Source organism: Urocampus carinirostris, chromosome 1, assembly GCF_059441175.1.
Source record: "Urocampus carinirostris isolate Australia breed hairy pipefish chromosome 1, RoL_Ucar_1.0, whole genome shotgun sequence".
Classification (NCBI taxonomy): domain Eukaryota; kingdom Metazoa; phylum Chordata; class Actinopteri; order Syngnathiformes; family Syngnathidae; genus Urocampus; species Urocampus carinirostris.
Genome location: NC_142349.1, coordinates 35,228,363 through 35,372,541, shown reverse-complemented (window position 1 = coordinate 35,372,541; position 144,179 = coordinate 35,228,363). Strand labels below are relative to the sequence as shown.

Here is a 144,179-nt window from a genome sequence, read left to right as displayed (position 1 = left end):
TTTTTTGCCTGTAGTAGGTTGCATGCGCAAATAGGAACCAGCTGAGGCTGGCGGTGAACAGTCTCTAGTGGTCTCTTCTAGTAGCCTCTAGGACTGCTCGAGACCAGGATTTTCCTTCGTATAGCAGGAAAAATATTTGTTCCAACTAAAATTTGTCTTTCAAAATTTTCTGGTTTCAAGGTGCTCGTAATAGAGAGATTACAATGTACTACTAATTCAAATGTGTCACTGTTGTCTCCAATGTAGGCTACAATTTTCTTTACTTTCTATTTTTATCATTTATTTCTTTTCTTTTTCAAAATTCTTATCAAATTTAATGGATAAAAGGCTTCTGCGTTGCATTTTGAGTTTTTTAATGGTTAGCGCGTGTGCGGCACAGTTCTGAGGTCATGAGATCGAACCTCCTGTGTGGAGTCTGCATCCGTGGGTTTCCTCCGGGCAATCCGGTTTCCCCCCACATTCCCAAAAACATGCACGTCAGGTTAATTGGCCGGTCCAAATTGTCCCTAGGTGTGAATGAGCGAGCGAATTGTCTGTCGCTGTGTGCCCTGCGACTGGCTGGCAACCAGTTCTGGGTGTCCCCTGCCCACTGCCCGAAGATGGCTGAGATGGGCTCGAGCACCCCCGCGACCCTACAAAGATAAGCGGTACAAATCATGAATGGATGATAACATATTACTTTTCTTTAACTCAGAGCCATTATGATTAAATTGTTTAATAGCCAAATTCTAAATACTGTATTACATGTACTTGGAAATGTCTTTTGTTTATTCATAAATGCATATCCATGTTGCTACTCCGAAAATATTTATCTCTTTTTTGACACAACAATTCCCATGGTGGGCGAGTCCGTGGGCCGAATGGGCACGAAACGCGACAGCACAGCAGGAGGAGAGCCCCCGGGAGGCGGGGCTGTTGCCGACAGCCGACACGACAGGAGCTCAGTAAGCTTAGCCAATTTCTCCTGCCGACGCCGCACGATCTGTTCAATTTGCTGGAACAGCAGCTGCAGGACGGTGACGTCACCTGACAGCTCTCCCCATTTTGTGGTCAGCCCATACTGTCAGAACCAGAACAGAAACAGGACCCAATCGCATGACGTTCTCACACAAGCCTTTTATTTTACGGGAAATGGGGAGTCATGCATGTTAGAAAGCTGGTCTGGCGTGGCAGGACAGGAAGCCGGAGACGATTCCAATTGCCCGAGTTGATATCGGAAAGATGGGGTCGATACTGGACAGAAAGGGACAGGCAGGAATAACAACAAATCAGGATATCAATAACTAACAGGAGAAACTAGACGGGAACGAAAACTGGAGAAAATAATAAACAGGACCAATATAGAAGGAAATAAAACTGGAACCCGAAATGAAACAGAACAAAAAAAAACGGGAACAACACCGGTCTGAAAATATCAACAGGAAAACAGGACCGAGTCAGAACCCATGTCTTGTGGGCAGAAGTTTGTTTGATGGGCTCACAAAAAAGCAAGAGAGCGCTGAGCTTAATATAGAAAGAAAGCCCATCTCTCAACGAACCGCAGCTGGCACCACACGGGCGGGGCCAATTGGGCACCATGGCAACAATGACATATTTAACATTACCTGTTTAATTGAACACAAAAGCTGAGGTCTGAATTGTCCCTTCTACCATCTACAATAGTGATGCTTTAGCATTTTATTCATTTTATTTTTCTGTGAACATATGTAACTATCATAGAGTGGTGAAAAGGGATTAAATCATTTGGATTGACTAAATAATATTTGGAGCCATGTGCAGTTGAAGTGAAATTTCATTATTTTCATCCCTAGAGCTAAAGCCATTGCTAGCTTATTGGGAAACCACAATTTGAAACACAAGGCAATGTTTTGAATGATTTTGAAATAATCCCATTCCTCTAGATTCACAATGCAGAGGGAGGATTTCATAAACTGTATGAGTGTATAGCTAGATTGTGAGAAGGAATAAACAATAAATGAACCTTATATCGGTTTGATTAAACTACACTGAATAGTTTTGATTTATTTTGAGCTCACACATTATGCCTTAAGATAGCCAAGCTATTTTAATTAGCCTTAAATAGCATTTCCATGGATTTTTCAACTTTTCTACAAATTTGAACATGGTCCCAGGAGAAGCAGGAGCTGTAACTTATGGTATGCTATGGTATGCTATGCTATGCTATGCTATGCTATGCTATGCTATGCTATGCTCCGCTATGCTATGCTGCAAGAGCATTGACGTATGTTCATCTGAAAAAAATGAAATGATTTTCAGACATCCAGAAATACAATGATGTTCGAAACCTTTGTTATTATATATCCAACTGCTTAGTTCTATTGAAACTGCTGATAGATGTATTGTTTACTATTTTCAGTGAATACGTTTTTTATGAAGCAGATTCCACAGGAGAAAAACATTTGCCTAATCTTGTTTGTTGTTCTGTTTTCAGCATTAGGTAAAACTCTCATTGGAGGTATTACTACCCACTTATTAGCTTGAATACGTTATCTGGTTCTTGATAAGAGTGGCCTGGCAAGTGTCTTGACTTTCAGCTAAGAAAATCAAAACAAGATTTGATTGAACTGTGCTAAAATGTTATTTAATCGTGTCAACGTGTTCCTGATTGAATAAGCATAAATGAAAAGTGTGCATTGGTCATTGCACAACCCCTTATTTTTCCTCTGCGGTTATGATTTATCTTCTGCATTTCTTTGTCTGTTCTTCTTTTAAAAATAGATGAAGACAATGTCTTCTTTTAGTCCACACAATTGTGACTTTGTACAGTTGAGTGCTGGCGCTAACATATCTTCTGACTGAATCATCAGTGCTTCCAGACATTCATGCAGGGGGTCGTCTGGAAGATAAGGCGTTTACCGCTTGACATTTTTGGGCAACGTGACGAGTGAGTTAAAGCATAAAAAGCTGAATTTTTGACTTTGAATTTTTTTTTCATTATTTTTTGCTGGGAGTGAAGGTTTTGAGCAACATAGTTTAGTGATCTCACTTGTATATTGAAGGCACCCTGGTAAATAAACGAACAAACTAATTTGACTGCTTCAGGAAATGGGTGAGCCGATTGGCCAATACTAAATCCTCTGGACAACTTCGACATTAGTTTCAGTGGCAAAATGGATTTTGCCAGCGGGGACCCATACGAAACAATGTCGTAATGAAATCTTCTGTCATCAAGGCTTCTTGGGATTCAATCAAGCTCACAAAAAAGTTGACATCAGTTTGCACGAGGAAAAGAAAATTACCGTATTTTCCGCACTATAGGGCGCACCGGGTTATAGGGCGCACCCCCAAAAAATAGTTTTTGGTCCTATATCTTCCATAGATAAGGCGCACCGGATTATAAGGCGCTACAATGGGAACGTCGACAAAACAGTCAGATGATTCAGTCCAACTGATTAGCCCCTTAACATTCCCAAAGCTTGCAAAGAAGCAAATACGTGTCGTAGACACGTGCGGATGCGGTGTCCGTACGATGTCACTCAAATGCATCGTTTCAAATATCATTCGGGAGGTTAAAGTCTTGGGATTCAAGAAATGCCAAACATTTCTATGTTTCTATTTTCTTTTTCACTCGCAACTTTACTGTGCATATGACAATAAACACTTGGAATTGAGTTTAATTCACTCAACTCATCACAGCAACATCAAGATCGTTCTAAAACAAGATACCGGGAAAACATAAAGCCGCATAACTCACCTAAGTTCACACGTTCAATAATGATACGCAATCATGGTCTTCTTACAACCGTTAGTGAAGTAAATCCAGGAGAGTAAATTATTTGCAAATACAGACTGATAAAACATGTTTCTCTATGGTGTACTTTAGCAAGCTTGCTAAGCTTGCTACGCCATTGCTAAACTCGGCCAATTGCAAGATTTGTTTTGGTCATCTAGCCTATTGGAGGCTCTGAATAATTTCAGCCAATAGCGATCGATTTAACTGATGATTGACACATCTTTTTCGGCCAATTGCAGGGTTTGGTTTGGCCATCTATCCAATCCGAGGCTCCGAATAACTTCAGCCAATAGTGATCGATTCAAATGATGATTGACACATTGGTTAGCCAATGAAACGCCGGTATATAAATCCCAGCATACACCGCGGACTTGCTACGCCATTGTTAAACTCGGCCGATTGGAGGGTTTGTTTTGGGCATCTAGCCAATCCGAGGCTCCGAATAACTTCAGCCAATAGTGATCGATTCAAATGATAATTGACACATTGGTTAGCCAATGAAACGCCGGTATATAAATCCCAGCATACACCGCGGACGACTTCGCGCTCGGGGGAGAATCTAGTCGGCGGCTGTTGAGTAAGTTGCGAGACCTTGCAAATTTAATATTGAGCCATATATAAGGCGCACTGTGTTATAAGGCGCATGGTCAGCTTTTGAAAAAAAATAAGACTTTTAGGTGCGCCTTATAGTGCGGAAAATACGGTAAATGATATTACCACAATCTTAGCTGACTTGCACTGGCTTCCTCTCAGTTAAATATCTCATTTTAAGGTTCTATTGCTAGGATAATAACATTGCAAGGTCTCTTATCATTCTGATTTAGTGGTGCCGTGTGTTCCTGCTGAGAGCCTGCAGGCTTGAAATCATTCTCCATTCATGATTGGGTGGTGAGGAAGGTTCTGCCCTCAGAGCTAAGATCTGCAATCTCAATGGTAGTGTTAAACCTGGACTTAAATGTTTTTATATTCTATAACATCCGGTTAATGTCAACCTCATGCTACTTTTTTCTTGTCTTTTCCTGCCACCTGGCTGGTGGCTGAGCGATGAAGAACGACAATTCGGATGCTGCACATTGCATACATTTTGAAACAGTGGACCAGCACCGGACCTGATGCAATGATCTGGAACCTTCTACATCGACTGGCTGGTTGAAGTGAAAAGTTTGTTTCTTCCGTCTGACTTTCGCAAAATTTCAATTGTTGCAATGTTAATTGTTGATGGTGACTATGTTTTGTCTATTGGTACACACTCAGCATCCATGGCAGCCTGGTTGTCATAGAAAAGGAATTACCTCCATTTTCAAGGTTTCTCATTTTTCCTCATGAATATTTTTTTTTGATTTTTTTTCCTTGCTCTCGTGTAGGTTTGAGATGTTGTAACAGTGGGCCAATGCAGCTGCGAGGCTCTGTTTGTCACGAGGCGAGGTGGCGTGGAAGGTGACCGGACCAGAACGGAGGCAGGAGGCATGAAGGGAGAACTCAAATTAAGTTTAAAATAAGTTTTATTTAATAAAATAAAAGTCGCCCAATACTCCGGGGCAAAACAGAACAATACAGAGTTCCTCCGGCACGAACTCAACAGGACATGGCATAACAGACTAAAACATAACAAGGCATAACAGACTAAAACAGGACAAGCATAACAGACCGGGATTGTGTATTAGAGTAATGAACCAGCAACCGCAGAGCCCACAATGCAGCCTTAAATAGCAGACACACAATTAGTGGAACTGCTTCAGCTGTTGCCCAGAGGGCGGGGCAGACTGGTCACCAAGGCGACCGTGACAGAGCCCCCCTCTTAAGGGACAGCTCCTGAGGTACCAAAAAGAAAAAATTACAACCTCACGCCCCGGAATGTTGACGCTCGCGATTGGGGCACCCCCGCTCCCTCCTCCGAACACGCAGGAACGGGGAGAGGCAGGCGCCATCTGCGTCGGGCGGATCGGCGCTCGGCAGGGAGGGGGTCTGGTGGGCAAACTGGACAGGGGATAACAGACAGGCAGAACCGACGAGAACAGGACAGGCAAAATCAGAACAGGTAAACAGGACAGGCAAAATCAGAACAGGTAAACAGGACAGGCCTCTACAGAAGAGTCGCACTCAGGACAGGCCTCTACAGAAGAGTCGCACTCAGGACAGGCCTCTACAGAAGAGTCGCACTCAGGACAGGCCTCTACAGAAGAGTCGCACTCAGGACAGGCCTCTACAGAAGAGTCGCACTCAGGACAGGCCGATGCAGAAGAGTCGCACTCAGGACAGGCCGATGCAGAAGAGTCGCACTCAGGACAGGCCGATGCAGAAGAGTCGCACCCAGGTCAGGCCGATGCAGAAGAGTCGCACCCAGGTCAGGCCGATGCAGAAGAGTCGCACCCAGGTCAGGCCGATGCAGAAGAATCGCACTCAGGGGGTTCAGGTTCAGAAGAGTCGCACTCAGGGGGTTCAGGTTCAGAAGAGTCGCACTCAGGGGGTTCAGGTTCAGAAGAGTCGCACTCAGGGGGTTCAGGTTCAGAAGAGTCGCACTCAGGGGGTTCAGGTTCAGAAGAGTCGCACTCAGGGGGTTCAGGTTCAGAAGAGTCGCACTCAAGGGGTTCAGGTTCAGAAGAGTCAGACTCAGGGGGTTCAGGTTCAGAAGAGTCAGACTCAGGGGGTTCGGGTTCAGAAGAGTCAGACTCAGGGGGTTCGGGTTCAGAAGAGTCAGACTCAGGGGGTTCGGGTTCAGAAGAGTCAGACTCAGGGGGTTCGGGTTCAGAGTGGCGATTCAGACAGGACAGGCGGAATCAGAACAGGCAAGACATGAGAGGGTCAAAATCAAAACAGACAAGACATGAGAGAGTCAAAATCAGAACAGACAAGACATAAGAGAGTCAAAATCAGAACAGACAAGACATGAGAGAGTCAAAATCAGAACAGACAAGACATGAGAGAATCAAAATCAGAACAGACAAGACATGAGAGAGTCAAAATCAGAACCGGCAAAACAGGAGGAGCGGAGTCGGACTGGCAGGCAGCGAAGTCGGAGTCGGCCCGACGGTCAGCGGAGTCGGAGTCGGCCCGACGGGCAGCAGAGTCGGAGTCGGGCTGGCACGCAGGGGAGACGGAATAGCAGGCAATCGGCACGGGAGTCGGGCAGGCAGGCATGAGAGTCGAACAGGCAGGCGTCAATTCTTCCCGGGACCCCATTCGAGGAACAGCAAGGGCCACGACGGGCGGGGCCGTGGTTCGAACGGGCAGGGAAGGCCAACTCAGAAGGCGCCTGCCGAACTGCGCTCTCCAGCTCTCCCCAAGTCGCGCTGGGATCGTTCGCTGAGTTCTATTTGTTGGCTGGTTCATTCTGTCACGAGGCGTGGTGGCGTGGAAGGTGACCGGACCAGAACGGAGGCAGGAGGCATGAAGGGAGAACTCAAATGCGTTGACGATCCATAAGTTTTATTTAATAAAATAAAAGTCGCCCAATACTCCGGGGCAAAACAAAACAAAGAGTTGATTCTTCCAACTCAACTAAACAGGACAAGGCATAACAGAACGGACAATGTTTTAAACTAAAACAGGACAAGGCATAACAGACCGAGGAATGTGTAATGAGCCAGCGCCCGCCAAACCCACAACCCAGCCTTAAGTAGCAAACCAGCAATCAGCTGATCTGCTTCAGCTTGAGTTCGGGGGCGCGGCAGACTGGTCTCCGGCACGAACTCAACAGGACATGGCATAACAGACTAAAACATGACAAGGCATAAAAGACTAAAACAGGACAAGCATAACAGACCGGGATTGTGTATTAGAGTAATGAACCAGCAACCGCAGAGCCCACATTGCAGCCTTAAATAGCAGACACACAATTAGTGGAACTGCTTCAGCTGTTGCCCAGAGGGCGGGGCAGACTGGTCACCAAGGCGACCGTGACACTGTTATTAATGGCTTTACAAAAAATGACATAAAAATAGGTTTTTCTCTAGTTACTTGATTTAATTTGAAATATTAACGATTTTCCAAAAAAACAAACAAACAAACAAACAAACAAACAGGGCATTTCTGGGTATTTTTTGCACTTTTCCCTGGAAAAAAAATATTATTATACTTAAACAGTATATTTAAAAATGGATATATACATACTGTATACATATACTATAATATACTGTATATATATTTTTTTAGCCATGCCTGGTATTGTATTTGGTTGGCAATTTGTCACACATATTGTCTTGTTTTATTTGGTGCATTTTTAGAACCAAATCTAACATTGAATTGATTCTTGTTTTAAAGAATTTTTAAAATTAAGTAAAGTTAATTCATTATAATAGAAATTAACCTCCACACCACTCAGGGCAAAAATGTGATTAAAAAAAACTACCAAATATATTATCTGTGTTTTCAGACTTTTAAAATGTCTACACTTTGATATGTTAAGTTTCTTCGCTATCCTGCCTCACATGCCCGTCTGTCCGTCTGTCTGTCTGTCTGACATTTGTACCCAATCCTTGCACATTACTCACCTGCCAGTTTTTTTCTTTAGCCCAAACAACATTTAAAATTAAATGCATTACTGGCGGCGTTACTCAATCCTGCATTCTTTGTATTGTAGGAATAGTAATGGCTTTAGCCCAGTGAAAATGCTTCAAAACCATTATCAGACTACATTTACAATCTGCAAACACACTCACTTTCTCTCTCTAACATCTCACAGAGTGTCAGAGGCCACCATGGTATCACATGCTATGTGCAAGCTCAGCAGCAGAGGAGCACAGATAGCTATTTGAGGGGTGGGGGTCATCCACATGCCTGGGCCCCCGAATGAATGGATAGCATTCTGGTGACCTCCTGGACAGCCCTGCTGAGTGCTGGTATGCATGCTGTTTTTGGGACATGGTTGTCATGTCTTGTTGCTGTGTCATGGTGTACAGTATGCATGTTGACTCCAGGGCAGATGATAGAAGCAGAAGCAGAGGGTACAAAAATAAGATGGCACCAGAGAAAAATATCACTTGGGCTTGGTTGTATGTTTAGGTAGGCAGATAGCGATGAGGGGTTGAACCCTGATGTAAAGTCAGATATTCATGGTCAAGCGTGTGATTTAACACAGTGGTTCTGAACAGGACACAGCATTCCACCGTAATTACAAGCTGCGACCAGAATGAAGAAGAAAAAATCCACTTCTTAAATATATCGAATGAAAGAATTGTGCAGTTTAAAGCATGGATGGTAAAATGTATTCTAAAATGTATTCATGAACAGCAAACATCTTGTATATGTTCACATATAAGGCTTCATCGCATATAAGCAACCCCCTAAAACTGCTTTAAAATGGCCGAATACTAAAATGAATTCAAACTCAAAATATTAAAAAAAACATGTACCTAAACGTTGATAATTATTTGATATACGTAGTTAATAAAGATTATTATACTGGTAAAAAGCTAATAATATAACATATCAGTAGCCTAGATGGTAGGGCGCCCGCTTTGAGACTGGGAGGTCGCTGGTTCGCGCCTCGGCCGAGTCATACCTAAGACTTATAACATTGGTAAAATGGCGGCGCCCTCTGTTGGCTGCGGCTGCATCGGCTCGCTACAACGGGTCAGGTGTATCGACATTTCGTTCTGTGTACATTGTTACAAAGAATGACAATACAAAGGAAATTATTATTATTATTTATTATCTAAACCATTACTGTACCCTCCAGCAGCCCTTCAATGGCAGACACTTAGTGTATCAAATCTCTGGTTTGCAAATTCCGTGCTTGCACCTCTGGCGGGCGTACAGGACTCAGAGAACCGTAGTTACATTCTTAACTTTCGAATGTTGCTTTAGATTAACAAATTATTACTGTAGAAGTGCCTTAAATGTCTATAGATGTTCGGTTTTCAGCAGATGACAAAACAGCTGACAAAAAGACAGTTTTGAATTTCTTTTCACTGCATAACACAAGCTGATGGCCACGATCTCTCTAGGTAGTCCTGCGTCAACACAGCGACATGAACTTGACATGTAGCTCAAATACCTGTCAGCACCCTTGAACCTGTATAAGTTGTGTTATTTTCCTCTACTCCTTTTCCATAGTTACTCAAACACCGGGAATGCAGTGAGAAATTGTTTTTAGTTTGGCAGGAATAAAGGTCAAAGACAACATCAGAAATTTCATTAGCATGACACTCGGCTATTCGCCCCCAGGGCCTCATGACGAATAAGTCTCAGAGGAGGCCGAATAATCCGTGTTTGTTGGACGGGGGGCCAAAACAATAGAGTTGCTATGACAGTCAGCAACTAGGTTGGCTCAGTGAAAAATTTTTTATCAGTTAACAGACGTCACAAGCTCAAATTTCCATATATGTCTGGGCTGTTTTGTTAACATTATTGCTGGTGATACTCCAAAAGTGTTCAGATTGACAATACAGAAGAAGCTCAGAAGATAAACATAATATTTTTAGACTTTGTTTGATTTCCAGGAAGATTTCGAATTAATCTACAAGAAACCTATTTCGGTTAAATGCCAACCACTCTGGAGATCATTTTCTAAAAAATAAATAAATACTTAGCTACAAATTTAGTGCCTCGTTGTGTGTTGAAATAATTTGAAACCTTTTTAGACTCGAAAACCAGAGCAGGTGTTGTTTCTCAATCCCTGTCCACACTTCAACTAAATAGTACATGTCAAAGCTACAGTATATTTCACTTTCTATAATTACATAATAAATTCACTTTCCAATAATATAACACAATTAGACTCCGGATTGACTTCAATACTATAGTTGCTGACATGTGTCGGGGGCCTTGGTACATTGCTTGGACAACGACAAATCTTTTGTAAACAAAGAACTTCTTGAGTGTCATGGCAAAAGAGAAAAAATGTGGATATTCCAGTTGTGCGGACAAGGCCTCTTGATGTCTCATGTGGTCCTTTCTGTACAAACATAGACAACCTACTGTATATATTTTGTTGTGCATATTGAATAACACATTCAGTTTGGGTCAAAGTTAGTGTAATGTATTCACCAGCCAGCACATGGGAGCACAGGTAGACACATGGTGGTGCTGAAACTCCTGCAAATCTGCTCACACAAAAAATAGGTCCTTTTGAAATAAAAATAACAGACAGGATCTTTTACATTTACTCATAGCCCGCTCTCGGTCCACGGCCCTCGGATTGCCCATTAATGATATACAGTAAAATACAACATGGAGCGGTTCGCAGACGAGTGTGAAGCATCGTGATTAAAATCAGCACCTCCAAGACCGGGACATTGGTTCTCAGTTGGAAAAGGCGGGCATTCTCTTTCCGAGTTGGGGTTTTGATCCTGCCGGAATTGGAGAAGTTCAAGTATCTTGGGGTCTTAACGGATCAGTGTACCGTCTGCCTCATGCGGACCCTCTACCAGTCTGGCGTGGTGAAGAACGAGCTGGGCCCAAAAGGCAAAGCTCTCAATTTTCCGGTCGAGCTGCGTTCCTACCCTCACCTATGGTCACAAACTATGGCTCATGACCGAAAGAACAAGATCCTGGATACAAGTGGCTGAAATGAGTTTCCTCCGAGGGTGGCTGGACTCTCCCTTAGAGATAAGGTGACAAGCTTAGGTATCTAAGCGGGACTCGGTGTGGAGCCGTTTCTCCTCTTTGTTGAGAAGTGTTAGCTGAGATGGCTCTAGAATCTGATAAGGATTCCACCTGGACACCTCCCTAGGGAGGTTTTCAGGCCATCTCCCACTGCCAGGAGGCCGTATGGACAACCCACGACACACTGGAGAGACTGCGTCTCTAGGCTGGCCTGGACGTTTGGGGTTCCCTGCTAAGGCTGCTGCTCCCGCAACCCGACCCTGGTTAAGCGGAAGATAATGGATGGATGCAACGTGCAACATAAACTGAATGTATTAACATTTATGGGATTTCATCTTACTTTACACAAGATGACAACAACTCAATAAAGCAGTCCAAGAACTTAAAAAAGACCCAATATCCCAAATAATGGAGATCGTTTGATAGCATTGTAAGCTCAGCGCATCCTGCATGTATTCTATTCACCACCTGTGCAAGTCTAAGGTATATGCCCATGTGACTCACAAAGGTGTCTGCCTCTTAGGAAACACACCAGTTTCCCACGCAGGGAAGGACAGGCCTATTCGTCAAGAACCAAGCTCGTTACAGCAACACATCTGTTTTATTTGTGCGCGTACACTCCACATTTGTGACTCACGATCAGAATGTCTGGAAATTCCCTCGGAATACTTGGAAGTCGACTTGCCGCTACATGCTGACGTTCCTTGTCTCTCCATACTCCCGACAACAATTTCTGCCCAAAAAGCTGAAAGCAGGCCAGGATGAGAATCGGAGCAGGCGTGAAATGTGAACACGTGGGAAGCAAACAGGGCGACCATTTCCTGAGAACAGGATATGGGCCTTGCTTTTAAACACCTTGCCCCCCACCCTTCATTGTCTATTGTGTGAATGACTACATGGATGTGAAAGCCAAAGCCTTCCAACACTATCACTTCCCTGATCCGGCCCTATCAAGTCACTTCGTTGTCTATTTAGTAGAAATCTTTCCCACAAGAGTCTATCAGTTTTATATCTTTGTGAAGCACCCGTCGAAGATAACCCAAAAGAAGCAAAACTATGTGACCTGAAAAAAAATCTAAGAGAGATTAGGAGGAGGGACAGACGTCTTGTGGCTTGAGCTCGTTTATCAAAGTTTCCCACATTATGTGGCTTATCTAAAAGACGCTCAACATAGGGCCAAAGTGACATGCCGGAAAAAAAAGAAAATCCAAAACCCAAAGTGACTTGGCCGTGTTATCCATTTACTTCTTTGCAATGAATGAGTGGGGTTTTTTTTGTCTTGCTTTCCCTTTTTTCTCAAATAAAAAGTACGTTTGTGTAAAAAAAAATCAATCACCATGTAGTTCAGCTTTTCACATTCTTGTACAGACACCTGACTATTTTGTTGTATGAATTAATATTCTTTGTTTTTTTTCTCTTGTACATTTTGAGGATTTAATTTGAGAAAAGTCACTATAATTATTATAGAGAGAAAGAGAAAGAGAAAGAGAAAAAGAAGAGAGAGAGAGAGAGAGAGAGAGAGAGAGAGAGAGAGAGAGAGAGAGAGAGAGAGAGAGAATTAAATAAAATTGAAAAAAATATTTATCTTCCCAAGTTAAAATGTATTGTTTGGTGAGCACATAGTTTTGTTTCCCTTATTTTGCTGTATCGATAAAATTGAATTGTTTTATATGTTTTCTCAATAAATGCTGCTCCATGATATAACATGTATTGTTATGAAATATGGAGAGCAAAAATATATTAAAAAAAATATTTTTTTTAATTGAAAAATATTTCAAATGATAAAAATGATCTGTCAACTGAAGAACTTTGGATGCATGTTCTTGCTCTTGCAAAACGTGGTGAATCTAAAGCTATTGTGAGGGATCCAAAGAAAAATTGACAATGTGAGAAAAATGTATTTTCTGAAGTGTAAAAAAAGTGTAAACTTAGTCATGGCATCCTCCCTCTATTTGAGAAAGAGAAACCTGACCACTGGTTTGGAAGTAGCATGTTTCCAATTGTGTAACATGTACTTTGGCTACACTCACTGTTATCACAGTTGTGTTCATGTTTCTCGCCGAAGCCACAAAAATTGCACACTCTTTTATAGGTCCCCGTACAAGACTGATCAGACTGTTAAATGGAGCTCCTCCATGTCCATAACGAAAATTCATTTTAAAGAATGTTTTTGTCTGGGTTGTTCTAAAAATGATTTCTTTTGATCCAAAAAAAAAGTAAAATTGTCTTGCCTTTTTTGTTTTTTAAGTGACATCAGGTACCCTGTGCCCGTTGTGGCAAACCTTCCCCAAAATGTAACCCAAAAACTCCATGTACATAACAGGTTTGTGTGTGGTGTGTTTTTACAGAAAAGAAAACTACCAACTAAAACTAATTAGGGACGTTTCTGGGTTACTTTTGGGCTGATTAACTCCATTGATTTGTTGGTGTCCTATACCATACCATATCCATACCATAGCTTGGTTAAAAACAAACCAATATAAGTCAGCAAAGGACTAAAAAACACATAGAGGTAGATTTTAATTGCATACAACTCATATCTGACTTGTTTTTACTGTCAGAATTTGCCAATTGCCCTCACCTGAGCTCACTCAATCAGCCCCAATGCCACTCGTTCCCTAATTAGTCCTCCTCCTATTTAAACACGTCATTCTCATTCACTCCTAGTGAGTCCGTCAGCGAGCCTCCGCACATGCAAGGCAAGCACTTTTGACTCGGGCCCCCGTTCTGTTCCCGACCTCTCCTGTCTCCTGCTCAACCCGTCCCAGTCCCCTGTTTCCTGTATCGATCCCCAGTCCCTGTCTTCACAATCGTCTCCAGTTACCTGACTTTTTCCGATCTCTGACCACGTTCCGTACTCCCAACTTGTTCCGATCTCCGATCCACGCTCGGTCTCCCGTCCCAGCTGCCCGACTTGTTCCGATCTAAGATCCACGCTCCGTCTCCCCTCCCGTCTATCCGGTTTGTTCCGATCTTCGGTCCACGTTCTATCTCCCGTCCCGGCTGCCCGACTTGTTCTGATCTATGACCACACTCCTCCTGCCCAGCGAGCACTGGATCGCGGTCTTTTTCCTCTCGCACTGACCTCACCGATCCCTCAGTAAAGCATTGTGTTAAACGTAATCGTTAGCCCAAGCGTCGACAATTTATTCTTTTCATTATAATCTGCTGGAATTTTCTGCTCCACCATAGTCCTGGTCCGGGTGGAAAATGACATCCTTCCATTATAAAAAAGCACAAACACAATAAAAATAACTTTCAAACTGCTAGATACAATACGCCATTAGTGGACGCATTGCGTTGGACATCACGTGTCCTCTTCTGCTTGTGGGAAACTTGTGGCGAACACGGGAGAATGCTTAAATGTCACAGGATATCGGATACAGGTCGCATTTAGTTGGAAATGTGAAGGATCTCACAAAAGATGGGATTTCACCCAAAAATGCTGTAAGTCTTTACTCGGCCAAGGCTTAAACCTAACCCTAAGGTCACTGAACTACTCTACGTCCACCGCTCTGCATGGGAGACAGGGCGCACCACACGATAGGAAACGTGGCACAATTTGAAGGAAATCTGAGACTTATTTGCACCTTATAGTTGTGAAAAAAAGTACTGTTTTTGGATTGTACAATCACAATTTTATGACAACCAGCTGCAAAATGTACACGCTCTGAGAAGGAATAAATAAATTTAAAGGTGGGGTGCGTCGTTTGAGGTGTCCTTTAAAAGTTGAAAGCAGAATGTTTTCTCTATTACGTATGTGTTAACAAGGAGTTTGACTTTGTGTTCGTCATTGCAGTTTTTTTTAGTGTTGCGTGAAAATTGAAAAGTAAGAATATCTTTTTCAAATACAGTCCAAACATCAACCCAAACCCCCAAAATATTAAAAAAGAAGAGTTTATTCGAGCGTATCGAAGAAATGTATGTACCATATTTTTACGACTATAAGGCGCACCGGGTTATATGGCGCAGCCCCCCCCAATTTTTTTTTGGCCTGTATTTTCCATACATAAGGCGCACCGGACTATCAGGCTTTACGATGGGAACGTCAACAAAAGAGTCATATTTTTTTTTTGTTTGAACAAATTTATTGACACTAATAACAGAAAACAATCTTGACAATCTCAACAGCAATCGAGCACATTCACAATATTATATTTCAATATGACGTTTAACAGCAAACACAATGTGAGGTTTGAACAACCCTTCTCGAAAATCTTAATAGCAATCAAGCATATTCACAATTTCGTTATATAACATCTTTGCTAGTGTCAATAGATCCGTCCAGGCCAAAGTCGATTAGTTCAGTCACACTTATTAACCCCTTAACATTCCGACGGCTCACAAAGAAGCAAATACGTGTCTCAGACACGTACAGACACGATGTCTGTACGATGTCACCAATAACTCAAATGCATCATTCCACATTTCATTAGGAAGGTTAGACACTTGGGATTCAAGAAATTCCAACTTCTTCTTAGTTTCCAATTTCTTTTTGCTGGCAACTGTGTGGGCAGAAAAGTAAGAGCTTCATTGTGCAGGGAAATGTGGTTCTTTACTGTGCATATGACAATAAACACATTGAATTGAATTGAATTTAAAAATAGACTCATCAAAGAATACAAACGATATTGGGAAAATATAAAGGTGGAGTAGCTCACCAAAGTCGTCTTGCAGCCATCACATTCAGTAATAATACGCAACCATGGTCCTCTTACATCCGTGAGTGTAGTAAGTCCAACCCTTCAAAATATTTACACACTCCCAAACACGCAATAATGCCGACAAATAAAAGAAAAAATCTGCCGAGAAGTATCTCTGCATCGATGGACATTGCTTGTTGCTAGCTGTCTGTTTAGCCCCATAATTCCCGTTTACAAATACAGACTAGTAAAAAATGTTTTCTCCAGGCCGTAGAGCAACCAAACTTGTGATTCACATATTTTTTGGCCAATTGCACGCTTTGTTTTACGCCGTTATTGCCTATGCGAGCCTGTAAATGCTAAAAAGGACCCGCCTCCTAACTTAACCCAATTGACCGATTCAAATGGTGATTGACACATTGGTGAGGAAATGAAACGCCGGTATAGACATCCCAGCATAGACCGCGGACTACTTCGCCTACGGGGGGGAAATCGGTGGCTGCTTGCCTTAGTTGCGAGACCCTGCGACTCAATATTGATCCACATATAAGGCGCACTGTATGATACCGCGCATGGTCAGCTTTTGAAAAAAATAAAGGCTTTTAGGTGCGCCTTATGGTCGTGAAAAAACAGTACTTGCACAAGGAACATAAGGAGTTTGCCGGAGGCTACAATAATGACACAAGCCATGAGATGTAGAACATTTCCAAATTCCATACGCCACCTTTATGTTTTCTGCATCCATCCATCCCTCCATTATCTGCGCCGCTTATCCTCAGTAGGGTCGGGGGTGCTGGAGCCCATTCCAGTTGTCTTTGGGCAGTGGGCGGAGACACCCTGAACTGGTTGCCAGCCAAAAGCAGGGCACACATAGACGGACAACTCACTCATTCACACCTAGGGACAATTTGAACCAGCCAATTAACCTAGCATGCATATTTTTTGGAATGTTGGAGGAAACCGAAGTTCCCGGAAGAAACCCACGCAAGCACGGGGAGAACATGCAAACTCCACACAGGAGGTTCGATGTTTCCTGCAAATAGATAAAAATCCACAAACTATTTTATTGTGCGGGTATTTGTTACTGCAAATAACAAGTATGATATGAGGTAAATCTAATGTTGATAATTGAGTATCATATTATTTTAAGTGTTGCATATCCCCTTTTTCCTAAGCTAAGATGACTTTGGCTTTGTCGAGGATATGATGAGGACAATAAGACAAATTTTTGAGTGACACAAAATTTATTGGTGCCCGGTAATGATTTTTCTAAAAGGCTCCAAAATGAGAGGGTCAGCCTTTGCATTCCTTTGGAAGTTCACAGGAAGTGTGTCACAATAGAGGACAAACTGGCCTAGAGGCGTTGTCCACCAGCAGGGACGAAGCCAACAGCACACACAAAAAACACAAACGTGCACACACGCACCGCCTACTTCAATACTTTTCTCGTTAGGTGCATAGATTTTTGCTTCTAATCAGATTGTCCGCCATGGGCCACTAATCACAAACTGTAAAACGATCAATTCTACTGGCCTACTTGGCACCACTATTAGGTTGACTTGGCTGATTTGTAGATTTTATGAATTCATGTTTTCTTCTTCTTTTTTTAAAGGGTTTCTATTCTAGGCAGAAGTAAATGGAAGGAGACCAAGAGGAAGGCCGCGGTAGACGTGGATGGATGGTGTAATGATTGCACTGCAGGAAAGAGGTCTAAATATAGTGGAAGTTAGAGCTCTTGTTGGTGATAGAAATGAATGGAGAGGTTGTAAAAGGTTAGTGGGGGGTTTAGACGCGTTCTACGGGATGGGCAGGGCACCTGTATGATGCGGCAGGGGTAAACCAGTGAAAGCTGTCGTGCCCTGCTGTTGAACAGAAGAGTGTGTTGTGTCACCCTGACCCGAGTGACCTGGCCGCTTTCTTGTGTCCCGTTTCGTCTGGAGGGACGAAAGCATGACCAACTTGGGTGCCGAGGTGCTTAACTTGTTGGGGTGTTTGGGCATTTGGGTTGGCCATGGTCCCAAAACTTTTTGTGTGTTTCTGCTACTTTTTCCCTTTTTTATTTTCTTTGTTTTTGTGTATGTTTGTCTTGCTGTCGGTCACCCCTCTCGAGGGATATGACCAGGGTAGATAGATAGATAGATTCCAGGCAGCACGGCGGCTAAGTAGTCAGCGCGTTCGGGGCACAGTTCTAAGGTCATGGGATCAAACTTTCCTGTGCGGAGTTTGCATGTTTTCTCCGTGCTTGCCTGGGTTTCCTCAGGGCACTCCGGTTTCCTCCCACATTCCAAAAACATCCATGTCAGGTTGATTGGCCGGTCCAAAATGTCCCTAGGTACGAACGAGCGAGTGAATTGTCTGTCTCTGTGTGCCCTGCGACTGACTGGCAACCAGTTCAGGGTGTCTTCCGCCCACTGCCCAAAGATGGCTGGGATGGGCTCCAGCACCCCCTGCGGCCCTATTGAGGATAAGCAGTGCAGATAATGGATGGGTGGATAAAAATGGATGGTTTCTATTCCAGTTTAAAACTTGATGTGCACTGCTTCACAAACAACACTGATGTGGACCAAACTTAGCAATTAGGTTGAACTAGAAATATAACACCATTATGCCAATTTAAAGGATGATCCAAAATAATATGGATTTTACAATATAACTGATTCTCAGTCATTATCATTATTCCTGATTACACCACAGTAAAAGGTGGTTCACGGATCCTTTGAAGGCCTGGGTCGATGGAGCACCACCGAGGACGCAACGCTGGACTGTTTTCTCCACTGCTCATGGTTCCTAGGCCGGTTTTTGGGTCGTTGCAAAGATGCCCGCAGTCCATTACTTGATGTTGCTGGTCCAGTTCTTTTTCTGTCTTCTTTTATTCCTGCCTCTTTGGACTGTGCCCTGGAGAAGGATCTTGGCCAGTCCTCATCATCTTGTGATGTGACCATACCATTATTGTACGCCAAGTGTTTTTATGCAGCACTTTGAGTGGAAATTTATTTGCCACAAAATGCTTAACAAATAAATTTCATTTGACCCGATTAGAGAGCAAAGAAGGAACACATGGTGTAATGGCGGCAGATAAACTTGATACCTTGGGATTATCTTACTTTATTGCCTATTTAACTATTTTTGAGGGGGGCATGGCAGCTAGGCAGTTAGAATAGAATAGAATATTAGAATCGAACAGAATATACCTTTATTGTCATTGTTACAAAAATGGGATAACATATTGTGACAACGAAATTGGGCATGACACTCCAGTTTCACACATTCACAGTGAGGTAAAAAGCCAAGAAGATATAGAAACAGAGAAGATAAGGTTATAAAACAAGGAAGATAAGGGTACAGTTTGGTATCGTAGGCACAGCCTCACAATCCAGAGGTCTAGGGCTTTATTTCAGCTACTGCAGCCTCCCCGTGCGGAGTTTGCATGTTTTACCCCAAAACATGCATGTCTGGTTAATTGACCAATCCGGATTGTAACTAGGTGTGGATGAGCGAGTGAGTTGTCTTTCTCTATGTGCCCTGCGACTGGCTGGCAACCAGTTCAGGGTGTCCCCTGCTTAATGCCTGAAGACAGCTGGGATGGGCTCCAGCACCACTGAGGATAAGCGGTGCAGATAATGGATAGATAATTACTTTTGTGTTTGCATAAGACGGCGTTGAAGTTCACTTATTCAATAGTTAAGGTTTTTTCTTTCAATCATTAAAAAATGTATCTGTCCAGGAAAAATGACTAAATTGTCTTGCAGTATATTTTTCCAGCTTTTTCACTCAGGGTGAGATTGAAATTATTACAATCTTAAAATCAGAATTGAGTGCATTTAATATTATTTGAAGACGCTCTTTCTTCCTTCTCTTGACATACTATGTCAGCTCATGTGATCAGTGTTATGACAAACATCTCAGCTATTTCCTCGTCTCACACTTAAAAGCCCGCCATAAAAGACTTTGTAGCAATTAAGCTGTAAAGTAGTAAATAGCTGCGTGTTGGTTTCTCATCGCTTCGAGTGAGATACAGACACGATCATAAACATGCACTCTCTTTCTTTCAGAAGCAAAGAAAAAAAAGTTGCTAAAGGCCTGTAATAGACGCTGTGGAGATGATACGTGGAATGCTTGTGGCTAAGAAAAGTTACATGTGTAATACATGTGCGGAATATACAAGTGTAATATACACGTGCGGCAATGTATACGCATGTCATCTCCATTTGAAGGTCAGGCCATTCTTTGAGATAATCACATGACTGCAAACAATAAAAAATCCTAAATTATACTTTGGTTCCAAAAGTTCCACACTTTGCAGTTCAAATGCTAGTGTGGTCGTATTTAAAGGTGGATCGCTTTTGCCCACCAATAATCAAACCTATAAACTAATCCGTGGCTGCTGGAGTGTGTTATATCCAAGCGAGAACTGAAGGGTATTTATTTATGCGTTACTGAGTTAAACAAGATGACCAAACATTTTACCTATGTTTGGATTATTTGGCTTTCAGGGTTGGGATTTGCATAAACATTCCACACATTCCAGTACCTCCACAGAAACACATAAACGGTTTTAACGTTTTAAAAAGGAAGCAGAAGATGAAAGGTGTGTCCCTTTTTTGCTCTTTTCCTGGGAATCCGGACTAGGATGAAAGTAATCAAGTTATTTTTCGGCTATCTATATCATACTAGAGGGCATTTGGTATTTAGTTGTAGGATTTCCTGTGCATTATATATTCAGTATGTGTAACTGTGTCCATTTCTTGGATTCATGTTGTTTTTGATAACAAAGCACTTACAATAAACTGTAAGGGACTTCTAATTTCACTGTGGTTCAAAATGTATTCAACCAGTGATTTTTAAATTACTGCAAATGGGAGGCAACTATTTTCAGAAAGTAGGTGTGAAAAATTGCCCATTGTTCACTCTAGACCCTTGTTAGCCACATTTTTTTTATATAATGTAAGCGTGATGTGCTCTAAATGCAATGCAATATTTTGATTACTGATGTAAATGCTTCATTCAAAGACATGAAAATAAAGAATATTAAATGTTGAGGCCTCCAAACCATCAGTTGGTACACCAACATCAATGTTTTCATACGTTTTCTATTAGGTATGAATGTCTATCCATCTACCCTGGTCATATCCTTTGAGACGGGTGACCGACAGCAAGACAAACACATACAAGAACAAATACAATTTTAAAAAGGGAAAAAGTTGCAAAAACACACACACAAAAATGGTTGGACCGTGGCCAACCCAAATGCCCAAACACCCAAAACAAGTTAGGCACCTCGGCACCCAAGTTGGTCATGCTTTCGTCCCTCCAGATGAAACGGGACACAAGAAAGCGGCCAGGTCACTCGGGTCAGGGTGACACAACACACTCTTCTGTTCAACAGCAGGGCCCGACAGCTTTCACTGGTTTACCCCTGCCGCATCATACAGGTGCCCTGCCCATCCCTTAGAACGCGTCTAAACATCCCACTATCCTTTTACAACCTCTCCACTCATTTCTATCACCAACAAGAGCTCTAGCTTCCACTATATTTAGACCTCTTTCCTACAGTGCACTTATAACACCATCCATCCTTGTCAATCGCGGCCTTCCTCTTGGTCTCCTTCCATTCAGATAAATAGATAGATAGACAGATAGATACTTTATTCATCCCCGCAGGGAAATTCACATTTCCAGCAGCATCCCTGAGCTGAGAACAATACAATGATAAAGCAAAGAGAATACTATATACAAATACCCAATGTGACGTGCAAATGCCCACTGTAGCGTGTTATATAGAATATCTAAGTAGTGCTACACAGAATACATATTGCAATAAAATTCGGTGATATGCAATGTAGGGGGTGTGGTTTAATGTGGGCTTTTACTCTGCCGGGTAGAGTTAAAGAGCCTCATGGCATGAGGAAGAAAAGATCTCTTCAGTCTGTTCGTAGTACAAGACAGTGACAGCAGTCTGTCGCTGAAACTGCTCTTCTGTCTGGAGATAATGCTGTGTAGTGGATGCAATTTTTCACACCTACTTTCTGAAAATAGTTGCCTCCCATTTGCAGTAATTTAAAAATCACTGGTTGAATACATTTTGTACCACAGTGAAATTAGAAGCCCCTTACAGTTTATTGTAAGTGCTTTGTTATCAAAAACAACATGAATCCATTCACTTCTGCTCTGTAGATTCTCTTCAACATTTGCTCATCCATCCTCTCCATGTGTCCAAACCAACCGAGTACTCTCTGAAGGTATGAAAGTAATATTTGAATTTTAATATTTTAAAATTGCCCTGTGTTTCAGGAAAACATTATGTAGTATTCATGTCACAAATGCAATAAAAAGCACAGAAGTTAAAATTCTGCTCCAAATGCATCCTTTCACACAAAGCCATTTTTACAGAACTTCTCTTTGAAACGGCTATTTAAAAACTTAATAATGTTCAACTTGTGTTTACTAAACAATGATAAAAGCTACAAACATACAAAATTTTCCATAGGCCTTCAAAAATAAGTCAAAATTGGCTGGCACGCCTATCTCCCATTTGAGTGAAACATTGGGCATTGAATGAGTTAAAGTCGATTATTTTTTTGTTAGACCTTGTACATTTCCACTTTATTCTGGATTGTCTCGGTTACTGGTAGCAGACGGCAACGACTTTGTAGATTGTTAATATTGTCAAAGTACACAAGCAAATGTTATCCTCGATCCAGCATTTATTTGGTAAGTACATTAACTCTATACACAAATGATCTTTGTTTTTATTCTGCATAGTGTTGGGAATTAAATATTAAAATGTACCGTTTACCAAATTGTTCGAATCAGTTATCTGACTCCATTAACCAAACACAACCTACATTCACCCAACAATTTGCGCACTCTTTTCTTGATGGAGAAAAGATGAACATGAGAAGCCGACAATTTCACACAGGGGCAGATTTAATTTCTTTAACAATTGAACTAAGTGAACTCCATCGAAAGCGGCCGAATTGGTGTCGCTGGAGTCTCTGGGGAGCCCTCTCTGAAGTCATCTCGCTTCTTCTTCTTGGCCCACGTCTCCCCGCAAGATGGTGTGCCGGCTCCTCCCATGGGCGTGCCAATGAAGCCCAACGTGAGCTCCACCACCTCGCCGCGATGTCTGGAAAACTCAAAACAACACAGAGCGTTTCTACGTCATTAGGGCCCCTCTGCGTCTGGGTGTGCTGATTATCTTATCAGCCCTTTGTCCCAATCCCGCCGTTCCTGTAAACATAATTCTCCACTAGGTTGCACTGACCTCCCACCACAGCCCCGCCAGTGAATATCTTTTGCATTAAATGTAATTTGTATTCGATTGTACAAAATCCCTTATAGTCAAATGTATAAAATCCTTCAATAGTCTGTCTTGCTGTGTGTATATTGGTGCTGCGTTGTGTTTGTAAGGTTGATGATGGCTTAATAAGGGTGATTACAATTGCCAAAAAGGAGAGCAATAGGCTGAGATTGACAAGTATGGGTAGAAGTAAAAAAAAAATGTGTATTGAAACAATATGGAAATACATCATCGCCATTTGTACTTAACTTGAGTATACAGTGAGAACTTTTACCGCCTCTTGTGTAAACGCACAGCTATGTGACTAAATGCCCGATTCCCTTTTTTCTCCCTTTGTGGAGCATGTACAACTAAAAAGGCCCAGTAAGTCCCTCCTTCTCCTCCTCGGCCTCCTCCTTTTTCTTCCCCCGCTGCTGCTTTTTACACGTCCGATTACCCCGAGGGAGCTCCAGTTGAACATTCCTGGCATTCCCGACGCGGTTCCTCCTCCCTGCTGGCTTATTATCGGGACGCTCGCCTCCCCCAGCATAAGCAACATTTCACACAGCAGCAGCGAAAGGGGAGGACGCTCGCTTCGGCTCAGAGCAAGCCGAGCAAAAGAAAAAAGACGCACACAAGGCAGGAATTAACACCAAAAAGTTCGATTTCCGAGCCTCACAGAAGCATTTTTGGCTGTTAAGATGAGAACGTAAACTGGTAAGAATGACTTTGTTTTAAAGAATAATAATAATTTTTTTTACATCTCACAAACACGATCAACAGACATGTTCTTGTTATCCAAGAGGATCTTGTGTGTGGATTTTACTTTCCCTGTGAGATTGAAATGTAGGCAAATGATTTTTTTCTCATTTGCTTGGAAAAAGTCCACTCATTCTTACGTTGTCCCTGTTGAGTGAGCGGAGAGTTCATGGACGTGCTTGTTTATTCAATGGCAGCTTTGAGAAGCTGTTTTGGGGCACTTTAAGTCCACAAATGTATCTTCTAAAACAAGTAGAGGTCAATTGATATGTAGATACGTTATCTGTGCATGATCTTAACCAAGTTTGTGGATTGGGTTCACATCGCAAGTTCGTTTAAAAGAAGCCCTGGGGCCATGGGAACACAGGTTACTTTCTGTCCAGTTATCTAATAGAAACAAAAATTAAATCTGAGTCAAGTTAACTTGTGTGGAGTTCACTCGTTTTGTAGTCTTTGATATTTTTTTGATTTACTTGGACATGGCCATTTGTACAGGGAAAGGTAAGATAACAAAATGACTGTCCACGGAGGGTTTGAGACAGATAGTCAAGTCCAGCTCTTACAGAGGGGTCACATATTAACTGAATTTGCAGGGATTTCGGTTCAACATTTTGTTAAACTGGTTTTTAGTTATTCCAAAAGAAATCAACTCCGTTTTGAGGGTTTACATGGCAAGCATATTTAAAAGAATCTCCTGAATGAGCTAAGTTGAAAATTGACTGTGCCAAGTCTTGCAACTGAATTGAGACCATTCTGAAAATAATTGTTGAATGATGGCCTTATACTCAACCTGTTAAGTAGTCATTCAAATCAAAGTGGAACTGGAACACTGTGTGAGTTAGTACTCACTGAGTTCCATGGACCATTTTATGAAATGATGAAATGATGTTGTTTTGCTTTAGGAGGTTACGATCCATTCTCAGAGTTTTCACACAACAAAGCTGCTTAAAAAGGACAAATGGAACATGGACCTTGTTTCGTAAACATTGCACATGGTAAAGTTTAAAGTCAAACTAAAACCAGTTTTGAAAGGTATCTTTGGTCTTGTTTGCTCCAGTGTGTCAGGGAATCTTTCTAGGGTCCAAATCCAATCCATTACAATGCTAGTTGAAACTCTGGAAATATTTTTTTGTTTTTCATCATTTCAGTAGAAATTGAAAGTGAAATGACGTGTATTCACATTTTGCCCCATAAAATTGTAGTGGGACTGCTCTTGGATGCAATATTCGAGATTTTTTTTTCTATGTGTGAAAACACCCTAATACTATTTGCATTAGTCACAATATATCATCTTACAAACATAATTGCATTCTCTGTGTCTGTGGGTTTCAGACTTAGTGAAATCAGGATAAATACAACAGCACCCTCAGCGAGAATCAGCATGACGTCCACCGAGGAGCCGTCCGGTACGGTCTTGCACCGGCTAATCCAGGAGCAGCTTCGCTATGGGAACCCCACCGATACCCGCACTTTACTCGCCATCCAGCAGCAGGCCCTGCGCGGCGGAAGCGGAAGCAACAGCGGGGGAGATATGGGCCGGAGCCCCCGGTCATCCCTGGAAAGTCTCACCCAGGAGGAACCTTCTTTCCCCCAGCTCTCTGCCAGACAAGAACCCCAAGGCCAGGAGCATCAGGGAGACTTCCACCACTTTGAAAGCGGCCTCCCCCTCTACCAGCTCCACGGTGAGGAGCTGCCCACCTACGAACAAGCCAAGGCCCATTCCCAATACCTAGCTACCCATTGGGCACCGCCCAGCCCCGGCAAGCAGTCCCGCGAGGGTGCCTTCCACGAGGGGATCGAAGAAATGGAGCGAAAGTGTGCCCACGCTCGTTCTCTCAGTGAGCACCGCATGCAAATCTCTCTGGAGAGGAATGACCCTGTTGCCATGGCGGAAGTGCTAAAGAGCGCCTCTCACAGTTACCCCGAGCTGGCTTACTACAACCAGTGGGGCCCCCAGGGGCCGGACAAACGCAACCCTCCGCCTGAATACCCGGCTCCCGTCCAGGGACAAGGATTTATCCCGCACCAGGCCCAGGATCCTGCGCAGGCTTCGCAGCACAGGTACAAATTGAGCTTAATTGCATTCATTCACAGAAAGGTGGCATTACATCACGCTATGTGGTGTGGCTTGCACTTGACGTGCGTAAACACATACTTGAGTCATACTTTCCTCATTTTTAAAGCAGCAACGGTCCAACATTTTTGTAACAGTTGGTATGCTTATATTTGCCTGGATTTCTTTAAAAATAGTATAGTACCTCATTGTAACTGACCATCAGGACCAGCAATGCAAAAGCAATTACCGACTGTCATCTTTATTTCAGGAAAATGTTTGAATATTTTTTGTCACTACTGCACTTCTTCCAGTATGTCATTTTCAGATGGTCAACTTTTTGTCCGATCAGACTTCAGCCTCTGTGTTGTCATGCCTCGTCTGCGTAGGGTCTTTGGCTTAATACTTTTTGTAAATTCCCATTGCTGCAATTACTAAATGCCTCATAGGTCTTGCCTCATAATTTCCGTAATTTTAAAGCAGGGCTGGTCCAAAGGTATTTTAAATTCTTGGCATACTACTGCTGAAAACCACACTTATCTTTGTATCCAGAAATTCGTATTTATAAAACTGCTGATAAAAAATCACCGTACAGCTGTTTTTATGGTGTCTTTTTCATGGCATGGGACAGCTTGGCCTTAAGTATCTTCAAAATAAGTAGCATTTGTCAACTACAAAAAAAATTGAAACGTGCAAACTGCTTTACGTCTTATGCCACATTGCCAGTTACTTTCACATTCAGAAGACAATTTTGTCGTTATTGCGCTGCCATAGCAAGTGAAAACTGAAAGTTGTCACGTGGATATTTGAGTGCTTTCTTTGGGATTTAACAACGGCATGCTTCATCGTTTTACATTCTTTCCTGGAGCCACGGTGTCTGATGGCCTAGGAGCTGTAATAAAAACTATATTGCCCCAAAATTTTAGTCTCTAAATGGGGTCCAAAACTCGAACAGTGGTTTGGTTAGCCTCGATTAAGGATGGTGTCATTCAACAATGTCTTGTCCCCAGGTACGTCCAGCCCGGGCAACCGTCCGACGTCTCTTGCTACAATGCTTACACCGGCTTGCCCCCTGCTGGCTTGGAGGAGCCTAACCAAGTGGAGCTGCTACTAATGGAGAACGAGAGGCTCAGGCAAGAGCTTGAGTCTCACCGGGAGAAAACGAGTCGTATCCAAAAGGTGAGGAGAAACTCATATCTTCCAATGACAATCTGCAACACAGGAAAGCTTGATGCTAACCTCATACAATGTAAGCCAATGAACAGGCTTTCTAATCTTCAGCTTCAGTACCTTTACCTGATATCCCCAAGGGAAAAATGATATAATGGAGATCAAAGTTGAAAGTTTAACATTTCTGGACCTGGAATAAAATTTCCTTTCCCAAGAGATTCTTGAAAAGCAAATCAAGTTTAAAAAATTTTTGTATTTTGACATTAGGTTGCATAGGCATAAAACCCCCGTCAAACGTCATGATGGGAGACTAATACCATTTGAGTGTGAACAAAAAGATCTTTCACTTTTTACACAGCAGGGTTGTAACCTGCCACTGAACTCTCTCAACCACCTCCTCCCCATCAGCTGTCTACAGGCCCCTAGCCGATCCAGTTGCTGGTTCTGAAAAATCCATGCGGCCTGTTCAGAAACAAGGCAAGCACACACATGGCGCTGCTGATGACAATGGGAGGAGTGTGTCTAAACACAGCAATGTGACCTCCAATTGGGCCTCTGTGGTATGCAAGGTGGCAGCTGCATCGCTGCAGTGCAGATGAGGCAGAGAAGAGGCAAGCAACTGGTCACCAGTGATGCCTTCCACTGATAGAATTCCAATATTTTTGTACTTTCTCAGACATTCTATAAAGTAGCATATTTGCATCCCATTCATTTGGGTGAATTGTGCAATTCCCCTTCCTTGAGGTCAGAAAACGGCTTGATTTTCAAAAGTATTGTCCAGATTACCAGGGGGGAGTTTTTCTTGTGGTGTGATCTACTCTACAGAAATACTCACAAGCTCCAGATATTAAATAGAAGGATAGTAAGCTAAGAAAATTAAATAATGGAGCTCAATTTGCTTAATTTCCCAAACTTCCTAAAGCCGATTAAGGGCTGATCTGTAAGAGATCAGGAATTGACCATTGGGATTGTTAAATGTTAACATTTCTTCTGTTAAACATAGACAATAGCAAAGCCTTAGATTACTTATATATTGTTACCTCTGTTTATATAATCAAAATCACTATGGTAAAGGGGAATACTCCAAAATGTGTCTTTAATCACGCAAGTTTTGTCCTCCATATCAGGCTACCTTATAGCCGTGACCAATACAGCAGTGATCGGCAACCTTTTCTGTACAACGGACCGGTTTTTGTCTGACAACATTCTCACGGCCTGGCCCACTAACGACATTAGAAATTATAACAATCGTTATGGGGTTTGAACAATTTTATAGAAACTTTTAACAGCAATTAAACACATTCACAATTTCATTATATCATATTCTAACAATATGAGGTTTGAACATTTTTTATCGACACTTTTATCAGCAATTAAACACATTTCACCATATCATATTCTAACAAGGTTTATGGAGGTCCAGATGGCGTCCTTGATGGTGGTGAGAGTGAGCCAGTGGCTGAAACTGTGTTTTTACTGAACCACTAGGGTTCTGGATGACAAGGGAAAAGGAATTCGATTTCATCTTATCGTCACACTGTTTTTACTCACGGTGCTACATTGTACAACGTTGTAATGGAGCATTATGTCAATGAGTTTAGCCAAAACAAACTTTGCACAATGATTGACCAATTACGCGCACCTTCAAAACAAGAAAGGTGAGACAACGTGGGACTGTGAGTAAAAATAGTGTGATGATGGGATACAATTTTATGCCTTTTTCTATGTCATCAACAGCACTCTCACTGCCGCAATCTGGGTTCGATTCCCCTTGTGCAGCCCGTACTAATTGACCAAAGGCCCTGTGCCAGTCCTCGACCCTGTGGTTGCCTACAACTGCATCACTGAGCCTCAGGCTGCTATGAACTAATGTAAAGAGAACCGCCTCCGCTTGGTTGGAAAACGTGGCTAACATTTTTTTTTTTGCGGTGGAAACAACCTTTTTAAAATACCTATGGGCTTATGTCACATGGCGCTGACCCTGTCTCAGTTGAAAAGAATGACAACCAACAGGGTTGGAAGGATTTCTCACCACTTGAACGGCAGCTTTGAGTAAACATGCCTGCAATGGTGGGTGTCTTTTTTTTATCTGTATCTTTTGGGACTGTTTCCACAGGCCGGGAACAAGCATGCACACCTTCCTTGAGCTGGCAGTATTCCACAGACCACAGTGCTCTGCTCTTTGTGTGTAACGCGATGTGTGTGCATGTGTGTGGGTGTGTGTGTTGTGTTTGAGTGCACCTGGACCGCTGGCTATCAGCTCTCAGGAATGTCAATATAAATCGGTCTCACGGGGAGTGGTGCGAGCTTAAATTCCTTCTGGGAAATGAAGTATGCGTGGGCACACAACTTTATGTACTGTGTACACATACAGTAATTCTATGCTTTTAATGGATCTCGAACTTTTTGTGGGAAAGGAAATTATTATGAGGTTGAAATGTTTGCTTTCTGAGTCGACTTTTATAATCCTCACCGAAAAGTGCTGAACAATATGCAGATTTTTCTTGAAAATTATTTTTAGAAGGGAATCTTAAGAAGGTTGTTGTACACTGTCTGTTTTTTAATCGGGACTAACCACAATGTTAGGTATAAAAAGTAGTAATTTTATGGGAATATATTCTATTTTTTTATGATAAGTGATGTGGAAGTATTACAAAAGCAGGGGCCGGCAACCCACCGTGTTGAATGAGTCATTATGTACCAAAGAAAACAATGGCGGAAATATGTTAGAGCCACAAAAATTGTAGAGCCTTATCCATCCATTCGTTGTCTGCACCGCTTATCCTCAGTAGGGTCCCAGGGGTGCTGGAGCCCATCTCAGCAATTTTGGGCAGTGGGCAGGGGACACCCTGAACTGATTGCCAGCCAGTCGCAGGGCACACAGAGACATACAAACTCACTTGCTCAATCACACCTAGGGACAATTTGGACCAGCCAATAAACATGGCATGCATGTTTTGGGGAATGTAGGAGGAAACCAGTGTGACCGGAGGAAACCCACAGAGGGGGAGAACATGCAAACTCCACACAGGGAGGCTGCGGTAGCTGGACTTAAACCCTGAACCTCCGCACCATGGGGCTGCGCGCTAACCACTGTGCTGCCCGTAGAGCTTTATATAAACCTATTTTTTAATTAAGCCCAAAAGGGGTTTCATACATAGAAGTAAGCAATATCATATTTATTATTTATTAAAGATATTTCAAAGGGATTAGAAAAAGAATGTTTTCACTTTCAAACATTTTGAAAAAGTTCCAGAGAGAAACCAGGGCAGCGCTGAGAGAGCCGTGCGTAGGTCATCAAAAATTTCACTATATCAAAAAAAATGTTCTGTAATGTATGTTTAAAAACCATAAATACAATCCCAACATACAAGTCTGGAAAATTACTAGTTTTGTTCAAAGTAGGAATGTAGAAAATAAGTAGTAACTTTTGATACCCCCCTAAAAGGAATCCAGAAAAATGCACCTTTAGTTCATAAAAAAATGCATAACTTGATTCTGGTCATGACAGTCTTTCTATTCTTAAAAATGAATACATATTTGTTCTCCTAGGGATTTCATATTTATGTGGCAGTCCTCAAAATAAGGGTCAGAGTTAGGGTTGAATTTTTAATTAGCACATAATGCACATAAGAATGATTGTTGTTTTCATGTTTGTTTTATTAGCTTCTAGTCTCCCTCGGGTATAAAGATTTTTTCCTGGCAAATCCGCATTCCAGTTCTGTTTTGTCAGGTCAAAAAATTGAACGCCTCATTTGTATGTTTCTGTGCATCTCTTAGTTGGAGCAAGAAATCCAGCGTATTTCCGAGGCCTACGAGAAACTGATGCAGGGCAGCAGCAAACGCGAGACCCTGGAGCAGACGCTGAGGAGGAGGTTGGTGGACGAAATCCGCCGGCTGCAGGATTTCAACCGAGACCTGAAGGAGAATTTGGAAAGTGCCCGGACCCACGTGGCCAAAGAAGTGCAGGTCGCCGATCACAACCAGCACATTATGACCAAACTCCTCGAACAAAGTGAGTGCCAAATACAACTTTTGACTATTTGTCTTTTGAAACAAAGTAAGCCAAGAATCGTGTAGGGCAGGGGTCGGGAACCCTTTTGACTCAAAGAGCCATAAAAGCAAAATATATCAATTTTATTTTGGGAAAGAGCCACACCATGTATTATGAGACAAATTTACTAAATTGCTAAACCCGCGCCCCAGACAAAAGCTTAGTCTTCAGCACATTTATTTTTGATGATTTGATAATCAACAATCATACCACTTTAAACTTGTCTCTTTCTTGCAATTACTCAAGATCGGTTAAACTCATTTTGACCCTTTTTTTCATACATATTGGTTTCAAAACTAGATGTAAGCAGTTATTTTGTAAAAACGTCACAACATTCTGCAAACAGGGAGCCTGATGTGCTTATCTATGGCACAGACGGCGTAGGGCGAGAGATGGGAGGGATTGCTTGCACTTTTTGCATAGCTCCACCCATCCCTCCCACTCACCCAATCAAAAAACTTGAAGTTCTCTTCCGGTGTTTTGGCGTATTTACAGTTTGTTCTGTGGATTCATCATAAGGTATCTGAACACTGAAGACAGATAATATAGTGATGTTTTATATAACGGATTATTTAGCGTTTTACAGCCAGAACGAGTTTTTTTTTTTTTTTGTGACACCTTGACTGTAAATTGTAGTGAAGAAAAACGTGCCCTATATATACTGCGAAGTACTGCTCCATTGTTAGCTCTGGTTTGGCTCTGCGTGTATCTGAACAGGATTGTTGTTTTTGGACTGTGTACTTAGTTCTTGCTAGCAAGGCTTTGATGCTAGGTCCTTAGCTTGGCCTTTTTTTGCATTTCGGAGATGGAATAAGAGCTTGCTCTGTCCACTCCACGCATCGACCCGGTATTGCAGTACCTCCGGGAACGGTGCATTCGCAATGATCGCAGCAAGGCTTTAGGGCTAGGACCTTAGCTTGGCCTTTTGGCTGAGAGTAAGTGTCCCGGGTCCTAGGCTTTGTAGCGTATTATGAACTGACCGATAACGGATAATGGATAATGAATAACAAAGATAGAACAATAACCCTTAAAAACCCCAAAACCCCCCTAGTAGCTTATGTTTTGGACGAGATGGAGAAAATTTGCATGCAATCAAATTTGTCTCTGAGCCACAGGTACTCATAGAAAGAGCCATATATGGCTCGCGAGCCATAGGTTCCCGACCCCTGGTGTAGGGAGTGCGATGCACATGTTTGTCATGACTACAATTTCAAATCCGGTGAAGCAAGGTACAAACATACCAACAATTTGGCTGAACGTGGGCACATTTTGTATTTCCCAAAAACTATAAGGCACTGATTTTAACATCCTTTTACACTATTAAACCGATCAATAATCTTTTGGTTTGAAGTGTGATAAAATTACTGTGACTAAATGTTTATTTAGCTAAATACTTTTACATGTGTTTAAAATTTGATCAGAGTAGGAATCTATACAAGTTGCCAGTTATTCAAGCGGTTTCAATGTTATTAGCTATATAAGCTAAAAGTTAGCTAAAAATCCACGATTACTATATGACCTAAGCATCAGCCTACCTTCTCAGTTGATTTCCTGGGGTTAGGGTTAGTTGGTCTAGCTTCTTCTATTACTACTGAAGAAGGATCGTGGATTCTGATCTTGTCCATCGCGTGTACTTTGGATTTCGGGTGAGGCGAATGTTGGTAAATTAAGAGGCTAGAGGTGAACTGCTTCTCGAGAAGTTTTAATTGACCGAATATATTCTGGAGACCACCGCAATTCAAGTCTTCAATCAGACAATTATATCAATAGCCTCTCTATGACATTTTAAAGCAAACTTTTTATACCTTTTTTGAGGAAACCGCAACTTCAGTTTTCTGCTTACCACCGTTCGCACATTTTTGTGTTATCATTCAATTCACAGTTTCAATTCGCACCGTATCCTGTTTTTAACAGCCCTTTTCGAAAAGTCCCCCAAAACTCTTTTCGCACCTTGGTCTCGTGGTTTTTTGATATTGGACTGGACTTTGTTCTTTTGCTTAAAGTTCGTGATATTAGTTTGAACTTGTATTTTGCATTGAAAACATCCAGTTATAATAAAATATGATATATTTCATGCAAAATAGGTCTACACTAACCAAGACGATCATTACTTATAAAAACATATTCAATTATTACCTAAAAAAGTTTGCCTTGCTTCTACTATTGCTTCCTATGCTGTTTACTCAGACTTTTTCACTAACAGTTAGCAATTTTCTTTAAATGCTCAAGCCAACCAAAAAGCAAGTTTCAACCATTATTGCTTATGCTACCAGCTTGCTTTTTTCATTACTACCTAGGGTAAAATTAGTATTTTCCATCATAAAATGAGCTAAGAGTTCTTGAGTTCTTCCTTTACTCCTGAGGCTAACAGTTAGCCAAGTTTCTTTAATTATTTCACAAGATACCACTTAGCCAAGCTGCCTTATAATACTACTGCTTTAAATACTATTAGCTGTCCTCTTGGGCTACTACTTTATAGTACCTTTTTTGGCTGTCCAAAATCCTGGTGTTTTTAGTTTTGGTTCAACAGCAGACATTCATGTGCACAGCAGGTATTTTCTTCATCATAAGTCAGAAATTTAGAAATATGTATGTGTGTGCGATCCTCTATTTAATCAGCATTCTTTTAATTTTTTTTAAAATCAGTAATCAGCATTCGTAAACGGATTGAGATGGCGTGGGATCCGTTGATAGCTTAGAGGCTCACACATACAGGAATTTCCCTTGCATAACCTCTACGTCCTCTTTAGGGAGCTTTAGAAAATTCTGCCCATGTTGTAAGAAGAGAAGTGAAATTAAGCACAGTAGCTCAAACTTTTTTGGACCGATTGGTTTTGTCTGTGAGGGAAAGCAAAATCAAGTAGTGTCAGTGTTGGTGCGGTACTTGAAGAACGCCAAAGCGCTATGTGGGTCAAAGGGATAGGGCCGCTTTCTCCCCCTTTTGCTTCCATCCTGCTCTCAACATTCCGCAAATGTTTCGCTAAATAAATGCGGGCCACCGTGGAGGAGATTTCTTCTACTGGAGTGGAAAAGGAAATAATCTTAACTACGCCAGTTTATTTGAAACAAAACACGTATTTTCCCCAGGGGATATCCTGCGACCAGATCTTGAAATTCACTTTAAAACAAGTGTGTTGAATCTTGATTTAAATATTAATATCTGGTTTCATTTTTGCTGACAAGCTTTGTTTTCGTCAGATTTACTACTTTTCATTTAAAAAATAAAATATATATATATATATATATATTAAAGTTCGTGATATTAGTTTGAACTTGTATTTTGCATTGAAAACATCCAGTTATAATAAAAAATGATATATTTCATGCAAAATAGGTCTACACTAACCAAGAAGATCATTACTTATAAAAACATATTCAATTATTACCTAAAAAAGTTTGCCTTGCTTCTACTATTGCTTCCTTTGCTGTTTACTCATACACATGTTTTTATGTTTAGTGTATAAATATATATATATATATATATATATATATATATATATATATATATATATATATATATATATATCATAATCAATCTTAGAAATATCATGAAATATATTTTCTTTAAAAAATATGTTAAAAATTTAAGATTTTATTTGAAACAAATACTTGACCTTAATAGATATTTCATTATTTAAATTTACGGAAATATACACTGTGTAATATTTGACCTGTAGAGGTTGACCAAAGAGCATCATTTTTTTTTCGAGCCTTTCACGCAGTTTTTGTTTTTTTGGGGTATTCTTGGCTGCAAGATGACGGTCAATCATGTAAGCTCCTTTTTGGTGCACCTCATGCTATGTAAAAAGGTCTTGACCAACGTGTATTAAAAAAACGCATGGTTATATGACAGGTCATGTATTTTTGCTTATTATTCAAATCAAAATTTTTGTATTCTAATTAATGATTAATTTCTACCACTTAGGGCGTTAAGAAATGAAAAACGTCACTTTGAAAATTCTAGGATCGGCGGTAGTCATTTTTTAATATTTGTTTTTCGGTTTTAAACATAGTGTTAGTATTGGACACACCGTCGAATGAATTTCCGAAAGTTCCTGATCATTCAGCCACAAGTGCCACAAGTGTAGTGACCACTACCGGTATTGGTATCTGTTGTAAGTTCCAATTCCTCGAAATGTTGCCTCAATTGGCCATCATTTGTACCTTGTATTGGAAAACATGGAAACCAAACATTTAAACTGTAGTGTATATAAGGCCACACCTTATCATTTTTTCTTCCATTACAGATGAAGAACAAAACATGGAACGGGAGCGCATGGAGCGGGAAGCTGAGCGATTGCGGACGGCTGCCGAAGAGCAGAACCTTCGCAGCAAAAGGCTGGAAGAAGCACTGGAGGCGGCCCGGGCACGAGGCCGTCAGCTGGAGGAGGAGTTGCGAAGGAAGAGGGCCTACGTAGAGAAGGTGGAGAGGCTCCAGAGCGCCCTGGCTCAGCTGCAGTCCACCTGCGAGAAGAGGGAGAGCCTGGAAATGAAGCTCAGGACACGCCTGGAGCAGGAACTCCGGAGTTTAAGGGCTCAGCAGGTGCAATCTCAGAGCTACCTTCCTTTATTTGAACCAGTGAATATGACGCTAAGAAAAGTTTTAAAAGTTACTTGTAGCCAATTGCCAATCGCTTGTAAGATAAATCATTCAACTTTAGTCAAAGGGACAGTGCGTATAATTTAGTTCCCCCTAGCAGCGAAAAAAAGTCAATCATCAAAGTAAAAACATTTTTTTTAAATAAAACATTTACAAAAATACAACTACTGTAAAGGTGCATTTTAAAAAAATACTCATAGGTGGAGACATTTTCAATAATTTTACAAACATGAGCCTGACCTACAGAAAGCTGACTTAACTGTCAGCCATCTTGCAAAAAAAAAATCACACAAATAATACACACTGCCCTTTTTTTCAGATTTTTTATTTTTTAATTGAATATAAATACAGTGGGACCTCGCTACTTCGCGGTTCCACGTTCGCGGGTTCAGAGCTAAAAAATAATAATAATAATAAAACATATATATATATATTTTTTTTAATTGTTGTTTTTTTTAAGCATTTTGAAGGGCGTCGCTACTTGGCGGATTTTCACTTTTCGCGGGTGGTTTTGGTCCCCATTATACAAAATCATATCAACCATGGCAAAATAACACTACTCAAAAATAATTTTAAAAAAGTAGAAAAAATGTAAAGCTTTTTTGAAGGGGCGTCGTTACTTCGCGGATTTTATCTTTTCGCGGGTGGTTTCGGTCCCCATTAACCGCGATAACTGAGGGATTGCTGTAATATACATGGGTCCCCGTGACCCTACAGAGGATAAGCGGTGTAGATAATGGATGCTTGGAATATACATAGGTTCATTTATGCGTGATCTGTGTTCAGATGTGATTTTTAGTATTAACAGATTCAGTAACTTGACAGTTAATATTAGGATATTAATAATGCATCTGAAATAGATTTAAAATAATTTAAGGTAATTACAATTTTATTTTTAAAAAGCTTTACTATCCCAAAAAAATGTATTTTTTAATAAAAAGGGGAGAACGTAAATAAAAAAATAAAACATAATTTTATGCCCGTGACTGGCTGGCAACCAGTTCAGGGTGTCCCCTGCCAACTGCCCGAAGATTGCTGGGATGGGCTACAGCAACCCCGCGACCCTACTGAGGGAAAGATGTGTAGATAACAGACATCACATGAGAAATCTGTAAACGGTAAGGCCACTATCACAAGGAAAAACATTTTAATCAATTATTCACTAAATAGAGTTGTTTCAAAAATTAGCTGGTATTAATACTCATTAATTGGTGATATAAAAAAATAAGACTAAGTGCAAAATGTAACATTTTTCAGCCTTTTTATCAAAGACCAATTATTGTCTGTAATGTCATTTAGTCAAAAATGTTATAATAGTTTGTACAATGCATGAATATATTTTTTTAAATGGCATCTTACAGTAGATTAAATAAAAAATTATTGAATTCACAAACATGTAAAAATGATTTTTAAAACGAAATAACAAATCCATTTGGGTTACTATACTGTGAGGATGAAAAAACCGTGGCTGGATATGGAAAAAGAGCCCTACAATAGGTGTGTTTCCAACCATCAACGATCATGATTCTATTTTCTTTGAACAGCGTCAGTCGCAACCTCCTGGGATGACAATGGGCTCCCTCCAAGAGCGTCTGCGGGAGCGCGAGGAACGTATTTTGGCACTGGAGGCCGACATGGTGCGCTGGGAACAGAAGTATCTGGAGGAAAGCACCATGAGGGAGTTTGCCATGGAAGTGGCTGCCACTGCTGCTGCACAGAGGTACATTACAAATTTCATTGGTTCCAGCAGTGACTTTGTGTAATGAATATCATATCAAGCAATCATTCTTTTGTCCCCACCAATATTACGTGATCACTTAAAGACAGAAAAAAATCAATTTTGGGGGGCGCTTTAGATGAATTATTCTTCTGAGGGGGGGTGGGACAGTAAATAAATGGAGAATCGCCGAACTAAGGTCATTTTTGAAACATTTGGCAGAGACACCACGATTATCAACCACTCGCCTTGTCACTCCTCAAACAACAGTTTCAATGAAGACCTGCCGGTTGCGGACTTCCGGAATCAGGAAATGGAGAACAGGTGAGTGGAAAATGTTTGACTTGTGTTGCCATCTGCACCTCACAAGCGGATATACATTCAGTTTGCTTTTAGAAAGAGAATTAGGTAGTTCCTCCCGTTGTCACTTCACTCATCAAAGTTCTGTGTGTCTCAGGATTCGTGCTCTCTACGCTCAAATCTTGGAAAAAGACGCTGTGATCAAGATCCTCACCCAGCGGCTGCCCCAGGACCAGGGCAGGGGCCAGAAAGACAAACAGACCCCCCGCACAAACCTGCTGAGCGTGGCCGGGGCACCCCTGAGACTGGCCTCTTCCACACCCTCCATTTTCACAGCCAAAAGTGCTGCCAAAGGTTGGGGTGAGTCAGGTTTTCCAAATACAGTATATGTATATACATATATAATTATGTTTATTTATTTATTTTAATGAATGACATTATTTCTACCAGGCATTAAATAAACACAATATCCTATTACGGATTTCCAAAATAAACATAAAATTAACCAAACTGGGACCTTTTAAGTTATATTTTGACATCTGTAAAATGTACGTTTTTATTCATTAATTTTACAAGCGCTTAACCTCACAAGGGTTTATAGTTTACGTTGACAAAAATGATTTTTATCATTGCCACACATAATCATTAATGTTTGTCACATACAATGCATAGTTTGAGCGGAACAATACATATACATATTTTTAGTCAAAAAGTAAGGGTGCACGATATCCACAAGTGTGTGTTATACACAAATAAATACAGATTGCTGTGAAGGGGCACCAGTTTGATATGCATATCTAAAAGAACAACTAGTTTTATTACTAGATGGTAAATATGTTATTTTTTGATTGTATTCAGTAGAAGTAGAGTTAAAGTAGCCTCAGTCAACTACTAAATCATCAAGCCAGTTCGAAATCAAATTTCCTAGTAAATCACGATAACTTATCACTGGTGAGCTATTTTCAGAACCTGTCCACCCAAGTGTTCTTCTGGGGCTACCTAGTGCCCCGCCTTGGACATTTTAGAATCTTTAACAAAATTAGGATGACTTGTTGAAGAATTTTGTTACTATCAGTCTATTTTCCCGACTCATAATATGAATATTACTGTTTTTTCTCAGCAGGTAAGAGTCTCTCCGACGACCAGACATTGCCCAGTCACCCGTTTTCCGCCCAGTCGGAACCCAACACCCTGGAGCAGACTACGGACACACACAAAGGCAAGGAGGCCTCTGGCATCAGCAAGCTCAATGCCGGTAAGTAACCTACACAAATGCATAAGAGGTGAGATCGGGCCTAAGAAAAATACAACCTAAACCAGCCAGAGCCCAGCCAATTACCTTAATTTGTTGTCATATTTAATTTGTGAGGACTCTGGAGGATGACAGGTGATTTATGATAACAAATTGCAACCTGTCTTTTGTATCCAAATCTATGTTAAACAAGACTGCGTAAACATTTACATCTTTTATACTTCTGCGTCTAGAGAGTTTACATTAACCGACAACTCTCAATCCATTGACGGATCGTTGTAAGATTCGAAAATTTGAAGGCCGTCCGTCATTTTGACGGGTTGAAATAGGGCCATAAACCACAGCAGCAGTTAAGAATCTAGGGCAGCATTTTAAAGGAGAGAAAAGCAGAGACAAAAAAAGTATAATGACAGGTGGTTAATAGACACGCAGAAAGAGTTCTTTGATTTTTTATTATTAATAAATGCATTTGTTGTTTTTTAGTATCCACTCATCATTTTAGTAGACAAAAAGTCGGCGAGATAGATGCCTGGCCCCACCCGAACGTGATGATTGATGTTTTAGGCACGACCCAGGGGGAGATTAAGGTCGGGTTTGGACTCAAGCTTGGGCTTAAGATTTTACCTCGGATATGCATTTACCTTTTGTAGATGACAAGCTGGTCATTCACTTGGCAGACTATCGCTCATTTTTACTGTGAAGAGACGCTTGTGCACGTTTTTTGAATTGTGCTATAAAAAAAAAGAGATAACTGTAAGGAAGTTGGACTCTGAGCAATCTCATTGATTGACTATGCAGCAGCTTATGAGATACTTTCTGGAATGTGCACACGCAGCAACTATGAGGTTATTGTCAACAGTGCACATTTTTCCACCAAAGCAAAAAAAAAACTGTTAACCTTTAGTCATTGATAGTAGACTGGGTTGGCAACATTTTTAGAAAAAAATTGAACTACAAGACGACTAAAGAATGCCATTACAGTACAAATGTAGAATTTACAGGTCAATGAGTACATTAATGCTAATAGCAAATAGGAGCAGTAGTATAATCATTATCATTACTATCAACATTGTATTACTTATTTTGATTAAGCTTAATAGTTTGAAGTTGGAATGGCTGGCAGTTTTTCAAAAAATCAAAATGTTTTCAATGAGATTATTGTAAAATAAAATAAAAATCCTTCACTTAAAAATAACAAAAATACCTTTGTCTGTAAAAACAGAAAAGTTTAAATTGTATGTCAATCCAAATGAATTGTTAATATTGCTTTTACTAATATTATTGTTAAAATGTTATTATGAATGATTAATGTAAGTAACTGTTAGAAGTCAAGAAATGCATTAAAGATTTGATCTTTTTACAAAGAAAACAAATATTGAGTTTTATTGTGTTAAAAATGGGCGTAAGCTGTAAAATTTCAATTTAGAATGTTGTCAAGTCCAACTTATTTTTCTGCTCTACTATTAATTGCATTTGTATGACACTGTAAAATGTTTTGGATAAATTATCTCTTAAATTGTTTGAATAAATTATTGTAATAAAATTAATGTTGTTATTCCTTGGTTTTTTTCCTTGTTAATTGAAAATGTACCAAAGGAGCAATATTAACCTGACAAAATATTCATTTGTATTAATGTTTCTGTGTTGAGTTAGTTCGATAATCGTAATTACTATTGTAACGATTGTAAATACTACGATATTCTGTTTTCATGAAAATGATCTAATTAGAGATGATCATATTTTACCAACAGATAAGACAACACCAAAGAAGTTGCTGTTAAACCCGTTCAAAGGGCTGGAAGAGTTGGAGTCGGAAGCAGTGGAGATCTTTATTTAAAAAGGACTGAAGCGTGTGAGAAAGAATTCCCGAAATGTGTGAAGTCTGTCACAGGAAGAAGATATTGGATGTAAAAGGTCATGAAGCGATTGGGGGGATGGGGAAAGTTTTTTTTTTTTTCGAGGACGAGCTGCGCTCTGACTCGCGGCTGCGGGCGGTCTTCTCAAAACTCTTCCCCGGCACTCAGACAGTATTTTGGATTGTGTTTGGTGCGTGTATGCCAGGTTTTGCAACATATTTATTCTTGATAAAATTGATACAAGTGCTGCTTTCTTCCCTGGTTTCCTTCCCCAGTTCTTCTTTTTCTTTCCTTTTTTATTTCAACTTCACACTGTATTCTATGAGAGGCCGTTTGAGAAGCAAATTATACTCCCTTTCGCATCTCACATCATGCTCTCACACATGCAAAACTATACTCTCATACGGACACAGACATACCCATGTACAAACACTACTATACTTTTTTATTACACTACTATACCCTCGTACACATTCTATTATACGGTCATACATATACTACTTTACTCTCTCAAACATACTAATATACTCTCATTCACACACTACTATGCTTTTCACAAACATAAAACACACAAGCTACTAAAGACACACACTATTATACTCTTCGAACACATTACTGTACTCCCTCAAAGACACTACTATAGACTTTCACACATACTACTAAACTCTCTCACAAACACTACTATTCTTTCTCAGACACCATTGAATTTGCTATTACCATACGGGGTTTTCACACCTAGTGTAATGATCACCTCATCTCTCAGTGTTGTCTGACTTTGGGTACTTTGCTAATAATGGCAATGCACACTGATCTGTGAGTATACCTTGTACAATTTAACCTCAAACTGGAATTGCTCTTAGTATAGTAGTATAAGTGAGAAAGTATAGTAGTTTGTGTGACAGCATGATACTGTGTGTCTGAAGATATAGTAATGGTATAGTTAAGTGTGAAAGGGTATAGTAATGTGTGCATCAACGTATAATGGTATGTGTGAATGCGGTTATTACAGTCTGTTTGCGAGAGTATGGTAGTGTGTATGTACTATGAAGGACAGAGTATAGTACTGTTTTGTATGGATATGACGGCCTCTCATAGTATTTCTCTATCTCCTGCTCTGATATTTCTTTAAAACCTGAGTAGCCTCAATTATGTCCCAGTTGATCTTTAATTTATAACAAAAACATTGTTTAATCGCTCGTCTTTTACCTGTTTCCGGCGGCGGGGCAGCTGATTCTGCCTGGTCCATGAAACATGTAAACAGATGTGATTTATTGTACAGTACAAAAACCTTTTTTATCTTTTTCGGCCAAACTGACACAACCCTGATGTTATTTGTAAACATGTGTGAGGAGGTAACTGATTGGTGTGCATGTGTCATCTCCCTTATGCAGCTATTCTGCTGGTTCAGATGATGTTTGTCAGGGAGTTTAAAAAAAGAAAAAGAAAATTGTTTACTGTGAGCTTTTCAATTAACAAACACAGGTTAATAATTGTTGTTATTTTTAATTATATATTTTTATTCAGAGATCTGTATTATTATTATTATTATAATTATCATTGTTGATAAAATAGTGCTTTGAGCAGTATGCCAAAGAGTTTATGTTTTGTTTTTTAATTTATGTGCCGACAATTTCGGTCAAAAGTTGGACACAACCAAGCGAGTGTTGACTTCCAGCTGTCATTTCTGTCAAACTTCACAGCATTATGAAAGTTTTTTACAGTGGAATTTCACTCAACATTTCATTAAGCAATAAAACCATTTAATTTATGCTGGCTGTCTCTCTGATTTTCAATCAATGCACACTCACAGGTCACAAGGAATGGTCCGCCGTTACGTAAAATGTATATATATATATATATATATATATATATATATATTGTGGTTTGTTTGTCTGTTAGGCTGCCCACCCAAGAAAAGGGGGAAGGCGTCTATACTGTATCTTTCACAGGCAATCAGGTAGGTTTTGCTGGATCTGAAATTTAGGTTGCAGTTTCCAGTTTCTGCTTGGATTATATGCATTTTGAGTTTATATATATATATATATATATATATAAAGTCGCACCTCTACTTACATATTTAATTCGTTCCAAAAGTAGATTTGTAACCTGAAAAATTTGTAAGTAGAGGTGCCTTTACAATGTAAATTCGCTAATACGTTCCAAAAAATGCAAATGTAGGAATTTTTAGTTTTAAATAAATAATACAAAAAGCATCTAAACATGAAACAAATACATGTTAAAATTACAATACCACACAAAAAACTTAAAACAGGAGGTACGCACTGTAAAACAATCAAAAAATAAAGGAAATAATAAAAACATTCTCTTACTTTTTAACTGGCCTCTTTCTTTACTGGTCCTCAGCAGTGTTTTTTGCGTCCTGTTTCTTTAAGAACTGATCCAATGACGTCTGCTTTTGCCGGCTTGTGACAATCCCTCGGAAATGCGCGAGGCAGACCTCATCATAATGAGCAATAGCCCGCCTGGTCAAACCTTTTTCTGGGTAATGAAGTTCTACGAATTTAGAGACTCCATATAATTTTGCCAAGCTGTTCTTTAAATATGGCGGATGAAATGATGGGTGCGTCCTCCTCCTTGCCGTCTCTGAAGTCCTCCTGCACAGCGATGTGTTGCATCGCCTCCAATTCCTGCAGCTCTGTTGTCGAAAGTTCCTCGTTGTGCTCCTGTATCAGCTCATTGATGTCAATTTCATCCTCATCAAGACGCATGTTTTTTTCCCAGTGAAATAAGAGTATCCACTTCATTCTCCACCTCAAACTCCTCAATTTCTTGCTGGGCAACAGCATCAGGACACAGCTTTCTGCAGGCTGCATTAAGGCTACATCTGGTCACCTCCTGCCAGGCCACGTTAAACATCTTGAGGCAAACAACAATGTCAAAGTGCCCATTCCAGAACTCACGAAGGGTAAGCTATGTGTTTTCAGTGATGTCAAAACATCTCCTGGACAGTTTTGTATGGGGTTTTTAAATTTTGCGATGACTTGTTGGTCTATAGGCTGGAGGATAGAGGTGGTATTGGGTGGGAGGTATTTTAGCGCTTCATTCTTTTTAATAATCGTGGGGATCGTAGACGTATTACGGCCGTATATTTTGGCGACATCAAAAATACGTATCCCTTTTCATACCTTTCAATTATTTCCTGCTTTGTTGCAATGTCCAGAAAAACTCTTCCTTTTCTTTTCTCCCTGCTCCTTATCCGAATGTCGTTCTTGGGGTCTATTGTTAATGTTTCGTATCGCTAGCATATAGAAGAATACGGTACTATTTCCAGAGTGGCAATGGGACGGGAAGTGGACACAAACACGAAGTGGGCGCAAAGAATAATCGGTAGACACAAGACAAGAGCATGCCGGTGCTCACACATACGAATCGAGTTGCCAGGTACAGTACTGCTGAGCGTCGAAAGGCAGCGCGCACGGTACTGGTCGGTTTATTCGTATCCTGAAAAAAAATTAATTCCTCGAGGTAATGTTTTTACGTAATAATTGCTCGAAACCTGAAAAAAATCATATGTAGAGACGTTCGTTAGTAGAGGTATGACTGTATTCATAATTGGATTCCCAAAGAAAACCTTACCACTCCCGCTTTGCTCGCGGATAAACAAACTGGGTATCATCCGAGAATCTATGTCAAGAACCGGAACAGGAGGACACAGATGTGTGACGTTTCTCACACAAGCTTTATTTTACGGGAAATTGGGAGTCATGCACTTTAACCCAAACGCCAGTAATTCGGCGATCTCTGGGCGGAAGACGTAAGGCATCAATCTGGCGTGGAATAACAGGAAGCCAGAGGCCGACGAGATCTTGATCTTGCACAAGCAGATATCGGACAAATGGGGTCGATACCGGACAGACCAGAACAGACAGGATTGATATCAGTCACTGGAGACTGAAGTCCGATAACAAGCAGGACGAGATAGACGGAAACGATACCAGACACTGGAGATCAAAATTAAACTGGACAAAATAGACGGGAACGATACCGGACAGGAAACACAAGCAGAACCCCGGACAGAGTCAAAACCCACGTCTTGCGGGTGCAGAGGTTTGCTGACGGACTGACAAAGGGTGAGTGAGTGCACTGAGCTTAAATCGGAGGGAAGCCAATCAGTCATCGAGCCGCAGTTGGCGCAGCACGGGCGGAGCCAATTTGGCGCCATAGGCAACCGTGACGATCGGGGGATTATGCTGTTTATACTTCACAAACGCATTATTTCTCTAAATACAATTTGAACTCATTGGAGCAAATCATTTTGAATTGGATTGCGACACTGACATCAGAGTCTGTATGCCTAATGATGCAACATTTGAATGCAAGCATGTAAAAAGAACCCCAACTCGAATGATTACTATTCCTGTCCATTAAACCCTTCCCTGATCGCATTCATTAAAAACATCCTCATTCCTGTCCTCATGTTTGACTATAGAGCAAGAGAACGAGTTTATCATTCCTCATTAATGACTACCAGAGCCGCATTCTTTTCAGTTCTCGGATGGCCTCAACGCTATCGAAAGCGCGTTCTTGTCATGCCAGCCATTCCCATTGCAACACCCTAAAAAGAAAGGCACTCGGTCCCTCCCAGATTAGCCACTAATGCTGTTTGAAATTCCTCCGGCCATAGCCTCAATCTTCCCCAACAACATGCGCTGCATACCTACAAACTTTTTTGTTTTGCGATATACTGCAGTACACCCACCCTAACTTGTATTAGCATATTTTAGAAATACATCATGATTAAGCGTAAAGGTTGTTTTGTTTGGGCTTAACCTCATAACCGACGATGTCGAATCACGATGACATTAATGTGAGTCACATGCTTTGTAAGTCACATTACCAACGACATAAAGTCCCACATGGTGAGAAAAAATAGGTCGTCTAAATTTGACACTGCACAGAAAAAGGTGTTGCAAAGAACCCAGCCAAATTTGAATGTTTTTTTTCAAACCTATCCAATGCACAGGATAAGATTTCACTGGTGGAAAAAACAAGCTATTCACTCTTGTGGATGTAATAACCGAATGCACACACCCCACTCAACTGTCAACCATTGATCAAACGCCATCCATACTCCATCATCTGCTAGAATGGATGCCACTTAAGTTTAGGATATTTTTAGAAAATATACTGTAAATCTGCTTAAAGTATGTGGTGATTGGGATATCTCATCAGGTTGTTACTAAAGTGGAGAGAAACCTAATATATGTGTTATGTGACATTTTATTGGAATACAATTTCCCTTGCTACATTTGGAACTTCACAAAGAAAGTAAACCTTTACTTCATTCAATTGGCTACTTTTACTACTAACAAAATAGATAAACAACAGAAGTCTTCTGATAGAAATGCCACCTAAAGTTATTTAGATTTTCTGTGAAAGCCTCGAAGTGGATTTCTGAGCCTGACTACAACTAATGGCAGAAATGTAATTGGTTAAATGCTTTAATATGAAAGCACACATCTGGAAGCAGCGCAGTCACTGAGAAGCCATGAAAGGAAGCCGACAGACAAGTTGGAATTATTGATGGATTAAATATAATTAACTTCAGATTATTTGTATATTGGCGGCACGGTGGTTGAGTGTTTAGCACATCAGCCCCACAGTTCTGAGGCCGCAGGCTTAGATCCAGCTAACGGCCTCTCTGCGTGGGTTTCCTTCGGATAGTCCAGTTTCACACAACATTCCAAAAGCATGCATGGCAGTTCAATCCGTGACGCCAAATTGTCCTTAGGTGTGAATGAGCATGTCAATGGTTTTATGTCTCTGTGTGCCCCGCAACTGGCTGAAAACCAGTTCAGAGTGTCCCTTGCCCACCGGAGACGGCTGGGACCGGCTCCAGCACCTCCGCGACGAAGCCGTGCAGAAAATAGAGGGATAGAGAGACTGAGACATTTTTAGCCCAGCAAAGAAAGCCTGGCAGGCCCTCACACATTCCCTAGATCAAATTGACTCCATCGCTGTTGCAGTTAATAAAAAGATGGTGACCTTGCTAAACAAGTCCGAACCTGCAACGAGAGGATTTGAGGAGGCGCTGAAGAGATTGAGTGGAGGATTTTCATCCGGCAGAATGCAAAAGCCAGCAATCTTATAAAGTCCTTATCCAGATCTTCTGACAGACTGACAAGAAGATGAGTTCCTGGCCAACATTCCTCCGTGAAGGTGAAAGGCAGCTGACATGTCACAACTGCCTTCTTCTCACTCTTTCTTCCCAGCACTGACCCGACAAAGGAAGATGGAACGTAAGATGGGAGCCAGAGGTCAAATTCCATTGTGCTCTCACACATTCAGCACAAATAATTTTCCACTCTTTCTTTTCTGCACCCTTAAGCTTCTCAGGCTCAGTCACATGGAATCGTATTCTTTAAGAACAATCACTACGGAAGGAAACAGATTGTTGCTTTGTGCGCCCTGCATACCATCTTTTCACGTGTGCTGGGAATCTTTATCTAAATGTTTAGAAGTCTCCATTGCGAAGGATTCCGATTCGCCTTTCAAGGCACGCCATGGGTCGATATATTTCAGTCTCTGTTTACAAAGTATGTTCTCTTCACCCTCTCTCTGAATTTGTACAGGCACATTTCACTCCAGAATTCCTTGATAGTCTTGAAATGTCATCGCAACCTGCATTAAAGCCCCAGTGTTTAGTATTTGACCAGTAGATGGCACTGTTATCTGATGCTGCTACAATGTTCTCTGTGGCACCGCTTTTCGTTCGCAAGAAGCCAGATAAACATAGCAGCGACCTCTAGGTAGGGATTCCACTATGTAAAGAAAGACAAATTTTTCTTTGGTGTGATAGTTCATGATTTTTTTGCTTAGTATTAAATTCAAAGGTTTTTTTAGTGAATGAAAGATTTGTACCTCTGGGAGGCACTAAATATTACACACTGTCCCTTTGATTCATCATTTGTGGAATATAGCAGAGTAGGCCAAGAATATAACTTATACCAAACTTTTGCATAAGTTGTAAATTTCGTTCATGCAAATAAGTAGCGAAAAATTTCACCTGAATCCTTTGACCAGCTTAAGATTTCTTCATACTCACACAGGTTTACGACACTTTCATTGTTCACTGCCAAAATGTACAACATCCTGTGTTGGGAAGGAAAAACAATCCCTAACAGTGCGCTAACAGGGTCATTCGGAAGATTTCCTATGCAAATGCTGAAATAGTCAAGGTTTACAAGCTTGGCAATGTGGCGTGCACATATAGATACTACAAGATACTAGGGCTACTGACCCTTTGCCATCTATTTAATTGTTTTTTACAATGTTTATTTAACAGTTTACTGGTGTCATTACAGACAGTCAAGGTCTATGGGAAAAGTAACACATTGCTTAAAATATTTTGTTCGCAACAAAGAAAAAAAAATTGGAAGGGGTAGGGGGGGCGACATTAGGGGGCTGAAAAGTCCCAGTTTGATGTGTTCCAAATGGCACCACGCTGTGCTTTCTAAAATATAGCAGTTGTATTTTACTGATAGATGGACCGACAAACTTTGACATGGAAGTCAAATATTGACAGTTGAATATTGTTTTGAATCATAATTGCCATTGTTATGGATTTTCGGGGCAGGGGGGCTAATAAAGAGAAGGTTGCATTTTTATAACTAAAGGAAGTGCAAAGTGACAAATAAAAATGGCCTCACAAAACAAAAAAAAACCTTAATACAAAAGAAAACCTGACAAAGTCCAAATCAGGAAAAAAATGAAAAGTGAAAACGCAGGGAAAAAAGAAAAAAACAGAAACAAACGAACTTGACGTGGTGGCAGAAATGAAATGAAAAGGACACGACCCAGTATGGTGTCCAAACAGTCATACAAAAGGGGGCGAGGATGATTAGTGACAGGTGTGTAGACATTGTACACACCTGTGCCCAGTTCCAAATCTAGGGCCCTCTGGTGGAAGGAGTTTTACTAGACTCTAACATAACCTTCTCCTCACGGGACAGATTCCAGACAGCCCCAACAGAAACAAAAAAATTATGGAGACTGCTGAAGGCCATTGCCCCTCCCCGTCAAGACAGGACACCAGGCGTGGTCGAGGGGCTTTCTCCTAGGCCTCAGGACAGGAAACCAGGGACGGCCGAGGGGCCTGTCTCCTTGCCGCAAAGACAGGAAACCTGGCACAGCCAAAGGGCTTTCTTCTCGCCGTCGAGACAGGAAATCAGGTATGGCGGAAGGGCTTTCTACTTGCCCCCAGATCAAATTACTAGGGTGGGCCTACAAAAGCTGACAGCATATTCTTTAAATCATCCCACCAGCGGATATGTTTGATAAGCATGCTCTAAACATTTCTTTAAGTCAATTTATTGAAAAATAATTCGTAATGAACATTTTTGTTCCCATAAGTTATTATTATTGATGCAATCAGGATTCAGGGCTAACCACTCTACTAAGACAGCCCTGATTAAGGTAACCAATGATCTTTTACCGGCAATGGACTCTGGCACTTCATCACTCCTGCTGCTGCTGGACCTTAGTGCTGCTTTTGACACTGTGGACGATAACATCTTACTAGAACGGTTGGAAAAATGCATCTGTCTCACAGCAACCCTCCTCTTATGGTTCAGATCTTACCTCTCAGATAGGACGCACTGTGTTAAATATGGTGGAATGACATCTGAGCCCATTAATGTTACCTGTGGTGTTCCGCAGGGTTCAGTGCTTGGCCCCCTTCTTTTCACCCTTTACATGCTTCCATTAGGTGATATTATTCACAAGTATAATATCAGTTTCCATTGCTAGGCAGATGACACTCACTATATCTTCCGATGGAGGAATCTACCACACTAAACTGTGGAAATTTGGAGGCTTGTCTCACGGAGATAAAAGAATGGATGTCATTCAACTTCTTGCGCCTTAACTCTGAAAAGACGGAAATGTTAGTTATTGATCCATCTAAATGCTGTGACTTGTTCTCAAAAACTGCTCTGAACATTGACAAATGTAATATCACCCAGAGTGACTCAGTCCAAAATTTAGGTGTCATATTTGACCCAAATCTGTCCTTTCAAACACATATGAAGAAAATTAATAAAACCGCTTTCTTCCATCTTCGTAACATTGCTAAAGTTCGTCCTGTACTGTCTCAGTCGGATGCGGAGATTATAATTCACGCGTTTGTTACCTCCCGTCTCGATTACTGTAATGCACTACTCTCCCGTCTCCCGAAGTCCAGAATCAAGAGTCTTCAGCTGGTACAAAATGCCGCAGCAAGGCTTTTAACTAGGACAAAAAGTCCGATCACATCACGCCAATTTTGGCTAACCTGCATTGGCTCCCTGTTAGCTTAAGATGTGATTTTTTTTTAAGGTTCTGTTAATATTACACAAAATAATGCATGGACTTGCTCCCTCATATCTTTCAGATTTAATTTCCCCCCATGTTCCGGTCCAGAGCCTTCGCTCTGAAAATGCTGGTCTACTAGTGATCCCAAGAGCCAAGAAGAGATCCGCATGTTCGAGAGCATTCTCCATTCGGGCCCCGGTGCTATGGAATGCTCTTTCGCCTGAGATTCGATCTGCAACCTCAGTGGAAATGAATAGCATATGAATACCCATATTTTATGTTGACGATATTTGTGTATAATTTGTCATATATATATATATACTGTATATATACTAAGGGTTTATATAATGTTTGTAAGAAAAAAACACTCCAAACTATTTTATTGATAAGAACAGCGAAAATTATAATTTAAATCAAGTTGTGGAGAATTTCAATCGTTATTTTGTAAATGTTGGACCAGAACTCGCTGCAAATATCCCAGTGCAGTGGTAAGCAATTTGAGTCACTGATAAAACTCCAAGACCATGTTTTTATCTGGGGTTACGGAATGAGAAATCTTAGACATGTTTAACAACTGTAAAAACAAAACGTCTATGGATTGTTTTGACATCAATATGGTACTAGTTAAGCAGATTATAAATAGCATTGTGAAACCATTGACCTACATCTGTAATCTATCATTTCTAACAGGCAAATTTCCAAATCAAATGGAAATAGCAAAAGTTATAACAATATACAAAAATGGAAACAAGCACATTTTTACAAACTATAGACCGGTATACCTGCTACCTCAGTTCTCTAAAATATCAGAGGACTTTACAATAATAGACTAGAACAATTTGTAGATAAATATAAATTGATTAATGAAAGTCAATATGGTTTTAGAGCAAACAGATCAGCAACAATGGCTATTATTGATGCAGTAGAAGAAATCACCCATAGTATAGAAAAGAAGAGATACGCACTGGGAGGAAGTAATATGTAAAAATGGGAGAATTGTCATCTGAATACTTGGACATCTGTTGTGGAGTACCACAGGGTTCTTTCCTAAGACCAAAGTTATTTAATTTATATATTAACGATATTTTTAATGTTTCAAAACTATTGAAAATAGTAATATTTGGAGACGACACTAACATTTTCTAATCAAATGATAACTATCTTGATTTGGTAACCTGTATTAATCGTGAACTAATTAACCTAAAAGTATGGATGATATAAATAAATTATCTTTAAATTTAAATAAAACCAAAGTAATATTCTTTGGTAATCGTAAGGCAAATAAAGATTTAGAAGTAAAAATGGATCGTGTTACAATAGACATTGTATCAGAAATTAAGTTTTTAGGGGTCATAATAGACAATAAATTAAGTTGGAAAACACACATCAGACACATACAAACTAAGGTATCTAAAAGCATTTCAATGATTAATAAAGCCAAATTTATTTTAAATTATATTGCATTGTATTTATTATATTGTTCTCTAGTTCTGCCATATTTAACATACTGTGCAGAAGTCTGGGGCAATAATTACAAAAGTTCTACAGCCCCTTTTTATCATTCAAAAACGTGCAATAAGAACCATACACAGGGTAGGATATCGGGATCATACCAATATTTTATTCGTGCAGTCCAAATTATTAAAATTGGATGATTTAATAAAATGTTTCACTTCACAAGTGTTATTTAAGGTCAACAAAAACATAGTGCCAGAAAACATACAAACATTATTCACTCGGAAAAAGGGAAATTATAACTTGAGGGGCTGTAGTGAATTCAAAATCCCAAAGGTGAGAACAACCAGGAAAAGTATGTGTGTGTCTGTGTGTGGAGTCAAACTTTGGAATAATTTACAAGATGAGATCAAACAACGTCCAACTATCCATGTGTTCAAATTTAAAAACAAAAAAGCATTACTGGCGAAATACAGGGAAGAAGAAAATGGGATATGAGGGAGATTGGTAATACTGCGTTTAAAACTATGATTAACTTGTTGTTATTGTTGCTATTATTATATCAGAACTGTTATTATAAATATTATGTTTATTTTTATTTTTGTTATTATCATTTGTGCCGCAGTGACATTTGGTAACTAGGCGCATTATGACGTATGACGAAGATTAGTGTATAAAATATGTGATTATTGTAATTATTATAATTATTGATATCTGGCCTATGTAATATGTATATCCATGAGATTTTGTTATATTAGACACAAGAAGAAAGGAGGATTTGTAAAATGTATTTAATAGGTAAGATAAAGGAGTAGGGAAAATAAGCATCTGCTTCTGACTACCCCTTTTCCAACATGTTATGTGACATTATTTTGTTGTTGACTCATTGCTTTTGTCCTGTTTTATTTTAATGTTCCAAAAAAAGTTTTCATTCATTCATTCACATATATATATATATATATATATATATATATATATATATATATATATATATATATATATATATATATATATATATATATATATATATATATATATATATATATATATATATATATATATATATATATATATATATATATATATATATATATATATATATATATATATATATATATATAATAGTCTGTGGTTTGCAATAATCTGTGGTCTGTGCAGCCCTTTGAGACTGTTTTTGATTAAGGGCTATACAAATAAACATGACTTGACTATTAATCATTTGTAAAATTTGAGAAGTTTGATGTATGAGTTCAAGTTGCTTCGCAAGCAAGTTAAGTATTTGGCTTGTAACAGTTTCAGTTGCAAATATCCAAATGGGAAACAATTGCCCAATGCATAAAACTTGCAGTCTTACAGCCCCCTGATCATTGCTTCATACTTTTCATCCAAACAGAGGCATTTTGGACACAGCACATGGCCTGCCTGAGGGGACACGGTGCAGTAGAATGTAGAACACTGCTCCATTCTGTGCGCTGCCATGTGTTCGAAGGCAAACAGATGAGCTTCCAGTCTATTACAAAAATCAATTTTAATACCACACAAGGAAGGCTTTCATCGATCTTATGCTGCAGGGTCCAAATGGTCCTTACTATGTACAATATTGTGACACAATAAGGCAATAGACGCCAATAAACAAAGTCTGAGTCACTCCAGAATAGTCTCGATATTATCTTAAGATTTTGTTGTAACATGCATGAATTCGGAAGTGGCTGAGTATAACCTTTTAATGCCTCTTGAATGTTTCAAAATGTTTTTTTCTCCTTGAAAAGTCAAAAAGAGTGCCTCACTGCTTTTTCAGCGTTTTTTATATATATTTTTTTGGAATTAGCATACCTGTCAACCTCAGTCAATTGCTCCCAGTATAATTGATTCCAGTTTCCCGTAGTAAGCAATGATAAACCTAACAAAAATAAAATAGCGTAAGTTATGTGTCAATGTTGGGAAGAGTAAGGTGATGAAGTGTTCATGTGATGGAGTGGGCATGACGTTAGAAATCAGGTTGCATGGACAGGTGCTGGAAGAAGTTGAAAGCTTTAGGTACTTGGGTTGTGATGTGGCTGCAGTTGGTGGAGCCTGACTTGGAGCCTGAACGCAGATTTAAGAAGGAAGTTGAATGTTTTTGAGATAAAGTGTTTGAGGACTATGTTAGGAGTGACAAGATTGGATAGACTGAGAAATAAAATTGTGAGAGACAGAACTGGAGTAGTCGTGGAACTGAGCAAGCTGAGTGGATGTTTGGAGTGCACGGACTGGGAAGTTCTCAAACACGGGAATGACATCAACGAGTACACGGACACGGTGTCAGATTATGTACGTTTCTGCCAGGAGCTTTGTCTACCTACTACGTCCAAAACTCAGTACTCCAATTCAAAACCATGGTTCAACAAGTCCATCCGGAAATTGATCGTTGCCAAGGACGCCGCCTATAGACACAAGGACTCGGACCCCGACGCTTACCGCCAAGCAAAATCAGCGTTGACAAAGGGTGTTAAGGCCGCCAAACGTTCATTTCGCGATAGGGTAGAGGCACAATTCGACACTCAGGTCTCCAGAGCTCAATGGTCAAACTTGAAGCTCATAACTCAGTACAAAGGACCAAAGAAGACTATTGGTAATGTGGACGCTACTCAACCCGATCAGCCCAATGACTTTTATGCCCGATTTGACTAGGACAATAGTAATACTTCAGTGCCAGCCCCGGTGACCGAGGACGACAATCCTTTGATCATCAGTGAAGAGGAGGTTAGATGTGATTTCAGGAGGTTGAAAGAGAGGAAATCACCACCAAACTCTCACCCCGCCTTCTCAAAGAGTGTGCTTCTCAACTTATATATATATATATATATATATATATATATATATATATATATATATATATATATATAAACATATACAGTGCATCCAGAAAGTATTCACAGCCCTTAGCTTTTTCCACATTTTGTTATGTTACAGCCTCATTCCAAATTGTATTAATTTAATCTCTTATCTCAAAATTCTACACAAAATACTTCATTATGACAATGTGAAAAAGTTTTTTTTTTACTTTTTTTTAATTTATTAAAAATAGAAAACTAAGAAATCACATTTACATAAGTATTCACAGCCTTTGCTTAATACTTTGTTGATCCACCTTTGGCAGCAAATACAGCCTCAAGTCTTTTTGAATATGATCCCACAAGTTTAGCACACCTATCTTTAGGCAGTTTTGCCCATTCTTCTTTGCAGTAAGTCTCAAGCTCAATCAAGTTGGATGGGAGACGTTTGTGCACAGCCATTTTCAGATCTCTCCAGAGATGTTCGATCTGATTCACACATATCAGTAGCCTAGATGGTAAGGCGCCCGCTTTGAGACTGGGAGGTTCGGGTTCGCGCCCCGGCCGAGTCATTCCTAAGACTTAAAAAGTGGTCGGCGGCGCCCTCTGTTGGCTGCGGCTGCATCGGCTCGCTACAACGGGTCAGGTGCAATCGACATTTCGTTCTGTGTACATTGTTACACAGAATGACAATACAAGGAAATTATTATTATTATTATTATTATATGCATTGTCATTAGATTTTGACCATTTTTGTCTGACGGGCCGGATGAAAAAGCCTCAAGGCCGCATGTGGCCCACAGATTGTAGTTTGTTCACCTCTGGTGTACTACAACTGAAAACAAGTGCTAAAAAAGACTAGAAAGAATACTATACGGGGACTCAAAGTGACCAAAACCCAGCATTTTTTTTCTATTTGAAAAAAACACAATAGCTCAACACAAGTTTCAATGGTGTCCAGAAAGCACACAATTTTCATGATTAAAAAATGTTTATTCAATTCAGGATGTGGCTGAGTGGTTGGGAAACGAAAACACCCCTTTTCTTTATTTTCAGCAAGTAATTTTACTTTTTGCGAAAAAAAATCGGAAAAAACCAAAACAAAATATAAGCCATATTTGTTATGTCTATGTAACTGTAAAACATCTTTTTGAAACGTAACTACCAAAGATTATCAATCAGAATACTAATACCAAAGAAAACATCAGAAACTTTATTTATAAGCCTAATGCGCTTTTCCAACAGACAAGGCTGTTCAACTGCTTACATTCTTACTACTGATTTGCCTACCAATAATTTACCAAGATCAGATCAACTATTGTCTGAAGGTAGTTATAGCTTTTGAGTTTTCATAATTGTCATGAATCTCAAAAATAATTCTGTGCTTTACACATTAGAAGGTATACTTTTTAGATTTCCCAACTATTCATTGAGTTGAAAGAGAACCATACACTATTGATTAAGAGAAAATAACTTTCGGATTAGCCCTGCGACTGGCTGACAACCAGTTCAGGGTGTCCCCTGCCCACTGCCCGAAGACAGCTGGGATGGGTTCCAGCACCCCCGCGACCCTACTGAGGATAAACGGTGCAGGTAAAGGATGGATGGAACTTTTGGATTAATATGTTTTTAAAGTCATGAAACTTTTAAAGCTTAATTATGAAAGAGATGGCAAGAGCTTCATTCAAGCATGCACACAATAGTTTTATAAAGTGTACATCGTATGGAAGCTGTGATGAATAAAAGGTGTTCAAAATAAATTGTAAGATTATATTTTATTTTCAATCAGAAGAATACTGTTTAAGAGTTAAACATATTGAAGATAGTTGTTCCCGCACCAGTGTGTGGACTGACATACTAGTATTTAAAACACTTGTGTGTTTGAAAAAGTAAACATTGTTACTACCTTGGAACGGATATTCTTACATGGAGCCTAGAAAGATCATTCTCCCCAGCCAATAGTCATCGATTGCCATGACACTTTAGTTGACCAAGAGTTTGAGGACAATAACGCCAATCAAAGGATAAATAAATTCTGCTTAACGTATGGTCGTATGCAGTGTCAAAATTGTCCAAAATATTATATAATTAAAGACGACGACAGAAGAATCGAGCGACAATCATTACAACCCCAAATAGGCTCCCCCTTTTTGTTTATCTTTCACAGCAAACCGTGAAAATAATCAATTGAACATAATTAAATTACATTTTATCAACAAACATAATAAACATTTCTAAGTAACTTATCGTAAAACACAGCTAAACTTAAGTTAGCCATTTGTGTTGACTTCTGATTGCACTGGTTCTGTCAATGTGAGTTCGCCACCTAAAAGGCAGGGCAGAAATGACCAACGTCTGGGAAAAATTATCAATATTACGGGTCAAACCCATGCCCCACTCATCAACTTTGATTGACAGCAAGAGTCATCTTGCAAAGTGTAAAACTAAAAAAATGCAAATAATCCAAACAGGCTTCGACAAAGCAACATTTGACAAAACAGCGTTCGAAAATACAAAAAGGGCATTGGACAAAATGACGCTTTGAAATAAAAACGTACTTTGTTAAAAATGATTCAAGGCTAAAAATAGAACCAAGGCAACCATGTAAAAATTATTTATGATAACATTTTAATTAAGTTGTGTGCCAAATGCTTATTTTAAAAGGTCATTTTGTTAAACTAATGTTCATTTTATAAATTGAATTAGGGCGCTCTTAGGATTCCATATACGAGGGGCTAAATAATAAACACTGTCTATTAAAATGCAAAATGCAAAAATGTTAAGGCATAATCTCACCGAATATCATTGATTTGTCGGATAAAGTAGGGGCTAAAATGTCTCTCAGCACGGAAAATGACTTGTTTTTGACTTGGTTTTGTAGTAAATGTCAATTGGTATTATACTGTCATCTAGTGTCAAATGTACGAAAGTATATGTCCATTTGTCAATCACATTTATGGTCATAATCGTGTGATCGTTTTTAAAGCCTCATTTTGAATTCAAATGGTCTCTAGCGGACAGTCATCGATAACAGCGTAGTGAACATTGTTTACAACAAGATTAGACATGGCACCTAAGGATAAACACGCAATAAAGGATTAGAAGAGAAAATTGAGATAAGAAGAATGTCAGGATGAATAGGCAAAAACATTAACACCTAGTGCTTTTAGACTGGTCTAAGTTGTAGGTACATAAGAACAAAAGTCCAATGAAAAATAGCTCAATAACGTTTAGCAGCAACATAATCACAAAATAAGTGGGAAAAGAGGACATGGATAGCCATTTGTATACATATAGGCAATATATATAAATTCTTTCACAGTCTTGTGCGCCTGTTTATGATACTGATGGCCCCGAGGAAGAAACTGTCTCAAAGCCTGTCTGTCCTTGTTTTAAGCGAACTTTAGCACCAACCAGAGGGCAGAAGGTCAAAGAGAAGGTGACCACGGTAAGAGGAGTCCTTTATAAACTATAAATTCATGTATTCTTTTTTTTCAATACATGAAAATAAATCCAGCTGCATTCATTTTTTCTACAATTATTCAAGCTTGGAATGTATGCTGTACAGTAGATATATTTGACAAATTGACATGTATGTTCGTACATTCGACACGACTAGGTAACGCTGTTGTACTAATTGACATGTAGTCAGGTCATATTTATTTGTATAGACCTTGATACTGTACACAGATATCATCAAACATGAAATCTATACAACAACAGAGCTTTGAAAAATTCAATCACGTTACATGCTGGGATACCTTTCAGCTGAGGAATCAAGAACATTCATTAAGTGATACAAAATGGCAATATTTTAGCATTTTTGCACTATTAAAAACGCAAGGGCATTGTTTACATGCTTATTATTTCATTTTTAATAACAATAATTATTTTATTTTTTTTAAAACAGATGTGTTATAGAGTTTCACCCCTCTTCCTGAAAGTTTTAAAGGCAAAGCAGCTACTAGCTAAGGGCGGTCCGCTAGCATTCCGATCAGCTGTCAGTCAACAGAGAACGTGCCCCGACGTAACATCAGGGCCAAAAGTGTTAAGCTCAAAAACACATCTGAAGTGGAAAAAAGGATGAAAATAATTAACGAAAAAAACAACAACAAAATAACAACTGCTTTCCGCACCACTGAGGAACATTTAGCAAGGATTCGATCGGCCAGCAGCTCTTGACATGAGGTCTCCGACGCGAGTGGCTAATTCATATTATTGCATATTGCATACTGTACTGTGTCAAGTAAAGGCAAGTCATTTTTATTTGTATAGCCCTTAATCACAAATAGTCTCAAAGGGCTTCACAAATTATTACATATAAGAAGTTTAGGTTATTCATATGCTATAGAGTAGAAGTGAGTTTTAAGCTTAGACTTAAACATGTCCACTGAGGCAGCAGATCGGATCTCAGGGGGAAGAGCATTCCACAACACCGGTGCCCGGATGGAGAACGCTCTCGAACCAGCGGAACACTTCTTGGCTCTTGGGATCACCAGGAGACCGGCGCTCTTAGAACGAAGGCTTCGGGCCAGGACATAGGGGGAAATCAGATCTGAAAGATATGAGGGGGAAAGTCCATGTATGATTTTGTATAGTAATAGGAGAACCTTAAAATCGCATCTTAGGCTAACAGGGAGCCAATGCAGGTTAGCCAAAATTGGCGTGATGTGATCGTACTTTTTTGTCCTAGTTAAAAGCCTCGCTGCAGCATTTTGTACCAGCTGAAGACACTTGAGTCTGGTCATCGGAAGACCGGAAAGTAGTGCATTACAGTAATCGAGACGGGAGGTAACAAACGCGTGAATTGTAATTTCCGCATCCGACTGAGAAAGTATAGGACGAATTTTAACAATGTTACGAAGATGGAAGAAAGCGGTTCTAGTAATTTTCTTCACATGTGTTTGAAAGGACAGATCGGGGTCAAATGTGACACCTAAATTTTTAAGTGGGTCGCTCTGTGTGATGTGGCAATTGTCGATGTTCACAGCAGTTTTAGAGAGTAAGTCACGGGACTTAGATGGACCAATAACTAGCAGGCCTCCAAATTTCCACAGTTTAGTGTGGCAGATTCCTCCATCAGGAGATAGAGTTGAGTGTCATCTGCGTAGCAATGGAAACTGATATTATACTTGCGAATAATATCACCTAGTGGAAGTATATAAATGCTGAAGAGAAGGGGGCCAAGCACTGAACCCTGCGGAACACCACAGGTAACACTAAAGGGCTCAGATGTCAATTCGCCATATTTAACGCAGTGTGTCCTATCTGAGAGGTAGGATCTGAACCATAATAGGACGTTTCCCGAGAGACCAATCCATTTTTCCAACCGCTCTAGCAAGATATTATGGTCCACTGTGTCAAATGCAGCACTAAGGTCCAGCAGCAGCAAAAGTGATGATGCGCCAGAGTCCATTGCCCGTAGGAGATCATTGGTTACCTTAATCAGAGCTGTCTCAGTAGAGTGGTTAGCCCTGAATCCTGATTGCATTGATTCAAAGAGATTGTTCTCAGAGATGAAATCATTAAGCTGCTGTGCCACTACTTTTTCAAGTATTTTAGAAAGAAACGGTAGGTTTGACACAGGTCTATAATTACATACGTTTTCTGGATCAAGGTTGGGTCGTTTCAGTGTGGGTTTAATGACGGCGGACTTAAAAGCCGCTGGAACTACACCTGAGGAGAGTGATATGTTTAAAATATTTAGAACTGAAGGTGCAAGAACGCCAAAGAGAACTTTAATAAGTGAACCTGGAAGCGGGTCGAACTGGCAAGTCGTCGGTTTGGCCGTATTCACCTATAGATTTCAGTGCTTTAGTATGTGTTGAATTAATACTGTCTTTAGCGATATCTTCCTGTATGCTTTGGATCTTCTTAGTAAAGAAGACCATTATGTCGTGGGCAAAATGAATGGAGCTATCTGGGATAGTCTGTTGCCTTGTAAGTGTCGGAAAGGACTTTGGGATTGTTCTTTTGTGACGCAATCACCTTCGAAAGGTAGGTTGATTTTGCAGAGGCAAGGGGCCGCTTTATACTTCAACAAACTATCACACCAGATTTGATGGAAAACCTCAAGCTTGGTAGCGTGCCATTTTCTTTCAGATTTCCTGCATTCATGTTTAAGGGATCTAGTTTTATCATTAAACCAAGGCGTGCGTCTTTTAGGTCGTGATTTAAGCCGGATGGGCGCTACTGAATCCAGGGCACTAGCCAGGGTAGCATTAAATTCATTTATGAGTGATTCGATAGAGCCTATGTAGGAGGGAAAGGACGCAACTGCTCCTGGAAAAATATCAGAGAGCTCAGAAACTGTGGATACCTGCTCTGCATTGATCTGCATCTCACTGAGAAGAGTTTGTGTCCCGTTCTTTTCGTCACGCCGCCTAAACGATGGATCTCTCTCTCTTGCTTGCTCTCAGTTGGCAAGGCTTTTAATGTAGGTGCGCCCCCCCCAAAAAACAAAAACAATAACTAATGCAAAATACGTACTGGGTTTCAATTTGCTCCCTCTCTCTCTCACTCTTTCTCTCTCTCTCAGTTGGTAATTCTGCAAGTCCGCACTAATGAAGGCCGCACAGAAAATAACAACCTAATAAATTCAAAAAAAGTTGCAACACAAATTTACGGATATTCACTTTTGACGGGCGGTTCTGGTCCCTATCAACCGTCAAAACTAAGGACTCTTTGTAGTTGTAATATCAATGTGAAGTATTATGTTCCCTCAAATTGAATTTTGAAAACATGGCAATCAACAGTCACTTGGGAGTTTGGTTTGTAGACTGTAGTACACAATACAGTTTGATCCCCTCGCAAAGGCATAGTTTTGGTGAACAGATATTATAAGATCACTTAAATGTGCTACATCCCCACCAATACCAGACAAAACTAAGCTCTTGTATATATACGTAGATATATGTTGATCCATTACAATTTAGAGAAACCCTTGAATGTGTCCTATTCAAAACCTCAGATGTTTCTACTTTAAGGAAAAGCTTTTATGACTTTAACTCAAGTCACATTGTATTTACAAAATGCCAAGTAGATGTATTACGGTACTTTTTTGTGGAATAATAATTGTTTATTAAATCGAAGCTAGTTCACTTTTAAAGGTACTCTTAATGGTTTGAATTAACTTTAAAACATTTTGGGGTCATTGTTTTGTATGCTGGGCAGCACATTAGTAAGCACGTGTGCGGCACAGTTCTGAGGTCATGAGATCGAACCTCCCGTGTGGAGTTTGCATGTTCTCCTCGTGCTTGCGTGGGTTTCCTCCGGGCAATCCGGTGTCCTCCCACATTCCAAAAACATTGATGTCAGGTTTATTGGCCGGTCTAAATTTTCCCTATGTTGCCTTTTATTACTTTTCCCTAGTTTATGCTACACTAACAAAAATTGGTGACACGCATGAAGTCAATTATTTTGACATAGAAATTCTTATTTTGTTAGGTTGTTTGAAAAACGGTACTGTATCATGTATCATTGTATTGTGTGTTCGCGACACTCTCAACACACTTGTTTGGTTTCCACAAGGTTATATTGATGCAGGCTGTAAATCATCTTCCCTCCCTTTGCCCTGCACACATTTTGTGATGCCACCTGCCTTTAATATATTTCAACTTTATCCAGTTTTGAATTGTAAATTGAAATTTAACGGACACGTCTATTGCGACGTAGACCTTTAAAAGAAATCTAAAACCATATACATAGATTCTAATTTGTCTGAAGCATGGGGGCTAACTTATGTGACATGCAAGAAATACTTTTTTAAAAAAATCTTGCTATGCAAATTTATGAACGCCTTCTAATTATACCCATACACTGTACTTGACATGCAATCTCTAATGGGCACAAACAACAAAAACCAATGATGAGTTTGATTTTTGGCTCCATAACCCCACCATTCTTTGAGAGAACTCCCCAGAAATCCAGTATTACATGCTTCTGATTGGTTTCCATCACAGAAGTGTCAGGCATCTGTCAAGCTGCACAACCAGAAATGTGAGTGCTGACAGATCACGAACTGCCATGGCGAGTTCTGGCACGACACGCTCCGATGCATCAACAAGGAGCAGACGTGGCAACTCAAAGAAACGAGCAGAATACTTCATAGGATACTACAGACCTTTGCCATTTGAGCGCGAGGGGAAAATATTAACTGTGCATTGTGTAAGCTAGTGGACAATAAATTACAAAACTACATCTACTTTCAAGGTTTATTGGTGTTGACACTCAACTCTTTATCAGATTAAACATCAGATTTAGGATAGCACACAAAAAATGAAATGAGAAGACACTTTGTCAGACTAAACATTTCGGGTTAAATGCAGAACTAGTAACTATTCTCCTAAAATTCAATACTTTTATACACACTTTACTTCCTCTGAAAGAGATTCACATGATGAATCCAAGGAAAAGAAAGTTTGCATCACAGTACCACTCTAAAAAGTAGTGGAAATTTCGGGTCAATCCTCGTGGTCGGAGTCGTCCAGATGAATTTCAGGCACCAGGTTATAGTATTCGGTGGACTGACCCATGTACACTTTCTCCCGGTCGGTGGAGTGTTTCAAAACTTCTGTCACGCTAACAGCATCTACTTCAGACTTGCTGGGCCTTCTCCCCTTGGACCTCGAATTTAGTGACTCTAAGGACCCAAGTGAGATTTTCTGGTCTTTGACTGTGACTGCCCCCATATTAGAAGTCGAGTTTGTGATTTCTTCCCTAAAGTGGTCTGGCGACTTCTGAGCCGGTCCACTGTGCACCGTGGATCCGGTGCCTTTTAAGCTAGAGGTTCGTTTCTTGGATGCCCCAAATGCGGGAATCTCCTTTCTCTTTCGCCCGCAGCACCAACACACCAATAGAGTGGCAAGAATGATGATTGGGAGAGCAATGAAAAGCACCGTCAGGCTAGCAGGACGGCAAGCGACGCTTGTTTTTGCCGAATGTGCCGGCCGGCCCGCCAGGGTCCACGGTGTAGCACATGTCAGATTCTTGGCGAGCTGCTCCGACTCCAGGACCTCCAGGAAAGAGCAGGAGCATTCCCAAGGGTTACCATCCAACTCAAGTCTCCTGAGGATGGGCCTCTGGAGTACCGATGCAGGCAAGGAGCGAAGACGGTTCCCCTGCAGGTCTAGTTGTAGCAGCTTATTTGAGTCCTGGAGGAATCCATCAGGGAGCTCATTTAGCGCGTTCCAGCTCAAGTCCAGCACCGTCAGACAGGGCTGTCCAGTCAGAAAAGAGCGTGGTAAAGCTGCTATTCCATTATGACCTAAGTAGACCTTCTCCAGTAGGGATGCCCCAACTGTTGATAACTCGAGGGAAGTTATGTTGCACCTGGAGAGATCCAGAACACGAAGCCCAGAGTAATTGGTCAGACGAGACCAAGGAACAAGGCCTAACGTGGATCCTGAGTAGTTAAGGCAGCAGCCTCCAACAGGCACTTCCCAGGGGAACTCCGTCAAAATAGTAGCAGGCGGGCAAGAGCAGCCACTGGCAAGTACCGCCATCAAAGGCGGGAAGATAAAGATGACCCATTCAACGAGCATCTCTCTCAGGAAAGATCACTCAATTTGTTCAGGCAACACCTCAGAGGCAGAAGTGGTCTAGTATTCTGCCAGGCTTCTCTGGGGATGCCTCGTTGCTTTGGAGATAGTGGGCATTGGCATGGTTACCCCATAGCTAAGACTGGGCTGCAGAGAGGAAGCACATGCAAACATTCATTTAGAATTACAGTCTACAATGGGCTCAATCAGACAATCAGTAACCAAGTTGTAATTATACATTTCATTTCATTTAATTACTGAAGAATTTGGTAAAGCACTTTTCTTTAACTTGAGGTTATGCTTGGAATTAATTTTTGAAAGCATTTTTGACTTTAAATCCAACCTAAACATTTACCAGGATTTCCTGTAAACAACTTATTTCCCCCCCCCCCGTGAGTTCACTGATAATGTTAACTATTTCTTTGAGTAGTCAGGAGACAATAATATAAGTAATTGACACTTTATTCCTAAAAATCCATTTCATTGTTTACATTTTAAAATGTCCTAAAACCTAAAAAAAAAAAAAAAAATCACAATAACGCATCAATGGTGAGTTTTAGTCTTTTAGTTTTAAAAACTCCTCTGTGGGCTATTTATATAGTACAAGGCTAGCTGGTGTCCTCTGGACAATGGTGACCCCTGGTCCGAAGAATACTGGAGAAGACCACAGTTGGAGGAAATGAAGAATCCCCTTGCAGGGAGTTAGGAACTTCCGCTCACATACAGAATAAATGGCCTTTTATTACCTGTGTGTCTTAATATGTGTTTGTGTGTTAATATCTTTAAATCTGAAAAACCAGGATGACCTCACTTTCAAACAATGTTATGTCCTGTCTACTTTCCTGCAAAACACTTCTTTTCTATGTACAACATCTGTAGTCTATTCTTAATTACGTGATTAAGCATAAATGCAAGTATTTTGTACTTATTAACTTCCAGTTTTAAACAACTTTTTAATGACATGATTAAATATGCCAAGTCATATGCATTAATGTTTCCCAATTAGTCTTAAACGCTGTTTTTTGAAACAACTTTGCTTTTAATCACATGATAAAAGAGCGTACTATATCAATATAAGGATTTCTGAACTTATTCTAATATTTTCATTGAAATGTTTGAAGCGTGTGGCTGGCCAGACCAGACACTTGCCGAGGTCCGCATGCTTTGCATTTCCCATCTTCAACTTCATTAACAATAATATTTACAGATGGGCTGCAAGCATGTGCTAGACAAGATTTTGAAATTACAGTATACTTACCTGGTTGGTGGTTTGCGAAAAGATGGTAGACTGGTACCATCGATTCTTCAAAATCAGATGTCCAAACCGTAACAAAATTCAAGAAAAAGGTTGGAAAGATAAGCTCCTCTTTTGCAAACCAGAGTGAACGTTCTCCTTTTCATTTTGTGTCCGCCCTTTGGAAGAGGGCGCGTCTCCATGTGCGGAGTACAATTGTACAGCTTGATTGGGCACGGGGGCAAGCAGCACCTCCTAGTGGTTCTCTCATTCCAAGATTTTGAAAAGGGAAAAGGAAAAAAGCCTAATTCAAATTCAAATATATATGTAAAGCACTTTTCAGATAATGACTTTCCTCCCGAAGTGCTAAGTGTTATGTAAAAACATTACGTGTACAATAACAAAATAAATCCCCCTCATTTTTACCCAGCTAAAGTCCAGAACAGCAAATACAGAGACATACAAAATAAATGGTTAAAATATATATTTTAAGAACTAAATTATAATTCAAATACAATTATACAATAAATACAATTATGGCAAGGCAAAGACTAACCCTAACTCTAACCATGTGAGGATAGAGACCTAAGGGAGGCTCATCCACACTGATAGGGATAGCTGAAGATGGCCTTGGGAAAGGATTTTCAGCCACCAAAAAAAAAAAAAACAATAAGTATTTAATTGCTGTTAAAAGTGTCGATAAAACTCATATTGTTGGGATGTGATATAATGAAATTGTGTGTTTGATTGCTGTTAAAAATGTAGAAAAAAATGTTAAAACGTCATATTGTCAGATATAACGAAATTGTGAATAACGAAATTGTGAACATGCATATTTGCTGTTAAGATTGTCGAGAAAAATTGTTCAAACCTCACATTGTTTATTTGCTGTTAATAGTGTCAATAAAATTGTTCAAACCAAAAAATCAAACCACACCCTACCAAAATCAAGAAATGTGGATTAGAAAGTAAAACATTTAAAAGTAAAATATTAGAATTGAAACTAATCAAACTAAATAAAAATTAGCAATAGTGATATTTACTCTATTAGTTGGGAGTCTGAGGTTGTAAATTCAATACTGTCATTCCTAAAAAAAAATCTCAGAGGAAAGTTTTACTGCAGGACTTCCCATTGGGACTTCCACGTATTGGCATCAGTGCCCATATCAGCCGTTTTAAGGTAATGGTTCTCAGGATGGTAGCCGATACAATACCAATATCTGCTGCGACACCATTTAACCCACAAAATTCAGAGGGTTTCAGTAAATGGCTGAATATCTGACGATGCCCTTTGTAGCTTTGTTTTGCATAAGTCTATGTTCTTTCCTATTAAAATTGTATCTTGTACACATACTTCTGTAGAACCAGTCGGGAGAACAGGTTTTTAATTAAGTTCCCCGAAGACAGGGCTATTGTGTCTCTTCTTTAGAGCCCTGAATTACTGTAAGGCAGGGCCCTGTCTGATTTTGTGTACTGGTGTGGAGCAAACTATTTGACCCTCAATGTTGGTCAAACAAAATACATGATTTTTAATTTTAGGAAACAGACAAAAACATCTTTATGATGTAACCAGCATTATTATCTTTTTCGGCTATCAGGGAAAAACCTTTGATTGTGAGTTGAATTTTGCCAAAGATACTGAATATACCGTCAAAAGAGGCCATCAGAGAATGTTTTTGCTGCACAAGTAGTGTCTGTCCATCACAAAAATAATACTGCAAAGTTTATCAGTAGCTGTTTTGTATGTAATGTTGTTGCAAACCAGGGCTGCAAACTCAATTGCCTCTGTGGGATGAATCCATATATCTTGACTTGAATTATATGGTCGCCATCTTAAAATCAGGAATCTGAAAATACATATATAGTAAATTGCTATTTAGTAAACGCACTAATGAGGAAAATATTATATGTGGGATTTAAAGGTTTAGAAAAAAATTAAAACCATCAAACCAGTCATTTATTGCTGAAGGAAAGAAATCCAAGCACTCAAAAGTACATAGTATTGGTCCAGATAAATGTGGAATCAAATATCCCTAGAATTGACATGATAGGGATCCACCGATTAGTAATTCGCAATTTCTTCTGCTGATTTAGATATCTGAAGAGTGTCCACACTTATTTTTTTTTCTTAACAACCAACAACATATGCATTGAATCTCCCTGACTTATATTATTTTTAGCAACATTCAAAACTTATCAAATAAACTTCTTGTTTAATTACGTCTCCTTTCAATACAGAAGATAACAGTGGCTGACTCAGACACCAATCTGCAAATGATTATTTGTAGTGATCGGCTAATCAGACTAAAATTACAACAATTTGGGGCAGGTTCCAGTTTTTCCCAATCAAGAAATGAATCGCTATTACATAGTAAGACTACTAAGACTACTGCAAATTCTATTGCAATAAATAGTGAAATGAATAATACATATTCTAAAAGAATAACATTATTATGCATGTTGTAGTACCAACCGCAGTAAATCTTATTTATAAATATTGGAATACACGTTTATATCTTAATGTGAGTACTGTTATGCAAATATGCATGTTGTTGTAAAAGTTCAAATGTACTGCATAGTGAAATAAGCTAACGTAGGCGTTGAATGTGAGGCGCACATAAATGGGATTTTTAAGGGTTATTGTTCTATCTTCGTTATTCATTATCCATTATCCGTCATCGGTCAGTTCATAATACGCTACAAAGCCTAAGAGCCTGGACATAAGGCCAAAAGGCCAAGCTAAGGTCCTAGCCCTAAAGCCTTGCTGCGATCATTGCGAATGCACCGTGTGGTGTCGTGTAATACACTCCCCTTCCTGTGGTGTCGCTGTATACTAATGCGCAGCCTTGTACTTGTGCTTGAGAACTACCGAAGAAGAAGTTAAGTAAACACTCTATGAATGTACCGTCCGTGCCTGTCTCTGAATCCTACTACAACCCTACTACATACACAACACACCGTTCCCGGAGGTACTGCAATACCGGGAGTGGACAGAGCAAGCTCTTCAAAAACTATAGAAATGATCCCTAAGAGCACGTCAGTAGTGCGACGAATGTCGCGAGAGTTTTTGCGAGAGTGTGAGTAATGGATTGCCACTCGTTAATGAGAAAGTACCCAGAAACACTTACGGTCTCTCTGGAGAGCGACAACCGTTAGAACCCGTTTATTAAACACTCTCAACTCCCAAAACTCCCCCTTGGCATATTCTATTTGACACTGTGGTTGTTTATCTTTTTCCTTGTTGTTATTTTGGTTTATTGAACAGTTTGAATTTAGGCTACTGTTTACGCAACACTGTGCTAAGATGTTTGTGTGGTAAGGTATACTATAAGCGATATTCGATCAAGAAAAGGAAGAAAGAAAAAAAACTCCCAAAAAAGAACTCTCGCGCTCACCCACATTTTCGCATAACCTCTCGCGACATTCGTCGCCCCGTTGACGTTATTCATGCGCACCTCACATTCAACGCCTTCATGCGTACCTCCTAACTAAAATAAATGTCCACATTTTTACTGGGAATCCCCCCTTAACAACACTTCATTTTTGTTCTGGAGGCAAAAACATGCCATGTTTTTTTTCTTCTGTCGAAAAAAAAATGCAATTTTGTTGTTAAGGTTTTTTTTTAACGAGGAGCAATCCATTATCCACACAAAACGACATGCTACACTAACTTAATTTTATTGCTAACAAACCTATGAGAAACGTATTTTAATTAGAATTATCAGTGAATGTTTAAAATTTGAACTCTATGTGAAATATCTTGCAAAAAAACATTTTTATCCTTGAAGATGCACTGTCGTCACAATTTTGTTACGGTGAGAAGTCGATCACAACTGTGTTGATTCATCTTGTTGTAAATAATAATACAGCAATGCAATAAGATACCTATCCAAAGCAACGTAAATCGTTCCCTCGGTGCTCGATTAGTCAGTTATGCGCCTGCGCAGAAAGTCTTTATACGCAAGGCATGTGTAATCAAGCTAAGATTCGCTGATTATTCTAGCTTCGGTAGACTGTTGGCTTAACCGGGATTCAACGTCAACCTTCGGGATGTTTTTGTCCTCTCTGGCTCGATCTGCGGTTTCGCAGACGGTATGAAAGAAAAATGTTTGTCTGCCTCATAAGCATACGTAGCTACATTAGTTGGATATCTGTGATGAAAAATGTATGACTCCTCACAAGGGCATACATAGCGTTGAAGGCCACTTAGCTAAAAGCTAACGTTAGCATTATAGCACGTTTACGTAAACACTGGTAGAATACTTGACGGAAATTAAGATTTAGCTGTCTATTCTTTCCAGGTGAGGAGTCTTCACCGGTCTGCCGCTCGCACGGGAGCTGGGGGCATTTTTGTGGTAAGTTCAAGGTTTTTTTAGGTGGATGCAATGTTTGAAATCGTTCTTGATTGTATGTCATTTCTCAGAATCAAAAAACCCTTGACATTGCAACCTGTTTTCTCACACGCTGGTTAGGGGCTTTCCCAGGAGTTCATGCAAAGTGTGTTAGTTCTATAATCTAACTGTATACACATTTGTAGTATGTATATCAAAACTGCAATAAATGCATAACTATTTGTCAAACATCGAGTACAAAAAAAAAAAAAACTCAAACTTTTCTTCAAACTTCAATGACACGCTTCACCCTCAACAGATGAAGACAATGTCTGGTTCCCAAAAGCTTGCACCGATACCACAATTAAACACACTTTATTCTCCAACTACCAACAGTGAGGCAACCTAAGAATGCAAACGCAAAGTAGGACAAGATGTTCATCCAAAAAAATTCATTTCTTACTTCATTTAAAACACGACATGATTTTAAACCACTGGAGCATGCCTTAAAATGAAACTTAATTTCGAACATAAAAAAAAACAATGTTAACGTAACGTCTGAAAATGAGTAGGAAGAAGCATATGCTCATTTAATCCTACCCCTTCGACTTCCTTACATCTATATTTCCTGTGCATTTACATATAACAACACCTCATAGATATACATATTTGCATAGGTTCTGTGGATGCATAGTTACTTCCTCATCATTATCAATACCATCACTATTTTACTGCCATTTGAGCATTCTATGTAAAAATAGTGTGTCTATTGTAATAACATTAATTCTCATTGGTGCTCATGCTGACAACTGACTGTTGTGTGGTGTGCGTTGACCATCATACAAGGTATTTTATGGACCTGCTGCTAGAGAGGTCAACCTCAGGTATCAGGACCTCCCATTGCTTAGAGTCCTGATCCATGTATTAAAAAGAGAAGACATGGGAGATTGAGCCAGGTGCCTCGAGCATCAAAGCTTCCACTGTCCAAACTTTGATTTTTGCCATTGTGTCCTTTTTTGTGTTTTTATGAAAAGTTATCTTTTTGTGATTGTATCTCCATTTATTTAGTTTTCATCATCACCAACATATTTATTGACCTTGTTGTTTTGTTTATAAGTACAGATGGTAAATGGTCTGCATTTATATAGCGCTTTTCAAGTCAATCAAGACTTCCCAAAGCGCTTTACAATGTGCTTCACATTTACCCATTCACTCACACACACACACACAACAATAGCGGCCGTGCAGCCGCGGCAAGGTCTAGATTCTAATGAATTTGCATAATATAATGGTGACAACAATATAATACCGATAACAATGTTCAACAATAACAATAAGAGTGGTCATATAGTTGATGATAATAATAATGATGATGATGATAACAGAAATAATAGTCATGGTAGTAGTTATAATAACAAGATTGATTGTTAGCTTTACCCATCTATTGACTGTACAAGGCTGCTGCTCACTAACATTATTTGGATATTGATAATACTACTACTAATAGCAATAATGATAACAATAATAGTCACATAACATTTATAATAATAATCATCAAAATATTTATAATATCTGAATAATCATTTGTTTGACAGATCTATTAACTTTAAAATCGAAACTTTGAAACTATTTTGAACATGATAAAAACAAAAATAAAGCAAAACAAAAATTTAAAAAAATAAAGTTGAAAAAACTGTGTTGACGTAACATGTCCGAAAAGGAGTAGAAAGAGCATAGGCTTATTAAATTAGACTCCTTTGACTTTCTTAATAATCGTGGCTCCTGTTTATTTACATAACAAACACTTCATGAATATACATATTTACATATGTTCATATCACAAGACAAAAGAGAAATGATAATAATAAATGAAATTAATAAACCATATTTAGATAACAAGTGTATAAATTATCTGTGGAAAAACACCTAGTGATCCTCAGACTTTTTTCCCTGTAGCCAGCCTGTGAATATTTTTACTGCTTTTTGAACTGAGTCATGCTTGGACATTGCTTGTGCTCTGCATCCAAACAGTTCCACAGCTTTGCTCCACATGTAGAAAGTGATTTTTTTTTCAATGTTTTGTGCAAGATGTCCAGTTTAATTTATTATCTATTATAACACCAAGAAACTTAATTTCATGTACTCTTTCAATATCCTCACCTTCCACTTGCACGTGCACTACAGTGTCCCTATTTCAATTACTAAATAACAGCATTTGGTAAATTTCAACATTAAACCTATGAAAATCAGAATGAGTAAATTGAGTTATGAAAAAAAAGCGTACCCTTGTTCTCATGTGCCCAAATTTTCTAAATACCTGATTTTGGTTCATATTTTTGTGGAATCTGAATTAAGAAATATCTTTGTTTTTATGAAGAATTTAACATGTCCAACTAGCAGAATAAAATCAATGTCAAAACCCAATGACCTTACATTACAACAATTTTAATAGTGTGGGTAGATTTTCTATCTACCCTGGTCATATCCCTTGAGAGAGGTGACCTGACCGCAAGACAAACATACACGAAAAGAAAAAAGGAAAATGTAGCAAAAAACACAACAAATTTGAAAATGTAGCAAAAACACACATAAATATTTTTTGGAACCATGGCCAACCCAAATGCCCAAACACCCAAACAAGTTAAGCACCTCGGCACCTAAGTTGGTCATGCTTTCGTCCCTCCAGATGAAACGGGACACAAGAAAGCGGCCATGTCACTCGGGTCAAGATGACACAACACACTCTTCTGTTCAGCAGCAGGGCCCGACATTTTTCACTGGTTTACCCCTGCCGCATCATACAGGTGCCCTGCCCATCCCTTAGAACGTCCAACATCCCACTATCCTTTTACAACACCTCTCTACTCATTCCTATCACCAACAAGAGCTCTAGCTTCCACTACATTTAGACCTCTTTTTTTCCAGTGCACTCATAACGCCATCCACTCCAATCGCGGCCTTCTTCTTGGTCTCCTTCCATTTTCTTCTGCTCTGTAGATCCTCTTCAACATTCGCTCCTCATCCATCCTCTCCATGTGTCCAAACCAACCGAATACTCTCATATCCACACGCTTGCTCAGTTCCACTACTACTCCAGTCCTGCCTCTCATCCTATCCAACATACTCCTCAAACACTTCATCTCGAAAACATTTAATTTCCTTCTTAAATCTGCGTTCAGGCTCCAAGTCTTTGCACCGTACAACACAGTCGGCACAATTACACTCTCATACAGTCCTCTCTTTACATCCTTACTCATACTCTTGTTACTCATCACTCTCCTTAGAGCACCCAAAACCTTAGTTCCTTGATTCACTCTGTGCAATACCTCGCACTCCATTCCACCAACTGCGGCCACATCACAACCCAAGTACCTTAAGCTTTTAACAACTTCCAGCACCTGTCCATTCAACCTTATTTCCCACTGCCATGTCCATTCCATCACGTGAACACTTCATAACCTTACTCTTCCCAACATTCACACATAACTTACGCCCGTCACACACTTCCAAACTGCATAGCCAGCCTTCTCAATTTTTCTTCAGAATCAGCCACAAGCGCTGTGTCATCTGCAAAAAAAAAACCTCACAGCACCATCAAATCAGTCATGGTGTTATTTATTTTAAATAAATGTATCAATGGGCCATGGCATTGTCATCATATGCTCATCTTTATTCAGCAATGCTAAGTATCAAGGTCTGTTATTCACAATGCCTACTTTTGGCTGAAGTGAGAGAACACTTGGTATTAGGTGTGATGAAATATTCTTGCCTATCCCATTAATTAATTTCAATTTTAAATCTGTTTTAAAGACATAGGCTAAGGGCAGTTGTTCACCTAACACATTAAGGGCCCTGGTTGGAGACCAGGTGCAAACGTTCGTCAGCCTGGAGAGGGATGGGCGCAGCCAAGCTGTACTTGCCCAAGACACACCACAGGAAGTGGTGCCCCACCGACCCCAGTTGTTACGGGAGCCCATTACAGACATACATCCAATTAAGCTGCACTTAAAACTAGCCAAAAGAGGGTGCTAGAACAATACAAATTGAATTGCATTCCAAGAGCTGTGTTTTTAAAAAGCTAATGTTTGTGGCAATTTAATACTCTAGTTTTTATCCAACTCGTGGATGCTTCTGTGCCTTGTACTGTTAGTTGCTGTCAAGTTAAAATGACAACAACGCTGTGTTCCAACAGAACAAGAGTTAAGTAATCATGGTAGAGCTTTTCCCATTAATTGCCAATAAAATTCAATCAGTTAAATGCAAGAGTGTGGCAGAAGCAAAAATAATGATTCATTTTCCTGGGTTAAGTATAAATCTGAAGCGCTGTCACCAAAACCAAATTGCTATGGAATTGTACTTAGTAAATCACTGATGGTGTCTCTTGATGTTCTGTTTAAGGAGTAAATATGTATGCCCCAATTAACCCTCATAGGGCTCCAAGTTTCCACTCGTGGCTCTTGGGGGAGCTCTGTGCTTACGATATGGAAACGGCGGTGCAATGGAAAAATGCCATGGCATCAGAGTCCCTGGACAGGAGCACCTATGCAACATGTTTATCAGGTCAACTTGTATGGAAACAAAAATCCCAAACGTGCTTGGAGAAAAAAAAATCACTGAGGCTTAAAGACTACACGTTGTTAAAGATTCGAGACATTTAGGAACCTTTTGTTGCACTCAAAAATTACTTTTCCAATGGAAAAAAAACAAAACAAAATTAGTGTGCCTATGACGTTACTTAAATGTTGACGAAACTATTGTGTTTTTTGGGAGATCAGGTTCTTAAAAGTCCTACTTTTCTCCTGACTGACTTCATTTTTACATGTACATGCTAAGTACAAATTACAAAACCACTTTTCTTTTCTGTGTTATTTTTAAAGGGAATTATTGATATTATATTTTTTGTTTGCTGCAGTACATTAGTTGGGTGTATTAAGATATCCCTTTAATACGAATTAGAATTAAAATGGTTTTAATTGTCATTGATAGCAACGTTGTGAAACATTGGATGCAACAAAATTAGACATTGCACTCCAGGGTAAAACATCTTATGTAGAGACTTTGAAGAGAAAAGATACACAAAACTATCAGGATGGAGAGTTTGTTATGTATTTCGGCTTTGCCAGATAGTTCCTACAGTAGCAAATAAATGTCATTGTGTATCATTTTGGCATTTGTGGTGGACATTTTGCCTATTTTATTTTAAGCACTTTTCTTTTGTCATCTTTTCAGCACAGAGACACCGCCAATAACAATGCCGAAACGCCGTTCGAATTCACAGAAGAGAACAAAAAGGTTAGCACTTCCCAAATTTATTCTGTTCTTAACATTGTTTAAAGGTAATTTAGCACTCCGGCCTTTCATTTAAAGTCACCAAAATTGCAGGGATGCAAAGTACAAATATATTTAAAGGTGGGTTTATTATACATCTATGTCTCATCAGGATTCGCAGGTATTTTTAAAACCAATATTATCCTGTCAAAATGATCAAATAAAAAAAATAGCAGCAAACTAAGAATTATGTTAATGTAATCCGGAACATTATTGGAAGTTAGTAGTGGTTCTACTTTTTTCAATTTTCCAATCCCAAATAGGCAGCAATCTCAAGATTAACCAAATTTTGTACTTGGCAGATAATATTAATAGTTGCGTGTTCACACCAATAAGTGTAATTGTTTGAATAACACAATTTATTGGTTCTTTTCTGCCCAATTTTCATTTAAATCCTGATACGTTTTGTAATAGAGAATCGAAGCTATCATTTCAATGTATCCTGTCGGACACAAGCAAGCAGCTACTATCCCCGTGTTGGATTTAGCTCAGCGGCAACATGGATGGCTCCCTGTTAGTGCCATGAATAAGGTGAGTTTCCCTATCATGAGAGGGTTTGGGGGCAGAACGCATGTGTGAACAGCACTGTTGTCCTGAAACCGCACTGTTGTCCTGAAACCGCACTCTTGTCGTTCAGGTGGCTGAGGTGCTAGAAATCCATCCCATGAGGGTGTATGAGGTGGCCACCTTCTATACTATGTTCTTGCGCCAGCCTGTGGGCAAGTACTTCATCCAGATTTGTACCACCACGCCGTGCATGCTGTGCAATTCTGACAGCATTCTTGAGGCCATCAAGAACAAACTCGGTGAGGAAAAATGGCCAGAGACAAGTGCTTTTACCCCTGTATAGTATTTAAAAAATAAATTGGACATCTTTTATTGCGGTTTTGTTATTGCATTATGTGCAGCATTACAGAAAGATGCTACAGTGGAACCTCGGTTCTCGACCATAATCCGTTCCATTTCTTTGTACGAAAACCGATTTGTACGATCACCGAAGCCGTTTTTTCCCCCATTAAAAGTAATGTAAAATTGTTTTAATCTGTTCCAACACCCTGAATGTTTATCTTGAATATTTAACGTAAAGCTAACCCAGGCTGATCGTACGTTCGCGTTAGCGTAATCTTCCGTACGAAAGATTACGCTAACATAAACGTGTAAAAATAAAAAAATCAGGTCGTTTACACGTCATTTAGCACCCGGGTCTCCACAACAAGTGGTGAGCGGTTAAAGGATAAAGAAAATAATTATGAATAGGATTTCTTACCGGTCGGCAGAAGCCATGCTGTATCCTGAAAAAAGGCAAACTCGCACACCTTCTTCATATTTTGCTATTATTTCTCTCTTTAATGCAATAGTTGTACGCACTACTCCTCTTTTTTCACCTGTAGCAACTTTGCGGCTTGCACCAACCTTCTTCCGAGGCATAATTAGGGGTTAAAACACTCCCTTCACCGCTTTTGAAAAACGAAAACAGAAAAGGAGTGCGCGTTGCCGTGACAACAGTTCTTCACGAGGGGTGGGGGCAATCTACACTCGTACGCCGCTCAGCGTCGCCCCCTAGCGTACCGGCGTTCGAACTCCGATTTTTTGAACGAAAAGCGAAGCAAGAATTTCTCTAAATTTTTGGTCGAGAACAGATTTGTTCGAACTGAGAGGCGTTCGAAAACCGAGGTTCCACTGTACTTATTATCAGACAAAAGTTACTAACTAGTGTAATTGTGGAGATGAAACAAGTCGGTCACAAACGATGGGGAGGTGTTTTTTCCTTAGGGTGTTATATGGTAATTTTAAGTATTTGTTCATAATGCCAGACTGAATTCAAAGAGCACTCATGCTTTGTTTTCCACTGCGCCTATCTGCATTACTTTTGCTTTTAGCAGAGCTGTTCGGGGCAGAATACATTAGATTTCAATAATGGTGGCTGGGGGTAGTGCTAAAGAGTGACCTCATGCTTGTCCTTGCAGGTCTTTTTTAATTTCTATTTGTCAGTGTAGTGTGAAAAGAGTGAGAGTAAGAAAAAGGTCTGTTTCTGGTAGTGTCTAAACTCCAACTTAAACCCCATAACATATTTTTAAAAAAATGGTTAATTCGAGTGTGTCTAAGAAATGCGAGTACTCGCACGTGCATTTTGAATGAGCTTACTGAGGTTGCGATTATGACTTGAAGCCAGGAGTCGGCGACATTTTTCAGTAAATGTAAAGAAAGATTATACAGTGGGACCTCGCTACTTCGCGCTTCGACGTTCGCGGATTCAGAGCTTCGCGGGCCTAAAAAATAATAATAAAATTAAATTAAAAAATATATAAATATATATATTTTTTAAGCATTTTTGAAGGGGTGTCGCTACTTGGCAGATTTTCACTTTTCATGGGTGGTTTTGGTCCCCATTAACCGCGATAACCGAGGTCCCACTGTACTTAAAACACTTGGGGATTACTATCACGTGCATTTCCCTTAATTTATTGTATACTCTGAACACAGGTATCAAGGTTGGTGAGACGACAGCAGACAAGATGTTCACACTAATCGAAGTGGAATGCCTTGGCGCCTGTGTCAATGCGCCAATGGTGCAGATCAATGACAACTACTATGTGAGTGTCACATCTTTCTGGAAACGCTTCTTGGAAAAGCAATGTCACTAAATAAATTTTTCGTGGAATTATACCCACTGTAAAGAAATAATGGCCCACATATTGCGAGTTTTGATACAAATGTGTCCTGACCCGATAGTTTCATGTTATAATCTCAGGTCTTACATTTTGAGGTATTTTTTATGTAAAATATTTAAAAGAAAAATACAATTTCTGTTCCAGGACCCCAAAAAAATATTTTTTCGTTGTTAGAATTTACATTGATAACATAAATATACTTTTAAGAGTTTGTTCATGGAGTTAATCTATTAGACATTGTGCCAAACCTTCTGGGTGTGCACCTTGGCTTCATACTTATAACATGTTAAAACAGACTTGGCTGTGCAAAATTTAATTATATTAATAAAAACCTTAAAAGTTGAAGCATACATTTCAAAAAAATCATTTCTAGCCACTAGTTCAACCTGACCGATTTAAATCATAAAAGTCAGCCATTTCGTATTTCACAAAACCTTATTAGGGTAGCCTGTGAGAGGCGAGGAATTTGCAAGTACCTTGCTAAACATTCTGTAATAAATATTTTGACTTGACACGGACACAATGGTATAAAAATTAGGAAGACATGTCGACGCATTTCATGTTTTTGCAAACAAGTACTTACTGGTACTATTTATCATAATACTAAGGCACAACAATATTCAGAATCCCCCTCGTGGAAACTAAGAGAAAATATTGTTTTGGGGTTGACCTGTGTAGAGAATATAAAAGAGAATAAATACTTGATTTATTAATCTGTAGAGACAAATATTATCAGCGGAACTGATATACTACTGTATGTCAAATGAGTGAGTTGTTTGTACTGTTTCATGTTATTGCATTGACGCGCACACACACACACACACACACAAAACTGGGGTGAAATTTAACCGGACCAATCAAACGTCTATTTTCCACGTTGCAACCCTCAACTTGCTTGGTTTGAAGCATGGTTCTTTTATCATCTGGTGAAAAGGCTGGAAGGTCAGGATGGGAAAACAAAGTTCTTCAAGATAGAATGAACCCTCGAGGGCCTTGGACTGCTGCTTAAAATTTTGAAGTCTAATGGTGTGCTGCAGAGCGGGATTCTGTGTCCAATAGAGTCCTAATTGAGACCTGCAGGCAACTTTCAAGCTTTACAGTTTACGGGTAGCCTTACTAGTAGTGCTTGTGCCTGCCGCAGCAACAACTAGCTAAAAGATGATGAGCTCAGATGAGCTTGACCCGCTATACTTTCACATAAACCTTGAGTTGGCAAAACAGGTCTCCAGTCTTTAAAGTCCCCATCCATTCACAACTTTCTGGACAATGGATTGCTAAAGATATATTTAGCGGTTGAGCCTGGGTGAAAGAGCTACTCTATTTATAGTATGTTTTTCTCTAGGAGGACCTCACACCAAAGGACATTGAGCATATTATTGATGAGCTCCAAGCAGGCAGAGTCCCACCACCAGGACCCAGGTACAATCCAAAACCTTCAGCTCATTTCAGTTTTTCAATTATTTCTTCTTTTGTATGTATTTTTTTGTAGAAGTGGTCGTTTCTCCTGCGAGCCAGCTGGAGGACTGACCTCCTTGACGGAACCTCCTAAAGGCCCCGGCTTTGGTGTTAGGGCAGACCTGTAGAAGACTGCTTTGTCGTCCAAAAGTACCGATCGTCTCGTTTGATGGGAACATATTATGTAAATAAATAATTTTAACCGTATTACTGCTGTTTTATTTCAACCATGATTTGCCACATTGTTGTCTGATGAAGTTTTTATTTTTTACCTGCTACAGGTTATACATTTTGTCTTAAAAATGCATAATTAGTAGTAAATACTGGCGCCACAAATCAGTGTACTTTAGATTGTTATTAAAATAAACGTAGATCGAAAAAGGGCAAATTTGGTTTTGCTACGGTGCCACTCAAAAATAATGGTTAAAATAAGTCATCAAACAGAAAGGAGACATTTTCATATTTGTCAAGTACTAACACCACCTATGAACAACTAGTGCTTTAACTGTTTACTACCGCCTGATACACGGGGCTCCAAGATGTCAAATTTTAGGGGTACGGTATAATGCTATGAAACTTTGAACATAATTTTGCAGCGTTTTTCAAAAAAGCACCCATTCTAAGATGGCACAGTTGTGGTCTCATTACGTTCTAAATGCAGGGGGTAACTAAACCTTTTGGAACCTTAGAGATCCTTTGTTATTGCTAAATGTGGAGTACTATAAGTTTGATAGGCATTTCTGAAATAAGTGTTACCATATTACTACAATCGTATAAGTTAATATTATGAGACTATGTTATTAGGAATAGGTTTAAAATAGGCTCAATCAAAAACAAAACAGCGGGCACCATGTAGGTATGCCCTGGTCTAATCAAGCTTTGAAGAAAAAAAAAAGCTGCTTGTCAGTTTGCCTTTTTTTCTTTATTCTTTTACTATTGATGTATTGGTTCTACCCTCTACATCAAGCGTTGGTAATGTATGGCTCGCAAGCCAGATATGGCTCTTTTCAGGAGTACCTCTTGTTCTGAGATGCTGTTAAAGCTGTGGATATCTGCATCTTTACATATTTTAGGTGAAACCAGGGCAATACAGTAAGCCCAGATTATATAGGACAAAGTTTTGACTACAATTATAACTTGCGGTGTTACACCAACAGACCTGTTTTGGCTAAGGAATTCTGTGTATGGAAGCTCATTAAACAATTGATTTTCACTGTCGAAACACTTTATAATGAAAACCAATTGAACAAACTGTACACACCTTTAAATGCCAGCCAAAGCACCCAGAGCACTTTGTTAGGCTGCACTCCTGGGCACTCCGTTAAATACATCTATATGCTTCTCATTTGCAGAGGTTTTTGACATTTTTACAAAAGAACTGCCCACACCTGAGCCTTAATAATCTTAAAGTGACAGTGTGTAATATTTAGTGCTTCACAGTGGTGTACATCACAAACAAACTCACCTGGTCCGTGAACACTGCATCACTGGTTAAGAGGGCACAGCAGCGCCTGTACTTCCTGCGGAGGATGAGGAGAGCCCGCCTGCCCCCACCCTCCCTCATCACATTCTACAGGGGCACCATAGAGAGTATCCTGACCAGCTGTATCTCTGTGTGGTGTGGAGGCTGCAGCGCTACCGACTGGGGTAGTGTGAGGAGAGTGACGAGGACAGCTGAGAAAATCATCGGGACTTCTCTTCCCTCCATTCAGGACATTGGCCAGAAGCGCTGCCTATCCCAGGCTAAGAACATTATCAAGGACCCCTCTCACCCCCATCGTGGACTGTTCACTCTGCTAGCCTCTGGGAAGAGGTACTGCAGTGTGCGGTGCAGGACCACCAGGTTCCACAATAGTCTTGTCCCCCTGGCCATTAGACTGTTAAATGGTCACTCAAACACATAGTAAATCTAAACTGCTGCTAATCTGTACATCTGTGGGTTCTGTTTGACTTTTTGCACTACTGGCAGTTCTGTATAGCTAGCCACTCCTTGCACATCTGTTTCTCTGCACTATCGTACTTACAGTGTTATTGTTACAGTGTTATTGTTCTGTTTACCTGACTTGTTTACCTGATTGCCCATCTTGCACATCTGGTTGGCTACTCCTCTTGCACTATTTGGGCTACTGTAAAATACTATACATAGCCATAATTATTTAGTATATTATTAGCACTCAATACTACAACTCAATACAACATTTTATTTATATCTGTACATTCAAGGAAACTGCGGGTCAGATGTATCGACATTTCGTTCTGTATACACGTGTACTAGAATGACAATAAAGTAGATCTGAATCTGAATCTCTGAATCTGAATTGTTAAGTTTGTTGATATGCGACACAGGCTATGGCATTGTTTCATATATTTTATCAAACATCAGAAAGTGAAACCAAATGTGCTAAAGAGTTAGCCTTTTTCTGGAGAGCGGGTTCAATGTTTTTTGTTGAATTTTATCCTGTCAAGTCATGTTTATTTATATAGCCTTTAGCCACAATGAGTCTCAAAGGGCTGCACAGACCATTGCAAACTACTGACTATTATTACACCATCTGATCTAAAACCTACATAAGGGCAAGGGAAAGAATACTCTTGAACCAGCAGATCTCTTCTTGGCTCTCGGAATCATTAGTAGACAAACATTTTCAGAGCAAAGGGTCCGGACAGGAACATAGGGGGAAATTAAATCTGAAAGATATGAGGGAGCAAGTCTCCTCGAATATATGGTGTGGGTCTCCAGAAAAAAAATCAAAACATTTTGCTTACATTGTTTACTGATCTCACAATTCAAAGCTTATTTTCTCCTCGATTGTTATCTTTTCCACCTCAGAAATGTTCCAAATTAATTTCTTCATTCTCCTTCTTTCCAACGTTCCCTTCAAGTAAACATATCCAGTGTCACTTATAGGCTTATCCAATATATAAACAAAAGAGGAAAAACCATGAATGAAGCGGTGCCTTTGTGTAATGACGCCTTTTGTCACGCGCGCTGTCACTTTCATCATTGGCGCGGGTGGCGCTCTCGTCTCGCTGGAGAGGAAAGCCCTCCCCCCACCCTCCTGCTCCTCTGCCATTTCCAAAGCCTTCTCTGCAACATGTCATGAGAGGGGGTTACGCGCATGCGCATAATGCAAATGTCACTGCGCAACAGATTCCACACCAACTCGTGGGGTCGACAGACGTTTGACGGAAGCGTATTGCGTTTAGTACAGGAACGTGCAAGGGAGCTTAGGAGGTTTGTCTAAAAAACACTTTTCCAGAAGGTTCTCGATTGTAACACCAATGACGTCAATGAGCTCCTTCCTCACCCCTCCCCCAACACGCCCTTTAAGCCAGCAGTGCGCAATAGTGATGAGAACTGTCTCTTTCGGCTCGGCTTACTGGAAAGAGCTATGCTCTTTCAGCTCCCAAACGGCTTTTCTAATTTCTTTTATTGCTTTAACCCATATATAACCAATTATTATTCAACATTATACACGAAATTAAGTAAAGGGGGATAAAGCAAAAAAAGAAAAAGAGACCTTAGAACAGAAACAGAAGAATTAACAAACAAAAGAAAAAGGGGGAAAGAGAATAAAAAAGGATGCAGCAAGAAAAAAATAAGCAAAAAGAAAGGACAACAGAAACAAATGAATGATGAGTAAATGACACTTCATTTCAAACATTAAAAAACAAAATAAAACCACACAAGTCAAAAAACAAAAAACATGTTAAGTTACCATGTTTGAAAATAAATAGAAAGAAGCATATGCTTATTTAACCCTACCCCTTCGACTTCCTTAGAAGAAAACTTTAAAAAAATGAAAAAGAAAAAGCAGGAAAAAAGAAATTATTATATATTATACAATATGATATATATATATATACATATATATATATATATATATATATATATATATATATATATATATATATATATATATATATATATATATATATATATATGCATGCCTACATACTTTACTGTACTTGGAACTCAAGCGAAACATTATAACCAGCATTGCTTTGCTCGCAGGTTAAAAAAAAAGCATTTTAAACTAATCACAAGAGAAAACAGGCGTCTCCAAGGGAGCCGGCTCTCGATTGGTGGTAGCCGGTGTTTTGCCGAAAAATGCACCACAACCGTGCGTAACTCCCGCCGCTACCAACCCTAGCGTGCAAACGTCACTAAAACGACTTTGTATCTCAATTTTGGCAATGTAATAGCCAGTAACAATAACAGTAAAGCAAAAAGCTTTTGTACCTTGTGTATAAATCACTTTTGAGCAAATTTAAATGTACAGTCAACTTCCCAACGGATCAAATGTACAGAATAGAATAGAATAGAATAGAAAAGTGATTTTCAACCACTGTGCCGCGACATACTGGTGTGCCATAAGAGATGTCAGGTGTGCCCTGAGAAATTGTCCAATGTCACTTTTTAAAATTTCATAAAACTTTTATGAATCATTTTCTGCAAATATATGTCATTTTCAGGTCTCTGTGCTGTAAAAACTGGGGGTATTATAAATTATATTGTAATTAAACATACTGTTCAGTGTCATTTTATAACATTTTTGGATAGTGGTGTACCGCAAAATTCTTCCAATGTAAAAAACATGCCCTGGCTCAAAAAACTTTGAAAAACACTGCAATAGAATACTTTGAAAAGAAAAAAATTAAAAGACTGTCAGGATGAATAGGCATAAAAATAATTACATTATAGTGCTCAGAAAACTGGTATAAGTTATAATAGTGCATTACCAAAGAATCGTGCATTGTAACAATGTTGCAATGAAATGTGTGCAATACCCATAATAATTCATATGAGTGGTTTGCACGGTCGTAGCACAGGTCTGAGGTTTTGGGTTCAAATCCAGTTACGAACCCTCCTGTTTGGAGTCTGCATGTTCTGCCCATCCCTGCGCAGGTTTCCTCTGGGAACCCTGGTTTCCTCCCACATTTCAAACATATGCATGGCAGATTATTTAGTGAGTGTGTGTGTGTGTGTGTGTGTTGTCTGTTTTTATGTGCCCTGCGACTGGCTGACAACCAGGACAGGATGTTCCCTGCCCACTGTCTGAAGATGGCTTGGATGGGCTTTGGTAACCCCTGAACCTGATGTGGATGAGTGGTGAAGATGATGGATGGAATATAATTCACAATCTATGTATACACTTATAAATACATATGGTTTGTTGCATCCCCTAACTACTAGGTCCTATGCTGTGTAATATGCTTTTTTCACGGTTTCATTTAGCAACAACAAAATCAGAGAAAAAAAAATTGTCGCAAGATATGTTTTTTACAGTTTTGTGCGCTTAGCGTAGTGATGGGCCTGCAGAAGAAGCTGTCTCAGAGTGTCATATAGCCAAAGTCAATATTTTCTACTTGCTCAAAGGTGATTTCTACACAAGATAGGTATGGTCTGATCATTACTAATCTACATTTCCCAAAAATGAGATACAAAGTAATTTTATTGATATTTGAACGATTGATGTACGCATGCTCCAGCTAGGGGAAACATTTCCAGCCCCTTCGTTCGCGAACGACACATCACTCGTACGCAACAGCATGGCGATTGGTCTTACCGGTCAAACGTTTTGCGCCAGGTAAAGAGATTTAAATTGTTTTTGAAAATACTGTTGAAGAGCTGAACAGCCATCAATATCACAAAAGACAGTAATGTGCTTACTCGGAACCCTGCTGGAGAACGTCTCAAGCTCGGGTATGAAACCGTGGTTCCATCACGGGTTACCACGGGCCAATTGTAGGACACTCGCTAGGTCACGTGTGCTCCACCAACCAATCAGACAGCCCACTGTCTTGTTTATGCTGGTCTTTTCTCGGCGAGGAGAGGAGGAGGAAGAACGAACTGGCTGCGATGTTTTCAAAAGGCGACGATGAACGTCACACTGCCGTAGGCTACGGTTAAGGTCCGAGCTTTTCCCTCTTTCGGCAGCGGGGGCGGGTTGGGCTGGGGAGGGTCGGGGGGTTATGATCACAAGAGTAACTGTTTCATGTCGAACTCCCCCCACGGATGAGTCCAGGGCGGTCAACGTAAAAGGTAAGGCGTTTGCGTCGTTTTGTTGTTTATACCGCGGATTGCGAGGCGGAATCGTGCTAGTCCCCATTAGCCCAGCGTGTGCGCCAAGCTAAATTGACGTAACCTACTTGCTAGCGACACTTCTAACGTACATGCGCCACGTAGCGTCATTTTTTTATTCGCTAGCACCTTCCCCTACCCCGAATTGCCGTGCAGAAGAACCGTTTAAGTATGGCGGGCGTGTGGAAAGCTAAATGTCACCCGACGGGGTTAAAGTTGTGAAGCTAGCCTTGTTAGCTTTCTTGTTAGGGGCGGGGGGAGCGGGCTGCTGTACACTGGTGAGGGTCTGCGGCTGTGGTAGTGGGACTATTGTCTCTGAAAGCTCCGTTTATTTTTCCTGTTTAATATCTAATACAAAGCATAATGGACCGATGAGCTGTACTTATAGCGTTGTTACACAGCCTAAGGATTAAGAACACAACCGCGCACTGGTTCTTAGGTGCCTCTTTATTGACAAAATGGCAAATTAAAAATCGTTCTAAGGCATAAAACACACAATAGTGAGCAACGGGAGATCCTCTCCGTGACATGTCGGAGGTGTGTTACCCCCTGATATCAAAGCCTCATGTCTCATTGTTTTTTTACATGGCTGCCATTCAGACAAAACGTCTGCTTGACATCCAAACGGTCACTTTGGAGACTAAAAACAAACATTTCATGTCAGGTGCGTCGTTTGTGGTGTTGTGCAAAAGATGAAAGTAAAGCATTTTTTCTTTTAAGTATGTGTTAACAATGCCCAACTGATTTCAGAGAGCCCTTATGTTTTATTTTCCACATCTTCTTTTTCTTACTTTAAGCAGAACTGTTCAGGCTGGAACACATTAGGGGTGGGCAATACAGGGGATTTTGGTATCTATCCGATCCAAGTAAATACGTAGTAGTATCGATTAATACCGGTCCGACATTGATACTTTTTGCTTGGAAATGTCATGAACATCGAATAATTAAACCCTTCCCTTTCCCGAGTTAGTTAATAATTACATAATATAAATTTGTATTTACACTTAGGTCACCGCCATGTCTTTCCGCCACGCTGTTGCACTGGCCCTCGCTTTCACCAGACAACATATACTGGTCAAATATTATACATGGGGCCTTTACGGTTTGAAGTAGTTGCGGCGAAATTGTAATTCAGATATGTTCCCCTTTAACAATAAACAAAAACATAAAACAATAAAACAAAAACAGTAGGTGATTTCCAATATTTATATGAATGAATGTATGAAACTTTTATTTCAAACATGACAAAACAAAACTACAAATCGTAAAAAAAAAAACACACAAAAAACATAAACAACGTTATCGTACATGTTCGAAAAGGGATTCGGAAGAAGCAAATGCTTATTAAATCCTACCCCTTTGACCTGAGTAATAATTGTGTCCCACAGTTAGATCTTTTGTGTATTTACAAACAAATAACACATTGGCTCTGTGGATACAGTCACATCAGTATCACCACTTCCATCACGGTTTTTATCCTACCAGAGGCGTGTTCAGGAGAGTGAGTGATTGCTATCGCGAGCTATCGCTAGCTTCTGAACGGCCAGTGATTATTGAGCGCTCGCGTGCCCGAGTAATCACGGGAGAAAGACCGCTTACTTTGATTTCCAACATGGCGTCGACAGTGCAGAAGATGGAGGATCTCACCCTGACGAGTGCTGTTGGCGATGTAATATATTGTCTTACATTGCCTGGTAATGTTTGTGAACAATGCAAGACAGGTATGACCCTTCCACTGCATTTAGGATAACCTTAACTGTGTCAATATGCGAACTGTCGCTCATATCAGCCAACTCGCTCAAAGCAAGCTGTAGAACGAAATCCATTGTACTGTCGTCGGCCATTTTGGATCAGTAAGGCAATCACAGTGAGCGATTACAAAACGTTCAGCAGTGCGCGGCAAGCGATTATCAAGAGACTACATGTCTGATCACTCTCCTGAACACGCCTCAGATTAATTAGTTTTACCCTTCTATTAACCCTATAATGCTAGTAATGATCTAATATCATTCAGTCACCAATAATGACCATAATTACAATTAATGACAGTTATGATAATTATTATTACCATTATATTAATATAATAATAATAATAATCATAATAATGTTGATTTGCCTTTTGTTATATAATTTAGACGCCATTTTCTTACTCTCCGTACTTTGCCAATATTGTTTTATTGTATCTGTATTTATCAACAAGCTTATTGTATTTTGATAGGTGACTACCTTCCAATTACCATGTCCGTCAATTATTGTCTTGGCAAGAAAGCCTTGTCAAGCAGCTTCACATGATATCTTTCTAAATTGTTTCCTTGAGAAAAACAGTCGAATTGCATGTCTCTTTTGATCCTATTGTGTACATTGTCAGGCAAAGTGACCCCAATGAAATATTTATGAATAGGGAGTAAGGCTGACCCATGTGCCCAAAAACGTCAAATCTCAATGTTTAATCGTTCGATTTTAAAATTATTCTAACTCAAGAAATATTTTAAATTGGCTTTAACACAAAATTAACATTCAAAAAATAAACAACCGTAGCTTTTGCTAACCACAATTAAGTATGAACTATTGTAAATATGTATTGTAAACTACTTCATAAAGAATTCTGCTTCTGTGAAAAAGCTTTTAATAATTGACTCCATCTTAGATTGATAAATATTAATCTCTCAAATTCGTTCACTTTTTTGACGATTCAGATTATTGTTTTTAAATTCAAATTGACTTTGTTTATAACAATGTAGTGAACATTGTAGGCAACCAGATTAGACGTGGCACTCCTGGGTAAACACATTTTAAAGACTTTAAAGAGATGAATAACATAAAAGAGTTATGTGATTAAAATAAAAGCAAAAATATTTACTATATGGTGCTTGAATACTGTCTAGTATAAGTGCATCACAACTGGCCATTAACGGCATTACTGTATTGAGCAAGCATTGTCGACCAAGAAAATATGTTTAGATAGATAGATAGATACTTGATTCATCCCCGCAGGGAAATTCACAAGAGTTTAAGAGAACAATACGAAATACAAAGTTATAATAATAGTGCAGTGACAGAATAGAGCATTATAGCAGTATTGCAATGAAAAGTGGTGCATTTACATTTTAGCAGAAACCGTAACATGTAGCAGCAACAAAAACTTCCAAAAACTGCAATATTTTTTTTTTTTTGCGCGTTGGTTTAGGGTGGTGAAACTCTCTGAGTCTGTTAGTTTGACGGTACAGTAGTTATTTGTATAAACTATTAAAATGAAAATAAACCTTTTTATAGAGTACTCTTATTTATTAAAAAAATACTTGAGTCTGTAAAAGGGATTTCTTTTTTGGTTTTAGTGTAGAAGTATTGATTTGTATTTTAATATTTTTTCCCAAAAAAAAGTTTCTCTCCTGCAGATTTTGCCCCTCACAGGCTTTTTCAGTTTTTACAGTTTTTATTGTATTTTGCTCCAGAAAAAAATAAAATCCATGCAACTAATTCATTTTCCAAAGCATTTGTCCTCATTAGGTTTTTGTCTAAAGGCAAAATGCTAATCCTTTAGGATGCATAAAGTTTTTTTTTTAAATATAAGTATGACATGACAGTCATTGAACTAAATTTGCAATGAAATCATGATTAACTCATGATTATGCCAATGTGATTTTGTGTTAACTGACCACTACTTTTACATGAAGTTGATACTGCAGCCAGGTTTTGTAAGCCAATGTAAACACACAGAGAAAAACGAATATGTTCTTAAATGGGTTTCTAATAAACTGAGTATTACTCCTTAATAGATGTGATTCTCGTTTATAAATGTTTATCCGAAGCCTTGTGCTGCTACATTCATTTGGACAGGTAACTTAAAATTAGTTTTACCTGGTTATATCAGTATCAGAAATTATTTTCCCCCCATTTTATTAACACTCCACTTATTGAAACATGAATATTTTGTTTGTTTGTTTGTTTGTACATGATTCAATTATTTGTTTGTTTGTACATGATTCAAATTGAATCTTTTCTTCCGGCGCCGTCACGGATGGCAGCCACTCCAGCAGCTCCCGTGTTATTTTCGATTGTTTTGTTCTCGATTGTTCTCAGCTCAGGGATGCTGCTGGAAATGTGAATTTCCCTTCGGGGATGAACAAAGTATCTATCTATCTATCTATCTATCTAAATATCTTTGTGTGGAAACAAGTTATAATGTCTAACCAATAAGATGCCTGAAAATCGTGTGTATTTTTTTTACATAGAACTGTCAAGCTTAATATTAATTTCAATACATTGAATTATTAATGAATATGAATGAGGGGATAACTAATTGTAGCCAACAGAGGTTTGGCGAATGCTCATTGTTTTGCTATCCCAGGTGACAAGAGTCGCAAAGCAAAACTTGCAATCATGTTTACTTCAAGTCTCCAGGTTAAACTGTTTTTCCAGACATAGAAAACACAATTGCTTTTCTTTTTTCATTCTAAGATTTTCAACATCTGTAAATTAAGCCAACATTCATCCGTTTTTACAATGCTCCTATCTTATAGTGGTCTGTCGTATAAACCACATTGCGTTTTCAATTAGGATAGTAATTAAAAGCGCTCATTACAAAACAAGCTATATTTTTGAACAACAAAGTTTATTTTTGTTCCCATCTTACCACATGATGTCCAAGTATGACCACTACATACCAGTTGCGCAAAGGTTAACATTTGTACACAGTTGAGTGAAAGTACAGACCTGAAAGCTGCTCCCCTGGGTCCTAAAAATGTGTTTAATGTATTTCAACATATTTCCAAAATAATTTTGTTTTTCACCTCATAATAATTTATTAACTGTATTTCATTACAATTAAACAACAAATAAATATTACATGTTAACAATACAGTTCTAAATAAGGTTAGATGAGTAAAAATAGGGAGATTCAAGATACACTATGCTTAATCAAATAAAGTGCTATTTACCCTTATTAATTTATTCATTTGGCTTTGTGCTTGGTTGTAAATAGATGTGATTTTGCTGATTAATGCTTACATAATTAATTATTTAGGTTTCATTAAGGTACTGTACAGGACACTGCTGCTTCAAACGCATAAAATGCGAATGCTTGCTTCCAGACGTGACTATCACTATCTCAAAGTTTATCAAACTGTCAATTTGCTGCACACTATGACAGCACCTTCGAATCTTAAACATGCTTGCAATTGTACAGGATTTGCAGACTTGTAGCAGTCCTAAAATCAAATTTTGGGTAACCCCTTTACGTCTGCGATCGCTCTTGCTTGTTCAGTTTAGAGTTATGTTGCCAATTTTCCTGGTTGGTAGAGTAATGCAAAACATTTGGATTTAATTCAAGGCAGTAAATTTATTAAGTATGGTGCATTCGTCAGTGTTGAGTACATTGCATAAGCATGAATATTTCTGTAAAGAGTTTGTATTCAATAATAATATTTTTATGTGACTGTTGAAATAATGTGATAATAACCAAGGCCTGTAATACTTAAGGCTCTGGATACACCAAGCCAACATCATCAAAGGGTGCTCAACTTTTCCTCCCCTGACTGCCACTGACTTTATGTACATGCGTGGGAAGTGGTACCCTTCCAGATCATTCTGCTGCAGTTTCCACTATTCCTCACAAGAGGAGTCAACCAGAACCTTGTTATAAAAGTTGGTTGAAAACAAAATTCAGCCATAAAGCTAACAAACTGCTTTTGATTCACCACTCTTACACAAAACAATAACTAGGTTGTAAGCTAATTTTACTTTCCCTTTTTTACCGCAACATTCTGGTCCTATCAACAAGCATACCTTTCTAACTTGTCGTATAACCATGCAGGTCACGAAGTGTGACAAAGTCAACTGTTCGTTTTGCAGTTAAGATTCGCGCACCAATCGGTCGGCTTGCACCGACCTCTTACTGCATTCTCGTACATCGGTTTATCCGTTGGGCCATGAGATTGACAGGACTATAAAAACAAAACAAAAAGTAAATAAAGTGTCCAGGTTATTTTGGGTTACAATGAGTTTGCTGATGACGCGATAACCATGTATGTACATAAATCTTTTTTTATTTGGTCTGGGACAAAATATTGATAATTTTGTGTTTTTTATTTTATAGTACATTACATCTGGTCGGGAGGTTGTCATTGCAAGAAAATGTATAGATACCCGTATCTGTGCGTTTTCCTAACCCTTTTGATGCATCACAATACGTCCTAATTTTATTTTCTCCACATAATAATTTGTCCCTGTATGATAATCGTTGAGAAAATGCACAGAGAAAGTGTTGTGAAAGTGTTAATAGAAAAAAATCAGAGGAACGAAATAAAAAAGCATCTGATTCTTTCTTGATGATAGATTTATGCAACATCAGAACATAAATACTACATGTATTAATGAACTCTAAGGAGGTCTCTGTGTTTTGTTGAATGGCTGGATGAGATTAATGCTTTATTTCATCATAACAAAATATGATTATTACCCAATTTCTAAATTCAACCATTCATTGGCATCCTTGTCCACACATGACCACTGGAATGTCATTAGTACTATAAATAACATGCTCAAACCCTCTTATATGAGTATACTTTGGTGCTATATCAGGAAAATATAGCCACCTTGCTCTAGATTTTTGAAGTTGGAGAACAGGTCATCTACAAGATGATTTTGTAAACTAATGATAAGCTTAGGTATGGCTATGAATTAATATCATTGTATCCATCTTCACTTTAATCGTATACAGTACTTGTATCACAATAACATACTAGCATGTACTATGAAAATCTAAATGTATGTTCGTTTTGCAGGTCCACCAAATAGACTAGTAAAGGACTGCGCAGAATGTTGTGCAAAAAGCGTTTTACAAAACGGCGAGGATATAATGTGGACATGGAGTGTTACTGAATTAAACATACTCATTTATTTGCTTTGCTAGTATTTATTTTTCACGTGTCACGCTGGGTAGTGCACTCGGACAGGGATACACATGCATTACAGCGACAAGATATAGGGACTTCAAATCTTTTCCTTCTGCCTAATATTTACCTTGAAATGATTGTACAAATTAGCTGAGTAATATTTGCTTGTAAATGTATCATTTATAATTTGTGCAAAGGAGATTTGTAGCTTATGTCACAATCCCTGTATATTGGCATGCCCATTTTTTTACAACATTAAACAAACCCTGCATCTGTCATATAAAGAAATAGTTGGCTGAGAATATTGCTCCTCCCTCTGGAAAACACCCCCTCACAAATGCAATGTCAAATTTGGATTTTGTGTTCTTGTATTCACTTTTACATTTCTGGATGGTTTATATACGAAGCCTGATTTTTCAACTATTGTATGTTTCCGCAATATAAAGAACACCAGATTATAAGGCGCAACCCGATATATATATATATATATTTTTTTTTTAATTTAAAGGCACACTGGACTACAAAGCACGTGGAATTAAAACTTTGGTACGAGCTACTGTATTTATTCGTGTAAAACCGTTGCACATTTTATACACTTATGGTATATGTATATATATATATATATATATATATATAAAGTCATACCTAAGACTTACAACATTGGTATTCATTACCTCCCTGCTTGGCGCTCGGCATTAAGGGTTGGAATTGGGGGGTTTGGTCACCTAATGACTAAAATGACTGTGCCCTGTTAGGCTGCAGCTGCATCGGCTCGCTACAGTTTAACTGTACGGGTCACGTGTATCGACATTTCGTTCTGTGTGCATGGTTACAAAGAATGACAATAAAAGTAAATTCTATTCTATTCTATATTAGTGCAACGACTGATCTGACCCAAATTGCAAACCATCATATGCAATAGAATTGAACCGAAGTTGCAGCAGTAAGAGTGCCAAAACCTAACCACTAGAACACTAGTGATACGGATCACGTATGAAAATGTATTCAATTTTATCTCATTATCATAATATTTTACAGTGCTAGAAACAAATGTTAGAGAATGGAGAAAACAGAAATTTGTCCTGTAAGATATAAATACATGCAAGAAAAGCAAGACAAGGTAAACAACTTTTGGAGTATCTGAAGATGTCTCGTAATTGGCGTTTATTTATATCTCTCAGGATAACTTACTGTTTTCTCCATTCTCTAACATTAATTTCCTGCGCTGTTAGTCATCTGTCATCTGTATCGCTGGTAGTCTTGTGGTTAAGTGTTGGAGCTCTCGCCGCCAAGACCAGGAGTTGAATCCCGTTGCATAGAATGTTTTGTGATTTTTTGTCAGGAATGTTGTATGATTGACCAATCGTTACATAAATATGGTAATAAAACCTCGTGTAGTAACGTTAATCTAAAAATATTGTGTGCATTTTTCAATCTTTTCCGCAGTATTTTGAGGTATATAAGTCGCACTGGGTTATTATGCGCGCTTTCAAATTTCTGAGCAATTTTGTGATTTTAGGTGGGTCTGATAATCTGGAAAATACAGTAGTCAGATAAGCACGAGTTTTTCAAATGATTATAATAGTCAAAAGAAATTTTGCTGGGAGCTATTTTGAGTCCCACCAAAATGACTATTATTTTATTAATTTGTAAACAAATTTTGGCAAGTCTTCGAGTTTAAGTGGTATGTATTTAATGTAATAATTAGTTTGTTGGCTTCCGAAAACGTTGCCATTTTTCTCTAAAATACGTTTCGGGAATTGCACAATGATTATCATTACAGCAGTAGAGCACATACATCCCTCAGAGGGAGCCTGTATGTTGCTTGTTTTGTTGGGCAAGTGTTGAAGCCTCGCATGTGTGTTGAAGTGGGAGGAGCGTGCTTGTTACACAAGATGGATTCATACTCGTCACTGGTGGATGAATGAGCATCGGTTGAGTGTTGGTTTTTGTTGCACCTAGTTGTAAATTGCTGCCACGCGCACAGCTTTACTGTGCTAACTAAAATGACTGGTTGCAAGAGTTGAATTATTTTTCAAAAGACACTGCAGAACTGCATGTCATGCACTCATCTGAATAATAAAGTGTTGAAGCAGTAGGTTTAAAACTACAAAAATATAATTGTTAACAAGTTAAATTCAGAAGCTTAGCCGTTCAATACTTGGTGTTTACCTAATAAATTGACTTATTTTAAACATAGCGCCAATTTTGTACTCATCCTGGTAAAAGTAAATTCACTGTTTAAATTAAAGGTTTAGTGCGTTGTTCTATGTGTCTTTTAAAAGTTGAAAGTATTATTTTTTTCTCTATTCAGTATGTGTCAACAATGCCCAACTAAGTTCAAAGCCCGTATGCACGGTGGAAAACAAACCTTATCTGCTTTGATCTTACTTTTAGGAAAGCTGTTTGGGGTGAAACAGATTACGTAAGAGTAATGGAGGGGTGGCGGGGGTGCTGGAAAGTGACATCATGGTTATTTTTCCTATTTGATAGTATTCCGTGAAAATAGTAAGTGATTAAAGGCCAGATTCAAGTTGAGTCCAAACTTCAACCTAGACCCCAAGAAAAATAAAAAATAAAAGAGTGTATTTACGTGCATCTAAGAAATGCACACACTTGCACATGCATCATGAACAAGCTGACAGAGGCTGCAATGATAACACAAGCCAGAAGGTTTCGGCCGCTGGGAAAAAAGTTCCAGATTCCTTACAGCTCCTTTAAGGGGATGGAATTGTATAGACTTCTCATAATGGGAAGTGCAAGTAGTTTCGAGTTTTACAGCTAAACGTCAACAGGAAGTCAGCTGTTTTGCTTTGAGCAGCTGTTTCACGCTGGGTAGCACCACGTCTAGGGTTCCGACATCCATCAGTGATGCATAATTTGTTGGGCATGTAAAATTTAACAAAATGCATGAAAAGTTCCAGAGGACCTTTACCCAGAAATGACATTTGGGCCGTTTTGGTTTACTTAAATGGCCACCAATATTTCTCGTTGGAAGACGTATCAACATTGGCGGTCTTAAGCCAATCATAGTGGTGTCCTTATAACTCTTGTGATTGTATTAATTTAGGGGCTGCCTCACATTTCCAGGACCAAAACCATTTGGTGATTACTCTTGTTTTTATTCTTCTTTCAACCAAATGTGCAGCTCTACAACGTCCTTGTATAAACTGCAGATTATTCTGTGGTCATGTGAGCTTGCCTCACTCTGGAATGAGGACAGGTCCCATGCCTGGGTCCTTACCTTTAATGCTCAATGACCTCCATTACCCCATCCCCCCTTCTTAACCTATAATCGGCAGTAAAAAGGCCTTATTGTTTTTGTCCACTGCTTATATTAATGATGATTAACCTACATTTACTGTGACTGCACTCTCTTTCTTTACGCTTGCGTAGTGAGTGTGTTTTCAATATCATGATGTGATGTAATGCAATGGTGTAATCGCAAACCACTGCGTTTTTTCAAGGACTCATAGTTCCAGTTTGTAGTTTGATGAACTGAGAGTTTGGTCAAAAATAATTTTCACATTTCGTGGTTTTACAGCACCGGCCAATCAGAAGCAATGGCACCAACCAATAAAGGCGACACAAAGTTTGCAAGACGCGTGTGCATGACTTTGATAGGCTGATGTAAGCTGCCAGTCAGTCACGCAGTGCGTGCACAAATGGCCATCCAAACAAACACCACAGCTCGTAGCTTAATGGCTCGTTACATTGAAAATAAATTTATTCATTAAATCGGACTCTGAGGAAAGGCAGAAAAGCGCAAAAAAAGCTCATCACTAGTGGGTGCTCCCTGGATTTTTATCGCATCCGGGAATTGTCTGAGGCGGCGTTGCAAGGGAAAGCTAACAAATGGGTTAACAACTCTTAAGGCATCACTGCTGAACGTGGCTGCTACATTTGTGACTCTTGTATTTTTATTATCACAAAGACCTGTCAGATGTCGCAGGGACCCGACTCTAGCGTGTAGCTTGCCAGTCTCTTAATTGTTTTCTTACACTGAAATGAATAGCCCTCAAATTTCATTGTCCTTTTGTATAGTGACAATAAAATCCATTTATTCTGCAATTCAGATTTTATCTTTGATTGTACCAATTTTTCTGTTGTTTATTATGATTTTCCACATAATTAAATCAACGTTATGCTGAATTAATAATCATCTGATTATTCAAAAAAACATTTTGATAGTCTAACTAGTCAACCTTTTAAATAATCATTAGTTGCAGCACTACGCAACAATCAGCAGGTGGCAAATGGTCATCTTCAATATTTATTTGTTCAAGATTAAATAAGCGGTTTTCATGTTTAGTCAAATCAAGTCAAGTCATGTTTATTTAAATAGCCCTTAATCAAAGGGCTGCACAGACCACAGATTATTGCAAACTACAGACTGTTAGTGCACCATCCCCTGATCTAAAACCTACATGAGAGCAAGGAAAAACTCAAAAACCTCAACATGAGAAAAATGAAGAAACTTTGAGAAGGGACCGCACATGAGGTAATTAATCCCCCTTCCAGGATGACCAGGCTGCAATGGATGTTGCAATTATAAATAATACACAGATATTGTCAACATAAAATATAGGTTATTCATATGCAATAGAATAGAAGGTTTTTTAAGCCTAGATTTAAACAGTTCCACTGAGGTTGCAGATCGAATCTCAGGTGCAAGAGCATTCAGTATAAATGTACATCAGATTTGTTTCACCCCTTGCATAAAAAGTGGGCAAATTCTACATTTGTACAGTCACGTGCTAAATACAGTAGTACGTTAACAGGAAACTGAAACGGTCTTACAAGCCAGTTAAAATGTTATGAAGCCCATTTATTACTATTTGGCCTGGGTGGAGGATAATATTCCCTTTGGTTGTGCCTTTGAATCAAGTGTTGTTGAAGGGCAATTCTTTTGTGTGATCTTGACAGCGTGCCTAGTAAAAACACATTTTGACGTGTCGTCACTGGCTTTGGCCTGAAGCCCTAAATGCCGTCACGCTATAGGGGCGTCTGGATCTCTGCGGGCCTTTGTTGCTGCCCAGCATCTTTCTCTCCCTCTCTCGCCTGTAGTAATCGTGCTTTTCTTTTGGGCTTGCCTTTGTCCTGCTCCTCATTAGAGTCAGTGGTGGAGGAGGGGGCGGAGACTGGCAATAGATGCGCACCATCACCCACCCCTTCTCATCTCTACACCATCCTTTAGACTGACTGACACCATACAAGGATAGAATCATGTGATGTGCTGTTTGTTTTCCCAGCAAGTGTCCTGTGCTCTCATTTTTTAAAAATCACGATCGTATTGTAAGCTGTTGGTATGGTTTTCTTTTGTGTCACATGTGTGGTACTCGTTCACATTACTGCGACTGCTCGTTCCTCTGCTGCATGTCAGACCCCTGTTGCTATTCTTAGACATTGTCCCATGCTGCAGTCGTAGGATCTTATTACTACTCTCTACAACTTGTACGGCAATTCTACAACTGCTCCTAACCCCCAAACATGGTCCCACTTATGCTAGTCACTATGAGCTGCTTCATAACTCTCAAAGAGGAACAGGGGGGTATTTACACATATGATAGGGTTCAGAAATCAGAGTAGAGTGGTCCCCTTTATACGAGTTTAATTCATTCTAGGATCATGTTTGTAGCTCAAATTGTTTGTGTAGTGGGCAAATTTTTCTGACATGAAATAATTAAAAACTAACGGGCCCATTTCGACCTCACAAAGATAAAACACATCTTCCTGATCACTAAAAAGACATTTGAATACATTAATAAGATAACAAGACTGTATTAACTAAATAAAATGGAAGTTTACTCTGAGCACTGACATCGGAAGGTGTGTGTGTGTGTGCGTGTGCGTGTGCGTGTGTGTGTGTGTGTGTGTGTGTGTGTGTGTGTGTGTGTGTGTGTGTGTGTGTGATGCACAACTTTTGATATGTAAGCCCTTACTGAACTCTTAAAATTAAAGTTACTGTAACTTTAAATGAATGTACACACAAATTATTGTTTAGTTTAAGTTTTCATTCATCACTTTCTTTTGCACCTTTAATCGCAAGGATATCACCCTTTACAGGTCTTTAGTACCGTATTCAAGGATATTTCTCTCTGCCTCTCCGTCAAAATATTACGGGAATGAACAACGCAAGTGTCATTAAAGACCGCTGTTGCATGACCAGTAACCACTTTTTCTGTATTTTTTTTTCTTCAACAAAATCAATGACTTCCTCTTACTTATCCAGCATCTCTCTAATCTGCTTGGTAGACGCCAGATTCTCTGGTTTGTTGTCCTCCCCTTCGCTGTTTTTTTTTTTTTTTTTTTTTCAATCGAATATAACCCTCCCCTCGATGCTTCTCGATTGTACTCTTTACCTTGATCACTCACACAAACACTGCACCTGTGTTTTTTCTACTATATCTTGCTTTGTTCCAATTAGCATCATTCTCCTTTTTGTCTCAGACACCTTCCCTTTTCCGGATCTCATGGCGAAGGTCACGAAAATCCATGAAAAAGGAGATGCTGTAAATTGTGACAGCAAATTACAGTTGTTGTTTTTTTTTCATGTTTTTATTTCATCTGTTTTGAGAGTAGCTTCATAACCTGAAAACTTAGCAAGTAGAAACACAATTGACTGTAAATGCAGTAATTAATCTGTTCCAAGCCCCGCAAAAAAAAAATTAATAAAAGAGCCTCAGGACATGAAACAAATACATGTTAAAATTAGATTACCAAACAATAAACGTAAAACGAGAAGCACATAATGTAAAAAAAACAAACAATACAGGAAATAATAAAAATATTAATTTCCTTTTTTGCCACGCATTTGATTGTCCAATGACGTCTGCTTTTGCAGGCTTTTCATTCTGAGACTTCATGGAAGTTTGGTAAAATGTCTTTGATTTGGGCTGATTGAATGATGGCTGCGTCCTCCTCCCGGCTTTCTTGCCGGAACCCATCCTCCTCAATTCAAACGTCAGAGTTGACGGTGACTTAAAGAGCATACTGGGAGCACACATGCTCACTTGGTTGCCCGACAGATATTAATCAATAGCCATTTTGCTAACAATCGGAAAACTCTTTACTTTATGTTTGACTTCGTATCCTGAAACACCTTTGTAACTAGAGGCAATATCTTTCCAAACAGGTACTTCCTAACCTGAAACTTTCCTAATGTAGAGACATTCGTAAGTAGAGGTACCACTGTAATTTAAGTTGTTTCCTATATAAGAATTGTTATACGGCTTACACAATTTGAAATGACCAAAAGATGTATTATATATGGGGAAACATAGAAGTTGACGGATATGTGATTGTAAAGCCAACCGATGCGTGATGGGAATTGTGGTTCTTTTTAGAGAACCTGCTTTTCACCCCGGCTCCCTAACAGCTCTTAAGATTGTTTTGTTTCTTAATGGATAAACTAGCAATAATAATGTGTCATTATGCTTCAAACTAATGAATATAAAAATTATTATACTACTAGCCTTTATTTGTTAACAGATTTTAATCCTTTCGTACTAAAGCAACTGTAAAGTCAATAAGCACAGAATCCCTGAAACACAAACTACACAACAATTAAAAAATTAGAATTATTAAATACTAACTTTGTGCCATAAAAAACTTAAATACAAGAACTTCTTAGGGGCGGCAGTGGCTCAGGAGGTAGAGTGCTCGTTTTGGGATCAAGAGATCGCAGTTCGAATCCCGGCTCCTCCGTGTTACATGTCGAAGTGTCCTTGGGTAAGACACTGAACCCCTAATACCCCCAATAAGCAGGTTAGCGCCTTACATGGCTGCATGGCCGCTATTGGGAAATGTGAAGCACACTGTAAAGCGCTTTGGGAAGTCTTGACTTGAAAAGCGCTATATAAATGCAGATCATTTCATTTCATTCTAACCATTTACTATTAAACTTCTAAAAAAAATGATTACTGAAACAACACAGAACCTCTGAAAAACATGCAAAAATATAAATCAAAATATTATTTAAATGAGTCTAAATGAAGACAATTTCCTTTGTGTCCTCCGTATCTCTTGAACTATTCATGTGCTCAATGTGCTGCTGCAATAGAATTCCCCTCCCAACCACCCAGTTCGCTGTTCAGCAAACAAACACACTTATATTGACCAATCAACCAATTACCTAAAAGTGAGTTAGAGGACTTTTTTTTTTACAATTGTGAGCTTTTATATCGTATTGGAAACACATATAACTCCACTCAGTTCGGTTTTGCAAACAGCGCTGGAGAAACACTGATCACTCTGATCAAATTAATTCAGTTTAAACTTTATGAATTGATTTTGGTTGTGTGCTTTATGTCCGCAGTAAAATCCAACACAACATTTTGTAGTTATTACTTTTCACGACAGGGGAAATGTCAAACAGCAACTGTCTGTATGTTAACATCTGAACAGATCAACTTGAAAACCATGACAGTGGTTTCACAGCTTTCCTTATAAAACTCATAATTTAAAAGATTAAAACTTTTGATCCAGTACCACGACTATGAGACCGCATGCCAACATTTTGTCTGTGTCCTTGGCCCGTTTTATCCATTGGCTATGCAAAACAGAGACCACTCTCAACTTTCCGCTTCAGTTATTGCTGGTTCATTCCTTTGCAGATTTTTTAATGAATTCATTTTGTCTTTGTGATCATTAATATAATTTTATCGTGCATTGTAGACAAAACCCTACTACTAACGGCTAGGCTAACGACTCTGCTAAGCCACCGCTGCGGACTCCGTATCTTTAGAACGCCAGGTCCATTCGCCATGGAGCAAAAACTTGTGGTAAATTGCTACGTTCGGGACTGTTTTATTTTTATCATCGTAAAATGTGTCTCAATTCAAGGACACTCAATGCCAGCGTGCAGCTCGCTAGCTGCTCTCTAAATTGGCTTTTTACAATGACAGTGAAAGCAAATATTAAACTGCAATTATGTGTTATTTGTAGATGTATAATAGTTTTTTTGTTACGGTTGTATTTGCAACGTCATTTCGATACAGCGCTTACTTTGCGGATTTTTCAATTTTTGCTTGTGGTTCTGGTCCCCATTAACCGTGAAAACTGAGGGATCTCTGAATATCCCTTTTTTTCTTGGTCTTTAAAATTGTTACCATTCATTTGGCTCCTTTCACTTATTATACTTAAGTTACATTTTCATCAGTTATTTTTGCCCTGATAATTGATGTTGATTAAATTTTGGGCAAGAACATAGTGGAATATGTGACTTAAATATCAATGACTCTATACACCTACCAGTTCTAAAAAGTATTTTACGTCTGTGTTCCAAGACAAACTTGTGGAACCCATCAACATCTATTGCCGACTCGGTAATAGACAATAAGACTACAATTCCTATGCATTTCCCCCCAAGAACTATATATTTTAGCAACCAGATATGGTGTTGGTAAAGGAACCAATAAGACAGTTAGATTAACTATTTGTCATTCTTAATTTGTGTGCTAAATATCTTTTGATGCGGCTTGTGAATGACCCACAATAACATTACACTATCACGTTTGGCTGCTCTTTGCTTGAACTGTGTGAATGTTTGATTGCATGATACAGACTTCAAATGTCCCAATGTATAGTTGTCTTTCCAAAGACGAGCTGGTGATGGGATCATTTTTACCACGACTACCTACGCTTGTCTTTTGTTAAAGTGGCCCAATGGTAAAGTTGGTGTTAAAGTTGTCCGCTATTCTTTCTGCTTTTCAAAATACGTATGCTGACAAATGAGGGATTTCTTATTGGCGTCTAATGGAGGGGATGCTCTTACTTGTCTCTCTCATGCTCTGCTAGGCCAGGAAAACTTGAATATTTCATGCAACCTGAATCCATCCATCCATTATCTGCACAGCTTATCCTCAGTAGGGTCGCGGGGGGTGCTGGAGCCCATCCCAGCTATCTTTGGGCAGTGGGCAGGGGGCACCCTGAACTGGTTGCCAGCCAATCGCAGGGCACACAGAGACAGACAATTCGCTCGCTCATCCACACCTAGGGACAATTTGGACCGGCCAATTAACCTGACATGCATGTTTTTGGAATGTGGGAGAAAACTAGAGTGCCCGGAAGAAACCCACGCAAGCACGGGGAGAACATGCAAACTCTACACTTAGGTTCGATCTCATGACCTCAGAATTGTGCCACACACGCCCTAACCACTTCGTCGTCGTGCTGCTGCAACCTGAATCCGCCAAATATTAATTTTTAGTAAATGGTTGGATAAATCCCTAGCTCCTTTTTTGTCAAAGTCCCAGAAATGAATTTACTGAAATTTTTGTAAAATGATTTTAAAAGTTTTTTGGATTTCAGGTGCATGATGAACCCGCTGCGCAGGAGATTTCTCAGCTAGTCAGATGTATCACCATGGCCAAACCTGGAAGCGACAGAGATGGCGCCATGGTGGAAAAGCAAGCGGGAAAGAAGGTACGGATATGTCAAACCTTGGTTCCTTACTTTTGATTGTACCTAAGGTGCCCTGTTGTAAGACATTTAAACATTATTGCTATATTTATAACGGTTCCCATGGAATTCAAGATGGCATGTTCCATAATTATTGCCTTCTGTTTTCCTGCACATTCCACATGTCACGACTTTTCCCTCTGCCACATAAAAACCCGGATTCTTCCTTTAGGATGTTGTCCCTGGTTTGTGTCGCTTTCACTTCCAAAAGCTCAGAGGTTATCTGGGCTTTTTGGAAAAGTGTGCTTTGCCAGGTCTTCCATCACAGTTTTTTTAGACAACATTGGGAAATGTTTGATCATGACCCTGTAACATTTCACACCGAGAGCCTGCAAAATAACCACTGCAAAAGTCAGACAATACTGTACAACAAAATGACAAAAAAGGAAAAGTCATCCTTTTTGTCACAATTACTTTTGAAACTAAAAATCACAAGTATATTGTTGCATAACATATCACCACAGTTAATGAATTGTTATTTAGCGTAATTTGTTTTTCTATGATGCTCCTCGCACAATTCTGTGTGACCGCTGATTGCATGTGCTACAAGCAGTCAAGTCCAGCGGGCGTTGATTTATTTGTATTGAAAGTTATAATAAAACACAAGAGAAATTGGTTCAATGAAAAATGCATCTTTTATCGAGAATACTGCAGGTTCATGCAATGATAAAAAAACTAACTAAAACTAATTAAGCGCAGTGCTTAGTCAGTGGAGACGTAAATTGATAAATAAACTTCTGTCCAGGCAAATAAATAATAAATTAAAATCATGTATTCTTTGGCCTGGAGAGGGATGGGTGCCACTAGGCTGTATTTGCCCAAGACACCCCTGGAAATTGTGCCCCTACAACCCTATTGGTTAAGGGATCCACCCACCCAAAAAAACATGTTTTATCTCTGTAAACCAAGATCAAGCTTGTTAGCAGCAATGAAATAGAAAATAGAACACATATTATTTACATTTTGTGAAGTACTCTCAGTGGTCAACTGTAATGTCAGTTAGAAATTAACTAAAAAATTCTCAACAGTTTGAGATCAGATGCTTTTACCTGACTGTTTTCGTTTTCAACATTTTAACGAACAACATTTGTTCTTCTGACTGCATGCATTTAATCTTAAATCGGTTTGTCAGGCAAAGTCCGGCACAACACTCATGCTCTTCTACAGGAAATTATATGTGTATAAGATGTACAATCACGTCATCAAAACCATATTGGCTTGAATGTATCTTGAATCTTACCTACGCAAGTCAGACTCTGTTTTGTTCAACTGTCTGAAGTGCTTCTTATGCATTTGTGAGTCACCCATCTACTGCCATGATATGCAAGGTCTGCTTTGCAAATTTTGCAAATAGTCTTTTTATTGGCCATACCCAGGCTTAAAGGCTCCCTAACTTGACAATTTTTTGCGACGCGTACTTCATGGTGACACTGTAATTTCTATATCTTTATGTTACCGCCTGAGACAGAAATGCTACTGCGCATGTGCAACTCTCAGCCGAGATTGTACTCCTGTAGAGATGCCTCAGTCTGCTGGAAAAACCGTGTCTAGGGACAATAGTTAGGAATAGAATTTATTTTCGACTATTTCTATTATTGATTTTTGTCAACTAATCGTTGCAGCCCTACACACAATTAAGCTTCAACTAATGGAGTGGATATCGAATTTAATTAACCAGAACACGTTCATGAATTTGTAAAATACTCCATATGTTTCCCACAGTTTTGTGGAAATGTCATCTAGATTTTGTGAAGACTCACATTACGCAGCATAGGTATTCTTCCTCTTCATTGATTACGTGACAAATTAATAAAAAATCAGATTGTCTGTTGAAGCCCATACATGGTTGTTATTCTTGTTCTTTATATATATACATGTGTGTGTGTCTCCCTAACAGTGCAAAGACAAGTTGTCCTCCTTTACTAAAACACCCAAGCTGGACAGGAGCGAGTTCCTGGGAAAGGAAGGAAAAGTAAAGTCTTCCATGAAGCGCAAGCTCTCCTTTACAAGCAGTCCGCCCCGAAATATGACTGAGGATCGGGACTCGGACACCGGTAAGGACTCCTGCATCTTTTTATTCTATTTTTATTTTGACCAGAAAGCATAAAAAATGAGGATTCCTCATCATTTATTTTTTACTGTCTCAGCATCAAAGTTTATCATTTTAAGAATATACACAGATCTATGGCTCTTTTCATAAGTACATCTGGCTCAGAGATCAAATAAGTGCTTAAATGTGCGAATCTAAAGTAAAGTAAACCAGTCGTTATGTCCAAAATATGTTGGGCAGAATGATTACTACAGTTTACACTCGCGGTGTTACAGCAACAGACCCCGTTTTGACTGTCCGTCTCAAAGGAGTCCTGTATATCGAAACTCATTTAGCAATGTTTGTTCACTGTTGAGGGACTTTAGAATGAAAACCCACCAAACAAACTTTAAACACCCAACAAAACCCAGCCAAGCACCCAGAGCAATTAACGTAAGATCTTTAATGTTAATCTTTTCCACTGTTGTCATTTTTAATACATGTTTTGCGCCTGCAGATTTTAATCTAAAATAAAAATTTGAATGAAAACTGGAACAATGTGTGTGATACGGTTGTATTTACCTTTAGTTCTGAGATCTGGAAGTGATGTTTTAACCAGGTGAATCAAGTGGTAATTATTTTCCCTTCAAGCAGTTTCAAAGCTGTTAATCTAAAAGAAAATCACTGTTGCTTGTTCCTTCTCCTTAAAAGTACTTAAGTTTTTGTTCTATTGTTTTTTTAACGTTTATTTGTGTGTTTTTTTTCCAAAACTACCGGACTGATCAATATTATTATGCAGCCCTAGATCTAATGTTTAAAAAAATGCCCAAAAAAGCGTGCACTACAACTAAAATATGAAGTTACCTTTGTTGCTATCAGATTATCAATGTGAAATAAATCCTAAACTTTATTTTGTTAGTTTGCATGTTGAGTTCCCTTATGTTGCAAAACGTTTTTTTTTCTGTCAATCATTAATATTGTCATATAACTGCTAAGCTTGAAATGTATTATATACTGGCATGAAAGTATAGTAATTGTATGGTAAGAGACCTCATAAATTCCAGAGGTTGCTAAAGCAACCCTATTCCTATGTTGGAGAGCCAGAGTGTGGCCAATAATTGATTTTGAACCCGAAAACAGGATGCTCAGCGCCAAAATTTAGGGTTCATGTCCTATAAACCACAACATTTTAGGTCATTGTTATTTTGGCTGCATGGTTACCCCCCTAAAGTAATTTTAAATCTCGCAACTGTATCCAGCTGTTTTTTTTTTAATCCAAGTGTGAGTTTTGAAGGTTGTCAGAGATTACTCAAACGTGGACACGTGGTTGTCTTGTTTCTTTTAAAGAATTTTAAGTTCTCCGAAAACTATCGCGCTTTTAGTTTAGCTTCTGCTTCTATAGACACAAAGTGAAAACCAGAAATAGTCCATTATGCTCGTCCAAATTTAGCCCAGCCAAGGCGTGTTTGTTTGGATTTAGCTATAATTACAATAAAATTTGCATTCAGGCCTTTTACAACGCCACTGCCTTGCTTAACTTTCATCTTCCCTTGAGGCCCATGTCAAGTCTGTAATGCCGTGCAGAGTGCAAAAACGTCTTAAAAGCAATCGCTTGGTGTCATACGCCGAATCGGTCATATGAATTTTTTAGTCGTTTGTTAGAATGTGATGACTCACATCATGCAACACCCTTTTCTCTTTCTGTTGTTTTGGTAATTAAATATGGACTCCAATCAAAAAAACTGCTGACAATCCATGAGAAAAAAAATAAAATGCAAAGTATTAATCAATGGATGAATTATTAGGAGACTGCTGATGTAATTTTGATTTTTAATCAATACAGGGTGTTCCAAAAGACTTGAACATGTTGACATTGAACATTTCGTAAACTATTAGGGATATAAAAACACATCTGGTAAATTCAGAAAGCCTGTAATCTCAATTTTTACATGAAATTTTCAATGTGAACACCATTGGTCACGCAACACACATCAAGCCGATAGTCAAATTCAAACCATACCAATGCTAAAAGTGTCCCATTATTGCATTGTCAATGGATGCAACAGCTTCTGTTACTTGTGCTTTACTGTTGTGTTCCAAGACAGCTGTCTACGGACGAGGGCTGCACGGTTAAATAAAATCTAATCGATATTGCGATGTGACGTAATGCAATTATGTAATCGCAAGACACTGGTCTGAGCCTTCTGTGTCCTGACAGAAACAATAACAAGGCCCCCCAGAAGAGGGTGCTGTTTTTTGAAGGTTAACGCATGTCAATATGATTAACCCTCGTGTTGTCTCAATTTTAAGGACAATTTCTGTACTTTTTAAAATACAGCTTACATGTAAATGTGAACAAAAACAAAATTTCATTTTTCTACTGTTCGGATCATTCTAGGAAAATTGAAACAATTTAAACTTAAAGAATATAATTCAAGGATTTTATTCTGGGTTTTTATCCACACGGTGGCAGGTCATTTTCATCGTGGGAAAACGGGAGGTGTAAATACTCACAAAAAAAAAAATCAAAACTAGCAAAGAAAATGCACTTCCCTTCTCCAATCAAAAATTGCATCGAAATTGCAATACTGGTCTGAAAAATGGCAATTAGGTTTTTTTTTTTTGGGGGGGGGTTTGTTTTCAAAATACTGCAGCCCTACTTCAGACCATTCTTCTTTGAAAGAACAACAGTTAATAGTGAGAAATACCTCGACATGCTGGAAAACTGCTTAATGGATAAATTGAGTGAGAAAAAGTCCGGTGACTTTATTTCTATCAGGATTAGATGTCACCACACTGCAGCCACAGGGTTAGATAGTTCCTGAACACAACACTGCCAGACAGATAGATCGGAAAGTCTGGGCAGAGTAATAATGATCTCATGTCCTGGCCACCCAGATCTCACACCATTCGATTTCTTTTTGTGGGGATTTGTGAAAAGATTTGTCTATGTGCCACCTATTAAGAGACGTGGATGAGCTGAAGGCACAAACAACAGAATCTGTTGAAATGCTGGGACAGGTTTAGCAAGAATTTGACTATCGGCTTGATGGATGTCGTGTGATCAGTGGTGCTCACATTAAACATCTTCGAACATTCCATGTAAAAATTGAGATGATATGCTTTCTGAAATTGCCAGATGTGTTTTTATATCCTTAATAGGATCCAAGGTATTCAGTGCTAAAGTGTGCCCAAAACATTTGGAACACCCTGTATAGCTATTCCAACAGTTTGAAGTAGAATCCACATAAACTCTCCTCTAAAGACTCATGTTGGAATTTTGTGCCGAAACTAACATGGATGAACAATTTTTGAGGGGGTTAGTGGTTGTTTTAGTCAATTGCTGCTCTCCGTTATGTCACAATGACTAATACAGATTGTGTGCACGTCTAAGTAAGCAGGGCGAGCATTTAATGCCGTGCTTTCCCACGATGCTTTGCACCACAGATGAGTCAGACCCAGGCCAGTCCACTGAGACCTGGGGGGAGAGATTAGCGGCCCCCTGCCAGATGTACGCAGGTAATCCAGTGATGCTATCGATGTTGCCGTTGCTGCCCTCTACGAGTCGCTTCTCTCTCCCTTTTTCTGCCTCGTCCGCCTCAAATGCAAAAGCACGTTCGGGTTATTCTCACCCTGCATCTGCCCACGCATGTGCCTAAAATCCCATACTTGGGGATGGTGGATAGTCGGGTGGTATGGAGGGGAAATTTAACAAACTTGTAATCTGCCGCTAGATACAAGGTGCACTATCAGGTTTTAAAATGGTTTTGTTGTATGTGGTTTTAAAGTGTGTTCAATGTTTATTTTCTTATGTTTTTTAGATAAGGATGGGCCAGATAAGAAAAAGCTAAAAAAGGATGCTGGGGTCAAGAAATCCCAAGCCCCCAATCTTTTGTTTGGCTACCCTCTGTCCGAGCGCAAGCAAATGGCACTACTCATGCAAATGACAGCCAACAGTCCAGGTTTGTGCACCCATTCACCAGTTCTGTGAGGACAGATGAAGCGCTGCCATGCATTTGGGTTACAGACTGGTGACACAATTAAATAAGAGTAACTGTCCAAGAAACCTTTTACCTTCATCTGTTTACTTAGTTGAAGTTAAAACGGCTTACTACATGTCATTTATTTAGATCTCTCACACAGTTCTGCGTTCTTTTACACAAGTGAAAGCATCAAAGACACAGTAATTACTAGTTTTGTTTTGTTGTAACTATTTGGGCAATGGATATTCGTATACAGCCATAATATAACATTACTTGCGGGTTACATCATGGCTAATTTTCAAAAAAACTAATTTTAATGTGCATCACTAAAACGTGAGAATCTACATGTATATTAGCATGTCTTTATTATTATTATAACTCAGATTTTGCAAAGAGTGTTTGTTTGTATTTTTTCAAGAAAAGCAATATGATATTGTGTTTGATCATTTTGAAAGTTGAACATTTATAATTTCTCTTCCAATATCGGTCCACAGATTCAACTCCCAGCCACCCCTCACAGACTACACCAGTGCCCAAGAAAGTCCCAAGCAGTGCCTCGTCACGGCAAAAAGACAAAGTTAACAAGCGAAACGAGCGCGGTGAGACCCCACTCCACATGGCTGCCATACGAGGTGATGCAAAACAAGTCAAGGAGCTTATTAGCTTGGGAGCTGATGTCAACGTCAAGGACTTTGCAGGTGGGATAGAAACAATAGACAGCTAATCATTGACATCCAATCACATTAGTTAATATCATTCAGGGAATTCAAAAACAATTTTGTGTAATTTCATCACATGAAAACAATCTTGGAATAACTCCATTTGGTCTTTGCATAAGCCAGAAGATGTTTTGTTTCATTTTGGACACATTTGCGGGGATTTTATATAGTTACAAACTTAATTTTTCTGCCTTTGTGTCCATTGTACTTTAATAACATGTTAATCATTGTGGTATGCGAGCAATTTTACATTTATAAATTACATTAAATGAGCCATGCTACTTGCTTTTTTTAATACGGGATGATTTTTAGCAATCTTAATACAGATACTAGAATTGAAGTTGAAGGTAAAACTATCCACAAGAAGACAGTGGATGCATTGCATATTTAATTGCAAGGCAGTTACCATTCTATTAAAATGTCTATTGTTAATGCCCGAGTCTGTGTGTAATTATCATTCTAGGGAAGGGATACTTTTCAATAGTTGTTGTTTTTTTATCATTCAAATGCTGTAATAACTCATACGTCGAGTGATGCATTACGCTCACTCTGTCTAAGCATGGCCCCACAGCTCCTTTCAGAGGCCAATGGGCACACCGTTAGAAGAAGTTATTGTATTATTTTAAGGTATTCTAATATGAATACTTATTAATTAATTTTATGGTGGTTCTTAAATTGTATTCAAATTTGGGTTTCTAATCATCAATCAACCAATTTTTATTTTCCTAATCACCCACTTAAATCATATAGCCAAGTAGATCTTGAAACCATTGTAGTAAAAATAATAAGAGGGGACCACGATAGAATAAATATTTATTCTTGCATTTGTGCATACGCTGTTCCTGTAGGTATGGGTAAAGGATAATTATTATTCAAAAGACTTCAAAGAATTTCAAGATTTTAACAAGGTAAATGAAAAGGATGTTAAATTATGTTTCAATTATGCGGGATTCATGGACATGAAACTGAGTTCTTATATTTAAACTATGATGATTCAATTAGTTAATATCAGTCAAAAAACATGATATTTTTGTTTCATTGTCATTAAGCTCTTTTATAAATTTGCTGTTTTTCTGTACTACATCAATCCAAATACAAATGTACTCCTAGAGCCCCCCTAAAACGGTATTTGTTTTCGGCAGGTTGGACTCCGCTTCACGAAGCTTGTAACCTTGGCTACTATGACGTAGCTAAGGTGTTAATAGCGGCAGGCGCTGAAGTGAACACGCAGGGTCTGGATGACGACACGCCACTCCACGATGCCTCTAGTAGCGGGCATAAAGACGTAAGGCTTGGACCAATAGAAGAAGAGAAGAAGAAGATCAATAATCTATTGTTCACATTCAACTTTGGTTCATTAAAAATATTGCAATTCTTGCTCAGATTGTGAAGCTGCTGCTACGTCACGGTGGAGATGCTTTCCAGGCCAACAAAAGAGGTGAGCGACCGGTAGACGTGGCTGATACTGAGGAACTGGAGCAACTGCTGAAAGGCGAAATAGTACTCTCTGATGAAGTTGACAGCTCTTCAGGTACATGTGAGGCTTTTAAAAAGGGGAAATTCAGTATAAATAAGAGTCCTATCATTTACAATATCTTTTTTAATGCAGACTCAGAGGATCCACTCTCTGTAAACCCGTCAAGTATGGACGACAACATTGATGACTCTGACGCAGAGAAAGACTCTGATGTCAAAGCCAAGTCATCGCTGTGCATGCCTGACTTGGACGAGTATGAGTTCAAGGACGAGGAAGAGGAGGATGACCTGAGTAAAGCCCTCAATGACCGACATATCCTGCGGCGAGAAATGCAGCAGAGGGAGAAGGAGGACAAGGAGTGTAACAACGTGGCCAACGTGGCCGGGAAGCATATTGCAAAAGGGGAAGCTTCCTCTAAGTCAAAGAAACCGAAAACACCTCAGCTGCTTTGCAGCTCAGACACATCCGACTATGAGCAGGAGAGCCTTGCCGAGAAGAGGAGCTCACCTATTTCCTCTCAGAGTTCAGAGGGTGTCCAAGCCAAAAAGGACAGCAACGAACTGAAAGAAAAGGGCAAAGTCAAGAGGAGAAACAAGGGCCAGAATAAAAATAAGGAAAACCAAGAGGATGGGAGGGAGAACAGCAAAACACTGGTCCTCCAGCTTGCTGCCGTTTCAGAGAGCGCAGGCGAGGGGCGCGAGGAAGACTCCTTCAAAATGTCTTTTAGCCCCAAAGATGACTCTTCCGTGCACCTATTTCACCTTTCAGCCATCAAGTCGCCCAAACTCAGCCACAGTCTTGCTGAAAAACACACACCGCTTAAGCAGGAGAATAGCTCATGTCCCTCTGATGCCATCAAGTACAACCACTTCTCTGATTCTGACTACACCACAGAAGGCTCTAGCATCAAGGCCCATAAGCACAAAGAAAAGAGCAAACACCATCAGAGGGAAAGTGAACGTGATGATGTCCGTACCAGCCCATCCAGGGATGGTGCCGGCCCAGTCGGTGCCGAGGGCTCCATGCGCAAGGCAGACCTGGACTTTAAAGCGGCTAAGAAGCACAAAGTCAAGCATAAGGAGAAAGACAAACATTGGCGAGAATATGAGACAGAGCGCAGCCATCACAGGCAAAAGGATGCCAGGAGAGACGGCCACAGGAATCTGGATTTTGACCGAGAGTTCTGGAAAGAAAACTTCTTTAAAAGTGACGATACAGAGGAGGCGCCTCCCTTAAAATGTGAAGCGGAAGAGCACTGCTCCCTTCAGAGAATGTCAGACGGCCCCCCTTTTAGAGAGGACAAGACTGCCAAGGAAAAACATTCCAGCGGCAAAGAAAAGCGACCCAGGGATGAGCGTGACAGGGACAAGGCAGTGAAAAAAGAGCGCAAGGAGGAAAGGGCTAAAGAGCGCGACGACAGAGGCGAGTTCAGTGGGCGGATTCCAGATGTCGAGCCGCCGCAGAGCATCAGCATGAAAGAAGAGACTGACGAGAAGCCCATAACTTCTGCAGCTGATCAAGACCATCTGGAGCCCACGCGCGAAAAAACAGAGAAACGGCTCTCAGGAAAAGAGAAGGACCCGGAAAAAATGGAGAAAAGGCATCAAGACAAGGAGAAAAAGTTCAAGTTGGAGCACACAGACCGAGCGGAATCCCAAATTCAGTTGGATCGTTGGAAGGAAAAGGAGCGATCTGGAGCCACTTCCTGCCATTCGCCTGGTGATAAAAACTACAAGGAAAGCGAGAAACTGAAATCTCTATCTACTCCAAAAAAGCACGAAGACATTCGAAAGAGTCGAGACAAACGCTCTGAGAGAGATTACGGTTTTTCAGATCACAGAGAAAAAGAACGTGTGAGCTCTGAGAAAAAGAAACCTTTAGAGAAAAATTCAGATCACATCAGACTTGAACGTTCCAAGGAAAAGGACTGTGACCGAAAACGAAAGGAGAAATTAAAAGATGCTCTTTCTTCGAGTTCCAATCTAAAATTGCTTCTGGAAGAGAAGAAGGCGTATATCTCTGAAAGTCGCAAGAGCTCACTAACGAAATCAAACGATGAGGTTGGAAGGACGCCAGACAAGGAACGGGACCGTAGGGAGCGAGACAGAGATCAGGATAGGAACAAGGAAAAGGATCGCCACAAGGACCGCTCCCAGCAAACCAAGCCTGGCAAAATCAGACCGAGTGAAACTGACGCTGAAAAGTCCAAGCTGAAAACCCCCATTGCTGCAACACGAGATGCCAGGCCTAAAGAAAAGCGCCTGGTAAATGATGACCTGATGCAGACCAGCTTTGAGAGAATGCTCAGCCTAAAAGACCAAGAAATCGAGCAGTGGCACCGGAAGCACCTGGAGAAGATTAAACAGAAGGAGCGGGAGAGGCTCAAGCAGAGGCCTCTGCCCGATTTAGGAAAACCCCGGTCAAAAGACAGGACAAAAACAGAGACGTGTTTCAGCAAAGAGCTAATGCGCTCTAAAAGCTCTGAAGTTTCTGATGCTCACGGCAGAGAGAAACCCCTGAAGGATGTTTCCAGCCTGAGGACTGTGTCTTTGGATGGGAAAAACATGCCTTCCATTGGTGCCAAGGTCATGTCCGCAGTTGAGAACTGCCTGAACAGATCTCCGCGGCCCGAAGGCGAGCCCTGCAGCCTCATGTCTAGGTCTATGTCACTAGTCTCAGTCGCCAGCTCTGAAGACTCTTGCCAGACAGCGACATTGACCCCTAAGCATGCGGAGTATGACTCTGACATGAATCCAGAACTGGCTGATGTGCACCCTACGTTCTTGCAGTCATCCCTCATCATCCAGGCCACGCGATTACCATCTTTACTGGAAAAAGATTGTATAGTTCTTCAAGAGGCACAACGGTTGACACTTCCCAGTAGACACGAATCGCCGTACCTCAGGGCTATCTTAGATGAGGATGTTAATGGTAATGTTTTAATTGAAACAAGGGTAGCTGAACACCCAGCAAAACAACATGTGGAGAGTCCGCAGACAGGAAAGAATCCCACAGACAGAGACGAGGCTGGTGTTGGTCAACAGTGTTCAAACGCTGAGTTTGTTGCAGAATGTCCTGGTGGCAGCTTCTCACCAAATAGAGAGCCTCCAAGTCTCACTCTCTGTAGTAGTCCAGAAAGAGGACCACCTGATGTCAATACCATGAGGGATATTCCCTGTCTGGAAAGTCCAACTTCTCAGCAAGAAGCTCCCACCAAGGACTTGGACTCACTGTCAGCTTCTCTGACCACAGAACCACCAGAGCTGACAGATGCTGAAAGCCTCCCCATGGGGGAGGCTCACTGTGCAAAAAGTCAGCCGGGAGAGCTATCGTCAATCCAACACTCTTACCATCAGGAACAACTGAGCACAATGGATGTCGCAGAACACCAAAATGTGAAAAATTTATCTGAGAACACCAAGATGGACATTGCGCAATTTCCAATACACTCTATTAGTACGAATGAATCAATGCTAAGTAGTGACTTTAAATGCATAGAAGACAATCCGGATCTCAGATCTTCTAATGTCCTCACTTGTGATACACCAATGGAGATGATGGACGATAAGTCGTTCGTAAATAAGGACCATGAGATGTGCGAAGACCAGCAGAACCTTGACAACCCCCAAAGTTCTTCCCTTGAGAGTGAAGAGCCGCTAGCTACAGAGTCATCTTCTGAGTTTCATTCTGAGCCTATGGAAGTGGACCCCTCAGAAAGAAAACCAATGTCCTCCACAGAAGACTCTATCCTGGCTACTGTTCAGCCAGTGAGCCAAAATGACCTGAGCAGCAACAGCAGCAGCTGTAGTAGCAGTAGCAGTAGCGGTTGTAGCAGCAGTAGTAGTAGCACTTCGGGTAGTTCATCCCCTCAGTCTGGAGAACCAGAGTCTGATTGCTCTGGCTCCAAACTGAAGCTCCACTCCTTGGACGAGGAAGCGGATATGCACTTGCCGCACCCACGCAAAAGGAAGATGCCCAAGCTCCCTCCATGCCAGGCGGATCCAGTCCCTCAACAGGACCAGGACAGGGAGAATAGTAAACCCATCCCACATCAGTCGCTCGCCGCCATCGTGGCATCAGTTGAGCTGGAGGAGATTGAGCCATACCAGACAGAACGTGCTAACCCTTACTATGAGTTCCTGCACATCCGGAGGAAGATTGAGGAAAAGCGCAAGGTCTTGTGCAGCGTCGCTCCACAGCCACCACAGTACTACGACGAGTATGTCACCTTCAATGGCTCCTACCTACTGGACGGCAACCCGCTTAGCAAGCTGTGTATTCCAACAGTAAGCCCACACGTCGAAAACATACCACAAAATGTACAATTAAAGGTTTAAATGATGTAAATGTCCCTGGCAGATAACTCCACCTCCCTCGCTACCTGAGCAGCTGAAGGAAATGTTCAAGCAGCAGGAAGTTGTTCGCATGAAACTGCGACTGCAGCACAGCATTGAGAGGGTGAGACAGTCAAGTCAGTTTTCCATCCTTTCATCTAGCTTTTTGTGTTTTTCACTGTGGCCTACCTACCTGGCAATAACATGAAAAGCTCCTAAGACACAATAAATCAAGTCGGGCAAAACCCACACTGTTTTTCTTCCTGCCACCTTTCAGGAGAAGCTAATAGTGTCCAACGAGCAGGAGGTCCTGCGTGTCCACTATCGGGCGGCACGGACGTTGGCCAATCAGACGCTGCCATTCAGTGCCTGTACTGTGTTGCTGGACGCTGAAGTTTACAACATGCCCCAAGAGGTCCAGGTGAGAATAGACATGAGCAATATATACATGTTTTTTACCACACTATTTACTAAATTAAGAATTTTATCATTTGTCCCCCCTTCTTCCGCGGTGGATATTTCTTCTTTGTAGGCTTCTGCACATGGAGGACCAATCTTGCCATATGTAGAAATAAATATTTACTCACAAACATGTGATTTATAAATAAATGAACACATCAATCATGTTATACCGAAATATATGACATAAATGCAATTTATTTTTGTGTATTTTGTTACAACAAAATATTATTCAAATGAAAGGGCATTTTTCAACTATTGTGCAATCGGTGTAGTAGCTGACTCGTTCTTCACTGATCAACCATTAGGTGAAATGCTCAGGCAAATGGGACGCCTCCTCATTTAAATAGTATTTCTTTGTAACACTAACATGAGAAAATGCATAATAAAATACACGACAAATTACTCAATGTATTAAATACAGCATTAAATAACTGACAAATAAATGATAAAATGCATAAATAAATGAAGGCCTTGCTGTCATATATTTAGGTATTACGCGATTTACCTTGTCTTCATTTTATATGCCATATATTTGGAGCCATTTACAATCAGAACCACCCGGCATTGCGAGCTGTGATTTGTTAAAATTTTTGCATAAGAAACAATTGCATCAATCAGGAAGTTGGTTCAGATAAAAGTTTGCATTGGACTGCTTGGAGTGGTTAGTGTTCTGGATTTGCAGTAACCATTTCTGTATAAAAATTGACATCTTTAATATTTCTGTGTATGCAGAAGTTATGTTAACCGACAATTTGGCGTCATTGATGGCTTTTTTTATAAAGTTGACGGGGAAATTCTGAGGCCGTCCGTCATTTTGAAAGGTTAAAAATTGGACCATAAAATAGCAGCAGTGCGTCCTTAAGATGCACACCACAGAGAGAGGCCGACAGACAAAAAAGATAAACTACGTGTTGATTTAAAAAAACAAAAAGGACAGTAAGAGAAAAGCCCGGCCCATCTCAAACGTAATGACTGACATTTTAGGCCCGACCTCACTCAATTTTCAGGCTCGGGCTCAAAGTTATACCTCTAGTTTAGATAATTACACTTTCCCACATACGGCAGAATCGGATCCCATGTCTTTAAGTTTCAGCCATTCCTTCTTGTTGACTCGTGCTAACGCAGCCTGGCTCCAGTTCTGGGTCAACGGTAAAATTGAGATTTTTGGCATTTACCAGCATAGATTTGATGCATATTCTGCACAGATGAGGCAGATAGCATCTCAGACATTAACATCAGAGGCTACGGTTGATGACTGTTGTGTTTGAATTGCCGTAGTGGGCATTTGCATTAATGCAATTCAGTGTGAATGCTGTGCAGTTTTGGGGAAATGTCTTTAGAAAGTAGGAGACACAAATCAGGATGGGAATAAAATTTAGAGTTTTATTTTTGTGCAAAATCAGTGAGCTTCAAGTGAATGTGTTTGCATTGCAGACCGAAGACGGCAAAGCGTCTGTGAGGGATCGATTCAATGCCAGGCAGTTCATGTCCTGGCTGCAAGACGTCGACGATAAGTTTGACAAACTAAAGGTCAGTAAGTCTTGACTAATGAATTGCCACCTAAATCTATTCCGAAATTCCTAAACATGCAAAATGTGAAGAAATATTACATGATTTTTGCATTAAATCCATATATATGTAATAAGTATATTCACATTATTTTCCGATACGATGCATTTTGAAGACAGCATGTCTTGTTTTTGTCATCCTGAGCTGTGATGTCGCCCTATTGTTTTATGTGTTAATTAGTCTATGAGGTTACAAGTGTTTTAAGAGAAGTTTTGGTAGTTTTTTTGGATAATGGCTAGGCATAGTGGTACAACAAAAGGGGCTAACTGGCCAGAAAACACACAAAGCGCTAACGGAGGCTAACCGGGACAAAATGCAGCAGCAGCAGCCTCAACAGAAAACACTAAGACTGGCCGACCAAAAAACATGCAGTGAGCAGCCAGGCTAACCGAGAACCAACAACGGGGACAAACAAAAAGCCAGCCGGGGCTAAACCTGGCGACACAACAAAACTGGAGCTTACGTCATGCAAGCCGGCCAAGCAACACACGGTGGGCAGCCAGAGAGTACCAGGGAGCAGACAAAATAGAGACGTCCTTGGCAGCCCTAATGCAAACAGGGAGCTAACCAAACATAATTCTACCAACCGTGACACATGTGGCAAAAACAAAACAAAAAGCAACAATCGTCTACTTAAAAGGAGGCAAAGGTAAAAAAGGAACACACACTGTCACGACGGCAGGTAAAGACCTCCAGTGACAGAGTAAGCAAAGTTCTAATTACCCCAAGCAGAAATTAGGTGTATGCAATCGCTGTTCATTGAAATTACTGTGTTTCGAAACTGCCTCACATGTTGTGTTATTAGGATTCGCTATTTTGAAAGTGCTGTGTTCCTTCAATGACGTAGCAGCTCTAGAGGAAACAGGCCACATGGGTCAACTAAGTCTCTCCAGTCTACCGGCGCAAGAAATATTTTGCAACACATTTCCATAATGCAGGGGAGGAGTACTACATGTTCTGTGACTCATTGGGGAAACAAATCTGTTCGGGAATACCTTTAACACTTATTTGAAAAGTAGTCAACTTGATGCTTTTCTGCATTTCCCAGACATGCCTGCTGATGCGCCAGCAGCACGAGGCAGCGGCGCTGAACGCCGTGCAGCGACTAGAGTGGCAGCTCAAGCTCCAGGAACTGGAACCGGCAACCTACAAGTCCACCAGCATTTTCGAGATTTCCGAGTTCTACATCCCGCTGGTTGAGGTCAACGACGACTTCGATCTCACGCCCATATGAGCCGAGCTGGGCTCGCTGCCATTGCCACAGTGGCCCAAATGTGAAGCACTTCAAGAGGCGGCGCCCTCAACTGGTGCAGTGGGGAGCACTTAGGCACCCTCAGCGGGATGCCGGTCCAGGAGGCCCAAAGGTGGGCCAGCGGGGAAAGTGCGGAGAAGGGGCGCTAAAGGAACCAGACACCAAATCGGATGGCAAAAACCTCCAGCGCCGCAGCCGTGTTGCGTTAAGCAGGGTCATTTATACATACATGCACACGCACACAAAGTTGAGTGTGGCTACTTTTATGTAAATTGTGCTCTTATTTTTTTTAATTTATTTTATACATACAAAAACTTGTGCATTTGTATATAGCAAAAAAAGTGTAATTATAATTATTGTTTAAAAAAATGCTGTACAAAAACCAACCAACAAAAAAGAAGTACTAGCTATTTTGATTGTAAATTGTCATCTGTTTTAATGGACCAAAGTGTTGGTTTTCAGTGTGTTCTCCTTTGTTTGTGATGTCCATGTGGTTTTTGTTATTGTGTTTGTTCCCTGTTACTACAATTTGACACTCTTGCATGCCATTTTCTTTTCCAAATCCTCCCTAGTCCGTTTTTTTTTTCTCACCCCGTGTGTACTAGTCTCCTGCGCATGTGAGAGAGTGTGTGTGTGTGCGCGCGCATACTTCCCTGTTTGCCATCCAGCGTTTGGGTTCCAGTCTGTGGAGAAGTTAAAAAACGAAAAAAAACTTGACAGTTTCAACAAAGTCACAGCAAAAAGCTATTTTTTCAACATAAGAATGCCTTTTGACGAACGATAGTTCTAAAAAAATGTCTATTTTAATATTTACTTGTTACATGTACATACTTGTAATATAGAATTGAATAAATTTTATTTGTTGTGAAATTACACTGTTTACTCAGCAATTTTGATTAATTGGATTTTCTTGACCTGACTTATGATAATGCCAATCTACAAATACTTTAAGTATGAACTTAAAAAATGTCTTTAGGTTGTTTTCAAATATTTACCTTGTATGAAATTTGGTTTTAAATTTAAACTGCACTCTATATATATATATATATATATATATATATATATATATATATATATATACCGTATAAACAAACGAGACGTATTCAATAGCCCCCCTGAAACGTATTTGCATTTTCGAGTTCAGACCAGGATTGTCAAACATTCTTTATTTCTGATATTTTGATATACATAATGGACAATTACAAAGTACCTGTTTTAGTATTTTTTTAATACTTTAATGCATTTTTACGTAAAAATGTAAATATGAATAATTACTGTAATAGGTACCTGTCAACCTCAGCGAGCTGGTCTTATTATTGGTTGCCGTTCTCCTTATTAAGGGATAACAAACCTTACAGACAACGCGGCAACTATTCACCACAGCAAGACAGACTTTGTCATATTAAAACGGATAATTTGTGTAAAACAAGTTTATTTCATTTACCAAATAATTCAGCATCTTTCTTACTTCCTCAACTTAAAAATTCTCAGCAGTGAATTTGGTGTTGCTTATTCTACGCCGTAGTTCATTCATACGAAATAAAAGTTTTACGTACAAAGGTTGTTTTACGGCGGATACGATTTAAAATTAACAAACTACGGACAAAACCTATACATTTACCTGACTGATTTTATTTCAAACATGGAATTAATGCGTTTTTCTTAACCAATTTTGATCACATCAATTGTCTTGTTTTGAATCTTTTCCTCTGTTTATAAAATAGAATCAGATGTTATGTAAAATAAATAGTGAAGGGCGCGACTAAACTCGTACAGATGATTGGTCAGTTTGTAGTAAAAATCTCTGCCAGTAGGTGGTGTCAATGGAGCAATACTAAATTTGTACATAACTTGAGTTGGATGATAATTTACATAATAACCGTGTTAAATATTTTTTTTATGTTATTTCATTTGTTGGCTCAAATTTGTAAAATCAAATCAAGTACATTTTCATGGTCCAACCAAACTTGCTCCGAAAGTTGCCCACGAGGTGACGCGACGTCATAGCAAGTCGCCTGTAGACGAGTGATAGGAATTTCGGCTCTTTTTTTAGAGGACCGGCTTTTTCAGCTTGGCTCTTCATATTTTATTTGTTTTTAATGAGAAACTGTATAACCAAAAATGAGGAAATATAACGCACAAAAAGAATTCATCATTCATTTTTAAAACGCCATTTTCTACTATATTACATTAACCTTAATTATTTAAACTACGTGCACCTTTACCTAATTCAAGCTTTCAAATGGTTTATATGAAGCAAACGACACAAATATCACACATAGTGACTGGTAAAGAGAGAAAGAAAATCAGAAAGAGGATGGAAATTAAAGTGAGATGAAAAGAAGAATGGAGAAAGAAACTTAAAAGAATGCAGGAGCTAATGAGAGAAAAAAAATGTTGAGAGATGAAAAGAGATAAAGACAAAGATGGAAAGCGAGAGGGATCATTTTACATAGGCTGAGAGAAAGAGGGGTAGCGGAAGAATGAGTAAGACAGCTACATGGAAATGGAGAGAGAAGCAAAGAAAGGGAGAAAGAAAGCGGAAACGATAGAGAAGGAGAATTATGGAGTTTGAAAGAGAGTGAGTAAATGAAAGAGGGAATTATAGGCGGAGCGCAAAAGTTAGAGAAAAAGACATAAAACAAGAATGATAGACAAAGAAAGAATGAGAGAAATATAGAGAAAGCAAGAGAAACAGTGTGATAGAGAAAGACAAAAAGAGAACAAGAAAAAGCTAGATGAAGTGAGAGAATTCTAGTAAGGTTCACAGAGAGAAATGAGAGAGCGGGAGAGGAAGAAGGAGAGAGAAAAGTAGCGTGAGAGAAAGAGAACGATAGGGAAAAACTGATTTTTAGAGAGAAAGCTACAGAGATGTGGATGAAGAGAGAGAGAAGGGGGGTGATTGATACAGTTTTTCGAAGGGTATTATTGATGGGGAGCCGCGCTCGTTCTTCACTTCAAAGAGCTGGCACATAGAGCCGTTTTGTTCTTGAACGGCCCATCACTCCTGTCGACAAACAAAACCGTAGACGGCGACATAAATAAGCAGGTTGTGATGTTCCGATTCTTTACAACTCTCTTCACTCACTTGAGAGAGCTTCTAATTGCCTAGGACTGTCGGACATGCCCCAGGCTCTTCTTCCTCCTCTCCCCCACCAACATGTGCGAGTACACGCGTGGGGAGCAAAATGGAGCGTGTGCCTTTAAGGCCTGTGAATGACTGACGCCCCTCGTTAGCTCACACTAACACACACGCGCACACACGCACGCATACTGGCCAAACCGAACCTCTCCAAAGGCAAGTTCTTCTCGGGGCGCCTTGGTAAGTTTTCAACCGCGGCAACGCATCGTTTTAAAATAACCTTTTGTGTGAGAATTTAAAAATCTAAATCGTTAATGAAGCTTTGTGCGTGAGGGCGGGTGAGGAGAAAAGGGGAAAAAGTTACATGTTAGCGTGGAAATCCGTCACGTTGAAACTGATTTTCCCAGATGTTTTTTGTTGTTCCTCTTCTACTCGTAATTTGCAAATACGCTTTTCGTCTAATCTCATAGTACAGTAATAACACTTTCATTACCGTCACTGGATTTAAATATTTACCCTAATTTTCATTTTGGCTGTCCATACACTGTATGTTACAATAGTGAGTACACTCCTCACATTTCAGCAGAGATTTCATTTTAATGTTTAATTGAACAACACCAAATACACATGGGTTTTACACAATGAAAGCTAGATTGTGTAAAACTTTTATAGAAGTTTGAATTTATCCCCCCCCCCCTCAAACAACACAAAATATAGTCAAGAGTAGCTAATCCCTAGGTGAAAAAAAAGTTGAGTACACCCTTAGTAAAAATTCCTCATGTTCAATATTTTGTGTGGCCACCGTCATTTTGCAGAATCACTTTTATCCTCCTAGCCATGGATTTTACCAGAGCCCCACAAATTGCCACTGGAATGCTCTTTCACTCCTCTATGGCATGACTGAGCTGAGGGATATTCTAGATCTTGTGCTTCTCCGCCTTCCGCTCCAGGATGCCCCAAAGATATTCTATTGGGATTAGATCTGTAGACATGCTTGGCCAGTCCATCCCCTTTACCTTTAGACCCTTTAGAAACACCCCGGTCATCTTAGTAGTGTATTTGTGGTGAGGCTAGACCATTGCCCTGCAACCTAGTTTCTGGAGGGAGGGGATCACCCTCTTCGCCAGTATTTCACAGTACACACTCGAGTTTGTGTTTCCCTTGATGAAATTAAACTCCCCAATTCCAGTTGCACTCATGCAGCCCCAAACCATGGCACACCCAACACCATGCTTGACTTTAGGCACGACACAAACATGTTTGTACTCCTCGCCTGGCTGCCGCCACACATGCCTCACACCATCTGAGCCAAATAAGTCTTTGTCTCATCAGACCAGAGGATATATTTCCAATAAGCCATGGCCTTTGTTGACATACTTCTTTTCATTGTGTCAAAGAGATGCTTCTTCAGTGATGTTTCATTAAACATTAGAATGAAAGCTAATGTGAGAAGTCTACTCACGTTTGTGACATTCTATACAGTAGTTGCTTGTTTAAATTTGTGTGTCACAACATTTTTTTGAGCCAAGGCACACATTTTTTTCATTAAAATATCTCGAAACACCCCGTCTTTTGAAAATATTTAAACATCCTTGGCACCTGTTTATATTTTTAGGCTAAATTATCATATTGCCCAGGTGTTCAACATGGCCCAGGTGGTAATAAAAGTTATTTATTTTGGTGAATATTTTTTTCTGTAATTTTGGATTCTACTACATTTTAACCTTTTTCTATGGTTAGGATTATTCTTAAACTATCTTTTTTTTCTTTCAAGTGGTCTGCCAGTGGAACAAGACATTTTACTAAATCCCAACTTTTTCTATTTTTTAAGTAAATAGTTCAAATCAGCAAACCTATTTGCATGATTTTTTACTTTATTTGATTTCTTTTAATATTTTTTGCATCTCAAACAGATTCATCAAACAACATAGGTTATTGAATAGATTTACCTGTGGTACTGGAATCCTATTATTAGTACACAAAAAGAAGAAAACAATCGTAATCTGCTGCCTCCTACTGCTGATGAATGTTAGTTACTCGGCTGATTAATGGAAGAAAGCAAAGATACTGAAAAAGGGGATGCCTTATTTTTTAAAAAAAAAGATAAAAGCATGCAATTTCCTGCTGCACACTAGATGAGGTCTCACAGCAGACCATGATCTAAATGTAGTGTATATTTGACTTAATTCGTTTATATTTATAACAGTGGCCCTCAACCTTTTCTGTACCGTGGACCGGTATAATGTTTGACTATAGTCTTTTGGCCCGGCCAAATAAAAACACAAGTTAAAAACGATCATAATAATAAGCCTAAATCCACAGTGTAATCACTCTACCACTAGGAATCAAAATGACATAGGAAAAGACAGTAAATTTGATGTCATCATCTTGCGATTTTTACTCAATTTTAGGGTTTTTGGGGGGCAAACAAATGGCGTGCATGCACGAATAAAAAAGGTGCGGCCTAATGGCCCTGTGGTTGCCGACAACTGATTTTTTATTATTTTAAGACTGATGCTTTTGTCGCTTCTGTTGAAATTTTCCAATACCCGTCCAATATGGTTGCGCCAGGTGTTCCAGTGCGGCGCAGGTGAGCCGTCAGGATGAAGCCTGGTCAGCTGATCCGTCCTGCCTCTGCCGCTACGGTCACGCTCGTCTTCCTCTTCTCGGCTCTGTCGTTTTCTTCAGGATGCAACAAAGCTCTGTGCGCCAGTGACGTCAGCAAGTGCCTCATCCAGGTAAGCATGGATCCTGCAAGTACTGTGGTACCTCTTCATACAAGCTTAATTCATTCTAGATTCGTGCTCATAGCTTGAATTCATCGTGTAACGGGCGATGTTTCCAGATATATTGCCCCTTCCTCCTAAAAGCATACAAGTGAACTAAATTGATGTAAACACAATTTCTAAATATTAAAACACATTTAAATAGTAATACAACATATAATATACAGTATTAAGATAAATAAGATGATATCTTAGAAATAAAATGCGAGTTTATTATAGGCACCTTCACGAATGTGTGCGCGTGGTGGGAATGGAGGGGCGGTTGCAAGGCTGGGTCACAGAGGTTGGATACTTGTCAATTCATACGTTTTCCACATATTTTATATGGTTTTGATCATTTCATACACATTGTGTATGCCAGCTCTCGTCTTGCCCATTTCGGCTTAATCTGGATTGTTTTCTGGTAGCAGACAACACCGTCATCATAGATTGCTAATATTGTTGCGGTAGTTTACATAGTCTGTCTGAGTAGTTGCCGTGTTGTGTTTGTAAGGTTTTTTTATCATTTGATAAGGAGGATTTTAATTTGTTAATAATGGTAACCGTGTCAGAGGTTGACATGTTTGAGATTGAGAGTGTTGATGATGCGTAAGCACACTGTACATCTGACATTAAAATTATTATTACTTTAGATGAACATAAAAAAAAAGATACCAGCACATTACATAACAAAAAAAAAAATTGCATGTAATTGTACATCCAAACTGGAAGAGCTGATGCTGGCAGTGAGCATTCACAAGCGGTGAGCATTCTCTATTGGTAGCCTCTACGACAGCTCATGAACAGGATTTTCCTTCGAATTGCAAGCAGGCTTTTTGTTTCAAATATATCTCGTGTACCCAAATTCTCGTGTTTGGAGGTGCTTGTCGAAAGGGATACCACTGTATGTATGTTTGTCAAGCTCCATGACACAATTGGACAAGTGAAATATGCTGATGTGATGTCACCGCATGAGCGGTTTGCTTGGCTTTAAATTTTCAGATTTCGGTGCCAATTGGTTCTTGTTAGTGTGTGAGTCTGTTAGAGATGTAGCATGTCTATGGGAGTGTACCACTGGTTACATAGTAAGAGGATTTTGTGTTGTGTAAATGTAAATGAGGGTTTCCTCCAGTGCTTTATAAGACTGGCGGGCCATCAGGCTTTTGTTGTGACCAGAATCAGGCTACCGGTGAATAGTTGTGATTCCATCGCATCCAAAAAATATTGTTTGTTGGCGCACATCCGAGGAATGAAAAGGATTTAGCATATGTCAGGCATGTCCAAATTCCGGCCCGGGAGCCAGTGATCAAATTTTCACTGGCCTTTGTCATAAAATTAATGACATGTGGACCGCCAGTAATGTTGATGGCAGTATAGCAGTAGCCCTTTGACCACCTTGCCCTTGACTTTCTCTGCTTATTTTAGCCCACCCCATTTTTGACATGTCGACTTTAAAAAAAGGAAAGTTGACTGTGAGTGCTGCCGCTTCCAGGACAAGTGGAAATTAAAGTGGTGAATGCAATTTAATTCCTTTTATTTTTGCTCAATACACTATACTACGTGGTTAAAACATAAGAACGTTTTTTGAAGGACTACAAGCAACTACCTGATCTTAATTTCCTCCATTTCTTTTTTTAAAGTTACAAGGTTTATTTTAAACAAAATTTAGGAGTTGCAATAAATTTACTTTATATTTTTCTATTAGCATATTTGATATTGGAGTGATCCAAAAGTAATCAAGTTACATTATTTTAATATTGTGGTATTCAGATTACTTTACTGATTACATGTTTCAACAGGTAACTAGTAATTGTATCAGATTTCATTTTTAAAGTAACCCTCCCAACCCTGGATAGTGAACATGTGTATGTATGTAAGTGAATGTCAGTGTGTTTTAGAGAAGCATATGTAACGGCGTGTTTGTTCGTGTTTAAGGGTGGGATATTATGACTTGAGAAAGACTGATTATGTGTGTGAGCTTTTTGTCTTCGAGTATCTCGATGCATCCCAGAATGCCAGCACTTGTGTTTGAAAATGAATAGAAAGAAGGTCTTGAAAAGTGGAAAATTAAATTGCAATACAGTATTAAGGAATATTTATCAAAATAGTTTTAGACATCTCAAAACTAAGAGTGGTTCTCTTTCCAATCGCACATTTGGGTGTTTATGTTGCACCTCAACTGTATTATGAGACATTTTGGTCCTCGATGGAGGTCTTGTAGTATTGTGACATATTTTACTTTGAAAGCAAGCGGCACTCTGTAAATATTTGGATGGTAAAAATAGTTGGCCGCTCCGTAAGCGCTGACACTAATTGAATCCGTCAGTGGGCGATTGAGACAAAGTTTTCCGCGAGTATTCAACCAGCCGGCTTGTTTTTCCCTCTGGATTCACTTAAGACCCGATCCAAAACAGCTGCCCCCCCCCCCTCGCTGCTTTCCAGGTGGCGTTTTTTTTTCTCTCCTTCTTATTCTAAGTTCTTTTACTTCGTCCTTGTGCCCGATGAATCATCATCCAATGCAACCTGGCTGACATCAACTTGCTAGTTGTCCAAAGGCAAGGAGGACTCGATGCCGCCTGCTCGCAGCTGCAGTCCCGACGCGTTCAAAGTGGGAATTAAATGCTCTGCCAAGCCAGGGCCAACTGTCATATCCGTGTTATATTAATATTCTGCAATATATATCCTGGCATTTTCTTTATTATGGATGCCTGGTTTCAGCAGAGTTGGGTAGAGCAGCGAAATTACTTAAGTAAAAATACAGTAATGTTACTGAAGAATAGTATGACTCCAGTAAGTTATGCAAATAATAACTTGAATAAAAGTAAAAAAGTACTTGGTGAAAAAAACTACTCAAGTTCTGAGTAACTGTAGCAACGTCTTATTTATTAATATATTTGTGTTTTTTTATTTAAAACAACCGTTCAATCAGATCATCAAGGTCCATTCAATCAACAATACGATACATTTAATTTAGAAATGGATGAAACAATCAAGGTAAATTCAAGTACTTTATTAAACAATACAGTAATATTAGTTTAAATCAAACAAATTAATTAAGAACAAGTTGTACATTTAAAGCCTTAGTACTTTTTAACAGACTCTGCAGGCAGAACAACAAGCTAGCCGAGGGGCCCCAAAATGTTAAAAGGGCCTTATTGTCCAAAAAAAAACACAACAAACAAATATGTCTGGAGCCTCAAAAATTAAAAAGCCTTGAACTCATCACCTGCTGTATGTATCTATATTAGCCTACTATCAAAATGACTAAGTTGGAGGCAGCACCTCCTGTGGAGAATGATGTTAACTTTGTTACTATTCTAATGTTTATGTTATGGAATGTTTAATTGTTTTGATAAAATCAAAGAACTGCAGTCAGGAAATCCTATTTTAAATGTCATTCTTATTTTGGGGATTAAAAAAAAACCCACAAGTGCATAATATGCCTTTATCTGGCCAACACAGAGTAAAAAAAAAAATCTGCAGCGCGAATTTATAAAAACAAAACAGCAAGTAAAATCACATTATTGTTGTTTAAGTTTAATTTTTGTGTAGGTAATTTTCTAATTTTACCTTTTGCGCTCCATGGATGATTACACACCCGCCGGTTTGCTTTAAAAAAGCCACCTGCTTCGCATGTTACTCTGCCCCTTTAAAAGGGTAGGGCTTGGGCTTCACAGCGGCTCTCACTCAGTGGACGCCAAGGAGACAGAAACAAGTAAAGGACCTGGAGAAAATGTACTTGCGCTGAGGGGATTTAAGTAGCGGCTTCAATGTAGCTTAATGTAGCCGAGTAAGAATACCATTTCTTCTTCACTTATCTACTCAAGTAAAAGTAAAAAGTATAGTGATTTAAAAATACTCACTGAAGTACAAAATGTCCCAAGTCTTACTTAAATAAATGTAAGAGTAAATGTAATTTGTAATTACCCACTTCTGTGTTTAAGATTAATAAGACTCGAATGTGGTTTTAGAAAGTGTATTTTGAAATCCCAAACCCCACAGAAAAATACTTACCCAATTCTTTACTCAAGTCACATTTTAGGATCTTATTTCAAAATTAAAAGCCACCATAAATATGTCATTCTTCCTGAGATCTGCATGCTGACATGCTAAGGCCCAAGATTAGATACCATACTGTCATGTTGCCTCTGTGGCTGTTAGGGACCTTACCAGGATGGTTCGATAGAACAATGCAGAAGCACAGATTAGTACAATCAAATGGTTTTCATTTTATTAGGGCAGTGTTCATCAAATGCAGGCAGCGAGGCAACAGTGTTCAGAGCACCAGAGGCAACCAAGCGTTTCCAAAAAGACAGGCAAAAGATTTGGATATCAGGGAGTCCAGGCAGCGAAATCGACAGTCCACACAGGCCGTGTTTGTAGTCTAGGAGGTCAGGCAGGGGTTTGGTAATATGAGTTGAATAGAGCACTATGACAGGAGTGCTCGAGACGTGACAAAAAAGGCTAACCAAATAGCAAGGAACTAAGGGGATGGAGTTCTGTTAAAGAAGAGGTCGAGCTGTGGCAACAGCTGTGAGGAGGAAAAAAAATCCATAGAAGTATTGAGTATTGTAAAATTTTCTTGTTGCGAACCGTAAATTCATCATATTTGCTCAGACGTTTATTAGGATTGCACACCGTCCTTGCAAAGGCCAAACACGTGATTTCACAGGTATTGTAATTTAAAGGCTCTCGCAAGCCGAAATTCTGTGATGCTTCATTGGGGGCATTTCAGATCTCAACTTGGCTTGTGAGAGTTTTGACTGTATTGTTTATGATTACCGTATTTTCCGCACTATAAGGCGCACCGGGTTATAGGGCGCACCCCCAAAAAATAGTTTTTGGTCCTATATTTTCCATACATAAGGCACACAGGATTATAAGGCGCTACAATGGAAATGTCGACAAAACAGTCTGGTAGTTCAGTCAAACTTATTACCCCCTTAACATTCCGAAAGCTTGCAAAGAAGCAAATACGTGTCGTAGACACGTGCAGATGCGGTGTCCGTATGATGTCACTCAAATGCATCGTTCCAAATGTCATTCGGAAGATTAATGTCTTGGGATTCAAGAAATGCCAACCATTCCTTAGTTTCTATTTTCTTTTCCGCTCGCAGCTTTACTGTGCATATGACAATAAACACTTGGAATTTAGTTTAATTTAAAAATAGAACACATCGAGATCAGTCTGTAACAAGATACTGGGAAAATATATAGCTGGAGTAGCTCACCGAAGTCGTTGTGTTCAATAATAATGTGCAACCATGGTCCTCTTATATCCGTGAGTGTAGTAAATCCAGGAGAGTAAAATATTTACAAATACAGTACAGAATAGTAAAATACTGTTATCTCTATGGCGTAGTTCTACCCAACATGCTATTCACGGTCATCTTTTTCGGCCAATTGCAGGCTTTGTTTTGTTCCTTTAGCCTATGCAAGCCTGTAAATGATAAAAAGGATCCGCCCCCTTTACCTCCGAATAACTTTAGCCAATAGTGATCGATTCAACTTATGATTGACACATCTTTTTCGGCCAGTTGCAGGCTTTGTTTTGCCCCTTTAGCCTATGCGAGCCTGTAAATGATAAAAAGGATCCTCCACCTTCACCTCCGAATAACTTTAGCCAATAGTGATCGATTCAAATGATGATTGACACATTGGTTAGCCAATGAAACGCCGGCATATAAATCCCAGCATACACCGCGGACGACTTCGCGTTCAGGGGAAAATCTAGTCAGCGGCTGCTTGCCTTAGTTGCAAGACTTTGCGACTTAATATTGATCCATATATAAGGCGCACTGTATTATAAGGCGCATGGTCAGCTTTTGAAAAAAATAAAGGCTTTTAGGTGCGCCTTATAGTGCGGAAAATACGGTATATATTATTTTAAAACTACAACACCTTAAGCAGATCATTTCTTCGTAACCTTTTTAGCTTCCAAACCTATGTTTACTTAGTGATGCTTCATCTTATTATTTTGAAATATCCTCAGAATTTTCCCTACTGGTTCTGATGCTACTGCAGAATGTGGAAAACTACTAGTTCAACGTATCACGCATAATTGAATCACAAGAGCCAAAACAGAAGCTCGGTCGGAGACCGTTAGGAAGGCGGGATAGCAAAAAAAGTGGTTGAACCTTCCAGAAGATTTCAGTGCCACCCCAAAGTGCACACCCCTACCTCTCCTGCCCCTCCTCTTGCTTGCTTTCTTACCCGAGGCAGAACAGAGTGCACATTCCTTCGAGTCAAGGTCAGCGCTATGAGGAGGCGGGATTAGGATTCAGGCTGTGGGGGAGAAAACACCTGGGGAGCAGAACATGGCAAATCTTTCGCCCACCCCACTCCGCCAAATGCTGCCGAACCATTCAGCAGAAGCTTCGTTTCGTGTTTAAAAAGATGTTAAGAAATGAAAACATAACGGGAAAATTTGAGGCATGCAGACAAACAAGAGTCGCAGAGCTCTTTACCAGATGATGTTTCATGACGGCTTGTGTGACTCAAGTAGTTGCACTGCAAAGTTTGAGAAAAAGTTGGTTAAACTTTCAATTAAACTTTTTTGAGCATGTATTTTAAGATATTTAAAAAAAAACAATATCTGAAAAATATACTTAATATGAGAAAATGTTCTCTTTTTTTCCTATGTATTTTCAGGAAGGGAGTTGTCTTGCACGACACACAATTCTTTAGTCAAATCAATCATTTTTTCCTTATCAAAAAAAAAATTAAGAGCAAAGTACCAGTTGCCAGTGAGTATAATGAAATGGAATGTTGTGAGTGTTTTAAACAGGACAACAACAAAGCCAAAACTCAACTTTTTATTCTTTGGTTTTAGACCTACTCTGATTTTGAACAAATTTTGTGTCAACCTCCCAGTTTGCAGAAAATAAATTGTGTGCAAAGTTTGTACAACTGCTTTGAATGTCAATGTAATCTTAAAGGTGGGGTGCTTGGGGTGTCCTTAAAAGGTGAAAGTAGTAAGTTTTCTCTTTTTAATATGTGTTAGCAATGTCCAACTGAGTTCAGAGAGCCCTTATAAAAAAAATGCAGTGTGCTTAACTTATCGTACCTTTAGCAAAGCTGTTGGAGCTGCAGAACACAAAATAGGAGGAATAGAGGTGTGGGGTAGATAGTAACTTTATCTTTGTCCCTGCGTTTTTTCTATCTATCTGTTAGCGTAGTATGAGAATGGTAAAAGTAAGAAGAGACCTATTTCAAGTGTAGTCCAAATGCCAACTCAAAACCCATAGAGACATGAAAAAGAAACGATTATAAGAATGCATCTAAGAAATGCATGTATGTGCATGCGCATCATTAACAAGTTGATTAAGGCTGCAATCGTAAATTTAAGCCAGGAGATGGGGGCAAAGAAATGAAAGTTCCAAATTCCGTACAGCTCTTAACAATCATAGCTCTTGCGTTACTTTTTGTGAATCACCCATCCAAAATTTTAATTGCCACTTTTTTTCAAATGCTCAATAATTAAAACGTTTTTTTTTTTGTGGTTTATTATAAAGCTAATGTAAAGGCACACTTTAATACATAGTTTTAACTGAAATCTCAAATGTGACGAACCTGAGACTCCGGCAAGTGCACTAGACTGAAGAAAAAAAAATCTGGTCTATGTTAAGACAAATGTCTATTCCTATTTTATTTCTCGAATCTTTTTTGGAAAATATGTTGCTGCCAATGTCATTTCACTGTTTTTCATGCATTATTGTTCTGATGCACTTATTAGTCAAGCCCGTCAAAGCACTTTTTTTGCTTATTTATGTTAACATTTTTTTTTTTCATATTTTCTATTTTATATGTTTCATTACATGTTTATCCTGGTGTGCCACGTCTAATCCCGCTGTGAACAATGTACTCTATCTTGTAATCAATGACATTAAAGACAATTACAATTCTTAGCCCACACGCGAAAGGGCCCCTGTTCGGGACCGGTTGGAAACATGTTTGCCTGGACAGGGATGAATGCAACCAGGCTGTACTTGCCCAAGACACACCACAGGAAAGGGTGCCCCTACAACCCTATTGGTTAATGGATCCAACGAACCATGGTCACGATTCCAAAGCTCCAATTTGAGGAACTTTAAGCTCAAAGATTAACTCCAAAAAATGTAATTGGGTTTAGTGTTGAGAATAATGACTGAATACAGATCATTCTGTTTGCCATCTCCACTTCTAAGGCTAAGATGAAGAATCAGACGCTCAGAGCTAATGCAAAACCAGATGCCGTAATAGAAAGTAAATATCAGCCTATTGAATCTTGCCCACAATTACCAGCATGTATTTGAATGAACACTCAAAATCCATCCCAGTTGTCAAATATGTGGAAGCCAAGGCTCAGGGTAGTCTATCTGAATAGTCGAACAAAGCTCGAGCCAACCTAAGTGTATACGTCCCTCCCCCTACATACATTACATATACAAACATGACCCCTCCACCTCTCCTTGGGGCGAGCCCATCCGAATTATTCCACTCGGTGTGAACGCCGAGTGTTTTGGTTCCCCTCAAGAAGGAGATGCAGCTGCTGATTTCTCTTGAAATTATGATTGGCTTCAATGAACCAAAGGTTTGAATTTAAACTAAAGTCATGCTCTGGGCTGGATTAGCAATACTTATAAATATATTTTCAAAATGAACCATTTTAAGATGTCATCTGGGAAGTATGAGGGCATTGTATTTTTTATTGCTTATTAAAAATCCAGCATTTACCTAGGTCAGGCATGTCCAAAATCCGGCCAAGGGGCCAGTTACAGCCCTTGATAGATACTTTATTCATCACCGTAGAGAAATTCATACTTCCAGCAGTATCCTTGTGTTGAAAATAAAACAATAATAAAGTAAAGGGAATACATAAATACCCAATGTAACATGTTGATATAGAGTATTTGATATAGAGTATTTAGATAGTGCTACATAAAATACACACTGTAATAAAAATAGGGTAATATGCAATGTGGGCTTTTACTCCCCCGGGTGGAGTTAAAGAACATCATGGCATGAGGGAGAAATGATCTCGGTCTGTCCGTGGAACAAGACTGTGACAGCAGTCTGTTGCTGAAGCTGCTCTTCTGTTGAGACAATTTTTCACTGGCTCGTGACCTCTATCATATAATTAATGCGTGGCCAGCATTGTAAAATAAATCTGTTAAAAAATAAATCACCATTTTACTAGATGATGGCAGTAGAACTTTGGCCACCTTGCCCTTGGCTTTCTGAGTCCCAGAGGCTACGACTACAGACTACTCGTATCCGCTCAACCCTATGAGGTTATATTCCTGTTACAAAAAAAAACAGCAAAGAGCAGAACCAACCCAAGTAGCTGGCGTCTAAAAGGAGATTAGAGAGATGCTGCCTAAGTGGGAGGAAGTTGCTGCTTTTGTTTAAAAAAAAAACATCCAGAAAAAGTAGCAAACTGTTGTGCTACAACTTTCTTAAACCCCCGTGGCATGCAGGTACATATTATGTACATTTTCATGCTTTTTTTATTTTCAATCAAAGAGAGAGCATTGAAAAGTAAACACTTTGGAGCTCAAATTTCCCATGGGTTGTGAGAACATGTGGTTGTTCAAAATGGCCTTGTGCTGTGATTTATATGTTATTGCATTTGGGAGCCAACCACATACTATACTCAAAGCATGCTATGTACATAATTTGAACGTGAAGTTATCATTTATAATATTTTACTTATCATAAACTTGGTATGATTCAATGTGCTTTGGTTATTTTCTCTTTAGAGCTGTGCAGTCAATTGTCTAGAATGTAAAAAAAATGTTGACTGTTGCCAAGGCCCAAATATAATAATAATAATTTGTATTATTTTGCCGGCAAAAAACTGACTACCACTTGCTGGTATTGCACACTGTGGTGCATCACGCATGCTTTCTACTTTGTTGTTGCAAAATCAAGTGTTTGTGAACTTGAATTGCAAGTGTGCCTCTTGGGAGAGCCAAACCACTTGTTCTCGTTGTAATCCTGCGCTGCTTCACAGATAAACATCTGATTGACTTGTGCAAAATATTCAACTAAATGATTCCTGTGGTAAAGGTAAACGTTTCTAATAAAAAAGGTTTTTCACTCTTTAACTATTATTTGTCAGCTGGTTGAATCTGATTGGATCATGACCTCTTTGGCAAAATGACAATTACCTACCAACACTGACTTTGGCAGGATGGAAAGGAAATGCTCAGGCAATGAAGCTCTGCATTTGGTTATGAATGGAAAATATGAAGGAGTTTTTTTTTTCTCTGACACCTCGGAGTATTCTATTGAGGACTTTAAACCTGGTTGCTTGGTAGAAGGGGGACAAATGGAAGAGGTTTTTGACAACGATGAACCGGGTGATGATGTGGAGGAAAAAGACGTGCAAGAGGATATGGGTCACGAAAATGTGCAGGAAAACCTATATGTGTATGGACATAACTTTGTGAAGGGTTGTAAGTAAAAAAAAAAAAAAATCAAAAATGGCTGAGTTATCACAATACACGTTCACGTCCCAATAATATACACTGACATACATCGTGTCACAAAATAAAAAATGCATGCCACAAGGGTTGATTACACTTGCATTTCTCATTTCCCTAACATTGAAGGGAAGACAGGGACGGATCTCCATGAATAAGTTTCTTTCCAATAGACCTGTAGATGGTGATAGCGTTGCGAGTCCAGTTAAAAGGACGAAATAAAGTGATGAATGAAAACTGAAACAGGCAACAAAAAGGGACCAAATGTGCTGTGAAACAGTGTGTGCTCACATTAACTTAAAGTAAGAGAAAATTTAATTTGAAGAGTACAATAGGTGCCTACGTATCATCAAAAGTCATGTGCCGTCGCTGCTCCTGCACCCCACTCCTACTCCTGCACTTCCCAGGGATCAGAATGGAGATTTTCATTTTCAGCTGAAATAGCCAGGGTCCAGGGGCCGTCGGCCCCGGCCAGGTCCAGGGCGGAGCCCGGTGGGGGGCTCGGTGGGGCGAAGCCCCCCTGAAGCCAACAGCATTTATCTTATTTGCTATGTGAAAATTGCACTAGAATGAATTAAATCCAACAAAACAGAAACCATGTATTTTATAAATTAAAAAAATAATAATATATTGACATTAAAAGCATTTGTAATATTGAACATGATCATGATGATACAAAATAATTTATTTTAATCATGTTTATAACAATTTTTAAATTTTGTTTATCCTGTTCTAAATATTAAACACAAAAGATAAAATCATTTCATAAATAAATAGATTTATAAATACCTCAGATTGGGATTTTCTGTCACACAGGGGAACCAGTGGTTGACTGCTGCTAGTATTTGAAGTGGAAGGATTTGGAACGGCCAATAATGTTGAACCGGTGGTGTTACTGTTAGTTTCACTGCCGATTTTAAATGCGGATCCGAGTGCATAATTTGATCGCCGGCAAGCTATTTTTGCTTTGTGCTTGTTCATTTTAGCATGATCGATCCGTGCCACACAACCTCGCGTACCATAATTGATCAGATCGACACAGTATAGACACTTTGCTTTCCCTGGAACATCACACTTTGCGATGAACTGGCTCAAAGTTTCTGTAACTTCCTCGATCTTTGCGCCGATTTTAACGTTTACTGTGACAGTCTTCTCCAGCCATGACCACTTAAATTTATTCTTGATTCCTTTATCAATCTCTGAGACAAAAGCCTCGTCTTCTTTTCTTAGTATTTTCATATTTAATTTTTCAAACACTCATTTCACCGTTTGAAAAGACCGGAAGGAGCGCCATGTTTGAGAAAGCCAATGCTCTGAACAAAAGCTCCGCTGATTGGTTATCAGCGAACCTATCGACCAATGGTCTAAATGCTAACTTGGGGTGACGAAACAGTCACGTATCATACCTCACCCCCCCAAAATATTTTCTCATCGAATTTAGACGATTTACGGGAATGACCTTTGGGGTTCAAAAACAGCGGAAATCCGCGGATCCGCGGAAAATTCTGATCCCTGACTTCCGCACCACACCTTCGTTACCTCAACTCATAATAAACTCCCATTTTGTTTCGTTAATATTATACTATTGATTTTAGACCTGTTTATCTATGTTTAATTACTAACAGAAATGTGTTTTTAGTGACCAGGAAAATGTGTTTTATAGCTAATAAAGGGTGTTTTTGATCATTTTGGGAGGTTGGTAAAGGTCCCACCAGGCTTTAATCATTTGAAATGATCTGCATTTTATATAGCGCTTTTCAAGTCAATGACTTCCCAAAGCGCTTTACAATGTGCTCCACATTTCCCAATAGCGGCCCTGCAGCCATGTAAGGCGCTAACCTGCTTATTGGGGGTATTAGGGGTTCAATGTCTTACCCAAGGACACTTCGACATGTAACACGGGCGAGACGGGATTCGAACTGGGATCCCTTGATCCAAAGACGAACGCTCTACCACCTGAGCTACTGCCGCCCCCAAATAATGAAATGATCTGCATTTATATAGCGCTTTTCAAGTCAAAGACTTCCCAAAGCGCTTTACAATGTGCTTCACATTTCCCAATAGCGGCCTTGCAGCCATGTAAGGCGCTAACCTGCTTATTGGGGGTATTAGGGGTTCAGTGTCTTACCCAAGGACACTTCGACATGTAACACGGATGAGCCGGGATTCGAACTGGGATCCCTTGATCCCAAGACGAGCGCTCTACCTCCTGAGCTACTGCCGCCCCATTTCATTTTGGGGAAAAAATTTGCTCATTATAAGAGCAATTCAAGCTTAAAGCATGATCCTGGAACGAATTAAGCTTGTATGTGAGGGCACCACTGTACACGATAATTAAAAAAACAACAACATTGGAGATTTATCTGGTAATGGTGAGATGCTAAATACAATTCATTAAATACAATCATGTTCATTTAGTGGCATTATCAATTTGCGAAATAGCATGGCATTTGTGGCATCCATCTGATCGTTTTCATCCTGCTTCCTTTGTTTTTTCTATGCAGGAGTTGTGCCAGTGTCGGCCGATTGATGGCAACTGTTCATGCTGCAAGGAGTGCATGCTGTGCCTGGGCAATCTTTGGGAGGAATGCTGCGACTGCGTAGGTGAGTGGCCATGCCACAAAAGTACAAGACCGGTACTTGGCCGGGAGTCATTGGCTATTTTTTTTTTTTTTTTTGCACAAACGCGACTTGTTAAATTCCATCTGTAAGGCACCCATCCCATTTTTTTTCACACCAGAACCAGGCCACTTTTGTATGTGGTTCTAAATCCGATACATAACTGATCTTTTGGAATGTGACTGCTGCATGAACAGTCAAGACTCATTCATGTGACGCACGTCATCAATAGACGGACATTCTCAGTTGAACCGGGAGGAGGAAGCGGAGAAATTAACCATGGAGGACAAAAAAACAGTGTCATGAATTCCCACATTCAGGAAGATAGTTTGTAACTCACGGAAAAGCCAACATCGCATCGCACACAACTGGATTCAAAACATGTCGTTCAACTGCTGTAAACAAGCTGTGGTGCTCATTCTTAAAGCGATAGAATCCTCTAGTGCTATTAAACAATATTTGAAATCAAATACCAGCTCTGTGGCCTTGGGGGTAGGGCGCCCGCCCCGAGACTGGGAGGTTGCTGGTTCAAGCCTCGGCCGGGTCATACCTAAGACTTACAACATTGGTACTCATTGCCTCCCTGCTTGGCGCTCAGCATTAAGGGTTGGAATTGGGGGGTTTGGTCACCTAATGACTCCCAACACATCATTTGGGTTGAGCGAGGAATCCCCTCCTCTGTATTAATCTCCCAGAAAGAGTCAGACATAAGAATGTGCTTGACTCTAGCCACCTCCCATTAGGGGGATATGGCTCCGGCGTGTGTATATATATATATATATATATATATATATATATATATATAATCAAATCCCACCTCACTGATATTTCATATTTAATAGTTAATATTTGAGGTGACAACGTACTGCGGTTAACATCCATGAGTACTTCCACAAACACTGTGACAAAAGTCCTCTTCTGCGCATGCAGGACTCTTGTGGACTGAGGAGATAATTTCTTCCTCATGCCATGAGGCCCTTTAACTCCACCCGGGGGAGTAAAAGCCCACATTGCATATTACCCTATTTTTATTACAGTGTGTATTTCGTAGGAGATCAAGTCACATACCGGTGGCATTTAGTTGCAAATGTGAGCCGTCTCACAGAAACATTAGATTTCAACAAAAATGTGAATTGAACATTAAGCTCTGCTGTCTGAACCTAGCCATTAAATACCAGGCACACATAAAAAAATCGTTTTTTTTTCTTCCCGTTTTTAATGATTGTTTTATTGACACTGCTATGGTCACACTAAATACGATCCAGGCGTTTGAGCCTGTGCGATTGAATTTAAGTCAGTGTGGGTGGCACGGCCGAGTGCAGTTAGCTGGTGGTTGGTGCAACTATCTCGTTGGAAGCGAGGTTCCCAATGCCAATTCTATTAAAAAAAAAAAACATTCAGAAAAATGTAGCCAGCTATTTCAATGTTGTCCATGAGCGCAATGAAAAAATATATTTTGTGCAGAGTAGACAAAGGGACACAGGTTAATAAATCCAAGGGAGTGCGATAATATTGCCTTAAATAAAGACTTCTATTTTGAATAAAATATAATTTGGGTGGGTGTTTCCACAGATGTTCTCTGTTTGATCAATGGTAGTCTACATATATAGCTACTGTGGTTGGTATTGAGTGTGTAGTCTACATATATAGCTACTGTGGTTTGTTTGGATTGTGTGTTTTTGTCGACATCAAGTGGACATATTTAAAAAAACTGCAGGTCATTGTTAGTCGAGAAGCGGTTCGTTTTTTCTTATGCTTCTCAGCATCTTCTTGCGGACGGATTAAATCCATTGGTGGAACTCATATGGCCCGTGTGCCGTAGTTTGGCGACCCCAGGTGGAGTGCAACCCAAGACCAGAGCTACAAAGCACAAGGAAGAGAACAAACAAACGTCTCTCCTTTCGTAATGCTGTTGAATTGTTTTACCCCACTCAGGGATGTGCAACCCCAAAAACTACAGCGATTCTCCAGCCACGTCCAAGAGCACGGTGGAGGAGCTGCACCGGCCCATCCCGTCGCTCTTCCGTGCCCTCACCGAGGGTGACGCGCCTGTCAACATGATGGTGGTGTCCTTCCCCGTGGCCGAGGAGCTGTCCCACCACGAAAACCTGGTTTCCTTTCTGGAGTCGCTGGACGGCCCTCACCAGAACGTGTCAGTTCCTGCCAACAGCATCCATGCTAGCTACGATGCGCAAGGTCAACATTTTTGCTTGCTAAAACAGAAAGAAAAAGATAATGGAGATGTTTCTATCCATCTGGTGTTGACAAGTTTTACTCGCCTTTTGCCTGACATTTTCTTGTTTTGTTTTTTTGCAGAGAACATGTGCACAGTCGTGTATTTTGATGACTGTGTATCCATCCGCCAGTGCAAACTGTATTGCGAGTCCATGGGCGGGTCCAAGTACCGCTGGTTCCACAACGCCTGCTGCCAGTGCATCGGACCCGAGTGCGTTGACTACGGCAGCAAAGCTGTCAAGTGCTTGAACTGTCTCTTCTGAGAACCCAATAGTCTGCCCGTCCTGATCCCCAACCACTCCACAGGACTCAACCCCCCCTTTCTCACTGCTATTTTCCACCTTTTCTGAGCTGCTTCGCTGTAGTATTGACAATAGCGCCAATAGTTTGTGGGACACCGTCTACCAGCAATTGTTTGGCTTTTGCACATTTATAAGTTAGAGATGATGGCTTGCAGTGTGAAAAAACTGAAGTTGTGTCAATAGCCTGGCTTTGCAGGGTTCTGTGTATAATGCAGTTAAATGAGTGGGGTCTGTTATGGTCCTGGGGGAGGACTTTTGTAGAAGGCAACAAAAAAACACATCTTTGGGTCACTTGATGCAAGATTATGCATGATAAGTGTGTTAAAGGAAAGGGAAGATGTTAATTGTACTTTTTGTTACCATTCACATGCAGATAACTTGAAAAATGATTAGTACATGATATTTTGTTACCATACTGATGGAAATATTTTTTATAAATCATATTAAGGGCAAGAATGGATTTTTAAGCATTTACTGGTCTGGCTTTGTAGAATTTCTCGAAACAGATGCGCTAGAGGGAACACTGGGTATTTTAACACTCCAACACAGGGATCAAAGAAAAATGTAAGTCATTTGTATATGTCTCTTGCTGGGATTTTTGTATAAAAAGCAACAAAAAAAAGAATCTTTAGATTTGTGCCACACAAACATGTTTTACTCGGTAAAGGGCAAACATTTCACTTTGATGCAAAGATTTAGCAGGGTTTAAATGACAAAAGCGACATTGTGAAAATGCTTTGTGACGAGTGTGAAACAAATTCACCATTGGATAAAGTGTGCTCAAATGCGTTTGTTCTGTTTGCCAGTGCTGCGTTTCCCCCGACTGCTCCGTAATCCCGCCGTTGCCATTTTCCTCCCGATCCATTCCTGTAACGGTTTTTAGTCTTCTTTGCTGCCCCATTGTATATTTTTTTTTTCATTTGTGTTTATTTTAACTTGAGATGTACTTGAAAGCGAACGTATTTTTTTTACATGCTCCCATCTTCACACTTTTATCCACCAAAATAAAACGTTTGGGGGACATGGACTTACTTAATGAACTTTCTGCGGAAAATGTTGCTCCTGCCTGCGAAGCAAGCGTGCGTGTATTTATGCGAGTTTGTGCGCACTACTCAAGCCATGCGACAGGAAAGGTATAATTTCCCCTGCAAACAAGGCTGTCCTTATGTTATTCTGCTCTTTGTGGGGGCACAGGTGTTCTGTAAGCAGACGAAGGGGAGAAAGTTCCCCCGTGCCAATTCGTCCCACAAATGCTCTTTTGTTGCAGGCGAAAGGGATTCTCGACACAGGTGAACTCGAGCGCCACCTCTTGAAGATTACTTTGATAAAGCTGAAATAGTCGCAACAATTTCTTTCGGGTCCAATCATCGACGGGACACTCGATTTACCTGGGCCTGTTCGAAACAGCGCGGGCTGCATCAGTTTTTTTTTCACAAGAAAAGCCCTGAGAAAACCATTTATATGTTCTCAATTATCTTATTTTTTAACACGAAATAAGACGAGAAAAACTATCAGGAAATTCACAGATGAAATAACACAGGAGATATACATGACTGAAGAAGCCATTTATAGAATATATATATATATATACAATATATTTATTCAGTTCAATTTTCCTGTACTAACCGTTCTTTAACTTTTAACTCTCTAAACATGAATGGAACAGTGAACATGAACTGCTCTGGCTTCTCTTACCGCTAGATAAATGACCTATAAAATGAACCTTTAAATGAAAATCGACTAAATATTAGAAACTGACACTTTAAGACTGGGGCCACAAACTTTCACCCGATGGCCCGCGTGTTTGAGACATCTGATTTCAAGGGACAGCGTGTATTATTTGGCCACTGGATGAAGTGCTTAAAGCTGGGAGCTAATACTGTATCTCATATTGAATTCAGTGTTTAGATTTCATAAGCAATGTTGATAAACCTAATCTGGTTGAAAAAAAATGTAGAGAAATATAACATGTAGATGTTTGCTTGTGTAATTATTCATAAATTAAAACAAATTGGATAGGATTCCAGGATTGGCCCTTGACCAATTCTTTTAACCAAATGGATTAAAGGGAAAGGCCTTCTGTCAGATTTTGAGTGTTTTAGTGTCACCTACTGGACATAAATCTCACCTACATCTCAGGTCAAGCGTTCCAAATCCAGATTGTATTGTGTGCGGTGAATGGATGTTTAGGGAAACAGTAAAGAATATTCTCAAAATACTTTTTTTAAAACTAAAAATCCAACGTCTCCAAAGTTTTTCTACAAACTGGAAAAAGATTTTCACAAATAATTAGTAATATTAAAGACATGCATTTCAGGTGGATTGGCCGGTCCAAATTGTCCCTAGGTGTGAATGAGCGAGTGAGTTGTCTGTCTGTGTGCCCTGCGATTGGCTGGCAACCAGTTCAGGGTGTCCCCTGCCCACTGCCCGATGATTGCTGGGATGGGCTCCAGAAACCCCGCGACCCTACTGAGGATAAGCGGTGCAGCTAATGAGATGAGATGAGAACAATACTAATAGTTAATTGTTTCTAATATGCTTCATTATCCGCTAGTAAATCATGAAAACTTTAATAAAACATTCAAATGTGTCACATTTTGTTTTGAAAAAGCCACTTTTGAACTTTGAATGCGATTTTTCTTTAAAGGGACAATGTGTAATATTTGACCAAACGACCACGACATGTCGCTGTATTGTACAAAGCACAAGGAATATAAAAAATGACGGAGACTTATGGTGACCAAACAGCCCCATTCTTCCTCTCATTTTTGCCCGGACTTTTACAAGATTTTTCTTTCTTGGTGTACTCTTAGGAGCAAGATGGCAGACAATCATGTCAGCTACCCTGTAGGTGAGCCTCTTTCACTTAAAACTAGTTTACGTTCATACCACCCTGAGAATGCCCGATCTCGGGTAGCCAACCATGGTGGGGCCTGGTGCTCTAAATATGGTCATTTGGCGCCCGCTCTGCTGCAACACCACTGACTGTACCCCAACACCCCCTTGGTACAGTTGGTGAAAATCAATTTCCCTAAGGGGACCAAACAAATGGAATTGATGTCGTGTAATGTTAAACTAAATACAATTAATCTTGAGTCTGACGGCTGGGTGGTTAGTGTGCAGCCCCTTGGTGCAGAGGTTCAGGGTTCAAGTCCGGCTACCACAACCTTTTACTTTGCATGTTCTCCCTGTGTTTGCGTAGGTTTCCTCCAACATTCCAAAAAACATGCATGTTAGGTTAATTGGCCGGGGCAAATTGTCCCTCGGTGTGAATGAGCGAGTGAGTTGTCTGTCTCTGTGTGCCCTGCGACTGGCTGGCAACCAGTTCAGGGTGTTCCCTGCCCAATTCCCCAAAATCACTGGGATGGGCTCCAGCGACCCTCTTGAGGATAAGCGGTCAGATAATGGATGGATGGATGGGCAAATGTCTTGACTTACGAGTACATTAAAAAATGCATGCTTGTATGATAGTTCGTATATTTTACCTTATTACTCAAATCGATATTGTTTTTGGTAAATAAATTGATTTTATTACCACTATGATGCACTAAATATTACACAATGGCCCTTTAAAAACAAATTGCTAAAACTTGGCTAAAAAAATCGTTTTACCAATATTCTTCAAAAAGAGTTAAATGTTTTATCCTTACTTTGTCACATCAAATGCGACCTTATCTGAAATAAACATTTCTTATTGAACAGTACTGTTCAAAATGTTATTCACACATTCTGAAAAATGTAACATGTCTAAGAATATTTAAGGATTATTCGGGAAGAGAAATTTGTTTTTCTCGAAGTATTTTCGTATTTAAATAAAGTTATCCAACGAGGGGGCAGCACGGTGGCGCAGTGGGTAGCGCGTGTGCGGCACAGTTCATGTCTTGGGAACCTCCTGTGTGGGTTCAAATCCAGCTCCAGACTTCCTGTGCGGAGTTTGTATGTTCTCCCCGTGCTTGCGTGGGTTTCCTCCGGGCACTCCGGTTTCCTCCCACATTCCAAAAACATGCATTTCAGGTGAATTGGCCGGTCCAAATTGTCCCTAGGTGTGAATGAGCGAGTGAGTTGTCTGTCCCCGTGTGCCCTGCGATTGGCTGGCAACCAGTTCAGGGTGTCCCTTGCCCACTGCCCGATGATTGCTGGGATGGGCTCCAGCACCCCCGCGACCCTACTGAGGATAAGCGGTGTAGTTAATGAGATGAGATGAATCCAACGAGGTTGACAGTTTTGTCATCAAGTTTTTGTTCTTTGTCTCATGATTCAAACAAAACCTTTGAAGAGTATCATTGTGCCAAAAGGAAATTGTGACTGTTCCATTTGTAAGAGAC

At 39.6% G+C, this 144,179-nt stretch overlaps 5 protein-coding genes and 1 pseudogene across 9 annotated transcripts; 5 read left to right on the top strand and 1 right to left on the bottom strand.

The window, feature by feature from the left end:
• Positions 1 to 23,667: 23,667 nt before the first annotated feature.
• On the top strand, positions 23,668 to 42,750 carry LOC148374463 (angiomotin-like 2a). Of its 2 annotated transcripts, none has more exons than XM_088336749.1 (10): positions 23,668 to 23,938; positions 25,313 to 26,041; positions 27,044 to 27,212; positions 30,984 to 31,218; positions 35,505 to 35,800; positions 37,402 to 37,577; positions 37,797 to 37,898; positions 38,032 to 38,234; positions 38,995 to 39,129; positions 40,878 to 42,750. In XM_088336749.1, exons 2-10 carry the CDS (start codon positions 25,362 to 25,364, stop codon positions 40,961 to 40,963), a joined length of 2,082 nt encoding a protein of 693 aa, XP_088192875.1. In that variant the 5' UTR covers positions 23,668 to 23,938; positions 25,313 to 25,361; the 3' UTR covers positions 40,964 to 42,750. The 2 variants fall into 2 exon arrangements, with proteins under 2 accessions (XP_088192875.1, XP_088192883.1); XM_088336757.1 differs by having other exon boundaries at positions 23,670 to 23,938; positions 38,998 to 39,129.
• On the top strand, positions 32,005 to 32,138 carry LOC148374464 (U2 spliceosomal RNA; annotated as a pseudogene).
• Positions 42,751 to 62,757: 20,007 nt separating the features above from the next.
• LOC148374462 (uncharacterized) lies at positions 62,758 to 76,534 on the bottom strand. Of its 2 annotated transcripts, XM_088336719.1 has the most exons (3): positions 76,262 to 76,534; positions 65,360 to 65,601; positions 62,758 to 64,248 (listed from the first exon to the last, which is right to left on the bottom strand). In XM_088336719.1, exon 3 carries the CDS (start codon positions 64,102 to 64,104, stop codon positions 63,025 to 63,027), a length of 1,080 nt encoding a protein of 359 aa, XP_088192845.1. In that variant the 5' UTR covers positions 64,105 to 64,248; positions 65,360 to 65,601; positions 76,262 to 76,534; the 3' UTR covers positions 62,758 to 63,024. The 2 variants fall into 2 exon arrangements, with proteins under 2 accessions (XP_088192845.1, XP_088192855.1); XM_088336729.1 differs by lacking the exon at positions 65,360 to 65,601.
• Positions 69,261 to 79,328, top strand: ndufv2 (NADH:ubiquinone oxidoreductase core subunit V2). The gene is made up of 8 exons (XM_088336741.1): positions 69,261 to 69,427; positions 69,637 to 69,690; positions 74,896 to 74,958; positions 75,409 to 75,525; positions 75,632 to 75,800; positions 77,479 to 77,588; positions 79,009 to 79,085; positions 79,156 to 79,328. Exons 1-8 carry the CDS (start codon positions 69,386 to 69,388, stop codon positions 79,247 to 79,249), a joined length of 726 nt encoding a protein of 241 aa, XP_088192867.1. The 5' UTR covers positions 69,261 to 69,385; the 3' UTR covers positions 79,250 to 79,328.
• Positions 79,329 to 84,911: 5,583 nt separating this feature from the next.
• ankrd12 (ankyrin repeat domain 12) lies at positions 84,912 to 119,258 on the top strand. Of its 3 annotated transcripts, none has more exons than XM_088336698.1 (13): positions 84,912 to 85,036; positions 102,411 to 102,524; positions 104,458 to 104,614; positions 108,037 to 108,108; positions 108,411 to 108,551; positions 109,067 to 109,270; positions 110,434 to 110,576; positions 110,675 to 110,822; positions 110,901 to 115,054; positions 115,128 to 115,226; positions 115,380 to 115,523; positions 116,999 to 117,094; positions 118,182 to 119,258. In XM_088336698.1, the coding sequence occupies exons 2-13, from the start codon at positions 102,465 to 102,467 to the stop codon at positions 118,365 to 118,367; spliced, it is 5,604 nt and encodes a 1,867-aa protein (XP_088192824.1). In that variant the 5' UTR covers positions 84,912 to 85,036; positions 102,411 to 102,464; the 3' UTR covers positions 118,368 to 119,258. The 3 variants fall into 3 exon arrangements, with proteins under 3 accessions (XP_088192824.1, XP_088192815.1, XP_088192833.1); XM_088336689.1 differs by lacking the exon at positions 84,912 to 85,036 and adding an exon at positions 85,094 to 85,167; XM_088336707.1 differs by lacking the exons at positions 84,912 to 85,036; positions 108,037 to 108,108 and adding an exon at positions 85,094 to 85,167.
• A 1,413-nt stretch (positions 119,259 to 120,671) lies between these two features.
• Positions 120,672 to 140,875, top strand: twsg1a (twisted gastrulation BMP signaling modulator 1a). The gene is made up of 5 exons (XM_088336678.1): positions 120,672 to 121,707; positions 124,039 to 124,205; positions 137,203 to 137,302; positions 139,253 to 139,513; positions 139,634 to 140,875. Exons 2-5 carry the CDS (start codon positions 124,071 to 124,073, stop codon positions 139,813 to 139,815), a joined length of 678 nt encoding a protein of 225 aa, XP_088192804.1. The 5' UTR covers positions 120,672 to 121,707; positions 124,039 to 124,070; the 3' UTR covers positions 139,816 to 140,875.
• Positions 140,876 to 144,179: the final 3,304 nt, after the last annotated feature.

Bases quoted from the DNA above. Each gene is read 5' to 3' on its own strand.
- LOC148374463 (XM_088336749.1), top strand. From the start codon at position 25,362: ATGACGTCCACCGAGGAGCCGTCCGGTACGGTCTTGCACCGGCTAATC. The intron at 27,213-30,983 runs GTGAGGAGAAAC...TGCATCTCTTAG, and splicing joins AAACGAGTCGTATCCAAAAG to TTGGAGCAAGAAATCCAGCG. The intron at 39,130-40,877 runs GTAAGTAACCTA...TTTTACCAACAG, and splicing joins CATCAGCAAGCTCAATGCCG to ATAAGACAACACCAAAGAAG.
- LOC148374462 (XM_088336719.1), bottom strand. From the start codon at position 64,104: ATGCTCGTTGAATGGGTCATCTTTATCTTCCCGCCTTTGATGGCGGTA.
- ankrd12 (XM_088336698.1), top strand. From the start codon at position 102,465: ATGGCCAAACCTGGAAGCGACAGAGATGGCGCCATGGTGGAAAAGCAA. The intron at 110,823-110,900 runs GTACATGTGAGG...TTTTTAATGCAG, and splicing joins TGAAGTTGACAGCTCTTCAG to ACTCAGAGGATCCACTCTCT. The intron at 115,227-115,379 runs GTGAGACAGTCA...GCCACCTTTCAG, and splicing joins TGCAGCACAGCATTGAGAGG to GAGAAGCTAATAGTGTCCAA.
- twsg1a (XM_088336678.1), top strand. From the start codon at position 124,071: ATGAAGCCTGGTCAGCTGATCCGTCCTGCCTCTGCCGCTACGGTCACG. The intron at 124,206-137,202 runs GTAAGCATGGAT...TTTTCTATGCAG, and splicing joins TCAGCAAGTGCCTCATCCAG to GAGTTGTGCCAGTGTCGGCC. The intron at 139,514-139,633 runs GTCAACATTTTT...GTTTTTTTGCAG, and splicing joins TGCTAGCTACGATGCGCAAG to AGAACATGTGCACAGTCGTG.
- ndufv2 (XM_088336741.1), top strand. From the start codon at position 69,386: ATGTTTTTGTCCTCTCTGGCTCGATCTGCGGTTTCGCAGACG. The intron at 69,428-69,636 runs GTATGAAAGAAA...TATTCTTTCCAG, and splicing joins GATCTGCGGTTTCGCAGACG to GTGAGGAGTCTTCACCGGTC. The intron at 75,526-75,631 runs GTGAGTTTCCCT...CTTGTCGTTCAG, and splicing joins CTGTTAGTGCCATGAATAAG to GTGGCTGAGGTGCTAGAAAT.